The following is a 136699-nucleotide window of genomic DNA, read 5'->3' as shown; positions in this document are numbered from 1 at the left end:
TTTTTTTTTATTACGTAAATCGCAACCGCATCTATATTATTCGTTAGTCAATAAGTTTATTAATTAACAATTACATTTAACGCGTGAGGAAGCAAACAGCGAGTACCATTGTCGGATATCTTTGTTTAACTTAAATCAAAACCTTCAAAACCTTTGTAGAATACCTTTAAGCGTCAAATTTTCAAACGTTAACAAAGAAAAGAAGTCACTCCTGTTAATCTCTGCCGACTGCAAGTCGCGACAGTCACGATAAAAGTTCTAAGAAGCACATCTCTGGCGATCGGATGTCCGTGAGAAACTATGGCTCGCCGTTTGGCTTCACACGCATATTATATTACTCAAAAATGTTTATTACAATTAAGAAATAACTTCTAGCCTTGTTTTTTGTTGATTTAAAAGTTCTTAGATCACATTTTTTTTTGTGCATGTGTTACTTCTTAATTAGATATAAGAACGTTGGGGGAAATCTACACCTACATTTTATAATTAACTTCACAATTTACACCCTTTGTTCGTACTGACAATTATTCAATTCTTTTAAATCTTGTTCTCTAGAAATCTGTTACCATTTTGTATCTAGCTCATACGTCCGACCCTGTCAGTCGCGACTCCTACATCATATATCTGTTCATTTCTTTTTCAACTCCCCCTGCATGCGTTAATTACTTTTGTAATACATATTGCTATTTGCGCTAATTCTAAATTGCGTTAATTTTAATTTGCGTAAATTTTAACTTGCCATTAATTAATAAGTTGCGTTAGGGAACGAAGGAAGAATTTCCGAGCGTTAGAGTGCGATAAGCCGTGCGCAGAACGCCGGGCGGCTGCGCCACGGCACGTCTTACGTTCGCGCCTTAGAACATATAATACTGGAAGGAGCATAGTCTCTTGAAAGTGTCGTCGAATAGATTGACAGAGATAGATAGATGATGATACTAATTTGTAATGCGCATGACTAGAGAAGCGCGGGCAAATGAATTATAGCACAAAACGGTATATGTATAAAGGTCAATAAAAAACTAATTTATGATAAAAAAATATTGAAGTGACAAGTGACAAATTATAATTTATATTAACTGAATAAAAACGCATTCAAATGTGAATAATAATTTGTATGTTTATTTATTGGTTATCGAACAGTACAAGTTTCGTATATTTGTACCTGATATAATTATCTTTTTCGCAAAGTTGCTTATTCGTATGATGGATTCGAATCTTTAAATATTGTTTAATAATTAATCTAATCATTTCTGTTCTGTGATTAAAAAACAGATCTTGTAAATAATTAAACTTACATGTGATATGTAGACGCCTGATCTCGTTCCTTGCAAATGTAGCAATACATTATTGTCACAATTTTGTAGAATAGTGTTCAATTCTTCCAAAGGGGTTTTTTGATTACGCGTCCTGAACTCAATACAACTCAATACTTACAAAGCTCAATTGAAGGTTAGCTTAGATGCCTTGGATGGCAACCGTGCACGCATCTGTATGGAGCATGCGCATTACAAGTTAGGACCACCATCTTTCCATCCTTGTCAATCTACTCTCGGACAATCAAATGCACGGGGCTGATAGGGCTATGCTCCTTCCAGTACTATATGTTCTAAGGTTCGCGCGCACGGCGGAGTGATACAGCGCTCTTATGCCCAAGAGCGGCATACGTACCTTTCTTCTATTCGGATTCATTCATTCTTTGTCCGCAATTCATTAAGTCCGGTCGTCATCATCCGACAACATTTTAATACGCGTGTTAACTTTTCTTTTCAATCGAGTTATTCATTTCTTATACAATAAGTTTCAAATTCAGAAACACGTATCTCTTTCTTTATTTTTGTTATAAGCTCCTCGCGATATTCAGCCGGATCAAGCATCGATTTCATTGTTAATTTCAATATCGAGAATAAAATATTAATCTCATAGAATCATCGAGAAAAATCTGGCCCGATCACCGACGACGCCGACCTATCCTCCAGGTTACGAGGCTTCCTTCCTTCTATCTATCCAACGACGATAACAATAATAGCTGGACGTGACAATATACGAAATATATTTTTTGTATACATTCTTTTCTACATTTAATTTTTTTCATATATATTCTTTTACAAATATAAATCTTCTTCTTTTATTTTTATCTTAATATCTCGCAAAAACTAGCTCTTATACTATCTAATTATGTATTATAATTTTGAGTAAGCAGGTCGCCAGTGATAGTGATAATAATGGACGACCACGGCAGCGGCGACGGCGATGTCGTCATCGTCGTCGTCGTTGTCGTCGTCAGTGATAGTGAGAATAGTGAACGACCACGACAACGGTTGCGGCAGCGTCGCCGCCGTCGCCGTCGTCATCGTCATCGTCGCCGTCGTCGTCGTCATCGCCGCCGCCATTGCCGTTGCCGTCGTCGTCGTCGTCGTCGTTGTCGTCGTCGTCGTCGTCGTCGTCGTCGTCATCGTTGTTGTTGTCGTCGTCGGTCGTCCCTCGTCGGTCGTCGTCGTTAGTGCTGGTGATAATAGTGAACGACGACGACAACGGTAGCGGCAGCAGCGACGGCGACATCATCGTCGTCGTCGTCGTCGTCGTCGTCGTCGTCATTGATAGTGATAATAGTGATCGACCACGACAACGGTAACGGCAACGTCGTCCTCGTCGTCGTCGCCGTTGTCGTCGTCGTTAGTGCTGGTGATAATAGCTAGTGAACGACTACGACAACGGTAGCGGCAGCGGAGGACAACGGGAAGCCGCCGTATCGTCTGCGAAGAGGAACTACGTTATGTAAGAAACCTATAATGAGATATCAAAAGGTTTCTTTCTCCATAGACCGGTAAACCGTTCTAATTATAATTACATTTGTAATTACTGCCAGAGGCGTTTTGTGAGCTGGCTTGTTATAACAAAATGCCACAGCTGTAAATCGTGCTGTGGATAGTTATAAACAATTTTTTATTATTGCCAGAGGCGTTTTGTGAGCTGGCTTGTTATAACAAAATGCCACAGCTGTAAATCGTGCTGTGGATAGTTATAAACAATTTTTGATTATTGCCAGAGGCGTTTTGTGAGCTGGCTTGTTATAACAAAATGCCACAGCTGTAAATCGTGCTGTGGATAGTTATAAACAAATTTTGATTATTGCCAGAGGCGTTTTGTGAGCTGGCTTGTTATAACAAAATGTCACAGCTGTAAATCGTGCTGTGGATAGTTATAAACAATTTTTGATTATTGCCAGAGGCGTTTTGTGAGCTGGCTTGTTATAACAAAATGCCACAGCTGTAAATCGTGTTGTGAATAGTTATAACCAAATATCGGAGGCGTTTGAACTAGCTAATTATGACACAATACTATAAGTGTTTATCATACGCATATAATTTTTATAAAACGCTGTACTTCATTGTACTTCTTCTCTTCTCTTTTTGTTATGTAACAAAAAGAAATAGAGTATCTGTCTAATAGAGCTCATGTGAAAATAGAAGAGAAACAACGCTTATATGATAAATGTCGATAAAAATGTTGGTATTATCGATATTTATCATTTTTAGTTCTGCAGAGATCCGCAGATGTCGCATTTAGTTCCACAGAAGGCCGCAGATGTCGCAGGATCATTAGAGTCTAGACCGACCTCGATTGAGTTCGCCGGTCACTTTAGCATCCCCTTAAACATAGTAATAAAATTTTTTGAATGAATAATATATAATACGTAATATACATAACATTTCAGATAGTAACATGACAAGGCTGAAGAAAAAATTTTTCATAAAAACAATATATGTACTGTCAAGTTTTCAATGAGTAGTTTATTTTATAAAATAATAAAATTCTTGTTATTATCAAGAAAGATGATAATGTTAAATACCGTTTTTCAAAACAAATTAAAGTCACGGAGTATTATATTCTTGCAAACTGTAACAAATATAATACTGGTCAATTAAATCTTTGATTTTTTATTTAAGCAATACAATCAAATTACTCATTGGCTGAAAACTACTCACATAAGAGTAAACAAACTTTAAAACAAACGAATTTTAAGATACGGCGATTTCGTTATTCACTCGGCAAAGCTTTGTTTGCTCTTTAATTTTGTAACGAACCGCCTTCCAATCTCCCCCCCTGGACCGCCTAACCGTCCGAGCCGTCCGGCCGAACACCCGCCGGACGGCAATTAACGGCGCATGGCGCCTAATAAGATTACACGACATCGGAACAAACGAACGATCGCTCTCGCGCTCTCGTCTCCGCGCGCACGCGCTCTCGTCTCCGCGCGCACGCGCTCTCGTCTCCGCGCGCACGCGCTCTCGTCTCCGCGCGCACGCTCTACGCGCGTGGCCCGAAGCAAGAGACCCGAGATCGAGTGGCGGGGATGCTGCCGTCGGACCGCTTCGCCGTAGCACATCGCACATCCCCTCGTCACGACTCTCGGGTATATAAGGCAGCGTTCGCCGGAGGCAGGGATCTTATCCGTTTCTGGCCGGTCCGCCGACTAGAAGCCCTAGGTTGCTACTGAGATCGAGCGTCTCGGTCTCCGCTAAGTCACTTAGCTCGCAACCGATTCCGCCTCCGATCCTGACTCCACTTCCCGACTCGCCGAACTGGGCTCAAGAAGAACTTGGGCCCTGTCAAGGCACTTAACGAAAAGGCGACTTTCATCCTCTAAGCCTCCCGAGTCCGACGCCACCTCACGTACGAGGGTACGGTGCTCCGTGCCTGCACCAAGCGCACTTGGCGTGAGGGAGTGTCTTCCGGCGACCACTCGCGGTATTAACCGCCTCGCGACGGGCCGCGCGAAAAGCCGAAGTCAACGCACGGATCCGTGTACGCGCCGCGCCCCGCTTACTGCACCGCGTCTCACACTAGTGTCACGGCCACAACAACAAGGCCGCCGGGGTTCCAAGAAAAGGATCCAACGCAGTTCCGCGAACCGCGTCTCGCGCGGCAGGTGCGTTATATAAATAGCCTGTAAATAGATTTCTGTATCGCGTTCACCGAGCATGTAAATAGATTTTCGAAGTTCTTTGTCACGTCCGTCCGCGCGTCTTTATTACTAGTTAAGCTCCGCGTTTTGATTACCGCCCGATCGCGTCTCCGGATTTTTGGATTGTCTCACCGCCGACAGTACTGCGTACTACCGACAATAAATGTACCCGACTTATGTAGGTCTCACTGCGTCTCAAGTGCTGAATAAACGTTCTTTGTTACATATCAACCTAAAACAATGTCTAGTTCCTCCAGGCGACCTTTCGCGCCCGTTCCCGCACCGCCAACCGTCCGTACGCGAAGTACGGTCGTTACAATTTGTTAATATCTTTTAAATTCAATAAAGCCTTTATTTCTTTGTCCTTCTTCCCATACTGCCGTCATCTTGGCGACGCCGAGGAACTTGTTTTAATCATACTGAAGTTGCTGCAGCAATTTCTTGGATTTCTGTTTCCAGCCTTTTATTCAAAATGGCACCTATAAAAATACAAAAATAGTTTTTATATTTAATTAGATTTCTTTTAGAAAAACTCAAAGTATATAAGATAAATCAGTTAGTGTTATAAATTTAGATATCAAAAACATTTTAGAGAAAACTTATCAATTTATTTTTATACTTTGTATACAATATTTATATACATTATCTTTATATTATATATATTTATTTATGTTAATATTATTTTGAATAATTTCTTAAATGTTACAATAATTAGATTTTACCTGGAACAACTTTATATAACGCCAGCTTATCGAAACATATTTTGGTACCACCTTTCAAAGTAATTTTGGATGCCAATGTATTCAAAATAAGTTTCATCAGTATTTTATACGTTGCTTCCTTAGTATTATCCTTAGGTCCAATTATTTGACTCATATAACAAATCTGTAGAAATATAAATATTTAAAAGGAAATAAAGTAAACAAAAAATAAATATATAATAGTAAATAAAACATTTACAGTCGCTCCTGTGTTGTCATCTTTAGATAAATATTTTTCAAACTTTTGTAATTCTTCTTTTGTTATTAATGGTAGTGCCGCAAGACTTGACTTAATTAAACAATGCAATAATATTTTAAAATAAATAGCTACAAAAAGTAGGACAAAAATAGAATATTGAATAAAAATACTATTTTTATTCTGTACTAAGGTACAAAATATCAAAAGGAAAAGACATAAAATATAACATAATAAATAGAAATATTAATGTAAGGTAGAGGAAAAAGCTTTTAAATATAAAATTATTTAAAATTATCTGTTAAAAACATAAAACTAAAGCGATGATTATGATTACAAATGAAAGGAACGTAATGAAGAAAGGTAACAATCACAACCAAAAAAAGACCTGTGGTGACCAAACAAAATTCCTCCAAGCTGTTAGACAAAGGATCAAGTTTTCAAATGTAAACAAACCATTTGATATGAAAAGATTGATAAATAATGGCCACTTTTAAGAAATATTATTTTACATTAAACTTTCAAATATGTTTTAAAAAATTAGAAAAGCAAGTATCGAATAACTATTAATTTTTAAAAGAGCAATAGTTAGTAATAGTTAGTTAGCAATTAATGCAAAAACATTTACAATTAAAACAGTTAAATAAAACTATCAGTTTATAGACACACACATCAATAATCAATAAATATACACGCGATAATTATCTGTTTCTTTAAGGATGGATTATTTATGCCTGGATTAATTATTTATTTCTTTTACAAGTACAGAAAAATTATTATTAATTTTTACATGCATTTTCGTATCTTTAAAAAGTATTTTAGTACAAAGTAGCAAACGAATATTCTTCAATATTCATAAAATATTCATACGATATGTACTATTTGTTATTAAAATAAAATTGTATATAAATACTATAATTACAAAAAGCTAGTACTAATTACAGTATTCCTAGCATTTCAAAGAAAACAACTATAAGACTAAATGTGTGTATTACCATGTATACCAAATGATAAACAATTAAAGTAAAATTATATGAAAAGTACGTTGTATTGGCCAGTATTCATAATCGATTTTTATAGTCAAGATCGTCTCAAAGTATCTTAAGACGTCATTAACCTATTAGAGAATAAACCATATTAACATCTTAAGATACTACTTAAGACGGTCTTGAAATAAGAATTGACTATGAATACCGGCTATGGAGGGATTGAATAATACACAATACTTGCATAAATAATCTGCAATGAGAACGCTTCTGTGCTGGATGAACTTTCAGAATGATCACATCAGTTATTAAGTAAGATTCCAGATCTTCCTTTGTAGCACTAAATACAAGGTTCGGGACGGCGATGATTAGGCGATCGTCCTAGCGACCGATTGGGATGATGCAATCAGCGGCCGACTATGATGCAAAATTGACGGTTGTAAAAGTTACATAAAACGGACTAGACGTCCGAACTGGTCCAAACGTAGAACTGAATACCGAACTTGCACGTATATTCGTGCGTGTTATCAAGAAACGCGTATCTCGCACTGCGTAGTATCAGAGAGATCAGAGAGAAGTCTTTTCTCTGGTAATATGAACTGGTACGGACACAACTCACAAGTCTCACAACAGCTACAACTTCCACCTCCCACAACTAACCTGACCTCACACCACGATTATACATGTTCGAACGTGACCTATGATCGCAGCAGCGCAAAGCAGCGTCGTTTATGGCGTATCCCACATAGAACTAAAACCTCCAATGGACGTCTAATGTACGTTTGCCGTGGAAGTACGGACCTTCCAGTGGACGTCTCTTGGACATCCAATGGACGGCCACTAGACATCCACAGTTCCGCATTGCGCACGTCCATTGGACGTCCATGAGACGTTAACAACGGATGTCCATTAGACGTTGCGTGGATCATTAATAAAGGGTTTATAGAGCCTTAGTGGATGACAAACCGATGTCACGTGGATTATTAGTAGAGGCTTTATGGAGTCTCAGCAGATGTTACTTAGATTATTAATGGACGTGTACCGTGGAAGTTCGGACCTTCAGTGGACATCTAATGGACGGTAAAAAAAATTTTTTTTTAAACAAATTTTATTATTTTTATAGCTTAATCTGTATTCACTGTTTCACATATAACATTTTAATTTACTAATTACAATTACGTACTATTTTATAAATTTTTGAAACGCATCGGCGCTGGCGGGATTCGAACCTAAGATCTTCGGAACGATAACCTAGTATCTTAACACTGAGCTAAACGTACACTTGTGAGATTGTTAATAAAAAGTTATATTTGAAGTAAAGCTGATTTGAACAAGAAAAAACTGGCGTCTTGGGTATCGCGCGAACACTCTTATTAACCTTTTGTTTATTTAGCCTTAGATATTTTTAATATAAATTATATAAATAATTAAAACTTGTTTCTGCCCATGGCCAAATCAGTCAAAAAACAACAATTAGAAATAGTATCAAAGCATGAAAAAACATTAATGACGTAAAAAGTCCGTTGCCAAAGTTAATTTTGCAATTAGTTGTTATAAACAAATTGTCAAAACTGACTGTAGAGGAGAACTGATTGCGCCAATCGATTCACCGAGAAAAATTACTAAAAAAACATATATGACGCTTTTTTAATTGTCATAGTTGTTATAATTGTTATAAACAAATTAGTTGCATAATTGTTTTGATAAAGAGATAATGATCAAATTCCGTACAGAGAGCGCATGATATACGTGATATAACATTTTATCCTTGTTTAACTTCTAATGATCAACAAGGATAACGTCATGCGCATTATATGCTTTACGGAATCTATCTGACTTCTATGATAAAAGTAAAATTTCATGAAGCTATAGAAATTTTATGGATTTCTAATGGACGTCCATCTGACTTCCATGATGGAAGTAAAATCCTATGAAGCTATAGAGGTTTAATGGACTTCTAATGGACGTCCATCTGACTTCTATGATGGAAATAAAATCCCATGGAACTATGGAGGTTGGATGGATGTCTAATGGAGATCTATCTGACTTCCATGATAGAAGTAAAATCCCATGGAGCTATGGAGGTTGGATGGATGTCTAATGGAGATCTATCTGACTTCCATGATGGAAGTAAAATTCCATGGAGCTATGGAGGTTGAATGGATGTCTAATGGAGATCTATCTGACTTCCATAATGGAAGTAAAATCCCATGGAGCTATGGAGGTTTTATAGACTTCTAATGAACGTCTATCTAACTTCCATGATGGAATTAAAATCTCATGGAGCTTTGGAGGTTTCATGAACTTCTAATGGATGTCCATCTGACTGCTATGATGAAAATAAAATCCCATGGAGCTATGGAGGTTGGATGGATGTCTAATGGAGATCTAATTGACTTCCATGATGGAAGTAAAATTCCATGGAGCTATGGAGGTTTCATGGATTTCTAATGGACGTCCATCTAACTTCCATGATGGAAGTAAAATCCCATGGAGCTATGGAGGTTTCATGGACTTCTAATAGACGGCCATCTGACATCCACCATGGAGATAGACGTCCCATGGAGGTATGGAAGGGCGATGGACATCCACTGGAGGTCAATTTCTATGTGGGATTATTCAAATATCGCTCATCGCATATCACATATCGCGTCGCGCATAGCACTGGTATGTTGGAATAATCAAAGAATTGTAGAATATTTTAGAATTCACATATAAAAAATTTTTGAGAAAAAATAATATATAAGATATTCTCAATATTTTTAAAAAATATATCCAAATTGTATATCGAAGTACTGAAAAGAAAATTTTATTAGGGCATATCAGAAACATATACACTACTAAAAAAAAAAATAGGGAACACTTCCAAGACAGCAAAAATTAGGCTATTTTCAAATGACTGTATCTCGGTGAAAAATTATCGTAGATAAAAAATAAAAAAAGCATTTTGAAGCTTGAAGATCCAACTTTAAAGCTCTATCAGCAGATTTTCAAAATTCTTTTAACTTTCTTGTCTTATGCAGTAAAAAAGCACACCCTGTTTTGTTCCTTAAAATTTCGTACTTTTGACACTTTGCAGCTCGACCAACAAATTTTTTTCGAATAATTCAAGTAAAGCTTCATAAACTACAACATTTTGCCTACAAAATGCTTTTTTTAAAATTTCTCTACGATTTTTTTTTGACCGAGTTACGCAACTTTGAAGCTAAACCTGCATTTTTACAAATGATATCCGTACTTCGTGAAAAATCATCGTAGACAAAAAATCAAAAAACCATTTTAAAACTCGAAGTTTCAACTTTAACATGTTATTAATGGTTTTCAAAAATTTTTTCAATTTCTTAGTACTATGCCCCAAAAAAGATACACTGTTTTTTCCTTGAAATTACGTATTTTTAACAGCCTATAGCTCAATAAAAAATTTTTTCTCGACAAATCCAATGCAAGTGCCATAAAGTATGACATTTTTTCTACAAAATGCTTTTTTTAAAATTTTTTCTACGATTTTTTTGACCGAGATACAAGACTTCGAAGAAACACATTTTTTACAGTACATTTTTCTGAAAAATGACGTCTACCGCCGACATTAGCATTACCCAATATGCACCACGTAGAGGTTGCCGGTCGGATATTTGCACATCGTGTGTGTGTGTGTGTGTGTGTGTGTGTGTGTGTCTGTGTGTGTGTCTGTGTGTGTATGCGCGCGCGCGCATGAGTATTCAATAGTGTGTATTTCCTCCTCTTTGATCAATTACTGCTTGCAAGCGTTCTCGCATATTTATACATCTTGCAATACGATCTTGCGGAATGTTGTGCCAAATTTTCGTTAAAATTTCTCCCAATTCTTCTAAATTTTGCGGCTGTTCTTCGTGATGCCTTAATCGTCGTTCTTGGCGTCGACGAAATAAACGCTATGATCAACGTTGCCAGTACGATCTTACAACGGCGGTTCCGTGATAGTGTGGAGATGTATATCACTTACAAGACAAAGTGATATAGTGATTCTGCCACCTCCGGCAATGACAGGTGTTCGTTATATCAACGATATTCTATGACCACACGTTTTGCAATTAAATCGAACCTGTCGGAACTTTATTTTCATGCAGGACAACGCTCGACCTCATACGGCGCATATAACGCGACGTTTTTTTGAACGACACGCAACTAGAATGTTAAATCATCTCGCCAATAGCCCGGACTTAAATCCAATCAAGCACATTTGGGATAAAATGGAACGACGATTAAGGCGTCGCAAAGAACAGCCGCAAAATTTAAAAGAATTGGGAGAAATTTTAACGAAAATTTGGCACAACATTCCGCAAGTTCGTATTGGAAGATGTATAAATATGCGAAAACGCTTGCAAGCAGTAATTGATCAAAGAGGAGGAAATATACACTATTGAATACTCAGCATGCGCGCGCGCATACACACACACACACACACACACACACAGCAGAGAGGGTTTGGAGTCATTAAATACCGCAGAAGTGACGAATTGTGGGGTCCTTATCTCCGCTGTGATACACACACACACACGCGCGCGCGCGCGCGCACACGCACACGCACACACACATACACACACACACACACACACACACAAACACACACACAGACACAGACACAGACACACACACACACACACACACACACACACACACACACACACACACACACACGATGTGCAAATATCCGACCAGCAACCTCCACGTAGTGCATATTGAGTAATGCTAATGTCGGCGGTAGACGTCATTTTTCACAAAAATGTACTGTAAAAAATGTCTTTCTTCGAAGTCTTGTAACTCGGTCAAAAAAAATCGTAGAAAAAATTTTAAAAAAAGCATTTTGTAGAAAAAAATGTCATACTTTATGGCACTTGCATTGGATTTGTAAAAAAAAAAATTTTTTGTTGAGCTACAGGTTGTTAAAAATACGTAATTTCAAGGAAAAAACAGTGTATCTTTTTTGGGGCATAGTACTAAGAAATTGAAAAAATTTTTGAAAACCATTAATAACATGTTAAAGCTGAAACTTTGAGCTTTAAAATGGTTTTTTGATTTTTTGTCTACGATTATTTTTCAGTACGGATATCATTTGTAAAAAATGCAGGTTTAGCTTCAAAGTTGCGTAACTTGGTCAAAAAAAATCGTAGAGAAATTTTAAAAAAAGCATTTTGTAGGCAAAATGTTGTAGCTTATGAAGCTTTACTTGAATTATTCGAAAAAAATTTGTTGGTCGAGCTGCAAAGTGTCAAAAATACGAAATTTTAAGGAACAAAACGGGTGTGCTTTTTTACTGCATAAGACAAGGAAGTTAAAAGAATTTTGAAAATCTGCTGATAGAGCGTTAAAGTTGGATCTTCAAGCTTTAAAATGCTTTTTTTATTTTTTATCTACGATAATTTTTCACCGAGTTACAGTCATTTGAAAATAGCCTAATTTTTGGTGTCTGGAAAGTGTTCCCTATTTTTTTTTGAGTAGTGTAGTTGGTTATATAATATTATTAGTTTTTAGACCTTGATTCGACGTTGAATCAACTATAATGTTTTTGAGTTAATTATTTTGACGTTGAATCAACCTTGAATCAATATGCTTTCTTGACAAGGAGCGATTGATATTGCAGGAATATCGACTTTTTTATAGACTTAACAGTTGTCAACCGGATCGACGTTGAATCAACCTTGAATCAAGGTTATCATTTTGACTGAGTTTACTCTAAGCAACATTTACTCTGATTTACAAGCTTAAAACATAAATTCGGTACAAATAAACTTTTACCTGAAAACCAAAGAAACGATACTTAAAGCTACTATTTCGATATCTCTATATTGTCTCTCGCACGTGGTGTATAACCTCTCTTACCCGTTGTCCTTCCTATCTCATTTTCTAGTCATGCGCCGTCAAAGCGCGGCCGATTCAAGTAGCATTTAAAGAAAGATATTAACTTTCTTTACATATACAGGGTGATTCAGAATAACTTTATGTCTTTGAAGAGACATATTCCTGAGGTTATTCTAAAACAACTTTTCCTTTAGCAAAAACTTGTCCGAAGCATAGTTTTTAAATAATGAAAGGAAATAGTTATCCAATAACCGGGCGCGTATAGCGGTGAAGCAGGGCCGGCGCAACTTACCGTTCAATACGGGCGATTACGTGAGATTACGATCTCAGTGATAAGCTGACAGCTAGAAGACTGCTTTCCTTCCCTTCCCCCTTTCTCTCACTCTCTCTCCCGCTCTTTCAAAGCCTTTATCCCATTCTCATTCTCATTCTTTTCTTATTTATCAATTCATACACTAACACTGAAATAATGCTAGAATTAAAACAATATTTAATTATTTGACGTCTTGCTTTTAATAATTCTGTACGTGTAAAAAAAATATTTTTTTTAGTCAAAAATACTATATTTAAAATGCGTGATTAAAAAATAAAAATGCAGAGTGAGAGAGAAAGAGAAAGAGACGAGTCCGATCAAATTTGAACGTGCATACTCACTTATCATCCTGCACAGCAATCAGCTTTATCTTCACAAAGACAGAATATCCATATTAAACTCAAGATTTTCCTTTTTTCTTCTTAAATCACATCACTTGTCACATTCACTGCAATCATTCTTTTGATCAAAAATTACTAACGCATCACTTTATACAAATCACTATCGTCAATTACTATTAGTCACTACTAATTACAAGTGAGAATTACTCAAAAAAAGAAACACGTGTTTACATGACAAACACACGACACGTGTTTACAACAAAGAAGTTAGGTTATATCCTCTTTGCTTCACAAGCAAGCAGTCGACTAGTTTTATTGCTCGCGGTATCACTGTGTAATCACGTTCTAAAAATCAGGACGCAATAATTAAAAATGAAAAATACTGTTGCGCCTGTGACCATGAATTTGAAGATTTCACAGTCATCCCGGACGAGCCCCCAAACGTTCCACTCGCGGGCCCTCGCGGCGCGTTCACGGCTCACGTTTCTTGAGCGACTGTTTCTTGTCTCATACCAAACTCAGTCTTTCGGCCATCAAAAACCGGAATGACCTTGAAATCTTTGAAATCACGGTCACATACACGTGTTTCATTTTTTAAATAATTCTCACGCATGATTAGTAGTGACTAATAATAATTGACGATAGTAATTTGTATAAAGTGATTAATATTTTTCGATCAAGAGAATGATTGCAGTGTATGTGACAAATGATGTGATTTAAGAACAAAAGAGAAAAATCTCGAGTTTAATATGGATATTTTGTCTTCGTGAAGATAAAGGCTGATTGCTGTGCAGGATGATAAGTGAGTATACACGTTCAAATTTGATCAAACTCGTCTCTTTCTCTTTCTCTCTCACTCTGCATTTTTATTTTTCAATGACGCATTTTAAATATGGTATTTTTACTAAAAAAATATTTTCTTACACGTACAAAATTATTAAAAGCAAGACGTCAAATAATTGAATAACGTTTTTAATTCTAGCATTATTTCAGTGTTACTATATAAATTGATAAATAAATAAAAAAAGAATGAGAATGAGAATGGGATAGAGGCTTTGAAAGAGCGGGAGAGAGAGTGAGAGAAAGGGGGGAAGAGAAGGAAAGCAGTGTTCTAGCTGTCAGCTTATCACTGCGATCACCTCACGTAATCGCCCGTATCGAACGGTGAGTTGCGCCGGCCTGCCTCACTGCTATACGCGCCCGGTTATTGGATAATTATTTCCTTTTATTATTTAAAAACTATGCTTCGGACAAGTTTTTGACAAAAGAAAAATTGTTTTAGAATAACCTCAGGAATATGTCTCTTCAAAGACATAAGGTTATTCTGAATCACCCTGTATACGTCTATAGAACAACATATTTAAATTTAAACTATTTTTGAATTTTTATTCTAGGTCAAAAATTATGGAAGAAATCTTCACATGTGACAATGTCAAAATAGAAGGCCTCTACAAGCGGATACGTATTGCCGACATTATTTATTATAAAAACAATATTATCAATATTTCAACAAAAAAAGATAAGCAATAAAATGGCTTATTTGAATTTTCTCTCTTGAATTTCATACGTCCATAAATTCATGTCAAAAATAAGCTGTTTTCTTTGTGCGCTACTGTAGCCTAACCCTTTAAGAAAGTATTAATTTTTTTTTAATTCAAAAGAATCTATTGTGTTATCTAGAAATTGTTTTTATAAAAAATTTAAAAAAAATTTATCACGAATAAATAGAAAGTTTCTAAATGAAGCTCTTGTTGCACATCTGTATAATTTTATTACTGTTAAAAGTCGATTCATGGAAACACTTATCATTGACTACTTTGCCATCTATGGCCTGAGCGCACGAAATTCTATCATTCGTCCTATTATTCGTGATCTTTAAATTCTTCCTATTTAAAAATAATTATTTTTGACGTTCCTGTATTAAAATTTTCGTCTTAAAATGTTACACAGAATTTGTCATTAAAATATTTACATAGTTGTAAAGATTGTATGTAAGCATGTATACACACACACACACACACACGCGCGCGCGCGCGTGCATGCACAATGTAATTGTTCAAAACGTTGATATGTAACAACGCAAGCAAAGTTATAAATTGATACGCACTTAAATTTGTTACGATACAGACAAGCTTGGATTCAAATTTGTTATAGTACTGAAGATTAAATCGTAGCCTCACCAGCTGTTAAATTCAAAATTATTAATGACGAATATGTGAAAGAATATTGTTGACATTTCTACCATTCATATATATGCACGCGCGCGTATGTGAATGATAGAAATGTCAACAATATTCTTTCACATATTTGTCATTAATTATTTTAAATTTAACAATTTGTGAGGCTGCGATTTAATCTTTAGTAATGTAACAAATTTGACAGGCTTGTCTATGTATCATAACAAATTGAAATGCTTATCAATTTATAACTTTGCTCGCCTTGCTACGTACTGACGTCTTGTACAATTACACTGAGAAAATTATGAAACTTATTTTAAATATATATATGTCAAAACGAGTAATTGTTCAAATAAAAGGTATAAAAATTTCAATGATGTAAAAAATAAAATTGATACTTGGATTACAGATTACACTGACGAATCACAAATCCATCAATGATAAATGATGGTCAGAGTAATAAATATATAGCATCGCAAGGTAATCGGAAACTTATTCGTTTGCCAAATCGACGATTCGCGGATATGAGCTTTATCGTTATCGTGTCGCTGATAAGAGAAAAACAGACGCGTTATGGCTTTATTCGCGTTACCGATTGCCTCATGTTGTACTTAGGATTCCGATGTGGCACCTGCCACATTGTGCATAGAATTCACGCACGCGTAACAACTCGCTTGAAGAAATGCGCAACGCGTTACGATATGTCTCATAATTAACGTAGTATCGTCTCGATCGATGCTCGTGAGATGTTGAATTGATATAAAGTATAAAAGATTTGAAAAAATTGAGAAGAAACTTTTGATTTTCGGTGTGCGTCTGTGTGCATGCATATGTGTATATATTTATATTTGTTGACGGTTACAAAAATATATATATTTTTTTGTGTATAATTTTATTTAATGAGATGAAGTGTTGTGCATCGTTGCTTTTCATTCTGATAGTGAATCTATATCTTACAAAGATATGCCTGAGTGTCGACACCAAAATTTTGAGCTTGTGCATAGCTCAAAGTAGTTGTGAGAATTGTTTAGAAGCGAGTTTATCTTGCGCTTGGTGCAGCGACTGGGTAAATGTTTCATATTTTGAGAATGTCACAGCATCGAAGCTTCTATTAATATGTTAAATACCGTGCAGATCATTCGTTTAAAATATAATTAGCGAGGTTTTGGAAGTTACACATTGTCAATTGAAACAACTTCATTTTTTATTACAGTGAATAAAATGTATTAATTAACTTAACTATCTTAATTATAATATATCATTGAGTTTATTAATATTAATCAATATAAAAAATGTACGCATTAATTAACAAATTATATATGTATATATATATATATATATATATAATATATATAAACCTTTTAATAAATAAATAAATAATAGTATATGACATGTATAAACAAAATGACTGTATTTTTAATATAAAAGATGAAGCATTAGAAAAAGTCAAAATAAAGTTTTCTTTATTAAACGAATATGATATAAGCAGAAAATTTTCAGTTTTTGAAATATCAGTGCAATTGATACTTTTTAAAATGAAAAAAATTATAACTTTTTCTATATAAAGTGATTTTCCTTTCATAGTGTTTTCTTTTAATTAAAAAGAATAGATTTAGATTCTGCAATTGTTTGTTTGTTTCTACTAATCATTTGATTCTACTTGTTATTATCTATCATGTGATTTTTACATCAATTATTTCACCTTGTGTATATTTCTTATCTCATTTATTTGTTTTATTATTCATGTACATTAAAATAGTGGAGTAAAATTATCGAAAACTTATGAATATTTTATGAGATATTTTATGTTCTTTTATGTGTTAAAATATGTCAAAATAACTTGTAAACCACTGTTTCTTGATTAAGATTCTACAGTAAAGAAACATTTTTATATTTGTGTAAAATTTTTATCTTTTTGTAACTTTGTATTGAATTTTTAAGATACTCAAATATTAATTTAACATAATGTATGATCATGTTATTTGAATAATTTGTGTTAAAGTGGTATTTAACATCTTTAGTAAAATAACACTGAAATAACATTAACATTAAAATAACAATAAAATACAATTTATGAATAATTTGTGAAGAAATAACATAAAAATAGTACACTTTTAAAACGTGATTTCTTAAAAAAATTACGTTTTATTTTATTACAAATGTTAATTTTATTGAAAATATTACGTTTCCACAATTTGCTTAAATGTAGACAAGCTTAAATTTTTTACTGTGTAGATTTTATTTACAAACTCATTTATTTTTTGATGTAAAATATTTCAACATTTTCTTACTTTGAGTACATTTTTTAGTTAATGACTTGTTCCTCTGATTAATTTTGCGTAATTGTGCGATAGCTGCACGATATTCAACGTGTTAAGTTGAAGCTGTCGAGCGTGTGAGATGATTTAATTCATCAGGATGCGTAATCGTGACTTGCTTATTTTTCTTTAATTGAACTTAGTCATATTCAAATTCCACGTACGGCAAATCGAGATGCAACGTGCCTGAGCGTTTGCGAGCGTTTGGTTGTCCAGTTTCGGAAATACGCGCGGCGCCGCCGGGATCGCTTCGGATACTAGCAAACATGGACTTCCAAGACGTTTCCAATGATAGTACGGTACAGCCAGTGCAGTTGAGACCGCAGAAGCTAAAACTCAGCATCAGACCACGCTCTAGCCAAGCGGTGACGCTTCAATATAGGCCGGCTAAGTAAATATCTTAACTAGTACTGAAGTAATAAAAATATTTTAATAAAATTTTAATGAAATTTGGATGACAGTTTGTTGATTTTTGTGTTTATTTTAGAATATTTTGAAAAACAATTTTATCAAAATTTATTAATTTCAATACAATGTCATTAATTTAATATAGTGTTTGTATTTTTTATTGCATTTTTCACTAAAATATATTACAACTTCAAGACGTCATTAATTTGTCATTACAAAATTTTGTAACGTTTTGTTGCAATTTCATAAAAAATCATTAGAATTTATTACAATTATCAATAAAATTTCCTTACTTCTTTATTAAACAAAATTAATAATAATTTGTCTTTGAAATTTGATTATGTTTTTATTCACATCTTATTAAAACGTTATTTATTTTTCATTAAATATAGAAAAAAACATTTTTAACGAAATATAGTTAAAACAATATTGCGTATTTATTGAAATTTTATCAAATTTAATGAAAAGTTTATCGAAATTGTATTAAAATTTTATCAAAATATGTCTATGAAAGTCGTTATTGATATTATCATCAAAAGGCCCATTAAATAATATTAATTCATTAACGAATACGTAAACTAATTTCATTTTCTCATTCTCATAATCACACCTTTGGATAAATTAATTACATTAATAAGGTTACTAATGACCGTGACACACGCGGGCGTGAAAGATTGCGTTTCTGGATTGCGTAGGAAGTTGTCATCCCACATAATTCCAGAATCGTGCGTCTTTCTTCATACCATCTTATCTAACGCCACTAATCTCGACTATCAACAATCTTGCATTACAATTAGCTAATAATAATAAATATTGGTAATATAAAACTGACAAGTCTTGTTGAATAGTTGTTGTTGATATTGTTATATTAAATGTTAAGAAAATAATCCAAAACTTACATGGCATGTAATATTCAAATAAAAAAATTAGTAGTGAAAAAATGATATCTACGATAATAATAAATTATCAGAAATATATATTTTTAGAAATATATACTATTTGACAAAAAAAATTATGCACTAGTCTTGAATTTTTTACTTTGCGTCTTAGTGCATCTACTGCATCTTGCTTTCTAAAAGTACTTTTGAGAAAAATTAACTTATTGCTAGTGGGGTGAAAGTAGAGATTTTAGAATGCTCTTTAAATAAATACTACTTATTTAGTTTCTAAATTTTATATTCATTATTTAATGTTATGTACAAAATTATGATTAAATATTAACCATAATAATATTAAAAATACAATATTAAAAATACAGTCATGGTACTATAACAATAATATTAAGTTAATATTATAAGTTAATACTATAACAATAATATGAAGGAAAAGATGGCCATAGTCTGTAATTTCTCCAGTAATTGCTTAATAGTGCATTTTTATAGTCATTCTGAAAGATAATCAATATTTACAGTATTTTATATGCGTACACTATTCGAAACAATCTTATTCTGAATATTATATAATACTTTTACTTTTGACTATCTGCAAAGTTTTGCATGTGTCCTCTAAAAGCTGCTGTAACATCGAATAAATTACTGTTAAGCTATCATAATCAACGTTACGTATATAATAAAGGAACTTAAATTGTAACATGACTTATAATTTGTGCTTTTATTTTCACTATTTATTTAAATGCACTATGATCATCTTTTTCTTACAATTTGGTCAATATGGCCCACTTTGTTTTTTCATACATTGTTTTTTTTTAAATTATAGAAATCTGTTTTTTTTTCTTTACTTTAAAAGAATTATAATTGTTATGTTATTATTGCAAAAAACAAATTTTTAAATTTTCATGTTACTATTGCAATATTATAATTATAATTAAGTCATATAATTATATATATAAAAAATATGTGTGTGTATATGTGTGTGTGTGTGCGCGCGTGCGCGCGCGTGTGTTTGCGTGTATGTGTATGTGTGCGCGCGCGCGCGCGTTTGTGTGTGTGTGTGTGTGTGTGTGAGTGGTGTGTGGGGTGTGTAGGATGTGGGGTGTGCAGTGTGGGGTGTGGGGTGTGTGGTGTGTTGTGTGGTGTGTGGTGCGTGTGTGCGTGTGCGTGCGTGCGTGCGTGCGTGCGTGCGTGCGTGCGTGCGTGCGTGCGTGCGTGCGTGCGTGCGTGCGTGCGTGGTGTGTGTGTGTGTGTGTGTGTGTGTGTTTATACAAAATATATAAAATTATGAGTTTTATTTATCACTTTAGAAAATATTACATTCATTTTTAACATGAAACGTGTGTAGCCAACTGTCCCATAATACTATGGCCTCTTTTCTTTAAAATTCAGATAAGATGGCCAATGCATATGTTATAATATTTTGTCAATATTTGATTTCCAATAAGTATTTTCTCTTTAAATTCAATAGTATTATTAACTTTAAGATTCAGTGAAGATTCATTTTGATATGTCAAACATTATTAAAACATAACATAAATGAAAATGTATTTTTTACATTTTGAAAACTATGACCATCTTACTTGAATTTATCCTATACTATAAATTAATACTAACGTCACATTTGTGTTACGTAAAAAAATTAATATTTAATAATACATATATTATACGTATTTTATAAATACTTTTCTTGGACTTTCATGATAAATTGAATGATTATAATAAATTTTTCTGATCTGTTCAATTTATAAATTCACGAAAAATATTTATGAAATATTTTGGTAAATATTAATAAAATATTCAAATAACTATTACAAACGTATTTTTTGCAAATCTTTTTCAAATATTCTGAGCTGTTTGAAAAATAATAAAAAATAAAATAGCTGCCTATTATATTATGCTAGTATAAGTTAAGAAATACAAAATTTAATTAAAAAATAGACAAGGAGAAAAATTGTATTATGTTTTAAATGAGATGCAAAAGTTATACAGGTAATTTTACGCTTTTTGGGGTCGCTGAATACGATTGTAGCACTTTTATCTATCTAAATCCATGGAAAAGTAGTTAAAGTTTGCGTTAGAAGAATTGTTTTTAACAGTAATTTGGTTAGTGATAATTTTGTTCCAACTGAAAATGTTAATATTATTACTGTTTGAGTGCTCAAATATGAAAACAAACCAAATTATATAGCAGAATTAAGCTTAGCTTACCACACATATTTGTGGTTACCTTTTTCCTCACCTATGAGTTTGTGGAATTCTATAACTTTGACGTATTTCATTTTTTAAACAAAAAGCATATTGTTTAGCTCATAATATATGAAACAATTCCTCAGAATCTGATAAAAACAATACATGAGACTCAAATAAAAAATATTTTATTCTCAAGTAATTACAATTTTTTGAAAAAATTGTGTTGTAAAAATTTGCAAAAAATGTATATATTGAGTAAAAAAATTTCGAATTTTCAAATTTTAACTTAAAGCAAAAAGAAAACAGTGAGGTTTTTTCAATTTATCCTTTGGACTAATAAAAAAAAAAATAATTAGTTTAAAAGTATAAAAAAAAATATTTAAAAAAGTAATTTTATATAAATTGTTCCAAAAAGTTTAATTACTTGAAATATCAAAAATCGATATTTTTGAAAAATCGGCAAATCATGATTTTACGTTAATAAATAAAATTATTTGAATAATATAAAATATAGATAAAGAGTTGTAATGAATAAATGTTATTGTATATATTATATGTAATTAATGAATACAGATCTCGAGGAGAGTCCCGGAAATTTCATAATATTTGTACATGTTAGCATGCAAAAGGCGAAAGAATATTATAGTGCACGTAATAATGCGAATATATTACATTAAAATAATTTTTTTTAATTCTACAATTTCATATACTTATTTTTATACCACTTAGAATCCAGTAAAAGTATATTTAATAAATAATAAAGATTACATTAAAAAATCTAACACGCCTTTAGGTAAAACTTTATAATAATGTGGAAATCTATCATTTTAACATTCTCAAAACTGTAAAATGTGTACAGATGTATCATATGATGAGACTTAAGATTTTTTTGAACAAGAAATTAATTATCGTTTTTAATTATATCATATTGATTTCATGTAAGATTTAGAATTTTTGAAGTATTTTCTTTTCAAGTGTTTGTTCGGTTTCAGTGAAAAAAGTTATAAAACTATACCATAACACAAGTAATTAAGTAATTAGAACCAAATTGTCACTAACCGAATTACTATTAAAAATGATATTTTTAACGCGAATTTTGATCATTTTTCTATTGGTTTAGAGTAAAAGTGTTACCATCGTATTTAGCGTTTTAAAAACGTAAGATTACATGTATAATTTTTGTTGCACTCTAGCCTAAAATCAGAACATTTTACCAATTTCCGTCCTTTATATTTTTATGAAAAATGAAGAGAAAGATCGTTGCTTACACAATGAACTATATCTTACGTATCAATGTGTTGCAAACGGAAGCAAATACCACAATACCAAACACAGGCAAACGGATGCAAAGCCTACGATAAAAAATTGTTACAGCTATCCGAATGCTAATGTAAGATCTATTGTTTTCATTTTTCATAATAGATAATTTTACAATGACGTCCACTGGAAATATCGCCTACTGGTTCAACATTAAAATCAGATACGTTTTAATTACTTAGAACGTGTTACTTGCTACAATGTTAATAGAAACGTATAAATGACACAATCAGTTCTTATCTCACATAGTACACATTTGCATAAGAGTACACGTAACATAAATAGTTACGCAAATGACGAATACTTTTCTGAAATTTTAACATCTTTAAAAAGAGTCCATGAATTTACCAATTTTTACAAATTATTTTACTACAATTATTCTTTATATTTGATAACAGTGTTTTAGATATTTTTTTATACGTAAAAATCAGTAATGTTATAAATACGTAATAATAATAGTAACAAATACAGATGTTCCATCTGAACACCTTGAGTACTAGAGAAAAGACAGCCCCTCCCCATGTGGGGGGGTTATGGAATATGTATATTTCGTATAATTTGCGTTGAATTCTAAGAGTAATTGTTAAAATTACATCGTTATAGTCTATTTAGACATTGTAGATTATTTATTTATTATTAGTTTTCACTATGGTTTAATAAAAACTAAATGTAAGTTTTGCAGGTAGCAACGATTTTTACAGGTGTATGTACGTAATTTTGAAAAGTATGTTAGATATTAATTTTCAAATTTTAGCCTAGTTTGATTTGAAGGTATTGGATGTGGCTTTCAAATAATGTAATTGAATTTGATGTGCGTATGAATTTGTCATATAAAGTTATATAATATAGTGAAAGAAATCGTAAGATAGTGAACCATTTGCATTACGAGTGTAAGACCGCTCTTGCGACTTTACTATCTTATAGTGGACATTGCATAATACTCACTAACAGCAAGCAAAGAAATTATTTTTAAGTTTTTTTTTCAAATAAAATATATTTTATAAGACATTTATAAAATCTTGTTTTGTGACATTTATTAATGAATAAGATCTATGAAGGATGATCATTAATTTACGATTCTTTTAAATAATTAAAAATAACTTTTATGACATTTCTTATTATTATTCCACGACCCGCCTACATTTTCATAAACACATCTTTCTTTTCGTCTTTAGTAAATTGTAAATTACGTTTGTTTTATATACCCGATGATTTTTAACTTAGAATGATTAGTAGAACTCTATGGCTAATATTGGTGTTGATAAAAATTGCCTTAATGTTTATTGCATTATTAAAAAAAAAACAAAATGGAATTTTACCACTTCTTTGCTTCCTCTATAAATATTTTGCTTGTTTTTGCCGATATGAAAAAATATCACAGAAAAATATTATTTGGAAAACAAAAATATTGTAACAAACAATTTTTGTTAACATCATATTTTTGAAATTTCAAATTTATTATTTTTTAAAATGTGGAATCATATAATTTTCTTATATAATATGAGACTTTTAGTTATTTTCCATATAAAAGTATTAAAGTAGAGTTATTAAAAAATTCTGCAAAATAAAGTATGAAATATCTCTTTAACTATTAATTAATGAACATTTAAAAAAATAATAAGTTTAAAATTTCAAAAATATGAGCTTGATAAAAATTGTTTGTTTCAATATTTTTGCTTTTCAAACAAATAATATTTCTCTCTGATATTTTTTAATATTATATATATATATATATATATATATATATATGTGTGTGTATATTTATTTATTTAAAAAAAGCAACTATGTGTTATGAAAAAACTCGCTTTTCAAAAAGCCAGTTAATTAGCTTTAATCTGCCATGCGAGTGATTTCCCGTGACGCTAGTATATTCAGCTTCAATTTTTTAGGAAAATCGAATACTAAACCTCGCGTTTCTTTCGTCGATAATTCGTACATATCGTTACAAAGCACGACGTATTTAAAGTGGCGCTTTTGCTACTAGTCTAAAAATTTGCATTGAAAATTAAATGCATGAATAATGAAAAAATTACATGCACACTACCTATACAGTACAAAGTTTGCAGTAACATTATTAAAACGTTGCAGCAATGTTGCAACATTGCATCAATCTTTTGAAAGTTTCTATGGTGCATATTAGATATGCATGTCTTTGAAATCGTGTGACGAAGATCACAGTAGTGCATTCAAATCGTTTGATGATTACATTTCTTTTTTCCTGTTCCTTGCTTGTGTTTTTTTAGATAGTCTTGCAAAATTCCCTTTGGCACTTTGAACCAAACGCTGACCACATATTTTTATTTTTATATTTTCCGTTTTGACGGTAATAATAGCTTTTTTAATTTTATTTTTGTTGAAATTGTTTTGCAATAGTAGGTTGAAACCATTTTGTTGATATAAAGAAAAAATGACGAATTTGCAATAAACAAAGAACGAAAGCTCAGAGCGTTTTTATGCCCCGAGTGTAAGAACAACTTTGATTATGTTGCTCTAAGAACATTACAGCGTGAAATTGCAAAGTAGACTGACCCAGAACTTGCTCAAGATAAACACATGCAAGTATTATTTTTGACATTTTAGAAAGCTAATTAGAATACAATAGTAGAAACAATCAAATACTTAGCTCAAAGAATCTGATTTGTTTGAGCAATGGGTAGATGATGAACGTAATAAAGATTCATAGGGTAAAGTCGGTATGTACGTCGCAGCAGTCAGAAAAAATAGAAGGAATAAAGATAGTTTGCTTACAACCACTTTGTTATATGCTTTTATGCTATATTAGTATTGTATTGTAATTATAGTTCTTTATTGTTAATATTAACAAAAATATCGTGAATTCAATTAATTTTTTTATGTAGGAGTAGCGCGATCGTGTATTACCATCTACGTAAAATGATTACTGTAGAAAATATAAAAGGCATAATGATTATTTCATGATATGTAAATATAGAGCGATAGTAAGGGATGAAATACAAGCAAGATACAAGAGCAGAGTCTTGTATTCTTTATTTAGTTTGATATCGTGTATATTCCACTTGTTTAGGATATACGGCCTTTTCAGCGAGCGGGATTTATGCCGTACTACAGACACTGCGTGATTGGAAAGCAGCACTTATCCTATGTTCAGCACTGTATTGAGAACACAATGCGTACATATCTGCACTCTGTTGATGTCTGTGCATATTAAATTCTTCAATATTGCATTATTATTACTCTGTAAACATATTTACTGTTTTTATTCCCTAATAAACTTTGTAAACACATTTTGTAAGTCATTATGTTATTTTATATCATATTTGTAAATGTTATTTGTAAATAATCGATGTGCCGTGTATCTTACACATGAGTAGTCGTAAATCCCACTACTTTTTTTATATGACAAAAATGCAAGGGTTTTTTAAGTTTCTTTTTCAAGTATAAGAAAAGAAATATTTCATATTTAACCCTTAAACACGCCGATTCTGTAAAATACGGAAACACATTTTTGGGTCTGGGAGACTTTTTCAACTTTGAGAAGCTACAATTTTGATTACAATCAATATTTTTCTACGACTTTTTTTTTAAACAAAAGTTCAAAATCTCAGGAGTGTGACTGCATAATCGGCATTGCCGACAAATAATTTATTGTGAAGTTATAAAAGCAAAACCATTAAGCAAAAATGAGAAATTGGTCCAAAATCCACTTTTCCTTCAAAAAATCATATCTTCGCAACAACAAACGTTTAAGGACTTTCAAATGCGGCGTTTTAAAGCAAGAATCACACTTTCAAAATAAAATTTGGCAAAGTCATTTCTTTTAAAAAGTATAATTATGTAACATGGAGAATATGAGGTATTTTTGGGCATCTAAAAATTCACTTAAAAAAAAAAATCATATCTGTGCAACAAAAAACTTTTAAAGAACTTTACAATACGGCGTTTTAAAGCTAAAGATTCATACTTTCAAAAAAAAATTATATTATTGTCATTTCTATTAAAAAATGTACTTATGTAACAAAGCGAATATGAGGAATTTTTGATTAAATCGTGTCTAAAATTGAAAATTGATGTGTTTCATGATATATTTCGGAAAAACTCTTTTTTCTACAACATTTTATAGTATTCCAATTTTAGACAGAGTATATGCGAGTGACATCTGCAAATCGACCTGTTCGAACGTATTTTGTCCAGTTTTTTTATGTAAAATATTCACAAAAAAAGTTTCACTTACACATTATATGGGTCGCATTGACCCTAACAAAACTTTGCTGCCGTGCCGTTCGAATTCTAGTTGACCAAAAAAGTTGATCAACTATATCAATTGAAAGAGGAGATTTCAAACTTTTTTTACGTCTTGGTCCGAACCTCCTATCTCATTCCGTCTTCACATAGCAAGCGTTCAAAACTTCATATGGAGTCTTTTAGAACCACTTACGTGTTTAAGGGTTAAAATTTTTTTTATAATAGTAAACAGTATGAATTTTTTATTGGCGTAATTTATTTTTCTTAACCCGTTGTGGTTACACTGGGTCTAAGTGACTCAAGACCATATATAGTTTTATATATATATATATATATATAGTTTTTGACACAAAAAAAATTTCTTCACATTATTTTACTCCTTCAACATTGATTTATGTCATTTCGTGATTTTCATTACAATTACCAACTTCAATCTTCAAAATAAATATACTTTTTGAAAAGCTCGATATAATACTATTTTTTCCTTAAAAGTATACTACTTCTGGAGTAGAACCTCGGTAATAACTTTGATTTTACTCAAAAATTAGAATTTTCAGAAATTTTTTAATACAAAATGGCATTTTTCAAAAATTTTTTTCCTCGTGTCGTTTCAATATTAAAAAATTTAATAAAGGATACATAAACGATTTGATTACAAAGAAGAAGTCTTAAACTTCATTTTCGTGAAGGATTTGAGTCGATTCATCAAAAGGAACGCAAATGGCAACTGTTTTTTTGCGTCGGGTCAACTGGACCCAGTGTAACCATTACGTTATTTTTTGGAGGTGTAACCACAACGGGTTAAACATAGTAAATAATACTTGATAAATTAAATTTTTGATAGTTACGGCGTATATACTGACTTTACCGTATATTCGATACATCGGATTACCTTTATATAGTACAATATTATATATGCACAGAAACAATCCGACTTAATTGATGTGAATAATCGAATAGCTCATTTCGATGCAACAGGATCAATAATACGCAAGCCAAGAGATATTTATTGTAAAAGGATAATGTATTATACTATGGTTATTAAGAAAGGCAAATCAATAATACCTATTGTTGAATAACAGCTGAGCACGATATTCCATCTATAAGTATATTATTAGAAAGATATCGATATTTTATTAAAACAAATAAAAAAATGGCCACTTTTTAAAGATGTAGTGCTAGATTGAAGTTGGGGTTTAATAAATTCTCTTATGAATGAATGGAATAGATGTGACATTGTAAATTATCTAAAACAAGTATATTCATATTTGGATGAAGAACTGCCAATTGATAATACACTTTTAATCGTCCATACATGTTACGCATATTTTATAAAACGTGTGTCATCATACACACATAAAATGTTTCCGAAATTTATTGGCATAAAAATATTCGTACTTGAGTGTTGAGCAGTAATGTTAATGAGTACAGAAATCTTAAAGTTAGATGAAATTTTTAAAGAATTTATAACTATTCTTTTAACACCTAATGAAAAGAAAATAAACATAATACGGCTACACAAATTTTAAAACAAATCTCACATAATTAATGAAAATATTGAAGAAGAAAATTAAAGATTCTGAAGATGACATTCTATTAACGAATAATAACAAAAATAACAGGATTTTTACCGCATCTCCTTTTTTGCGAGATATAATAAAAAAATATGTTAAACTTAAAGAACAAGTGCAAATAGATGACAATATTATTAATGTATATTATAATCCTGAAATTGCAGAATATATCATACATTAGGTTCTAGGAATGCCTTAACACATGAATTTGTACAAGTGTCAAGGCATATCGATATAGTAGAGTTTTTTAGAGTCGGCGTGTTGTGACTTTAAATATTTTTACATCATGACTGTCATCATCTGTCAAACTCAAAATTTTCAGTTAATTTCTTAACAACACAATTACAACTCTAATATTTTCAAATTAAATTAAATTATAAATGTCAACATACACTTGTCATATTGTTCCAGTTGCTTTGAATATAATAAAAACAGCGTTGCCAGATGACAGTCATAATGTAAAAATATCTAGAGTCGGAACATGCCGACTCTACTATATCAATATGCGTTAATACTCATACAAATTCATGTGTTAATAGATTTCTGGAACCTAGTGTACAAATGATGCTATTTGCTTTAATGTGGACGAGTATTCTCTTGTCATCAATTATACCTGACGTGTCAAGATTAAGCAATTCATATGTAGAAAGTGACTTCAATATATAAAAAAAAACAATTTTACAAAGAGAAGTTGTTAGAGAAGTGATCATTATTAGTTTTGCCATAACGCCCTCTTTTCTCATATATTATTAGCGGAGAAGACATATCTTCTTTGAAATGCCTTTACGAACGCTTCGCTTACTTCCACTATTTTTGCTTTGTGCCGCGCTTCCGCATGTCAAGTACGCGCTTTGTCACCGCTGCATAGTTATTATTATAAATATTTCTTTCTGAGTTTACTAAACATTGTGTCGTACATCGACCTCTCCACCGATCCCTGCCGTTCCAATAGAAGCAAATTTAAAGATTGGTCGCTTTATTAATAAAATAAAAATTACAATAATAACTTTATTCCTGAAACAATTAAACTTCCAATTAAAAATCGTCGAAGAACAATAAAGCGATTATATTCTGAAAGCCATATGGAAAAACGACAATTAGCTCAAATAACAAAAAAAAAAAAAAAAAATTAAAATGGAATTTGATATAAACACATCTCCACGTAATATTAAAGAAACTAAGCACAGACAAATTCTTATGCAGCAAAGTAATAACTCAACTTATAATCAAGCTTTAAATATCAGACCATTTCTTGACTTTAAATATTGTATGCAAGACACTGAGATGAGCAAAACTATTAGTTGTTATTCTGCAATCAGAAACACACCAATATCTGATAAAGAATACTATTTATTTTTGGAACAATAAAAGATATTAAAACCAGAACAATCGATCGATAAGAGAATTATAGATTGTTTCGTCGTTTTTTATAAAAACCGTTGGAAAAATATTGTACAATATATATACCAACAGATCACACGAATTTTGTATTGGGTGATTGTTCATATAGAAAACTACATAAAAATTGGCTTATGTACAAAACAACCGAAATATATGGAAAAATATTGTTACCATATTTATATCAGTCACATTGGAGACTAATTGTTGACATTGATGAAGAAACTATTATATTACTGGATCCTTATAAACCAATTTTAGGAAAAGACAACAAAAACGTACTGCATTTATACAAAAAATTTTTAAATGCTTGTCCGACAACATCTTTAAGCAAACTTTAAAACATTCAATTTAAAGAAAAGAAAATATTTAATAGTCCGTTTCAAAAATCTAACGATAGATATAATTGCGGTGTATACGTTTTGCACTATATAAAATGTTTCGCTGAAGGTAAAGATTTTGGAACAGCAATAAAACACATTTGTTTAAAACAAAATTACAGGATTCTTACTTTGTACTTCTGCAGTTATGAAAGAAAAATGTTTGTTTTGTTTTAACACTAAGACACACGATTTAGTAATATGTAATTTATCCAGGCGTTAGGCACATCCAGAATGTATTGAAAAAGCCAGCGAACAAAGAAGTATCCGCCTAAAAGGAGACATTAAAATGTAAAAAATCTGCCAAGTATATTTTTTTTATATATGCTAAAACAGCAATGGATAAAACCAAAGCAAACCAAACCAATCCAAAACTGCAATGAATAAAACCAAATATAATATCATCAAAAAGAAGTAAAATCAAAATTATTTTAAGTATATTTATTACCAATAGCGTAGGAGCCTTTTGACCACATTGCGATTGATCATCAGCCACTTACAATGTTTGAACAGTCGAAAAACTTTAAGTACCGACCGCTGTAAATAGCTGTGGTCAATTGCAACGTGATCAAATGGGACATTCCCGTACCAATAAGTAGCAAATTATGTGACAGATAAAACCAAAGATGGGCAATCTCTAGCAGCAGCGTACTTGGCGCGCCCGTTTTTTGTCTATAACTAATACCTTTAAAGTTACCTTTTGTAACGATTTATTAATTTTGTCTGATTGCTATTTTGACGAGACCGTAGCAGATTCCTACTTTAAATTATTTATTTGGTAAAATTATTTAACAGTTATAAATAAAATTTCATGTTCTAAAATTTAATTCTAATGCGAATTATAAATTGTCTAACTACAATGAAGTCTTCTTTGTGGAAGAAAAAACATTAATGAATTATGCATAAAATTTATGATTTATTTGTTACAATACGTGTACATGCTTTAAAATTAATCGTGTTTACATACTATATGCCATAATTATAAATAAATTTTAAATATTATCTTTGATTTAACATGCATTTAGAAAGTGATATTGTCACAACATTTTTACTGCACATCTGTATTGATAATTTTTTTTTATTTTTAGTATGGTACTTTCTGATTTTTTTTAAAGTTATACTACTTTAAACGCTACATTTTCTCATTTAATTACTACCTCTAAAAGTGTAAATTTTTTTCAAATTACAAAGACAATTCTTTTTAAATTTTAATCAAAAAATTGATTTTTCAAATCAATCATTTTGTTCATCCTATTTACCAAATTTTCTTTAATTAGAATCTGACGCTGTAGTAATCACCTTGAACAATTTAATTTTAATTAATCTGTTATAAATTATTACTCGGTCTTAAATATTAAATAGAAGAATTTAATAATCTGTAATGTCGATTACTTTTAAATTTACGAATTAAATTTGTAAGTTTTGAAGTTTAAGTTGTGAACGTTTTGAGCTTAAATATATATTAATAACACTAGCCTCCGTGGTTTTGTTGTTTGAATGAACTTTATCATTTTCGATGTATTTTTGTGCGTTGAACACGAATCTGACAAGCAAAATGCTCCATCACGTCAGGTTTTAAAAAAAAGTGAGGTCAAAGTGTCAAAAATGACATTTTTTGACATAGTTGTTATTTTTTTTATACCAAAGTAATTTTTTATATACTTCCATTTATGCTATCTTAAAGTGTCAACTTTTACCTTAAAAATACATTTTTTTTTAACGTCGTACGTTTTTCTTTTACCGAGTTATCTTTGAATAATTAAAAACATTTTGTGGCGAAAATGAAAGAAATGTTTTTAAAGATAAAAATTTAAAAACTGTGTGGTAATTTTAATTCCAAGGTTTTTGAGGTCAATAAATCCGAATCCAAAGTTAGATTTTCGAAATTAAAAATAGCAAATCAAATATTTGTCATTGGCAAAAAATTGCCATTTGCGTTATTTTAAATTACAAAAAATATATATTATTCAGTATTAATTTAAAAATTTTTAATTTAAATAAAGTAATACAATTTTTTTGCCTCATATAACTGTTCCTATTTTGCTGTATTGTATTGTATTGCTGTCTCCACTAACGCTATTTCCGCCATTAAAATATACAATTGGAATGCGCACTGCCATAGAATCCTGTACTAGACTGTGATCTGAGAGAAAGCGTCCTAAGAGGTATCTTTATCTTTCTTTAAACTGACTGTGCACGTGTAGTGAACATCCCTCTTAGTACCCTCTTTGTCGGATCGCTATCTGGCGCTCGTGCGCGTTTCAATAGTATATTTCAGTGATTCCCGCGCGTCGAGCGAAGGAGGGGATTGTGTCAATCGCCTATAGATATAGGATCTCTAGACTGAGCAATCCCTGGGTTTTTGAGGAGTGGGAGGTAAGCTCGGGTAAAAGAAGACGGACAGTGTTTATCATGGTGGAAGTATTACATGGTGTGTGCAAAATCCGCAAACCACGCCCCTTTTTCGCTTCGGATACCGCTCAGACCCCAGGTGTACCAACTTCGAAAAATTAAATGTTTGATAATATCAGGTTACTACAACTGTTATGATTGCATCTTTGTCGCACTCTGCTATATGTTCGTTGTGTCCTTTTCTCTGAAAGAATTGCAGTTTGTATCGTTTGTAGTACGCGTGATTTCGAGAGAAGTACGTAATTTGAGAGATTTTATGTGAAATTTAGTGAAGATGGTGCGTCGGTGCATCGTAAAATAAATAAGAAGCAATACTTAAAAAATGATGAAAGGAGAAAAAATAAAAAAATGAAAAAATTATTTCCGCAACAAAAACATAATTTTTGCAACAAAAAATAAACATAGACCAACTTTTGGTGACTTAGTCAACGATTTGCGAAAATTTTTAAAGAAAAATTGATCCTGCTTCCTTTAGAGTGAGATTATCTCAACAAGACTGCATCGACTTTCGTGATAGTTGAGCAACCTATACTAGTCAAACTTCCACAAAAATTAATCAAAGTTTGTAAAATATCAATTTTACATTTACTCGCGGCATTTTGTACGGATCGAGTAAAACGATCGCGGCTTTTCAAGCGGAACGATTTTAAGAATTTTATACATTACTCGCGGCATTTTATGCGGATTGAGTAAAAAAATCGCGACTTTTCAAGCGGAGCGGAAGGAAATCTAGGAAAAGCACTATATATAGTGCAGTTCGCGGCCTTATGGCGGATCGAACTAATTTGGGAGATAATTAACTGAGAATTCTTTAAAATTAAATTTTTGTATTTGTTTTTTCTTTTTATATATTGAAAGAGACCTTTAAAGAGTCATTTCATTGAATTTTATGTAATTTTATTTGAAGCCTTTCCAGTTTAATTTATGTTAATATATGAACAAACTTCTTCAATTATTGTAAAATATTAAAAAATATTACTTACATGCAAATCACACTCTTTCTTCTGTTCGAGGCTCTCGTACGATATTCACGTATGCGATAAAAAAAGACCGAGAGAATACAACATGATATGCGTGCAACGAAGACAGCTACATTCAGTTGTAACAACTTTGTGGAGTTAAATAAGATTGGTACACCTGGGGTCTGAACGGTCAGAAAACAAGCGAGAGGGCAAAGAATTAAAGAGAGATGCTTGCAAACTGCACACACCATGTTACTTCCACCATGGTGTTTATGCTGTACGTCCCTCTCTCTTCGCGCAAGCGTACAAAGCATACCGAGTCTGTGGGAGTCTCCACAAACGGTATGTCTTGTACGCATGCGCGAAGAGAAAGAAACGCACAGCACAGACACAGTCCGTCTCTTTTTACTCGTGTTTATCCCCATTCCTTGATGGCTCAATTTAGAGATCCTATATCTATGCAATCGCCCGCGACGCCTGCTGTGTGGCACTCATCCTACAGCATTTGCTCTAGCGTCTCCCATGGAATTATTGCGTCGGCTGTTGTTATTAGTTTGTATTAGCACTCGCATTGTACACTTTTTCGTCTAGAATTGAGTATATATCTTTTCTTTAGCTTTTTTCTAAAAATATAATTCCATCCGAAACAAATGCGTGTAGTGCATTTTTATTCTTTTAAATGAAAATGACATCACGAGATTGTGTCAATAGTCTCGACAAATTTTGTTACATTTATGGTAGATATGTTGTGGAAAAACAAAGGACTGTTATAACTGAATTTGTCGGCTTATTTTCACTACTTCCACCAATGAAAATTAAACACCAAGATAAAACTTGGGTTCTTCATATTGTCTGCAAGTTTTGTGTCAAAACATTACGAAATTGGAAAATAAAAAAAACGAAAAAAGAAGCCATTTGGCATTCCAATGATATGGCTTGAATCTCTTAATCATTTAGATGACTGCCATTTTTGTATGACCATGATACGTGGATTTATTACTAAGAATAAAAAGGCAATTATTTATCCAGATGTTTCTAGTGCTACCAAATCTATTTCTCACTGATATAATGTTCTTATACCACATCATCCACAGGGACAAGATATTTCATCTGTTTCACCTTCCTGTTACAACCAAGTTAATGGAGTTGATAATGAAGATTTTGAAACGGCTGAAACTGACAGTGATACGCCAAAACTCACCCAAAATGCTTTGAACATTATGGTCAGAGATTTGAGTTTCAGTAAAATGTTTGAGCTACTTTTAGCATTAAGACTTCAGGAGAGAAATTTGCGAGCTTCAAAAATTAATCAATTAGTATTAACATCGTGAAAAAGAATTTCTTTCGTTCTTTTTTGCAAAAAACTCTTTAGTGTATTGCATTAGTGTTCCTAGTTAAGGAAAACCTTGAGACTTGACATTTATAGATCACTCGAATGGCGACTTTTCGCTGATTCATCTAAGCGAAGCTTAAAAGGTGTCCTTCTTCATAATGGAGGTAGATATGCTTGTGTTCCAATTGTACATTCAGTTTATCTGAAAGAAACATATGTCGAAATCCTACTAAAGGCAATTCAGTATGACAAGCATAAATGGAAATTTTGTAAAGACCTAAAAATAATATAAAATATAAATAATATAATATAAAAATAATATAAAAATAAAATATGGTTCTTGATCAGCAATCTGGTTTTACCAAATATCCATGTTTTCTTTAGAGTGGGGTAGCAGAGCTAAAAGTGAGCATTGGACTAGAAAATTATGGCTACTCAGAAAAAAGCTAACACCAGGAACAAAAAATATTTTACGAGAACCCTTAGTTGATCCAAACAAAATACTACTACCTCTACTCCACATAAAGTTAGGTCTTATGAAGCAGTTTACGAAGGTTCCAAATAAAGAAGGAAATTACTTCAAATACCTTGTTCAGAAGTTTCCAAAACTATTTGATGCCAAAGTGAAGGAAAGTATCTTTGTGGGTCCGGAAATAAGGTCATTAATTAAGGATAAAAAGTTTGAAAAAGCTATTGACAAAAAATTGCTTGGGTTGCCATTAAAAAAGTTATTAACGGGTTTTTAGGAAACATCAAATATCCAGAGTATAAGAAAATCGTAAGCGATATGCTCTCATATTTTCAAAAATTAGGTTGTAATATGAGCTTAAATTCACTTCTTGTACTCCCATATAGACTGCTTTCCTAAATATGCTCTGGGAAGCGAAGAGCAAGATGAAAGATTTCAAAGATATTAAAGAAATGGAGAGAAGATATCAAGAAAGATGAGACATTCACATATTAGCGGACTATTGTTGATGTCTTAAACGTGAGGAATCAGAAGTACTTCATAAAAGAAAGCATATTAGACGCTGCTTTGAAATCCTTGAGTACTTAACTATAATATTAACTATACTATTACACTATTAATACTTAACTATACTTATCTATTATAAAGTTAACTATCCTATTAATACATTAGATATTATAATTTTAGAGAAAAAACAATTAAAAATAAGAAAATATAAAAATATATAAATCAGAAAAAAAAACGGGAATGTAATATAAGCTGCCTCCATGTGCACTCTGGGAAATGTAGAAAGATTGTAAAATTTCTTCTTTTACGGCTAAATAGTCTACAGATAAAAAACATAGTGCAAGCTTGTTTTGGCTGCGCTTGTATCAATACGTATACGTTACATACATTAAACTTGTCTAATTTAGATTGTCTGTCTTACTAAAATGCATTACATGTGAAAGAGTGAAAACGTCAAAAATCTTCGATAAGTGAGTCAAATACAACCTATTGCAAAGTGAAACAAAAGTATCGTTTCATTGTTACAAAAAATCCACTTAAAAATTTTATTCATTTTCTTGAGAAATATTATTTTCATTAGTATAGGCTACGGTAGAACTTTACCTTTGCCGTTAATATCAAAATCAGTTTGTATAGATATATCTATCCAGAAAAAGATTTTTAATAAAAAACTAGATGAATCTGCAAAAAAACAAATATCAATTTCTTTATCTTTTTCAAATGCGAAATCCTGTAAGAAACAAATTTGCACTTTAAAATGAAATAAACGGAAATAGAAAAAAATTACTTTGTTAGGAAAAGAATCGCAAATATGTAAAAAAAATGTCATTTTTGCACACTTTAACTTCACTTTTGTCAAAAATCTGACGTGACAGAGCAATTTGTTTTCCAGATTCGTGTTCAACGCGCAAAAATACATCGGAAATGATAAAGTTTGTTCAAACAACAGAAAATAAGTCTAAAAACGGAGGGTAGCGTAATTAATTAAATCTACATGAAAAATCATAGCAAAAAAATTAATCTTGAATAAATGACGAGAAATTTGATTAAACTTAGCTGGGTAATCCATTTATTAGCAGAAAACAAGCTTTTTAAAGGAAAGTATGAGTATCATTTTTCAATTATATTTGCTTTTAATTGTAAAAATGCACTGTACTTTTCAGTTTTTTTAAACACAAGCTTGTTATTTATTTAATCTATTCTGATGTGAAACGGTAAAATTTAAATTGTAAATAGAAGGGTAAATCTAAAGTATGTATAACTATTAATTTACTAACATTGAATTGACTAACTTCTCTTAAATCTGTAATAATTGTAATATTTAGAAATTGATAGAGAAATTTATGAACCTTGTATCGATAAATGCACAAAGACATTTGTACATTTACGGTAATTGATTTTGTCCCTCAAAAAATTTTCCAAACTGAGAAATTAACATCTTTCTACATACTTGCTGTTCATGATTAATTTAACAACTAGAAGTTATTGATCATTATATTAATCGTAAATTGTAAGTATGTAGAAAGATAACGACTTCTCAGTTTGAAAAATTTTTCAAGGGACAGAATTAATTACCGTGGGTGTACATACATATTACCTTGCTCTGCTTTTAGTTTATCTTTGCGATGAAGCAAAAGCCACATAAATTTGAAAAATGGAATGAATAAAATAATTGATTTAAAAAATCAATTCTTTGATTAAAATTAATAAAAAATTATCTGCGTAATTTAAAAAAAATTTTAACTTTAAAGTGTAATTAGAAAACGTACCATTATGTAACTATTTTTTCGTCATACTCGTAGAATAGACACTGACAAGTGTTTATGTGAATTGTGCAGTTTAGTTACACAGATGGGAAAAAAGCGAGAGAATACACCTTAGGCCTGTTTTTTTTAATTAAACTGGCTGCACTAGTTCAGAGTTTATCTTTCTTCTTTCAATGTAAAGGGAAGAAGATAAACAGGCCTCTTGGAAACTACTCGAAAAAGCGTTCTTCGACACGAATGACGAATAAGGCTTTCCATGGTGAACCGTTCCGCTTCCTTTTCCATACGATTAATTTACAGAAAATCTCAGGGAAATTATTTGCATCGACAAAAAACTAGGATTTCTGAATTAATTTGTTGTTCTCTTCACACACAAGACTCATAATGTCTCTCAAATTATCAACTTTTTAAATATTAACTTTTAAATATAATGCACAAATTGTCCTATTATTTTTTCTTTATCAGTTTGACGAACGTTATTAAACTCAGCTTAACATTTGTGACGATCATTCCAATCACACATAAAATAAAATATTATAAAATAAAATTCTGGAAAATAAATTGTAAAAACAGATGAAAAAGGACACACTTCATGAAGAAAAATAAGAGCACGGTAGAAGGAGGAGAGACAAATATAGAACAGAGATCGAGTAATTCTGTTACCAGTCCCACATTAGGACCTCCTTTAAAAGATAAGGAAAATATAGAAGCATCTCAATACATAGATTCAGAAAGAGAATGACACGAATTGGCAGGTGGTAATGCCTTCTTCATTGGGGGAAAGGAGGTAATGGAAGATAGATGGGTAGTAGATAGGGCCTCATTAGAGTTATTAGTAAGCGGGGAAAATATCCTAGCACAAGCTTTTACGGAAATAGAAGGGAACGGTATAACCATAAGTAAAGAGTTATCCAAGAAAAATATGTCGGAAGTCAGATCAAGGGATAAACTTAAATTAATGGAAGTAGAATCTAATCAGACGAAAAACAATACGGAGGGGAATAATAATGGAAATTTATTAAAAAATCAAAATAGAGTAGCAGGGGATAAGGAATTTAGCGAGGATGATAAGAATGAAAGATAAGGATGATAATTCGTTTAGAATTAAGAATTTAACAGCAAAAAAACTAATTGCTATAGGGCATTAAATAATCCATTATACGTGGTATAGTCAATAAATGTAAACGAAAACGTAAGGAATCTTCACTCTATAAGCATTGACGGAAAATTATTTAATGCAAATATTAAAAATATTAGTAGAATCAGGAAAATTGGGAAAAAATCATAGAAATAAGTTTTAAGTTGTACTTTGAGGCTAATAACTATATCATTAACCAAACGCTAAACAACAATAATTAGATTGCTTATATACCAAATTATAAAGTGAACAGGTTCGGGATTATAAAAGGAATCGATACCAAATTGAGCATCGAAGAAATTCAACAAGTCTTAAAATTTCCTAACGTCAACGTAGAATTTACTTCTATTGAAGAATTAAATATTGGGAATAAAATAAGTTGATGGATACATCGAGCATTAAAATCAAATTTCTCTTTAATTTGCTACCGGAAGTAGCATTAATATTGTTACAAGCCGAGCAATCCCTGCGAGGCGAGTTCGAGCTGCGGTGTGAATAAGGCCGTGAAGCGTTTTCCTTGACAACGGCCTTGTTTATTAAAAAAATGAGCTGTCTGCGGATTTTGGAGTTTTGCTGTCTTATCATATGGACGTGGTTTGTGGTTAACAATAAAAGTGATTCTACGTTTGATAAAGAAGTCTAGTTCTTTTCTGGAGTGAGTGCGTGAGTGTATGAGTACCCTTTGCTCGTAACATTTTGGGGGCTCGTCCGGGATCGAACGGACAGACAGAGAGAAACGACATACAATGCCTCTTACAAATACCCCACGCCGAGGGTTCTGCACACGTTCCTCGGAAGACGCCGGGCATACGATATTAACAACGAAAATTGAGCGGACATCTGAAAATGTTGAAGGTGAAACGTCGCAACAACGAAAAATGGAACTCCGGCATCTTCGAGAAAACCAGCTAAGTCTTTCTTGTAATAGTGCCGCTAATAAAACCAGAGATGCGCGCGATCAGAATATTTTGCCTCTCGAGAGAGAAACTGTTATCACGGGAGAGGAAGAAACCTCTCGAATTTTGTTAAACAATGAGTCGGGTCTTAAATTAAAACCAGATACTTTTGACGGAAGTACTCCGTTACGCGAATTCTTTTCGCAGTTTAACTTAATTGCTCGGGCGAATCGTTGGAATGAGGAGACGAAAACTGCTGTGCTCGTTTCATGCTTAAGAGGAAAAGCTCGCGCGGTATTAGAAAATGTTCAAGATTTGGATAATTTTGAATTCGCGGAATTAAATCAAAATTAGAATTGCGATTCGGGGAAATTCATTCTCTACAAAGTTATTATTGTCAATTTACGAATAGGAAACAAAAGTTTGGGGAAAATTTTGCTGCTTTTGGAGCAGATATTGAGAGATTGTCTCAATTTGCGTATCCCGAATGTCCACATTCCGTTCGGGACAAAATTGCTTGTGCACAATTTGTTTCTGCAATATCGGACGGGTACATAAGGAGAACTCTCCAGTTAGAGAGAATATCATCCTTAAAAGTAGCGATCGAAAGAGCCAAGACAGTAAAATCTATCCAGGAAAGTCACTTTGAACAGAAAAAGAGAAGTAATTTTAATTTTTATAAAGAAAAAAAAGAAAATTATTTCAGTTTAAGAAAAAAAGAGAGTGATATTGAAAAAGAAGAGAAACAGGGTAAAGATGGAGATAAAAGTAAATTCATAAAACAAAATAGAAATGGAAAAAGATACGAAAATAAAAATCGAATGGAATGTTGGCTTTGCGGAAAAGAGGGACATTTACGTTTTGAATGTCCCGGGAAATTGGGAAACAGGGAATAGTCGAATTTGACAGGGAAAGTTTGACTAAGGGAAGAAGAGTCCCGAGGGTTATGGGAAAGGAAATTAAACATTCCTACAGATTAAACAGAATTAAATGTAATTTAAATGAGTTTTGCTATTCTGGAGAAATAAATAATAAATATTGTATCTTTAAAATAGATACGGGCTCTGATGTGTCAATTTTAAATAGTAGTTTTGTCGATTTTAATAAACAGAAAGTCGAGATTTTTGATTGTGGTTTGAAATATCCTACGGGGGAGAAAATTTTAATTATATACAAGACAGTTGCGAAAGTTCGATTTGGAGATTATTCTGTAGAGATTCCAATGTTAATTGCTGACATTAATGATGATTGTATTTTAGGAGTAGATTTTCTTAAAATCGTGAATTTAAAAAATGTATTTGATTCCGCTTTTGGAACTCAATTTTTATCTAGTGAAAAAAATATTTTAAGATGTTCTCGTATGGAAAGTTTTTCCAGGAAAGTTCCTGATATTTTGAAAGAGCTTTTTATTAAGGATTCAGAAAATTTAGAGGAAAGTCAGAAAGAAATTTTTGCGAAATTTTTGATTGAATTTCAGGATGTATTTTCTGATGAAATTGTTGCAGGGAATTGTGATATTGTTGAACATGCCATTAATGTAAAAGATTCTTCCCCAATAAAACAGACACCTCGACGAATTTCAATTCATTTGCGAGAAGAGGTGGAAAAAATTATTCAGGATATGAAGGAACATGGAGTTATTAGAGAATCTCGAAGTCCCTGGGTTTCTCCGGTGGTCTTGGTAAAAAAAAAAGATTGAACTATCAGATTTTGTGTGGATTATAGGAAATTAAATGATGTTACTAAAAAAGATTCTTTTCCTTTACTTAGAATTGTTGACATCTTCGATCAATTAACAGGTAACGATTGGTTTTCCTCTTTAGACTTAAAAAGCAGCTATTGGCAAATAAAAATTTCTTCAAAAGATAAAGAAAAGACTGCCTTTTCTATCGGTAATGGTCTTTGGGAGTTTAATGTGATGCCTTTTGAATTGTGTAACGCCCCTGCGACTTTTGAAAGATTAATGGAGAAGATTTTGCAAAATTTATTATCAAAGATTTGTTTAGTTTACCTTGATGATGTTATTGTATTCGGCAAAAATTTTGAAGAAATGTTAGAAAAATATGAGAAAAGTGTTTCTTAAAATACGCTCCGCGAACTTAAAGATTAATCCTAAAAAATGTGTTCTTTTTGGAAAAAAAAATAAATATTTAGGTCACATTGTATCAGTTGAGGGCGTTACAACAGATCCAGAAAAGATTGCGACTGTAAGAGATTGGCCAATTCCGCATAATAAAAAGCATATTCGTAGTTTTCTAGGATTTTGCTCATATTATCGTAGATTTGTTAAAGAATTCTCGTCCATAGCTAAACCGTTATATACTTGTAACGGTACGCGATTTCGGTATTAGGCGGTACGGTGCGGGAATGCTGGGATCGGTTCGGATAAGGCTCGTCGGTTGGTCAGGTGTCCGTAATGATCATACCCAGAGTATATAGTAGCAAAAGAAAGAAGATAGTTTATTCAGTAAAGAAAAGATAGTTGATAACTTTACAACAGAAGAAAAGCCGTTCGCAGATATATACAATGATCACTAGTTCGATTGCGCGCGGGACGCGATTACTCGGGGATAACGCGTGAACGAAAAACTAAAGACGCGTACACAACCGGTAATGATACTGCGTATAACAGTGAAACAAAAGAATTTAATTACATACTTAGGATAAGCTAGTGTACAGTAAAATACTACGCAGTGGGCTACGCGGGCTGCTTTAGTTAGTCAAAGAAGTTATTTCTAGACATGGAGTTCTTTTAGAAATTCATACCGATCAAGGAAGGAATTTTGAATGTAAAGTGTTTTTGGTATTAATGCATATACTTGGAATTAAGAAGACGAGGACGACTCCCTTACATCCTCAGTCTGATGGACAGGTAGAGCGCCAACATCAGACTATAATTAGTTATTTGTTAAAATTTATTCCCGAGAATCAACGGGATTGGGATCATTGGGTTTCAATGTTTCTTCTAGCGTACAGATCTTCAAAACATGAAACCTCTGGTGTAACTCCTGCTAAGTTATATTTTGTCCGAGATCTAAGGCTTCCTTTAGATTTGCTGCGAGGAAGTTCTCCAGAATTTGAAAAAAATTCTGATGAAAATTATGTTAGAGGGTTAAGAAAAAAATTGGAATCGATACATAATGACGTTAGGGAACGAATGAATTTAAGGTCTACTCGAGTGAAAAACAGGTATGATCGAGGGGTTAAACAAATTCTTTTTCAGGAAGGACAAAAAATTTAGTTGTTTAATCCTCGAAGAGATCGAGGGAAAGCTTCTAAGTTACAAAGAAACTGGGAGGGTCCTTATAAGATAATGAGGAATCTTAGCGAAGTGGTATTCTGTATCCAGAAATCATTGAGACATAGGAAAAAAGTAGTTCATGCGGATAGGTTAGCACCGTATTTGGAAAGGTAATTGGAGTAAGAATAGAAAATCAGAGCCCGGAAAAGTTATTTGTTAGAAGAAATAAACATTTTCATTAAGCAATTTATTACAGAAATTATTCTTATTTGAACGTTGCTGCTTTGGAAGTGACACAGACAACGCTTAAAGACTCCGTAACAGGAGATTATCATAAGATTCAGCATTTTAGAAGACAACACTCGGTAACCCGTAACTGAGGTCCGGGGTAGAACAAAAGTTTGTCTTACAAATAGATCTCAGAAGTGGACGACCCTCGGTAACCTGTAGCAGGATCTCAGGGTAGAGCAGAAGTTCGTCTTGCAAACAGATCTCAGAAATGAACGACGCTCGGTAACCTGTGGCAGGAGCCCAGGGTAGAGCAGGAAGCCGTCATTTTGGTTTGAATCGTGGGCGTTGACGTTTAGTTACTCGAAGTAAAAAAAAAAAAAAAAAAACTGGGGTAGGAAAAACATCTAAACTTTTCTTTTTCTCCTAAAAAGGTGTTAGTTTGGGAATAATGCGAGCGACGTTCGGTAACCCGTGTCAGTGACCCGGGGTAGAGCAGCAAGTCGTCGTGTTTTTCTAGAAATCTTCACTTTGGGAGATGAGTTCTTAGGATGTCTGATTAAAGCTTTTCCTTTTCAGAGTTATGTTATTTACAAAAGAATACTTGTCGGATTTTGTTTTTCATTTCAGTTCTAAGGCTTCTTTGAGATGACGTACATCATATGGAGGGTCACTGAAATATTTCTTGTTCTTAAGAAGACCGTCTCGCTCCGGTATTTTTGATCCAAGGTTTTCCCGCGGGCCTTAGGGCAAATGCCGAGACGGGGACTTGGGGAGCCTTTGTGGCGATGAATCCTTGGAAAATTCTTCTCCTCCCCCTTGTCCGAAAAACGAAGAGACAAGCGCACAAGGCAAAAATTGAAGAGCTTTCGGGAATCCTTGGCGTTAGTTGTCGGGACGACAACCTTGAAGAAAAGGGATAGTGTTACGAGCCGAGCCGTCCCTGCAAGGCGAGTTCGAGCTGCGGTGTAAATAAGGCCGTGAAGCGTTCTCCTTGATAACGCCTTGTTTATTAAAAAAATGAGCTGTCTGCGGATTTTGGAGTTTTGCTGTCTTATCATATGGACGTGTTTTGTCGTTAACAATAAAAGTGATTTTACGTTTGATAAAGAAGTCTAGTTCTTTTCCGGAGTGAGTGCGTGAGTGTACGAGTACCCTTTGCTCGTAACAACATATTGGGTTAAATTAAAAATCTTTCCCTATATCAATAGAATTAAAAAGTGTAAAAAATGTTTAAGATGGCGACATCTAATTTTTAATTGTAGAGGGGAAACAAAATCAGAAAATAGGAAAATTAGCCAAGACGCAAACTCTGAGGACAATAGTTAAAGAGTAATGCTTGAATGCGTTAATTGCATAGGTAACCACAGGTCAGCAGACACATGCGCCTTGTGTTTAAAAAATATAAATTAATTAACACCGTGATGTACTGTAACATAAACCAATTCGATGCAAAAAAAAATCAAAAATAAAAATGTAAGAAAAATAGCGGAGGTAGAGAGGTATTGTAAATCTTATACGTATATAGGTGGAATGTCACTTGAAATTACGGGAAATATTGTAAATAGTAATAAAAGAATAAAAAAAAGGCAACGTATCCAATAAACATATTTTCAATTTAAATACGCAGTCAAATAAATTAAATAAAGACCTTAAGGCGATGCTGAACCGGTCTGTATACGTGCATATTTTTGGACAGGCATTTCTCTTAATTGGCTTTATAGATCGTAAAATCCTTCTCCACAATTAAAGTAGTAACAAAAACATACACGGGAAACTATAATTTAGTACGAAAAACGAAAGTAAATTAAAAAATTATAGTTTAATTATCGGCTTCTGCAGCCGACTCGTGACAACATGTGCCCTATATAAAAGTTTTAGACTTTGTATGTATGAAATAAGTAGTTTACTGCGTATGAATTAAATAAAAGAACAATACGACGCTTGCAGAATGGTCCTAGAAGCTCTAGTATGAGAGAAATGGATGTCTGAAAATTGTTTATGTAATTTGCACGTGTATTGGTGCAAAGAGCAGAAATTGGGTTCATTGTAGTTCAGAGATCTTGCATTAGAGGCGCTAAAGTAAAAAAAACAAGGACAGATGAGTGCGTTTGACAAAGTGCGCTAGTCTATTCCCCTTACTCTTCGCCTCACGCGCGACCAGCAGTTCGCCGAAAAAAAATCTACAGCAATCTGCAGTATCGACGTTAAGTGAGTTCCACCGTCAGTTCAGCATCGCCTTAATCGAGGAAGAATAAGTAGCCTATCTTTGGTAAGGGATGTACAAAATGTAAATAAGATTAGTGAGGAAATAAATGAGATTTCAGATAGCGATAGTATGGTGGATTCAGATAAAACAGGATCTAGCAGCTCGTAATTAGATAAGACACTTTGGGCCCTCCGTTTAAACGTAGGGGAGGAGAAGACGTGAGAAGAATGTAAAAAAGGTAATAGAGAACCTAGAATCTACTTTAGGTTACAAATTTGCGGAAAATTCAGATTATACAAAAAGCTTCATTGGATGAAGCTGCATCGAGAGATAAAAGGGCGGGCAAAGAGTTAAGATTAAATGATAAGATAAGATTAGAGAAAATCAATAAAAAGTTTCAAACTCAAGGAATTATTATACTAGACCTGACGAAAATATTTGAAAAAAATGAACCGAAACTTACAAAAAGTCGCTGTATTATGGAATACTTAAATGTCATTAATAAAAACATAAAAAAAGACCAATCGGGGTCGATAATAAAGAAATATAATCAAAGTCAATATTAAATAATTAGATATAAAATAAAAGGTTAAAGAAAAAGGATAAATATAAATAAATAATAATTAAACAATGATTTATCTATTAACATGATCTCTTGTACTTTTAACATTAATTGTATAACAATAGCGTCTTTGAATTGTATGCAGTGGAACTGTAGGAAAATTAAAAACAAATTATTGGAACTTTGAAATTTAATGATGAAATTAGACACAGTTTGCCTACGAGAGACGTAGCAACACTCGACAAATTATTTTGAATTCGATCAATGCATTACCATTATAAATGACAGACCTGTGCAATTTCAAGGAGGAGGGGAGGGGTAGCAATTATACGTAAGTATTATCTTGATCCTTTGGTGCATAATATATCGGATATCACAAATTACATAGAAATTGAAACTCTGTGTGTTTGCGCATGTGTGCGCGTGTGCGCGCGCGCGTGCGTGCGTGCGTGCGTGCGTGCGTGCGTGCGTGCGTGCGTGCGTGCGTGCGTGCGTGCGTGCGTGCGTGCGTGCGCGTGCGCGCGTGGGTGCTTAAGCGCGTGGGTGCGTATGTGTTTGTGTGTGTGGGTGTGTGTGTCTATCAAAAAGGATAAACGAAAAAAAAATAGGATTACAGTAATTTCACTTTACAAACTACCAGACATCCGAGTGAACGAACGGATGTGGGAAGAATTTTTTAATAAATTAAAAAACAAAGGTTTATTTAGAGATATAATGATATGTGAAGACTTTAAAGTAAAAAATTGCGTATGAGGTTCCTAACGGAAAGACCCAGCAGGAAATTCACCATGCAAAACTATTTGGTGATTCGGAGCTGAGCATATTAAATGATGGATCAACGACAAGAGTGTCAATTAAACCTCAGTAACCTAGTCAAAATTTAACTTTATTCATTATTAAACAACACATCAGTATTCCGGATATATCAATAACAAACATAAATTATATGATAATATTACGGAATACTTACAGTGAACCAATGAGCGACTATTTCTCTATAGAAATTAAGATTACAAACAACAGTAAAACTAAGGATTTTCAAAACCAATGAAATAGAAAGAAAAAGAGGAAGAATTAACTTAACGGATTTCACTACGTCTATCCTTAAGGACATATAGATCAAAAGGTTAGTAAACCAAGAAGAGAATCGCTCCAATTTAAATGGAGCCCAATTAAAGCGGCGGGATTTACGACTACTCATGTGTAAGATACACGGCACATTGATTATTTACAAATATCATATAAAATAACATAATGACTTACAAAATGTGTTTACAAAGTTTATTAGGGAATAAGAACAGTAAATATGTATACAAAGTAATAATAATGCAATATTGAAGAAATTAATATGCAGACATCAATAGAGTGCAGATATGTGCGCATTGTATTCTCAACATAGTACTCAACATAGGGTAAAGTGCTGCTTTCCAATCACTCAGTGTCTGTATTACGGCATAAATCCTGCTCGCTGAAAAAGCCATATATCCTAAACAAGTTGAATATACAAGATGTCAAATAAAGAATACAAGAGCTATGCACTTGTATCTTGCTGGTATTCCATTCTTTACTATCGCTCTACATTTACATATCACGAAATAATCATTACGCCTTTTACATTTCCTACAGTAATCATGTTACGTAGATGGGAATACACGATTGCGCTACTTCTAGATGAAAAAATTAATTCAATTCACGATATTTTTGTTAATATTAACAATAAAAAATTGTAATTACAATACAATACTAATATAGCATAGAAGCACATAACAAAGAGCAAATTATCTTTATTTCTTTTATTTTTTCTAATTGCTGCAGCATACATCCCCCCATAGCGTAAATACTGATTTTACCCTATATTTATATGTATTTTTGTAACCATATCTTGTTATTTGTTTTTAATTAGGAATTACCCATTGGATCTTTATTATCTTATGGATCTTACATGGTCAATGAAGGACGATAAGGAAACTCTGGTAGGGTTAGGCTGGAAGATGGCTAATACGCTCGGAACATTTACCACAAATTTTCGACTTGGTTTTGGAAGTTACGCCGATAAGCCTTTAATGCCATACATCTTTCCAAAACATGAGGAAAATCCATGTAAAAGCGAAAATGCTGTTTGCAAGCCGTTATATTCTTTCTGGCATCATTTGGAGCTCACTGACAATATACCGAGGTTCATTCATGAAGTATGCATTCTACATAAATTAATTTTTTTTCATACTTAAATATTTTTATACTTAAATATTGTTCAATACAATATAGAGATAAAATACATTCGACAGCAAAATTAAGGGATCACCTATTCTGACTCTGAAAAATAGGCATAATTGGGGAGAGTGTAACTTTGTCAAAAATGACTTTAAAAAATTTAAAAAAAAAGCATTTTAAAGCTTGAAATCTCTAGTTTTGAGATTGATAAGTCATTAAACGATTTACAGATTGTTTACGAAGTTATGCGAATTCAAATGGGGATGCGTCAAATCTCAACATTTTTTACAAACTTTGCAAAGCTCCACAACGCGAAATAAAAATTGCATGCAAATGCAGTTACAACATTCGAAAGAGTGGATCTTTAGCTTTAATTTGCGTTTTTGTTGAGTTTTGTACGATTTTTTTCACTGAGTTAGGCAATACTGAAGCAAAAATGGCCTCTTTTGCTTCATTGTCGAATAATTCGTAAAAAAAATCCGACAAATGTCAAAATCTTATAAAAATTTTACTAAGTTGTACAGCGTGAAATAAAAATCGCACACAAATGCAGTTTACAGCATTTAAAAGCGTGGATTTTTAGCTTTAATTTGCGTTTTTGTTGAGCTTTGTACGATTTTTTTTCACTGAGTTATGCAATATTGAAGCAAAAATGGTCCCTTTCTTTAATGTTGAATAAATTGGTGAATAAACCTTATACAACTCTTAACAAGTACGCAAATTAAAGATAAAGGCTTTGTTTACACCGAATACTTGATACGCGTAATATTTAGTAACTTTTTATTCAATTATCTTATTTTTGGTAAAAAATTTAATGAATAGTATATTAAGCTGGTACAATATGAATCAAGATGATTAATTAAATATAGATATCACGTATACATTTATACGTATTGTCGAAATTAAGACAATTTAATAGCAAGTTTCTTGTTAGTATGCGTGTCAAGTGTTCGGTGTAAACTAGGTAAAAAATTCATGCTTTTGAACCCTGCAAACTGCATTTGTGATTTTTAATTCACGTCAAATAAACTCGCAAAATTTGTAATAAATTTTGCCTCATTTTTATTTTTATCCGTATAGTTCCGTAAAAAATCAGTACATGTTTTCAAAGTCGATATTAAAAGTGTACATAAAAATATTAGTTGTAAAATATGTTTTGAAACATTTGATTTATCATTTTTGTTGACTTATCATGTTAAACTTTCTTTTGGAGAGTAACTGTTGGTGATCCTTTAATTTTGCTGTTGAACGTTTTCTTAATCTTTGCTGAAGTCGATATTTGAACTTGTGGAAAAAAAATTATAAAATAATCTTCCAAGGCTCGTGTTAACGGGCAAAACCTTCAAAATGATTTAAAGGTTTCTATTATTTAAATTGATTTTTCTCGAAGATTTTTTTACACTAGGAAATAAAGGAAGAAATACAAGCAAATTTTTAAAAATCAAAAATTTGTAAAATAAAAAATTTTTCATAATCTTGAATTACGCCTATTTTTCGGAATCAGAATAGGTGATCCCTTAATTTTGCTGTCGAATGTATTTTTACATTGAAACTTGATTATACTCGTTAAAGTATTGTTTACGCACAACAGATTCTAGACTCAAAGTAATGAAATATTTATTATTTAAGGCGTGATTTATAAAAATTTGACGCACTGTATAATTGGCGAAAGAGGAAAAGTAGCTCCATAATAAATTAATATTTGGATTAGTTTAAAAAACATGATATTGTGTTACAAAATTATATATTTTTAATTTTCCATCGTTTAGAACTTTCCTGCGTTCAGAAATCAATTGACGTTTCAATTAACCAGATCGGACCATTTCGGACTGAAAATGTGGTCAATATCAATGTGATTAATCGCGACAATAGTTTGGATTGATTAGGGTTAGGTTATACTTTTTGGGTTTTGTCTTCCCTACGAGGAGGGCGCAGATTCTCTAGGTAAACTTTACTAAGAAATGCACATTTACATTGCCAATTTTATTTGCTAATAATTTTTTTATAATATAATGACAAAAACTTAAATAAATTATAAATTATGTACTTTTGTGAAAAGATACCTTTGTTAATCAAAAGGCTTGATTCATATTTGAAATATCCAGCAGAAAAATGTGTCGCTCTGTCCCGCAAACTAAAATATTAATCATTAAGTTGACGACTTTTAGGAAATCTCTCACATCGGCGAGATGCAATGACACAAATGTTATAGATTACGGCCCTGATATAAATACAAGGGTATGCTCTTCCGATGGACGAGTTTAGAACATTCTTGCGCAGCAGCCTGCTTACGTCACATTTGTACGGCCTCGGCTACGTTCAGATCACTTCGGCGCGATAAAATATGGCTACAGCAGGCATGTAATAACACATGAGTTATCATTGACATCATAGAAGATGAAGGTTTAAAATACGTCGCTGGCTACGTAGCCTATAAATTTAAACATAAATATCCTTATTTAGGTACAGAAACATGCTTCTTGCCAGTTAATGTAGCTAGTCTAAATCATTTAGACTGGCTACAGTTTATTTCACGTGGCAATTGTATATATCCTTCTAAAGAACTGTTAGAAACGCGTGTTATGAATATAGAGTTCAGTAAATTCCACGGTTCGTCACTTTGTAAAGATAAATTTATTTTTAATACATTGGCTGGAAAAATAATAGGTTTAATACATCCTATTGAAATACCTAAAGAAGTAATATTGTGTTTGGTAAGAACGCGAACGTACATTCGTGTACGTAAAATAAATCGTACGATTCCTATACAAAACAGAAATAGACATAAGAAAAAAAAAATTGTCAAAATTTGTCAATAATAAAATTACATAGAAAGATATTAATATATATGTAAACAATGATTTTCTTTTCCATTCATAAATCCCCAATTTTTCAAATAAAGTACTAAAATTTCATTAATTTTTATTTCAGCTAATTTTCACTTTATTTCACTTAATGTGTTTTGCAACAAATACACATACATAAACAATAAAATTGTTATATTAATGCTATTTTAATTATATTAATGCTACTTAAAAATAGTACAATTTATTAACAATTAATTCATTTTTAATTAATAATTTCCATGTATCCAATATTGTTCATAATTCCAATGTATCCAAAATATTTCAATGTATTCCATGGATTCCAATATTAATTTTAACTTAGCTAATTTATAAACTGATGTGACATACTTCTTATTCATTGCTCTGGTGAGAGTCTCGTTTATTCTGTAATAACATTGTCATTATTCATTTAATTATTTATTATATACTTTATTTTACTGATTATCCCAAATAACAGCGATCATTTTTCAGCTTTCTCTACGTGTATTCGACAAATTAAGCATAAGCGCTTCGAATTTGCCGCCTAATGATGACGTAGTCAGGCTGCAATTCTCATTGGTTGACTGGCGTTACCATGCGCAAGAGCATACTCTTGTATTTATATCATGATTACGGCCATGACATGACACAAATGTCATTACATGGTTTTGCGTCTCGCATGAATACGACTAACTAATGTATGTTAGTGTCTGTGTCAAAAACATGTACTCGGCAAGATTTGCTTGGCGACAATGATAATGACGTATGTTACATAAAATTTTCTATATTTGGATTTGCAATCGCAATATTTTCGCACGTAGGGCATGGAAGGAAGAAATAAAAACACTTTTATTATGCAATTTTCCCCAAGTTATCATTTGAAATTATTCAGAATTTGATCGGTTTAGCCGTTACTGAGATCTGATACTCTCGTGTGCTTGGAAGTCGCTGACTCGCGTAAAGAGAGGCGGTTTGCTTGCTGCGTTTGACTTAGCGCCGAGACGCGACCGCGCTTCTTAATTCTTTTACTCCGGTATTCTTCTGGTAAAGTACCATACTGTATAAAATCCTTTTTCAAAAATCGGTGACTCGAAGTTTGCGTCCTCTCCTCGTGAGGGTAATACGTATATAAAGAAGTATAATAAATAATTTATAACTAATACTTAGAAAAAAAGGGACAAATGAGATTCAACGCGGTTGCTGATGCGTATCAATAATTCTTCTGTGTTTATGTAAAAAAAAAAAAAAACTATTAAACGTGTTCAAACGTTTCGACCCGAGTTTGAGTTATCCTTAAAGAATATTGACCAAAGTTATCGAGAACTCCTCACCGTCACATGGCGTAGTCAAATATATTTTATCCGTCACAATCGGGTGGTAAACCGAGTGATTGTACAATTCTAAATTGTGACGAAAGACATCAATGTACGTTAGCTATAAAGGATTAACAATTGAGCAATGTTTTTTACTCATCATGTGAAGCAAGGAAACGAAATGAATTCACAATTAGCATGTAGAATAAATAAATAAATATATATAGGATTAACAACATCGTCAGTAACATATTTAAAATAATGTAAATAAGACACACTGATTTCATATCTCTTAAATTTGAGCGTTATAACAGTTCTTCTCAATGGCATGGTCAAAACAATAATGATCCCTGCTTTAGGTAATAAGTTGTTCAGGTAATAGAATCGAGCTGGTAAAAACAGACTTTTAAATATTATGTTAAAAATTAAAATCTCTCGAGGATATAAATATAGGCATGATGTATGCTGTGCCTGTCTGTCTATTAAGGTCATTGTCTTGGCACTAAATAATAAATAAATTACATTCTCCATGTACAAGATAAAATTGAAAAATTAATAAAGTAGATAAATGTCGGATGTGTGAAAGAAGTAAAAAAAATACAAAATACGTTCATAAAAAATTATAAATATTTTAAAGTATTTTTGCGTGTTACCCTGTTTTTTCGATCATAGATGTCATTCCAGTATCAGTTTATTTTTAAAGATGCTACTGCCTTATTAATTTAGTTTTATTTGTCATTTATTTACTACTGACAATGAAGAAGGCTCTGTGCAGTTTGAAACATAAAGTTATATTAAAAGTTATTATTTTTAATTTGGTTCACATTTCATTATCTATTAAGTATACACATGTATCGGTTCCTTATTACAAAAATTAACTACATATATATACATATATATATATATATATATGTATATATATACAGGGTGCGAGAAAAGTTCCGGGACGGCGAAATATCTCGAAAACTAAGCATTTTAGGAAAAAGTGTTTCAGACAAAAGTTGTAGGGTTTAAAAAGATCTATTTACTGATTTTATCAGTTTGACCTTGGATGGCGTCGCCAAGGTCAGATCGAAATTACATTAACTTTTTTAAATGGAACACCTAACTTTTTATTGCATATTCTTGTAGCTTATCTCGAGACCTTTCCAAAACATTACAAGAAAGTTTATTTTCGTTGAGTACTTTCCGAGTTGTGAGGCTTGAAAGCTACAGTGTACTGTAGTGTGGGTCCAGCCACTCTTGCCTTAACTGGCCGGACACACGCCACACTTGTCTTAACTGGCCGGACACACGCCACACTTGCCTTAACTGGCCGGACCCACACGCTACTCTTGCCTTAACTGGCTGGACCCACACTACAGTACACTGTAGCTTTCAAGCCTCACAACTCGGAAAGTACTCAACGAAAATAAACTTTCTCGTAATGTTTTGGAAAGGTCTCGAGATAAGCTACAAGAATATGCAATAAAAAGTTAGGTGTTCCATTTAAAAAAGTTAATGTAATTTCAATCTGACCTTGGCGACGCCATCCAAGGTCAAACTGATAAGATCAGTAAATAGATCTTTTTAAACCCTACAACTTTTGTCTGAAACACTTTTTCCTAAAATGCTTAGTTTTCGAGATATTTCGCCGTCCCGGAACTATTATATATATATACTATATATATATATATATATATATATATATATATATATATATATATATATATATATATATATACGAGGTCTGTTAGAAAAGTATTCGACTTTATTTTTTTTTGCGAAAACCTGATGAATTTGAATCCATCGCGCTTGCACGAGCCGACCTTGAACCTTCGTGGCCATGCGTGAATTTTTTCCCACCTGTCGATAGCGTCAGTCGCTGGCAAGCAGCGTTTGAGTGAGATTATGTGTAGTGCTCTCGTCGCAGCGTCGGTTTTTAGGTTTCGATGCAATTCGAAGGCTACTTGATCTCAGATATCTTTTCCGGTACGACCATAGCTAACGTACGTAAAGAAACATACGTTAGATGTGGTCGTACTTGAAAAGATATCTCAGATCAAGTAGTCTTCGCAATTGCATCGAGACCTAAAAACCGACGCTGCGACAAGAGCACTACAAATAATCTCACTCAAACGCTGCTTGCCAGTGACTGACGCTATCGACAGGTGCGAAAAAATTCACGCATGCCCATGAAGGTGCAAGATCTCCTATCCTTTTTGTCTGTAACCATGTCTCACTCAAAAACATGACATCACATTCCTTCCAATTTTTCCCTAAAGTCCTCTTTATTTTCCATGCCTGCTACATTCCAAAAACCCATTTTGTATTCTTTATTGTCCCTCTTTTTTCTATTCCTCTTTCTATCATATTTTCCATTTCCCATATTCCCATCCTTCTTCCCCTCTCCTTCCCCCCCCCCCTAATAAAAAACCTTTTTCCCTTTCTCTTCCTTTTCTCCCTCTCCTTTTCTCTTACATCTCTTCCCTTCTATTCCCTTAATTCATCTTTGATCTCATCCCATATCTATAATTTATCCTCAATTCACATTTTCATATATCCTACTCTAACCTTTTTTCTTTTTCTTCTATTCCTTTCTGCTTCCCTCTTTATCCACCACTTTACTCTTCTCTCTTTTTCCGTCAAGTCGTCCACGATTTACTTCTTCCTATCTCTCAGCTTTGTCTTTTCCCTCACCACATCAATTTTCTCTCTCACACTCGCGAATTTCACCCATATTATGACCCCTCCTCTCTTTTCTTTATTCCCTATTCTCCTCACCCCTTCCACTCTCGCTATTGCCCCCGTTGCCTTCACTATTTTTTCTATCTCTCTTTTTAATTCCTTCTTTCCCTCCTTCTTTACTTTTACCCCCTTTATAATTATATTCCTCATCCTCTCCTCCCTTTCCCTCTTTTCCCCTTCTAATTCTTCTCATCCTTTCTTCCAGTTCCTTCATCTCATCCTTTCCCCTTGTCTGTATCTGCTCTATCTCTTGCCCTTTATTCTTCTCTCTTCCTCTCTTCTCCTTCTCCGCCCTTGCCCTACCTTTCTCTATATCCTCCACTCTTTTCTCCAAATTGTCTACTCTTTTCCTCATTTCCTCCATCCATTCTCTCATCTCTTCCCTACCTTCCCTCAATTCTCTCCATTCGCTTTTCATTTCCTTAAAATCTTTCCTCACCTCCCTTAATATCTCCCTTAGCCCTCCTTCTTCTTGTCGCTGACTAGCGATCTTTTTACCTTATTGCTCCTCTTAAAGATTTCTCCCTCCTCTACTCTAGTCTCCTCCCCCTGTTCACCCTTCTTTTTCTCTCCTCTCTTCAACAATTCTAGTAGCGGCGCACTGTTTGATCTATCCTTCATTAGACTTTCTGCCTTGCTCGGCCTTCTCACTCTTCTCTTTTCCTCTCCATTTCCTTCTACTTTCTTTTCCCTCTCCTTCCCTCCCATCTTTCCTTCCTCCATCTCGTCTTCTAACCTGCCAACTTTCCCTATTCAAAGATTTATTTACTTGCAGTTAGTTATAAATTTTTTTTTTAATATTTATGTAATTAAAATGTAAATAAAAAAATTTTTAATTAAATAATCTATTTTTGCGGTTCTAGAAAATATTTACTAGAAAATATGACTTTTTTTATTTTTAAGATGATCACACTTTTAAATCTAAGAAAACAATTTAATTAAGTTTAATAATATTTTTAGCTTATTTGTAGAATCATTATACAAATGTAGAAAATGTAAAAATACAAAATTATGTACTAAGATAATATATTAGTTACTCAGAAGTTACTCCAATTCAAAATTTCCCGCGACTGCACTTAGGGGAGACTCGGGCAAAAGGAATCGTTTGTTTTTAAATGGCTATAATTCTATGTTCAAATTATCAAATTTGCAAAATAATTATACTAAAATGTAGCTCGAAGTCTCTACTTTCTGAAACAGACGTTGAATTTTGCATAAAATTAATTTTAACTACCCTCACATGACTTTTACGACGACACCTTTTTTTAGACACTTTTCAAAACATCCGGGCAAAAGGAATCTCCAACTCGGGCAAAAGGAATTGCCTAAAAAAATTACTAAAAATTATTAAAAAACGGACTTTAAAGGTAAAAAACTTTATTAATCTGACAGATATTGAAAATAAGTAACAAAATTAAACATAGTTTTGAAAGGAACGATCAAATGTTTTCGGAGAGTGCAATATGGGATTCCATATTCTTTAGCAGCTGCTTGCATCGACTCTTTTTTTTCCAAAATTGCTTTCATCGCTTCGTCCATTTGTTCTTCAGACCACTGCGCACGATTTGTTTTTCTTTTGTAGGTATAAACCATCTAAAAATGAAAACCAGTAGCCTAGGTACACTATTAATGCAAGCTAAGGTAACGTGTTAGCGATTCCTTTTGCCCGATTTCTTTTGCCTAAAACAACATGCTTTCATTACTTATACTAAATAATGCTGTGACGATGCACCCCATAGAGAAAGCATCGCCACGGCAAACACCAGCCGAAAAGGCCGCCGGGCCATAACCGGAGGTGCCGCGGGCACCCACTTTTAAACCATCCAAAGATTGCGATACCGCCTGGCGATAGACATCGCCAGAAGACACGCGCCGAGTCATCGCACGCGCTGAGTCGGCGCGCACGCGCTCTCAGACAACACGCGGTTCTCCCTTCCCCGACGACTCCGCCGTCAAGCGCCGAGAAAGATAACGGAGGCGAGCGGAGTCGCTCGGTATAAATAGGGCCACCGCGACGAGAAACGACACTCTGCCACCGACCAACCTCCCGATCACGGTCCGCTGCGTCGGCAATATCCTGCTCCCGAAGTCGGAAACCCGGTCGAAGCGTGCTTGGCCGCGGCGAGAGAGTACTCCGCCTCCGACGCAACTCCTTTGCATAGTTACCAGCCTCCACGAACCGAAGACCACGAGTCTCGGTCCGCGAGCCGGCCACCGGTAAACCGGAGGCTATCCTCCTCTCCCCGCGACACCCACCAAAACCGCGACCGCCGTGTTCGGGGTCCCGGGTCAAGGTACTTGACAGGGTGTCGCGCGTCCAACCTACCGGCGACGATCCCCGTCGCGAAAACCGCGAGACCGTGCGGGAATCCACTCCGCCTAGGACAATCGCGTCTCACCGGCCCGAACCGCGAACGGCACCGTAAGCCACGCCTACTGCGTCGCCGGAGCACGACGCACCGACCGCGGGGACCGCATCCCCGCCGGAATCGCGCCTACCCCGCCGTAGTAAATGTATATATCTGTAAATAGCGCAAACGTGTACCTAGTAGTTAAGAAATAAACTTGTATAATCCACGATTAAAACTCGAACTCGCGTCGACTGTTATTCGAAGCCGTTCTGCCAACCTTCCTTTCTCCCGCGTCGAACCCTTTCCGCGGCCTCGCGCCGGGAACCCGACGAGCTGATCCGCGCGCGGAAAGTCGGTAAATCACATGGCGCCCGAACAGGGACCAGACCGGAAGAAAGGAAGGGCCGCCGGCCTGAAAAGCTGGATCTACGAACTACACAAAGACGTCCTTCTCGAAGAGATGGAGACGCTCGGGCTAGATACGGAGGGAAGCCTCGATACGTTACGGCAACGCATGAGCCAATATATCGAGGAAAACCCAGACCTGTTCCGCGCGGCCGCGCTCCCCCACCGACCGAACCAGCCGCAACCCGACCGCCGGCACTAACGGCGACCTCCACCGCAACCCCCGCACCAACGCTGACGCTCCTTCGCCCGCCGCGACTCACCCTGCATCACGCAACCCCCACCACCGCCAACGGACTCTCGGACGGGTCCACCCCCGCTAAAATTATGAATCAAATGCGGAAGTGGGGAGTACAGTTTGACGGGAGGGACCCCTGGGGTTTCCTGGAGCGGGTCGAGGAATTGCGAGCCGGCTACGATTTCTCGGATCATCAGGTCTTGCTGGGGCTGCCAGAACTATTAAGGGGGGATGCCCTCTTATGGTACCGAAACTCGCGAGACGCTTGGGACGAATGGCGCGACTTCGTCAGCGATTTCAAGGCAACCTACCTGCCACCGCGCTACCGGAGCTACCTACTGCGCGAAATACGCGACCGCGTTCAAAAGCCGGGCGAACCATACCTCAAATACGCGACGACGATTCTCTCCTTGATGCGGAGAGCAGAGAGTTTCTCCACCGAGGAGAAAGTCGACCAGCTGTACGACAACATGCGCCCCGAATTCCAACTACACGTGCGACGGGCCGACGTCCGCACCCCCGCCGAGCTACTCCAACGCATCGTCGAGATCGAACGCGTCCAAGAGCGCTGCCGAGCGCTCCCCTCCAGTCACGCGCCGGCACGCGAGAACCCCGCCGTCGCCGCAACGTACGATCGAAGCGAGTGTTGCTGGCGGTGTAAACAGCGAGGGCACACGCGCTTCGAGTGCCGCCGATTGCCGCGCAAATTTTGCTCGCAATGCGGCAAAGACGGCGTGCTGACCCGCGACTGCCATCCGCCGACGGGAAACGGCGCCAGGACCGGCGACACTCCGGCCGACCCCCGGTCCTCCGAATAAAATTTACGCCCCGGCCGCACTTAACCGTGCGCGTGCACGACCAGGACTTCACGGCACTTCTCGACACCGGATCGGAGGTGTCGTTTATTAACCTCGCCACCGCCCGCCACGCCGAAGCGAGCGGCTTTAAGATACAGCGCGCGAGTAACACCGTACAGCTGGCCGACGGTCAGTCGGTGGACCTGCCCGGCCACGTACATCTGACCGTGACAATCGGCCACCGGCACATCCAGCACAAATTCCGCGTAATGCCACGCATGAAAACCGCCATGCTCCTCGGCATAAACGCGTGGGCAAAAGTAGGCGCGCCCATACCTATCCCCCCCGCCGGGCTGCGGGGCCGCGAAGAGAATCACGCTGTGACCCACGTGTCCACGTTGCTCACGCCTACCGAATCAGCCGAGCTGAGCCGCCTCCTCGCGACCGAACTCGCGCGGTTCGCGGGCGTGGCCGGCCCGACGACAGTAACGCAGCACGTCATCCGGCTGAAACCAGACCGCGAGCCAATTAAACAGCGGTACCGACCGCGAAACCCCGCCATGCAGGCCGTGATCGACGCCGAAGTCACGGCAATGCTCGACGACGGCGTCATAGAGCGATCGCGAAGCCCGTGGAGCTCCCCCATCGTAATAGTGCGCAAGAAAGACGGCAAGTTCCGATTTTGCATCGACTTCCGTCGCGTCAACGATGCGACCGAACCAGACGCGTACCCGCTCCCCCAGATCCCCGCTACGCTCGACAAGCTACGCGGCGCTCGTTTTCCATCCACGCTAGACTTAAAAAGCGGATACTGGCAAGTGCCATTATCCCCCGCGAGCCGACCAATCACCGCGTTCACAGTACCCGGCAAGGGACTGTTTCAATTCAAAGTCATGCCGTTCGGCCTGCACTCCGCGCCCGCCACCTTTCAACGGCTGCTCGATTCCGTGCTCGAACCCGACCTCAAGCCGCGCGTACTGGTCTACCTCGACGACATCATCGTCGTCAGCGCCACGTTCGAGGAACACCTGCAGACGTTACGCGAAGTTTTCCGCCGGCTCCGAGAAGCCAAGCTGCGGATCAACCCGGAAAAATGCCGGTTCTGCGTGGAGCAGCTCAAATACCTCGGTCACATCGTCGACAGGAACGGTATCCGCACCGACCCCGAAAAGGTCAAAGCCGTGACCGACTGGCCGCCACCCGCTACCGTCAAGCAGGTCCGACAGTTTCTCGGCGTCGCCTCGTGGTACCGTCGGTTCATCCAAGACTTCGCCACCGTGGCTGCGCCGCTAACCGCGCTAACGAGAAAACACGCAAGGTGGAAGTGGGGGGCCGAGGAACAGGCCGCGTTTCAAGCGCTAAAGCGCACGCTCACCGCGGCCCCCGTGCTGACCTGCCCCGACTTTTCCAGGCGGTTCGTACTGCAAACCGACGCGAGCAACACCGGCCTCGGAGTCGTGTTAACGCAATTCTTTCCCGAAGGCGAACGCGTGATAGCCTACGCAAGCCGAACTCTAAACCAAGCCGAACGAAATTACAGCGCCACCGAGCTCGAGTGCCTGGCCGTGATCTGGGGTATCCGCCGGATGCGCGAGTACCTTGAGGGGTACCCTTTCACCGTCGTCACAGACCACCAGTCACTACGGTGGCTACAGAAGCTCGACACGCCCACCGGACGGCTGGGACGGTGGGCGTTCGAGCTACAACAATACGACGTCGAGATTAAGTATCGGAAAGGCACGCTGAACCGCGTCGCGGACGCCTTATCACGGCAACCCACCAGCGCCGCGGCAAATCTCGTCCCACCGGACCGCTGGTACAGGCGCGCGTTACTCGCCGCACAAGAAAATCCCGCCGCGCAACCCGACTTCGCGATCCGCGAGGGGAGGCTGTACCGCCACGTGCTGCACAGCCTAGACTTTAACGAGTCACCGGCCGAGGAGCAATGGAAGCGTTGCGTGCCGCGCAACGAACGACCGGAAATCCTCCGTCGGAATCATGACGACGCCACCGCAGGCCACCTCGGCGTAGCTAAGACAATCGCGCGCATCGCCCAGACGTACTATTGGCCGGGCATGTTCCGAGAAATCGCCGCATACGTCCGAAAATGCGAGAACTGCCTGCAACACAAAGTGGAACAGCGCAGACCGGCGGGGAACATGCACGCAACAAATGTCACGCGGCTTTGGCAACAGGTCACCGTAGACCTTGTAGGACCCCTCCCCCGCTCCAGGAAAGGCCACACGTGGCTGCTGGTCATGCAGGACCGATTTTCAAAATGGGCCGAACTACGACCCCTCCGGCAAGCAACAGCTCCCGCCGTAACGCGCGGCATCGCGGAACAAGTCTTACTGCGCCACGGATGCCCGGAGAGCATCATCTCCGATAACGGAACACAGCTGAAATCAAAACAACTAAGAGAACTCCTACACGCCTATCGCATCCGACATGTGTGCACGCCGACTCACGCGCCGCATTGTAACCCAGTAGAAAGAACGAACCGCGTGGTCAAGACAATGATCGCACAGTACGTAGACCGCGATCACCGCAACTGGGACGAAAGAATCCCCGAACTACAACTGGCATACAATACGGCGCGACACGAGGCAACCGGCTACACACCGGCGTTCCTAAATCTCGGGCGAGAAATATTCACCCCCGCGCGCGTCGGCGAAGCGACGCCGCCTCCCACCCCACCGCCGGACGATACACGACGCTACCTCGAGGAGGCCCATGACCTAGTACGCATTCACCTCGCACGCGCTTTCCAAAAACAACAAAAATACTACAACCTCCGCCGTCGCCCATGGCAGCCAGAGATAGGCGAGTGGGTATGGAAGAGGGAGCACCCCCTGTCCAACAAAGCCGCCGCGTTCAATGCCAAATTGGCACCGAAGTTCCGAGGGCCCCTCGAGGTATGCAACAAAATCTCGCCCGTGATCTTCGACCTGCGCGACAGGCGCGGACGATGGCACGTGCACGTACAAGATTTAAAACCGGCACCTCGCGAGACCGACAGGAGGGGAGACACCGACAACGAAGCAACCGATCCCGGAGAGGAAACCGAGGACGAGCAACCAAACAATAATAACGGAGATGACTCGGGCGGAGAGGCATAAACAGAGGCTCACCGTAACGACAGCCAAAGTCGAAACCCCTCGACAAACCGTTACTTGCGAAACGACCGCTCAACGAGATGGATCGCACCGAGCAAGAGATCATCGGCGAAATCAACCAACTCCTGGCAGAGTACGAGGAGTACGATCCGGCAAATCCGGGGATCGATCCGGCCTGGAGCCAGCTCCGGCTTCGTCAGCCGACCCCGCCACCACAAACAGCGGCGGCAGAGATCCCGCGCAGCATCGCGATAGCCGGCCAGAAGGGAGGACGTCTCGTCCAGCCCTCCGATCGACGGAACCAGGCCAAAATGAAGTGGCTGACCAATCCACCGACCGCACGGCCGAAACCCCGTCGACCACCTACGGCAACACCGCCGCCGCATCCAACACTCGAACCAGCGCGAGTTATGGGGCCGTTACCACCTCCGCCGATTGAAGTGGAGGTCGAGCCGGGGCACCGGATCAGCGTGCCACACTTCGCTGCCCACCGCGCACGAGAATGGAAGACCCGCTCAGGAGGAAAGCGGTGGCACGTACGCTTCAACCACGACGGAAGCGTACGCCGCGTCCGGGAAATTCCGCCGAAGTAACGAGGGGACGCCAATGCCTCGTGCCTCAAATTCAGGCACTTCCTAAGGGAGGGGGTGATGTGACGATGCACCCCATAGAGAAAGCATTGCCACGGCAAACACCAGCCGAAAAGGCCGCCGGGCCATAACCGGGGGTGCCGCGGGCACCCACTTTTAAACCATCCAAAGATTGCGATACCGCCTGGCGATAGACATCGCCAGAAGACACGCGCCGAGCCATCGCACGCGCTGAGTCGGCGCGCACGCGCTCTCAGACAACACGCGGTTCTCCCTTCCCCGACGACTCCGCCGTCAAGCGCCGAGAAAGATAACGGAGGCGAGCGGAGTCGCTCGGTATAAATAGGGCCACCGCGACGAGAAACGACACTCTGCCACCGACCAGCCTCCCGATCACGGTCCGCTGCGTCGGCAATATCCTGCTCCCGAAGTCGGAAACCCGGTCGAAGCGTGCTTGGCCGCGGCGAGAGAGTACTCCGCCTCCGACGCAACTCCTTTGCATAGTTACCAGCCTCCACGAACCGAAGACCACGAGTCTCGGTCCGCGAGCCGGCCACCGGTAAACCGGAGGCTATCCTCCTCTCCCCGCGACACCTACCAAAACCGCGACCGCCGTGTTCGGGGTCCCGGGTCAAGGTACTTGACAGGGTGTCGCGCGTCCAGCCTACCGGCGACGATCCCCGTCGCGAAAACCGCGAGACCGTGCGGGAATCCACTCCGCCTAGGACAATCGCGTCTCACCGGCCCGAACCGCGAACGGCACCGTAAGCCACGCCTACTGCGTCGCCGGAGCACGACGCACCGACCGCGGGGACCGCATCCCCGCCCCGGAATCGCGCCTACCCCGCCGTAGTAAATGTATATATCTGTAAATAGCGCAAACGTGTACCTAGTAGTTAAGAAATAAACTTGTATAATCCACGATTAAAACTCGAACTCGCGTCGAGTGTTATTCGAAGCCGTTCTGCCAACCTTCCTTTCTTCCGCGTCGAACCCTTTCCGCGGCCTCGCGCCGGGAACCCGACGAGCTGATCCGCGCGCGGAAAGTCGGTAAATCACAATGCTATCACTAATTAATTTATGCAAAATAACTTTGGTATTTTCTGAAACTAGACAAAATTTCCTTATTTGATATATTACTTACTTTCGTAGCAGTTATAGTCTTCAAATCATTCGAACGTTAAAAAACGTAAATCTCGAACAATGATAGCACATAAACACATTGTGTAACATAAATAACGTTCACGCCAAGCTGTTGGAAGTTTTATGGTTGCAAAATATTCCGCATTCGCAGCACTATCGAATGGCAGTGTTACCAACTTCCTGATATTAATAGAAAAAAAATTGTTTCGAGTTTTTTTTTTGCCCGGGTGATGCCTTTTGTCCGAGTCTCCCCTACTCTCTCCTGCTATGCTTCTCACTTCTACCGCCCAATGTCGCTACCCTCCTTCTTTTCTGCTTCCTCTCTACTCTCTATACCTGCTCTCCCGTCTAACCTCTAAATCCCGTCCCAACCCTACTATCACTCCTGTCTCACTATTCCCTTACTCCTGCCCTAACCCCTATTCTCACAACTCCACCTGCTACTTCTCTGTCCCTTCACCCCCTCGCGCTTCAATCCTGCCCTCCTTCTTCTCAAAAAACACAATCTCACCAAACACATTTTACAAGCACACGACTATCACTCTCGCTACCGGAAACAGAAGTCCCTATCGGTTCCTTATTATTATATATAAAAAGTTACTATTTTTAATTCGGTCCGAATTTATTAAATACACATATATGTAATTAAAATAATTTTGTTGTTTGTTCGTTATTTAGCCTATTAATTTCTGATGATTATTGATTACTAACATGAGCTAGATGCGTATTATATTATTTCAATTAATATAAAATACAAAATACCTTAATTATAACAAAATATAAAAGTATTATAAAAATTGTATCTGACAGAAGACACTTTCTAGTTTGTATTTATGTTTTTAAAGTTTTACTTTTAACTTTTGTTTAAGAAATATTATTTAAAATTTGTTCAAAAACAAAATGGAGTGCTAGTATTGACATATTCCTCTGTATTTTAATATTTAATTACGCACACTTCCTTATTCTTCTTAAACTCGGGCGTATTATTACATAAATGCATGTATACAGTGCGGTACAATGATTCGTGCGGGTAAACAAATAAGTCTAGCATATACTATATTTATTTACTTGCACGAATCATTGCACCGCACCGTACACACAAATGGTTTTTAACTTTTCATTTGGTTATACGTATTTCAAATTAAATAAATTTAAACAATAAGATTTTGCTAATGTGGGCCCTTACGAAATGTCTAAACAGGTTTCTTTTTCAAAATTTTTATAGCGAAGAAATTATTCAATAAATTGAATGTAATTTTATTTTTTATTTATAGTTTACATTATATTATAATTTTTCATTACTGCAGTTTATATACAGAAAGCTTACGTACATTTGCATATATTCCGTATTATTTTCTTTTTATTTTGATTAATATATAATTTTCTAACAAAACACTGTACTTTAAAATTAAAACTAATTTTTTTTTTAAAATTATACTTGTCCGCTTGCACGACGAAGAAAGGTTGCGTGTGCGAACTTGATGCCGGTATCATTCGAGTGAGCACGAGAAAGAGATGCGTATACTGTTGACGTATACGGCCGACTAGAACGATGTTGACGATGACCGCGATTGGGGGAGAAAGAGATGTTAAATAAACTGATCAAGAGCGCAAAAAGTCGGTAGCGATTCAATGATCCGTGAGATATGGATGAGCGGGAGTAGGAATTGACTGGAATTTAGAAACGCTCACGAATGTGAGAATTGAAATAGGTCTTTAATATCTTTATCACAGGCACACAAAGTACTCGTGATAAATCAATTTTTAATAACGTAATTGTTCAAAGCCGCACAATATTGGCTAAAACCCGCTTGATAATGTCAAATCGATTTTGGATGCTCACGTTTTCACACGACGAGATTTTGACCGCTTCGCTCGAAGTCTTTTCCGAATCTGAGAAACCGGTGTAAGATTTTGACGATCGACGGCGGAGCGACCGTTCGACGAAAGCAAGTCGGAGGTAGAGATTTTGCGCGAGAAATTATAACATTGGCCGCAGCTTCTCTAATAATTACCAACGGCGACCGTGACAGAATGGATTTTGACAAACAGGTAAATATTTTTCGCGATTGCAACCGCTGACTTGTTGCCGAGATACACGTGAACGCAAGAAGAACGAACTTGGATTTGACTCTGTGTTGACCGAATATCGGTCGTAAACAATTAACTGTTTATGAAAGAACAAGGAAAATTTGAATACATGAGGATGAATTTTTGTTATAGCAATAATATGCGAGTAAACAATTCTTAAATGACTAATTAACCAAACGATATTTTGAAGAAATAATTATTTACAAAATTTAAATGTGAATACAATAAGATTGAATTTTGCTTTAACTGAATCGATCGCGAACAATCCTCATAGTAGGGCTATATTATCATCCCTGTTCACTTTCAAATCATTATTTGGTGTAGATTTTACGAATGTCCAATGTTATAAATATGTCATAACTTTGAATCTAGAAGTTATTTAATAACACTCATGAATATATTTATTAAGTTTCAATATAAAATATTAATTTAACAAAGATGTTGTATAAAATATAAATGGGTTATTATAATACCACCTTCTCCTCTAAAATCGTAATATATTTGTAATATTAAAATAATTTAATTTTTTTCAATATTACATAAATATTATATTAGGTTGTTTAAAAAGTTATTGTGTTTTTTTCATTTTATTTTCAGGTGTGTTTATTTAATATACGTAATGAACATTAATCAATAATATAATGGCCGTTTTGTTCGATGACCTTCTGCCATCTCTCGGGCAACTTCATAATATCACGTTCATGAAACTTCTTATCTTTCTCTGCGAAAAACTTGTCTAGGTACTGTTTGATGAGGTCTTCAAAAGCAAACGTTTTACCGTTTAAAGAGTTTTGCAAGGAGCAAAAGAGATGGAAGTCTGATGGCGCAATGTCTGGGCTATACGGTAGATGTGGCAACACATCCCAATCAAGTTGCAATAATTTTTGCCGCGTGACCAAACCTGTGTGTGGTCTCGCATTGTCATGGTAAAACACCACACCCTTATAATTGATCAGCTCGGAACGTTTCTGTACGATGGCATCGCTTAATTTCTGTAGCTGCTCACAATAGACATCGGAATTAATCGTTTTTTTCTTTGGAAGTAGCTCATTGAAGACTGGTCCTTTCCAATCCCACCAGATTGACAGTATCACCTTCTTTTGGTGGATCTCCGCCTTTGCTTGCCTTTCCGGTGCTTCACCTCGCCTAATCCAACTTTTTTTTGGCTGACATTGTTGTAGACTATCCATTTTTCGTCGCCCGGGATCATACGCTTCAAAAACGGGTCGTTTTCTTTGCGTTTGATGAGTTGATTGCAGACGCTCATGCACTTTGTCAGATGAATTTCTTTTAACTCATGTGGTATCCAAACATCGAGCTTCTTTATGAAGCCTAGCGATTTCAAATGAACATTCTCAGTGGACACTTTTAGAGCGAAAACAAACTCCCAAACCGTTGAATGCTTATTTGCTTGCATCAATGCTTTTATTTCATCATCTTCAATCTTGGAAAGTCTACCAGAACGATGAATGTCTTTAATTGAAAAATCACGGAATCGGGCGAACCAGTTCTGGCACTGACGTTTTGCGACGATAATTCTGCTGTAAATTTGACGCAACTTTTCTTTTGCTTCAGTTGCTTTCTTCTTTTTTTTGAAATAATAAAACAAAATATGGTAAATATGCTTTTTAAAATTCTCCATGTTAGAACCACAATTGCAAGCACAAAACTCGACCGAATCGCGTCAATTTTTTTTTGGTTTTTAGGTTAAATGTCAAGAACAAAACGCGCGTAAACATTTGACATTCCTGTCACGCTCATATACAAATAATCCTGAATAACGTCATCTATTGAAAACAACGCAATAACTCTTTAAACAACCCAATAGTAACACAGTGACATCATCATTAGATTATTGTGATTCATTGTAATGGACATTTTAATATTATTGTGATACATTTGTAATATTTCAGCAATATTCTAATGAGATAAATCTCATTATAATATTGATACAAAAAGTTAATATTTTAATATTGTTATTATATTACGTGTTACACGGGATTTATAATATTTTCGAAAATGTTTGGCTTTGAATAATTTATTTATTTATTATGTATTTGAATCTTTTAGTATATTGTTAAACAATTTTCGTAAAAAGAGATTCGTAAAAAGCGATTGATATTTACACAAGTAATAGGTAAATTTTAGTTCGGTGACTGGCAATGTGGATAATTTGGAAGGCGGCTTGGATGGAATTGTGCAAGCAATCGTTTGCGATCAGCAAGTTGGTTGGGCTCATCAAGCGCGGAAGCTGATGCTAGTAGCGACCGATGGATTTTTGCATTTTGCTGGCGAAGGAAAGGTAAGGAACGAGTGATCAAAGAAAAGTTTTCAAGTTCTTAGAATTATATAAATTCGAGTATTTTCTACATGATAGCTTGGAGGTGTAATAGAACGTCAAGATTTTCAATGTCACATTGATGAACGTGGACAGTATTCTTCGGCGGAGAAATACGATTACCCCTCTCTGGCGGAGGTATTTCGATTGTTGCATGAGCGCAAGGTCAATCTGATCTTCGCCGTGACGGAAGACAGTCGTCATGAATACGAATTAATTGCTGACTTGTTAAAAGAGCAAGCTAGAGTCGCTACTCTGACACATAATAGTTCCAACATTCTTGAAATCATCAAGAGTGCATACCACGAAATAGTGAGTAAAGTAGTGCTGCGCGACAATGCGACCGGCCCGTTGCATCTTAGCTACCTCTCCGCTTGTGGAAATGAGACGAACGTGGAATCGAATACGTCCGAGTGCGACGGAATACAAGAGGGTCAGGTGTATGAGTTCAAAGTCTTCATAACAGCTGATGAATGTCCGAGAAACGAGAGCCTCTGGGTGAGTTGTGTTTGTAATGCAAGATAGTTTGCAGAATTATAAGAGATCACAACTATAATATTTGGAACTAACTCGGTTATCTTTGAAATATGTTAAATACAAAAATCTAAGAGACATGTATTTTTTTATACTTATAAATTTGATCCCATATTATGCAACCAATATAAACTGATATGATCTGTAACGACGATTGAATCTATATCAATCTAAATACGGTCTAAATTTTGATATTTCCCATACTACTGTAAGACGTTCTTGTTCTGTAACGGAATAGTCCTTTTTGGGATAAGATAACGCACGACTCGCAAACACGATAATATTTTCAAAACCGTTAATTTCCTGAATAAGCATCGCTTCAAGGCCTACAAAGCTAGCATACTCGTACGTGAATCTGTTTGAACGCTTGTTGTTGTTCTTTCCTTTAATTCCAGCACTTGTCCCTCATTAATAATCGCGTGAGTGGCTCGCTGACAGTCGCGAACTGTGATATAAAACGGCGATACCACGATAACAATCCTAAGAATCGTTGTAATTGTTTAATATTATGCGTCGCAGGATATTCTAAAATCGGTCTAACTTTCTCGGAGTCGACGATTAAGTCGTCCCGTTGATAAATATCGAACCTGTGAATGACAAAATTTACATTTTTTAGGATTAATCGTAAAACCGCCAATCAAGATTTTACTTAAAAACACGTTCAAACCACTCTAAACGTTTGTCGCAAGTCAGTTTACAATCACGATGTCGTCTAGATATGCGAATGTGTGAAGTTCCATTTTCGGTTTGATTAATTTTTGTAAAAGATGTTGAAAAGCTCCAATTAACCCGTACGGTATTTTCGTAAAATGTTAAAGACATTTCTCGGGAACGCTAAACGCAGTAATTTCCCGATTATCTTTCTTCAAGGGTATTTGAAAGTACGCTTGATTCAGATCAATATAGTCGAAATATAGTGCGCAGACCGTAATTTGTCTATAAATAAATATAACTTTATTACTTCAGCATACAATTAAGCCAAGAAGTGGACTTGGTTTACATCACATCTAAATATACTCATTCATCCATTTTTTAACCGCGTGTACTGATTATTATATCCATACTATACTATAATATCTGATTATTATACCTATACCTATACTATAATACCTACACTTATACCTAAACCTTACTTTTTATTCTTTGACTAGTATTTTATATTGCCTCTACATTTTTTTTTACTTTTACATTTACGTTTACTTTACATTTACATTTCGTCTTATCTTTATCCTATATTTTCATTAGCTTTAACTTTACTTGTCTGTTCCTATCTACTTTTTTTCTACGCTTGATCTTATATTCCTATTAGTTTCCCCTATTCACAGCCTCTTTACAATTCTTTTATGTTATACAGTTATAGATTCAAAACCTGCTTTTCTAACTCTTGTTGCCTTAATCTGCTTATTCTATCTTTTGATTTTATTGTTTACTTCTATTGACACTGCTCACACACACACACACGCACGCACGCACGCACGCACGCACGCACGCACGCACGCACGCACGCACGCACGCACGCACGCACGCACGCACGCACGCACGCACGCACGCACGCACGCACGCACGCACGCACGCACGCACGCACGCACGCACGCACGCACGCACGCACGCACGCACGCACGCACGCACGCACGCACGCACGCACGCACGCACGCACGCACGCACGCACGCACGCACGCACGCACGCACGCACGCACGCACGCACGCACGCACGCACGCACGCACGCACGCACGCACGCACGCACGCACGCACGCACGCACGCACGCACGCACGCACGCACGCAGCACGCACGCACGCACGCACGCACGCACGCACGCACGCACGCACGCACGCACGCACGCACGCACGCACGCACACACACACACACACTTTCTCTCTCTCTCTCTCTCTCTCTCTCTCTCGTCTCTTTCCTCCTTTTTAATTCTCTGACCCTCTTTTTCCACAATTTCTTCCCTATTTTTCCCCTCTGCCTATTTAAATCTTCCTCGTATATTTATTCCACGACCCTGTCTTTGTTTTCTCTTAATTCGCAAATCATTCGCTAGTTTTCTCACAGTCCTTGACATAATGTTCTATACAGTCCCTGTTTTTTTCGCAAAATATAAACAACCCTTGCATTTCCTCTAACCAATACTTGTTCGCTTGTTCTAAATTCCCGCACCTTAATTTCATTCTAGCTCTTATCTCATCACCTCTACTTGTATCTGCTATATTTTTACTTTCTAAGTATTTCGGCAATCTTCCTTTTAACCTATCTTCCTATATATCTTATTATTTCTTGCCTTTGCAATTTTTCCATCCTTCCATTGTTTGTGCGTATTTCTTTCCCTGTTTATTATTTCTATACTTGTCGACAAAAAATAAGGAACACTTCACCAAAAATTAGGCTATTTTTAAATCGCTACAGATCGGCAAAAAATCATCGCAAATAAAAAATGAAAAAAGCATATTGAAATTTCCACTTTAACTCTGAATCGACAAATTTTTAAAGTTCTTTTAACTTCCTTGTCTTATGCAGTAAAAAAAAACACACTTTGTTTTGTTCCTTAAAATTTGACACTTTGTAGCTCGACAAAAGAATTTTTTTCAAATAATTTAAACAAAGCTTCATAAACTACAACATTTTGTCTACAGAATGCTTTTTTTTTATTTCTCAACGATTTTTTTTGACCGAATTACGTAACTTTGAAAACCTGTATTTTTTACAAATGATATTTGTACTCCGTGAAAAATCATTGTAGACGAAAAATAAAAAAGCATTTTAAAGCTCGAAGTTTCAGCTTTAACATGCTATCAATGGTTTTCAAAAATTTTCTCAATTTTTCAGTGCTATGCTCCAAAAAGTATACTGTTTTTTTCCTTAAAATTACGTAGTTTTGACAGCTTGCAGCTCAATAAAAAAAATTTTTTTTAACAAATGCAATAAAAGTGCCATAAAGTATAACATTTTCTCTAGAAAATGCTTTTCTTTAAATTTTCCTACGATTTTTTTTTACCAAGTTACAAAATTTTGAAGAAACACATTTTTTACAGTACCTTTTTCGCAAACTGACGTTTATTACCGACATTAACATTACTCAATGTGCACCACGTAGAAGTTGCCGGTCGGATTTTTGCACATTGTGCGTGTGAGTGTGCGTGTGCGTGCACACGTGCGTGTGTGCGTGCGCTTGCGCGCGCGTGTGTGTTTGTATATGTGTCACAGCGGAGATAAGGACTTTGCAGTTTGTCACTTCTACAGTATTTAATATTTGTACGCAAATTACACATTACTAATTGTAAGTATTTATGCTGCACTCACTGACACACAAACACACACACACATACACACACACAGCAAAGAGAATTTGGAGTCATTAAATACTGCAAAAGTGACGAACTGCGGAGTTCTTATCTCTGCTGTGACACACGCACGCACGCACGCACGCACGCACGCACGCACGCACGCACGCACGCACGCACGCACGCACGCACGCACACACACACGCACGCACCCACGCACGCATACTCACGCGCACACGCACGATGTGCATAAATCCGACCGTCTACCTCTACGTAATGCACATTCTGTAATGCTAATGTCGGTGGTAAACGTCGGTTTTCGTAAAAATGTATTGCGAAAAATGTGTTTCTTCGAAGTCTTGTAACTCGAGCAAAAAATAAAATCGTAGGAAAATTAAAAAAAAGCATTTTGTAGAGAAAATGTTATAATTTATGGCACTTTCATTGCATTTGTTAAAAAAAATTTTAATTGAGCTGCAGGCTGTCAAAAATACGTAATTTTAAGGAAAAAAAACACTTTCTGGGGTATAGCATTGAAAAATTGATAAAATTTTTGAAAACCATTGATAGCATGTTAAAGCTGAAATTTTGAGCTTTAAAATGCCTTCTTCATTTTTTGTCTACGATGATTTTTCACGGAGTACGGATATCATTTCTAAAAAATGCAGGTTTAGCTTCAAAGTTACATAATTTGTTCAAAAAAAATCGTAAAGAAATTTAAAAAAGCATTCTCTAGGAAAAATGTAGTTTATGAAGCTTTGTTTGAATTGTTCAAAAAAATTCTTTTATCGAGCTACAAAGTATCAAAAATACGAAATTTTGAGAAACAGAACAAGGTTTTTACTGCATAAGACAAAAAAGTTAAAAGAACTTTAAAAATCTCCATTTCAGCGTTAAAGTTGAAACTTCAATCTTCAAAAAGGTTTTTTCGTTTTTTATCTGCGATGATTTTTCGCCAAGCTACAGCCATTTAAAAATAGCCTAATTTTTGGTATCTGAAAAGTGTTCCCTATTTTTAGTTGACAAGTGTATTTCTAAGTCATCTGCTATGTCTTTTCTTACCTCCTTTGCCTCTATCTCCCAGCCGTTCCTATTGTAATATCTTTCCCTTTCTTTCTCATACATGTCTTTCCAAATATAATGCTCTTTCTCCTACCAATACTTTTTGACTATTTAACCTGCCTTCCCTTCTTTAATCCTATTTTCGTATCTCTTAGCTCTGATCCCCCATCCTACTCCTAGTTTATCCATCAACAGTTCTTTTGTTATTATGTACCTCGGTGTACAGAATTCTAGCACAAATAGCCACCTGACGTAATCCATCATTATTTTCTCTAACTTCTCCATCTCTACCCATCCCCAAATTTCTACGCCATACGCCATAACACTTTGCATCAGGTATGTAAAAAAAACCCATCTTCTCTTTACATCATTTCTACATATTCTCTCCCCTAATCCCCATACTTTTTTTGCCGCTATTTTACCTTTACTACATAATTTTTTCATATGTTCCTTATAATTACTCTTATTATTTGATACAAAGCCTAAATATAATAACGTTTGTATTTCTTTAATTTTTTTTACCACAATTCCGTTTTTTTTTATTTTTTCCTTCCTTTTCCTATTAAATACCATTATCTTTGTTTTATACGGATACAATTTTAATTTCCTGTCTATCAAAAAGCGCTTTAACGTTCTCAAGATATCCTGTATTGCTTCTTTATTTTTCGCTATTAATACTATGTCATCTGCATATACCAACTTTTATATCTTTTTTTCTATTACTACGCCTCCTATCCCCGTGTTCCTTAATAGCTGCTCAAATTCCGCCATGGGCAAATTAAACAAAAGTGGGCTCATCACACATCTTTGTCTAACACCATTTTCTGTTGAGAACCTTTCCGTGACCCCTTGGCTCGTTTTTAACACTGTCTGCGTTTCTTCATATATTTTCTCAATTCTTCCTATCAGCTACTCATTTATACCCATTTTGCTCAACACATTCCACAGCACCTTCCTATCAACTTTGTCGACGGCCGCCTTCAAATTCACAAATAGCATATATACTTTTCCGTCCTTTCCTCCATTTTCTTTCTCCCTTTGCATCAGGTGACTCAAGACGGAGATATTGTCCATTGTCGATCTTCTTTTTCTACTTGACTCATCGGAACCAGGTCTTTTGCTTCAACCTCCTGCTCCAGTTTGTTCCTTATAATTTCCACATAAATCTTATGCGCCGAACAGAAAATAAAGGTATTTCTGTAATTAACTGACTTTCTCCTTCTCGCCTCTTTTATATAAAAGCATAATTATGCTCATCCTCTATTCACTTGGCATTTCTCTTGTATTCCAAATCTATTTCATCAACTTGACCAACCTATTTTACAGTTTCTTGCCTGCGTATTTTCATGCTTCCATCGGTATCCCATCGATTCCTGCTGCTTTTTTAATCTTTATTTTTCTTACAGCCTTCCTTATTTTTGTCTCTTTTATTTCCTTTTCTTCTGCTTGCTGTCTCTTCTCCATCCTATCTCTTCTCTCTGTCGGCCTTATTTCTGAACTGTCAAGTAGATCCATGAAGTATTTACTTCATTCTTTTTTTCCTATCTTGTTATCCATCTTGTTGTTTTTTTTCTCTTTTCCTATTTATATATTTCCACATGTCTGCTTCGCTTTTCATCCTTCTCAATTCTTCTTTTTCCTTCTTTCTCTTCTCTTTTTGTTTTTTTTTAGCAGTTTTCTTTTAGATTTCTTTTCTCCAACAATACTAGTATCTGTCTCTTCCTATTTTCCCTGTCCTTTATCTCTTATAGATTCTTTTCGCCTCTCTCTTCTTTCTAGTGCAGATTCTGTCCTAAAAGTCTTTATGTTCCAGCTCTTTCTTCCTTCTCTTCCTTGATCTTTTCTTCACCATTGCTCCTTGTATAATCTTCTTTATCTTTTCTCATTTTTCTTCCAATGTGTCCGTTTTCTTTTCTCTAGTTTTTCTGTATTGCATAGTTCTTCCGTCTTCTCTGCATACACCTCTTTCGTCTCGTTGTTCCATAAGATACTATTTCCTCTTCCCTTTTTTCCTTTTATTCTTCTTCTGAATCCCTTTTCTCTTGTAACGAACCGTCCATCGTCCCACGCTGTCCAGCCGAACATCCGTCGTACAACACTAAAAGGCGCAACGCGCTGATAAATTTTTCTGCGCGCTCGCGTTTAAACGAGGCATCCGCGCAACGACAACGTGCACGCGCAGTCGTCGTCGATCTCGAAAGTTTGAGAGCATGCCGCTTCTCCGTGCCCGATCTTGAGTGGAGGAGATGCCAGCTTCCGATCATTCCCAAGCATCCCCTACCACCGAGCTCGAGTATATAAGCCACGAGAGCACGCATCTCGGGGCTCTCTTCTTCCTGATCCGACCAGAAGAAGCCACCTACGTCCCGTAAAAGAGTCAAGCACCTTGGCTTCCGCGGAGTACTCTTTGCTAGTGATCGCTCCTATCCCGCTTTTCCGTCGAGTACCGTGGTCTCAAGCGACAGGGCTCCAGCGATCTTGCCTGCTTGGCATAAAGCCAACTCCAGTTTTCTGCTCTCAGCAACGCTCCACGACCAGGAGTGCGGGGATTCCTCACCTCCATCAAATGCTTTTGGCGTGGACCCGTCGGAACTTAGAACGGTATTATCCGCTACGCGCCGCGCCAATATTTGCGATCAGCTGATCTCGCGACGTGGTACCGCCGTGCCCCCGCGGCCATCCGGCCTACGAGCGCCCGAAACATCGTAAACAGCGTGAGGCTATTTATAGCCTCACAGCTGATCGCAGGATAACGCAAACTTCAGTACACGCGTACGACACCGCTAGACCGTGCCCTAGGCACCTGTCTTTTATAAATAGTCTCCGGATTATATCTCCGACCGCTTGTAAATAGTTCCGCAAATTGTCTGTCCGTTTTCCGTCCGTCCTTTGCTACTATTCATTGCATTATTATTTTTGTTACTTTTAGTTTATGTCACGGTTATTATTTCCGTATTCTCTTTTATATTACGTTCATTATTATTTTCTTTTGTATCTCTCATATTTATTTTGTAATAAATCCAATATATTTTTTTTTTTCATCAAAAACATCGTGTACCAAATTAATTCTTTCCCTGCGATCCCTTGCGCTCTCGCCGCCGTTGACACCGCTCGTGCGCAAAGCGAGATCGTTTCACTCTTCTTCTTTTCCGTTGCACTCCATCTCCAACAGGTAATCCGAGTCTTTCTCCTACTTTAACTTATAAATTTTATCTCTTATATCTACGCTTACCATTACATAATCTATGATCATACAATTTCTTACACCTACATATGTGAACTCCCCGTCTTAGTCTCCCTTCATTGTCTCATTTAAAATATACCAGGCTTTTTCCGTTATCCACTCTACTATTTTTCTACCTTTGTTTCCTATTACTTTATCTTTTCTATGTCTCTCCTCCTCTCCTACATCTTTCCTCTCTAGCTCTCCTATTCTCACATTAAAATCTCTTCCTATTATTATAATTCCTTCTTCCTTTTCTCTTATAATCTCCTCTAATTTCTTCTTTAACCCCTTTCCTTCTTGTGCTCCATAAAACAAAATAATCGTTTGTTTCACATTTTCCCAAACTATCTCTGTCATGATTATGTCTTCTTTTTCTTTCATTATTTTTATCTTATGCCTCCTATCTTTCCCCTCTTTTCTCTTGCTTACTATAAATCCTCCTCTCGCTCACCCTCTATTCTTTTATTTCCTAGCAAAGACGAAAACCCATTCATGCGATTTAAGTAATCTATCTTTTATACATTTCCATCCCCTCTTCTCCACGTTTCACACATACTTACTGTCTCAAATTCTTACATATTTCCAAAATTCTTTATTTTTATTTCATATTCCTGCAACATTCTAAAATTGATATTTTCTCCTGCACCCTCTGCCTGCTGCTTCTCCTTGCTCGCGTCCCCACTCCCCTTCTCGGCTTAACTGAAATTTCAATTCTTTTCTCCCTTGTTTCTTTCCTCTCTTACTTCTCTTCTTTCCTTCTCCCTCGCTATCTCTTCCCATGCTCTCCATATATCCCCTATTTTCACTTTACCAAATCCTATTTTTACCCGTAACGCTTTCTTTTTCTGTTCCTTTCCCCATCTGTTTATCCTCTCCTGAATTCTTCTCTGCTCTCAACTCATATTATTGTTACGTTCACGTAACTGTCGGTTTCTCCGAACATTTGCGGAACCACGTTCACACTCGCGCACAAAATAACAAGATAAACTTTATAAAAATGTTCGCTTTTAATCTCAGAAAATCTTACAACCAAAAGGGAGACAAAACAACAACACGAACTCTATCACTCATTGACAGAAGATATTTACAACTTTATTCACGCCTATACCGGGCGTAACTTTATTTTCTAAAAATATTCTTTCTCCCTTTAATTTTAACTTTGATTTGTTTACCATTATTTCCCTTTTCATTTCCTTGCTCTCCAGTATCACAATTTTTACGGGTCCACTTAACCTACAACTCGTTACCTTACACTCTACTTCTACTTTTTCTTTAATTAAATCTTCCGCCCATTTCTTAATTTCTAATCTATCATTCTCCAGTATCTCGGGCAACTTAATCTCTTTTATAATAATATTACATTTCCTATCCTCTCTGTCTCTCTCTGCAGCCCATTTTCTAAATCTGCCTATTTCTCTTTCACTTAGCCCACTTAACTCGCTACATTTAGACGCTATACTGGCCTTGCTATCCGCTTTGCTCCTTAAGCTCCATGCGCTTTTTACGCTTCTCCTATCTTCTTGATCTCCTTCTAGCTTCTCGCTTGTCATATCCTTCTCCATTCACAATCTCTTTCTAGTTTTTTTCTATTTCTTTTATCCTTTCCTCTGCAACCGGACAAGGCGTGGGAATGTTGAAAATTTCCAGAAATTCCAAAATTACGCGCAAAAAATGTTTTTCTTACGCGTACCCAGTCACCACCCATTAAACAACCCTTCCAAACGGGAAGGATTGTTTAAATCCCGTGAACACGCCACTGGATATCATGCCACTTATCTCTGGGCGATGTTCTACGGTTGATCGCTCAGTTTCCGATCGGTATCCGCCTCTCTAAACCGCTGTCCGTTGCTGTTTCGGCAGGTATACTCATCCCTCGGAATTCCAAGCTTTGGTCGCGATGATTGCCGGTTATATCGCGGTGTTATCATTTTAAGAATTAAATCGGATAAAGTACCGCTGTGATGTAACGGTACCTTGCTCAAAGATATGAGTGATGTTCTGCCATTGTGCATAATGCCTGCCCACATCATAACGCCTTGGCCATACCGATGACGTTCATGAACATTCTGTAGTGCATAATGTTTTCCCTCTCTCTCTTTACAATAACTAGTGACTAGAATCACTTATCACGGTAAAGCGGAGTTCGTCGGAGAACATCACTTTGGACCACTGTTGCTGACCCTAACTAACATGTTTGCTACACCAACAAAATCTTTCTCGACGATGGCATGCCTAAAGTGGGATGCAATGAACAGGCTTCCGAGCATACAAACCAGCCTGATTTAATCGCTGAGAAATGGTTCTATTAAGTGCGCAACTAAATTTCCGCTGTTTGTCAATAGATGGCTCCAGGAGTAAGTGCTGGTTGATTTAGACGGGGTGCGCACGATTGGACACCGCACGATTGGACACCACCACTCACAGCGGCCGATGCCTAGAGTTTTTACGTTGGTTTGGTAAGATAAGTCAAGATGATTGGTTGGTGTCCAATCGTGCTGTGTCCAAAAGAGTGTCACTCATTTAGACATATCCAAAACGTCATGAACCAAGCTGAGACATATGGTAAACAAACCGCGTTGACACGTTAGTGATTTTGTTTTGGCGTCATATACTTTTGATTGTGTGAAAATGTCTGATTTTGTGCCAAATAATTGTCATTTGCGGGAAGTGTTGATTTTCTTATTTCATTCAAAGAAAACGGCGGCTGAAGCGCATCGAGAGTTCCAAAAAGTTTACGGAGATGCTGCTCTACGTAAAACAACGTGCCGTGATTGGTTCCGTCGCTTCAAAGACGGTGATTTCGATGTTGACGACCGTCCGCGTGAAGGAAGGCTATAAACATTCGAAGACGCTGAATTGAAGGCATTGCTTGATGAGAATCCGTGCCAATGCAAGAACAGCTTTCTTCAGCATTAGGAGTTACCCGCCAAGCCATTTCCAAGCGATTGCATGCGTTGGGAATGATTCAAAAGCAAGGAACTTGGGTTCTTTATGATTTGAAACCAAGAAACTTAGGTTTCTTATGATTTGAAACCAAGGAACGTTGAGCGTCGTTTTTTCATCTGTGAACAACTGCTCCAGCGGCAAAAAAGGAAGGGTTTTCTTCATCGCATCTTGATGGGTAATGAAAAATGGATTCATTACAGCAACCCAAAGAAAAGAAAGTCATGGGGACTGCCCGGTCATGCTTCTACGTCGTCAGTTCGGCCAAATATCCACGCTGCGAAGGTTATGCTGTGTATTTGGTGGGACTAGGTCAGTGTGATTTATTTTGAGCTGTTGAAACCGAACGAAATCATCAAGTGAAGTTGATACCGTTTCCCATCACTGGGAAACGGTATCAACTTGAATTGATGCAACTGCGCGAAAAACGACCACAATACAAGCAGAGGCTTGACAAAGTGATTCTACTGCATGACAACGCTCGGCCTCATGTTGCCAAACTCGTTAAAACCTACGTGGAAACGCTCAAATGGGAAGTCCTACCCCACCCGCCATATTCCTCAGATATTGCGCCGTCCGATTATTACTTGTTCCGTTCGATGGCATGGTTTGGCTGATCAGCAGTCCCGCTCATATGAAGATATCAAAAAATAGCTTGATTCATGGATAGCCTCAAAAGACGAACACTTTCATCGTAACGGTATTTGAGCTCTGCCAGAAAGATGGGCAAAAGTTGTAGCTACCGATGGGCAATACTTTGAATGATTCATTTGTAACTATTTTTTCATAATAAAGTTGCATTTTCATAAAAAAAAAACAGTGAGAACTTAGTTTTGCGCACCTAATAGCAGATACACGTGTATCGGTAGCGATTGCAAGGTCTGAAGCTATCTGACTTGGAGTGAGATAGCTTCTGTTCCTTCTCTTCATTAGAGATACATATCGATCATCTTGTGGTGTGGTCTTCCTTCTATGACCATCGGCATGCTGTCGCATAGCATTTCTACCTTCAGCGGCCTTTTTTAACCGCAAGATAACACTTTTTGACACTCCCATTGCTGTGGCCATAGTAGTGACACTTTGACCTGCTTCGAGCCGTCCAACTGCTCGTCCACGATCGTAAGTATTTAAATAATGTCTTTCAGACATTTTCCACTTGATTATTGTTGTACCACACAAAATTTCTGAGAAAAGAGTTTAACATCGCGGTATGCCCAATCTTCTCACAATTCCAGCATTTTGCAGTAGAAACTTGCGCTGGATTAGCGGTCATGGCAGCCGGAGTTATCGTAACGGTCACCGATGTGGCCACCGTGGCGGCTGGTGTAGCCGATTTTGCTCGCATGTTTCTCGGCTTTGGTTTCCCTGTTAATTCCGACACGGCGATACTCGCCGCGGCAACGGCAGGCGCACGAAGAGTCTTTTTCGGCAGACGGTATTTCAACTCGGGGAATAAAGACTTCTTGGAGGCAGAAGGGGCACGATAACGCGACTCGATCTCGTGACTCATCTCGACTCGGGAAGCTAATAATTCTAGAGTCGCAAAATTACTAAATTCATCGCGGCGAACGATGATTTGCAAACGCAGTAACATGTTTTGATGAGCGTAATTTAATTGTTCGTTGAGTGTCCATGGCGGACTTAGACGTTCGAAAAAAGTTTGCATGCATGTAAGACAGTCCGCAACGGACTCGTGCTGCCCCTGTGTTCGACCCAATCTCCTGTCTTGGAGAGTGAATTGAAAATCTGGATTACCAAAATGCGTACGCTACACGATTACAAAATCCTCCCACTGTCGCCACTCCGTTCGTCGCTAGCGGAGTTAATATAATACTGTTCCGGTTAGAAAAAGGGGCAAGCATTTAAATAGGCCTTTGTCGTCAACCGAAAACAGGAAACCACGTTCCTCGATTTGATCTAAAAATGCTTCAGCGTTGCTGCCACGCGTTCCCAAAAATAATAAGTTTTCTTTTTGCAACGCGTTGTAAATATCCACCGCCATATTATGCGAGGGCAGAGTCGGACCACGACGCTCGAAACGAGGGGAAGGAGGAGACAAAGCGTGCAACGGGTCGTCGGCCTCCTCATCGTCAAAGTGCCCCGGGCTATCCGTCGCATTTCCACCGGCAAAAGTGGTCGTAAAAGCGCGGACGCACCCTCTCTCGTACTTGTAGCTTGCAACAGAGGTTGCGTCGGCAGGTCTAGCTACGTATTAATTTCATAACACAATAATCGCTCGCGTAAAATCATAATTCCTTCCCTTCCTTGTATTTTCCCCTATGCAATAACTCTACTTTCAGTTTTGTTTTTAACTGATAAATACACGTGAATCTCGCTCGTCCTTCTGACATTTTAATATGTCAAATCGAAATTAAGACTACAATCTCGCATTAATACCGAAAACACGCGTACTTGCTGTGGCCTTTCTTTCCCCCTATAACCTTGTCGTATGCACGATAACAAGGGATAACACGTAGTTGAGTGTAAATTGATCTGTATCCCCGTAGAAAATTTCGGGACACCCTATATTCGAAATAATATTTTGAGTAATATTCTCCGAGCGCAGAAAGTTTTCCTAATACAGCGTACTCGAAGTGTAAACACGCTCCGGAACACCAAGGATGCATCGCGCGGTGAGAAAAAAATGGGGAAGATATGGGCGCGAACGTGTCAACACTGTACGCACCGACCAGAGCGCCTCGTAATCCAAAAATACACGAAAATCACTAATTCTTAACACGGCACACGACGCCAAAATTCTAGAACCCTCTATAAAATTAATCATGACACTCTCAAAATTCGCGACACGCACTGCTGAGAGACACGGATTAATACAAGGACACGATTACGCAAATATAAAATACAAAACAATGAATCAAATAAGGCATGCAATTTTTGTGATTCTCTTGCTCTCCAAATTCAGAAATTTTAAATCTTATTATTATGATTGCCTGAAACAAAAAAGCAAAATGTTTTCTTATTTTGTATGACAGTACAAAGTCAGCGGATGTGTAATCAAAGAGCCATTTGCCAATATATGACAAAAAATTTCAAATCTATCAGTCTAACATCATTCTTGAAAATCTTGAAATGACTGGTTGATGATTTTCTGGAAAATGGTCCTTTGATTACATATCCGCTGACTTCGTCTCACAATTAGTTACATAAATGTTTATGATATTTTTATTTTATTCAGAAGCAAACGGTGGTGATCGACGACGCGTTAGCGTCTGAGGCATCTGAAGTGCAGATCGAGGTTGAACTTTTATGCGGTTGTGATTGCAAAAATGTAGAAAGTTCATATTGCGAGCACGGTGTTAACGAGTGTGGCATATGCAAATGCGACTTCGGTTGGTCTGGTAGGAGCACGTAACATCATTTTTCTTTTTACACATTTTTATCCGAAAATATATCTTTGTCATGTCTCGGACATATTTATATACATCTTATATATATATATCCAGCAAATGAAAATAAAGTCAAACGAATTGAAAATTGTTTTAATTTATTTTAATTTATCCGAGTTTGCACTTTAGAGTCCTAAATTATTTTTGAATTCAAATCGACTCAAATGAATTAAAATACAAAATACGCTATTCATCATTCTGAATTCGGATAGATTTGTGTCCCCATTATATTATTTTTGGATTTAAATGAACTGAAATACGAATTGAACCATTTATTGTTTTGAATTCGGATGGATTCATGCCCCATTATATTATTTTTAAATTCAAATAAATTGAAATACAAAATATGGTATTTTCATTGAATTGAATTGCATTCTTGCATATTATTTTTTAATTGAAATGGATTCGAAAAATTTGAAGCGTAATTTCAAAAATGTCAAAATAAATTAATTTTTGTTTGCTGGACAACTAATTCTAAGTCTCGTGTAACTCTTTTGCAGGAGATACTTGCGACTGTGATGAAAGTTCCTCGATAGAGAACAGACTGCAATGTATCAACGGAGAAGAGATCTGCTCCAACAGAGGAGAATGCATTTGTGGTACATGCAGTTGTGATAAGGGATACAATGGTCATTTCTGCGAATGTTCTCCTTGTGACAAAGTATGACACGTAACACTTTATAAAATGAAAAAAATGTCATATGATACAGAAAGATTACAAAAAGATTGCAAAAATATTGCAATATTGTAATATAGCATAATGTTGCTGCAATGTAGTATGGTGTAGCATGTAGCATTAATGAAATATTTACTATTAGAAATATTGCAATATAATATTGAGCAATATTACAATATTATATATGTATATAAATACTGACTTATACTTGTCTGACAAACGTGTTTTCTCGATGAATAGAAGCAGATGACTCCGAACCATGTCAGTTTATCTGCGCGCCTTGCTCCGGTTATAAGCGCTGTATCTATCAAAAAACTTCGAATTTTGCTCTAAAATTTTATGAATATATTCTCGAAAATAATCTCAAAAGTCAAGGCTCCAAAGACCAAGGTCATCAATTCAAAAAATGCCAATAAGAGTCACTGGATGGACTCGTGTAAATTTCAATTTATTGATTCTTATAAATTCTCAGTCAAATGTTTCGACCCTAATTTGAGTCATCTTTAATGCGCGTAAAATATTTAATTAGTAAAAAGTGCAATATAATCGCAAAAATAGTAGTGGTGCTTCGTCGGATAATTACGCCGCGTGGTGGTATGCAACATAATAATTGTATAAATGACAAAAGTATGTAAACGACGTAAATAACAAAATAATAACGAAAAAACTTACATAAATTCAAGTGTCGAAACATGTATCAGCACCAAAGAGCGACAATCTTGTGAGAGTAAAACGAATGTGTCAGAAGCGATTCTAACTGAGTAGAGAGAGGGGGAAGCATAGAGAGGAATATACAGTACCTAGCCGTTCCGTGTCTTGCTGTAAAAAGCTCTGTTTTTGTTTTCGTATATGTATCATCTTCGATATCAGTCTCTTGCTCAAGGTTCTTTCTTCATCCAAAATTTTAATATTATTCCAATCAAATTTATGCAGCGATTTAATTCAATGTTCAGTAATTACTAAATGTTGTTCAGTTTTTCTAATTATGTGATTTTGGTATTACAAAATTCTTTAACAATCTCTTAGTCTGCTCCACATATAAAGCATCGCAATCCCTGCAATTGGTTTAATATACTATGTTAAAATGAGAGAGAGGAAGGAGTTTACCCTTGTATACTCTGATATATTTGCGTAATTTATTTAATCCTAAATATGCCATATGTACCGGAGGTTCATGCCTAACGAGATGTCTAAATTTTTCGAACATACTCAGTACAAACGAGATGGTAAAAAAGACTTTTCTTTCTTCCATGTTAGATTTGTTGTTATTTAAAGTATTATTAACAGGCTCCATCTTATTCCATTGATCAAATCTTAAGTACATTCTTTTTCTGATGGCGTGGAAAATAAGATGTAGCGGATAACCATTATTCAAGAGAATGTAAACTACCTTATCAAAATACTGTTGATGAAAAAATGGATGTGATAACTGAAGAACTGTGTCACTCAGATTCATTATGGTGTTCGCTTTTTGACAGAGAGGATGGCAAGAAAAGTTATTGAGATAACATCCCAAATATGTGGGTTTTTGGTACCAATTGCTAATAGGATGTCTGTTTTTTTTTAATTAATGTCACGTCCAGAAAATTCAGGAAATTCCTTCCAAATTCCAACGTAAACTTCAATCTTGGCTAGTATAGTATGTGTTAAAAATTCTAAGACAAGAATCAACCTGAATCTTATTAACTGACATTGCGATGTCATCAACGAATTTAGTAGAGATTTTAGAAACATACATGAGCTTACTTAAGGAAGTCGCTTCCAAATCCTGCAAGACAAGCTTGGCAATAATCGCGGACAAAGGAGATCTCATTGGAACACCGAATGTCTGTTTGTAATACCTGTCATTAAACGTAAAAAATGTTGAATTTAGCACAAACTTCAAAAAATTAATAAACTCCTCTATAGAAAGGCCCGTGTTTTTTTCCAATCAGATGCCATCTATTAGTGATGCTTTCGATTACCAAATCAATGGGAACATTGGTAAATAATGAGGCAACATCGAGAGATACCAAATGATCAGGAATTTCCATATTAGAGATGTTATCTATGTGTTGAAAGCTATTGTTAATGTGACTCTTTGGGGATGGTAAACTGTTCTGAATAATTGAATGTAAGAAGGACGCTAAGTTATGTAATGGGCTTCCTATGGATAAGACTATGATGCGGAGTGGGTTATCTGGTTTATGAATTTTGAATAAACTGTACGCACGAGGTGTAGTATTCTGATTCAATGTATTAAGATTATTGTACTTAGAGCTGGATATAATCCTTTCTGCTTTCACCTTCATCTTTAACATAGTTTTTAGTTCTGTAATCTTTTTGTTCACCGGGTTACGTTTAATAATTGTGTATATGTCTTGATCATCTAACAATGTTTCCATTTTTTGTATATATTCCGCGTTGTCGAGAACTACTATTATGTTACCTTTATCCGCTTTTGTGAAAATAATTTGCGGATTGTTAGTGATAAAAGATTTAGGGGCCGGTATTAACGCCAAGATTTTTTTATCAGTAGCTGTTCTATTAACACGTGTAACGCTGCTGGTTTTTGGGCGGTGTCGGAAATCGAGGATTCAGTTGCGGATAGGCTCGTCGGTTTGCCAAGTTTCGGTTAAATAATCACACTCGGATTTTTATAAGAACAACAATCGTAGATTTATTCAAAAAAATAACTAAATCAGAATACATGTAGTTGTATCAGCAAAGTAAACGATTAATTAACTAAATGCCTTGTAACGAGCGAACTTACAGAGTAAAGAACATAACGTTTTCGCAGCAGTCAGACTCACTTAGATGAAAGTCTAAACAATCAAAACTAAATGGCTATTGTGTCTTGAAATGACCGAAATTAACGGAAAGATGATGTCGAGGGAATACAAACGGAAAGATAATATAATTACCTCAAAATGATGGGACTTAACAACGGAAATATAATATCATCTTGAACTGATCGGGCTTAACAAACGGAAATATCACTAAATTGAACAGACTTATTCTATAATTAACTTAAGCAGAGACATGTACTCGGCTCAAGATTTTGGCTATGTATATATTCACGAGATTTATACGGAAACGGTGTCTGGGGGTGGTCGGAGATTCGCGGAACGCGTTGTTGGCGTATACGGTGCACAGTGATCGGTGCGACGGACGTGGATTGGTTGGCGTGCCCGTAACGATTCCGCGATTTGTTCGAGCCGCCTCGTGCAATTGAGGCGATACTTATTGTCAGGGCACGGATGGCCTGGCAATGCTTTGGTTACGAGTCGCCCAGCGTCGAAAATGCTTGACGGGTGCGTCTTCTCCGAGTATGCTCGAGGAGTGGATTGGCCAGGAATGCCTAGCCTACGGACTCGACGAGAATGCTCGTCACAATTGGCTACGGCGAGGATGCTCGCCGAGGAGGTGGTTTCAAATTAGCCGAGGATTCTCAGCCGTTCGGGACGACGAAGATTCTTGTCGAAAGTATGGAAGGAAGCGAGTATGCTCGCCTTCGAGAAAGTCGGGAGTGCGTCGAGTATGCTCGACTGGGACAGGTGAACCGGGAAGATCTGACTTCGGTGTTCCCACTGCCGACTTATATATCTGAGCGCGCGACTGGACGCATCAATCCGCGCACTTTGTCGACTGGCCCGGAGTGGGAAAGTTGTTGAACGCCACGGGCAGGGCTGCCGCGTGATCGCGCCGAGAGGTTTGCTTAGTGCATGCACCAAGCTAATGGTTTCTGATGCTCTGACGGTCGGAGCGGAGTGTTAGTGCACGCGAGGTGGAGAGGTGTTTCGTTACACACGCATCTTGTTTATCTCCCGAAGCAAGGCGCATGATTTGTTTCTAAATTCCGGAATATTTGATATTTTTACTCTGTTTATATTATTTTCGATGTGTTTAATACATTTATACATTAAAATTTACACAAGTCCATCCAGTGTTGGCTTTTATTGGCATTTTTTGAATTGATGACCATATTCTCAAAGAGTTGTACTATCAAGTTATAAAAAAAATTGGTTATTTTTTGACCCTGTAAATTAGGATACCCCCTTAATAATTCCATGTCTGAAGATTAAAGCTATTGTCCTGTTATTTTACATACATTTCTGAGACCAATTTTTATTCTAATTTTTTTCATATCTAATACTTCTTTCCAATCGAATTGATGATTGCGATGCATCCTTTGCTCTACGACAATAGAATGGGTCTTGAATTTTAACGAATATGATTTTTATGTTTGTTAATTTGTATTTGGTTTGTTGATTTTCAATTATCTGCTCGTTTGGCTTACATAAGATACCTCACAATCTTTACATTTTAATCTATAAACTACGTTCTTTTTTGATTGGTTCAACAATGTGTCTTTATGTGTTTTGATTGTTTAATTTATTTGAACTAAAAAACAACAATTTACGTTTAAACAATTAAGATATTTGCCGAAAAAGATCGGCTTTCAATATTAATCAAATTTGATGAAATTTGCTAAAAAATTACAATTCTTTTTGTTCAGTTAACACCTTTGTGAATGATAACATTAAAATTGCAATTTTATTAAAAATCGAAAAATTTGCGTTATAAACACATAAACATATCTACGGAATATCGAATAATAAATCATAAAATTATTACTATATTATCAGTTTTGTACTCTTAATTACTTAAATTTTAATAGGCATGAAGACTCCTGTAAGATTAGTGGTTTTTAATTGTATCTCATCGGTGGTGGCTGTGATGTCAGCCAAATAGGATGTGCTCGCTGAGCACAGTTACTCTATTTTCTTCTACCTCATTTTGTCCCTTCTTGTCTAATTAAAATTATATTAATTATTTTGGAAATCCTGCAGACAGAAGTAGAAAATAATATTCTTAGTTTATATAGCTTATTAAATTTTACTTCAGAAGCACATGTATTCACAAAATACCTTTTTTTTTATTTTACGAGGAAGAGGGAAATCTTCACAAGCCCCGCTCTACGACGGGGGACCAAACAGACGGGCAAAGCCAACTCAATCGGGCATAGACCCGGCGAGACCAACTCGGCCCGTCGTTATGGCGGTACTTATCCGACGAAGAAGGGAAAGACGCCTCAGAGCCCGTACTCCGGAGTGTGAGGAATTCCATGAGGGTTTGCCTACGATACTACCCTCATCGCCTACCCCCTAAAAAGTTCTCCCCATGCGTATCCTGACTGGACTACAAATGTCCCCTGCCCAATAATACGTTATTCCTTTGGGGGCATTCAGTCTTTTAAAAGTATTGTCCTCGCAGCAGATACGGAGTTCCTCACGATGTAGAAGGCTCTCCTAATCTAGTCTAAAAGAAAATTAATTTTTACCTATATTTACATATTTACAAACGAGTCTCCCACCTGGGACCCTTTCGGGTTAGTTAGATTCTCTTCTAGGCGTTCTTATTGCCTTTGTAACACTCTACCGGATTTATCGGCACGTACTAGCTTTATTGACTCCTCACGCATAATCTTGCGCGCAGAGGTCTCCTTCTGTACGGCACGCCGGCTTGTCTCTGCCTTACTCGTTCAGTCGCTTCTTTTTTTTTCATAACGATCTCACAGAAGTTGGTGAAGACCAGTTACTTGAGAATGTCCTTGAAGCTTTTTTCGAAGATGTATAGGCTACAGACAGCCCCAAACGTGCTGAGAAGCTCTTTTGGTTGTCGCCATGAGACGCATTGTTCTAACATGTACTCTGTGGTGTCCGCTTCCTGGCAATGGGCACACACTGCTGTTGCCACCTTCAGAATATTGTTCAGGTAATAATTGAAACACCCGGATCCAGTAATTATTTGTGTTGTCCTAAAAGATAAACCGCACTCTCCTCCATTCCACAATTACTGGGCCTGTTTAGGGACTAGACAATTGCGGATTCTGTCGCCCGGATGGTCATCGCCCATTTCTTTCAATGTTCCCTTCTAAATGCCGATTGTTCTCTCCCGTTCCTCGAGTCTGATTGCTTTCTACGTTTCCGTCGTTAACTCTATCCCCTGTTCCCTGATCGCACACGTCTTTTCATATATCCGGGCATATTCTTCGGCCAGCATGCTCAAAGGGATTTGGCCAGCCAGGATAGCCGCGGCCTCACGAGATTATCTTATATGCCAATTTGACTCTTAGGTTAATCACACGCTGTAATCTTCGCAGGCTCGTTTTAATAGATTTATTTCCAGCTATCACGCCTGCCCATATTGGGGCCCCGTACGTCACTATTGATCAAATAACATTGGCGTATAGTTTTCGCTTTTTCTGCCCCAGGCTTCTAAAGTTTGGCATTAGTTTCGTCAGTGCTGCCGCCGTGCCCTCTACTTTCGGGATCAGATTATTAAAATAGTCGACGAATAATCAAAGTCTGTCAAGAGTCAGACTCACATATTTAATATTCGGGCTGATTGGCACCAACACCTTTCACTGCCACCGCTACGCCAATTGGAATCTTCCTCCTTCCGCGCTGGAACATCATCGCCTTCGTCTTGTGCGGAGCGACTGCGAGTCCCAAATTCTTGATCTCTCCGCACACCATGGCCAGCGCCAAGTCCGTCCTGGCCACCGCGTTCTCGACCGTCGAATCCGCCACCACGACCAGCGTGTCGTCCGCGTATCCTATCGCGGTGCAATTTTCAGGTAACTCGAGTCTCAGGACGGTATCATAAGCCAAGTTCCACAATAGTGACTCCAACACCGAGCCCTAAGGGACTACACGAAGTTTTTGATAATTATCGCCACAGACACTCCGTTGTTGATTATCCTTACATTTATTAAGGAATACGGTAATGTTTTGCACTAAGTTTTATTTTTACCTGTAATCGTGAGAAAAACAGCTCACAAAGTATATTTTCTTATTGCCAAATAATAGCACTTTTTATTATCAAAACTACAACTTATCTGATATACCAAAGGCTTCGATCCGCTTCCTCTCAATTAAGCTTTAGAATATTTCTGAGATTTCACCGATCGAAACTGAGGTTACATCGGCCGGCTGTCAAAACATAATTTACTAACTCTACGATACATTCATGATTGCTGACGCAGCATCCGGTTATAATAGTCATAAACGTGAAAACAGCTAAGAATAAAACGTGAACCCTAGAATCGGACCCCAGATATATCTAGCACAAATTGTACATCTCCTTTCGCTGAAGTAGTTGTGTATCATCGCTCGAAGGTAGTCCGGGACCCCCTTCTCTTCCAGCGCCCTCTTGATGATATCTCATGGGAGGGAGTTGAATGCATTAGACACATCCAACCCCACCGCGATTATAACTCTCTCGACGTCCACCCCCTCCTGTATCAAACACTTTGCCTAGTCTATTACGTGAATTGTGAATCTTTCGCGCCGGAACCCGTACTGTAGGTCCAAAAGTACTCCCGTCTCATCTAGATGTTTAATTAGCCTCCCCGCGATTATTCTTTCAAATAACTTTCCTGCCTCTGGGAGGAGGCATATGGGCCTGTACGATGAGAGAAGACCCTCTGGCTTCTTTCCCTTTTTCAAGAGAACTAGTCTAGCAAACTTCCAATTTTCCGGAAAGCACCCCTCCTCCAATTTACAAGGGACTTACTATAATTTAATACTAATGTCATAAATGAAAAAATGAGATAAAATCATGAGAAAATCATAAGTATCGCAGAAAATTAAAAATTATGGTCTATTTCAATAACGCGCTACGAGGTGTGTTCAAAAAGTATCGCGAATTTTGAATTTTCGCGGGTTACGTATATTCGAATTTCGATCTTTTTGTGGCGTTATGTTGGTACTCATGTCTCTCACTTATGCCGACAAGCTCGGCCATTTTGAATGTTCACTTAATTGTTGACAGCTGCTTTGCTTGCACGTGTTTTGGATCGTCTTCGATTTTTACCTATTCAAAAAAATGGATCAAAGAACCTGTATCAAATTTTGTGTGAAAAACGAAATTAAGTGCGCGGATGCATTCCGAATGTTGACTGTGGCATACGGAGAAGCTACCTTGGACCGAAGCAACGTTTATCGGTGGTACAAAATGTTCTCAGAAGGCCGAGAAGATGTGAACGACGAAGAGCGTGCCGGACGCCCGAGCACTTCAACAACAGACGAAAAAATTAATGAAGTGGAGAAAATGGTATTGGCCAATCGTCGAATCACCGTTAGAGAAGTTGCTGAGGACCTAAACATATCGATTGGCTCGTGCCATTCGATTTTTATCAATGATTTGGGCATGAGACGGGTCGCCGCGAAATTCGTACCAAAATTGCTCAATTGCGACCAAAAACAGCATCGCATGAACATTGCTAATGAGATGTTGGACTCTGTCCGCGACGACCCAAATTTGCTCCAGAGGGTCATAACTGGTGACGAATCGTGGGTTTATGGTTATGACGTGGAAACCAAAGCTCAATCATCTCAATGGAAGCTGCCGCACGAACCAAGACCGAAAAAAGCGCGCCAAGTTCGGTCGAATGTGAAAGTTTTGCTGACAGTTTTCTTCGATTGCAGGGGCGTGGTGCATCATGAGTTCTTGCCACAGGGTAGAACGGTCAATAAGGAATATTACCTGCAAGTTATGCGCAATTTGCGCGAAGCAATCCGCCAGAAACGCCCGGATTTGTGGAAGAACAAAAATTGGCTTTTGCACCACGATAACGCCCCTGCTCACACATCGTTGCTTGTGCGCGACTTTTTGGCCAAAAACAACACACTAATGATGCCGCAGCCACCGTATTCCCCAGATCTGGCCCCCTGTGACTTTTTCTTGTTCCCTAAACTGAAGAGGCCCATGAAAGGACGACGTTACGCTACGCTTGACGAGATAAAGACGGCATCGAAGGAGGAGCTGAACAAGATAAAAAAAATGATTTTTTGAAGTGCTTCGAAGATTGGAAAAACCGTTGGCACAAGTGTATAATATCTCATGGGGATTACTTTGAAGGGGACAAAATAGATATTCATGAATAAATAAATAATTTTTGAAAAAACACAAAATTTGCGATACTTTTTGAACACACCTCGTATGTTGCTTTCTTCGCATGGGTAACTTTGACCGATGGGCCACATTTGATATATGCTCGATCATGACTCATGCAGGGAATATCCCGTCTTACTCTGCCATTGTCTTGCCTCACCTATTTAAAATATTGCTGCAATAATATCAAAATAAATATAGGACATCGCGATTTGTATGTGAAAACATAATATTAAACAAAAAGCCGTATAAGTCATAGCTAGATCTTGGTATTTATTATGTAATTTTATACTTTTTCAAATTCATAAAACTGCAAATTTTTTGATCTTAAAACATAGTTCTAAGTTGAACAAGAATTAGTAATATCACGATATTAAATTGAAAATTAAATTAATAATAACTGATGTTAACAAGCATCTAAATGTAAGAACTCTTTCCCTCCTTAAGACGTCGGAAGTTCGATCCTTGGTTATTTTTCTCAACAAATTCTTTAGTTTTTTAAGGAAGGAAATGATTCTCAAATTTAGATGCTTGTTAGCATTAGTTATAATTAAAATAAATTAAATTTTCAATTAATATCATGATATTACTCATTTTTATTCAACTTAGAACTGTTTTAAGGTCGAAAAATTATTCGGCATATAGAATTTGGAAAGGTATATAAAATCGTACAATAAACATCAGTACTAAGATCTAGCTGTAAAGTTTTTCATTTAATATTATTAAAATAATATTATATATGCATATCATTTTAATATTTCTGAAACTTTGCATTGTAAAATACAAAAACGCAAAGTTGCTGCAATATAGCTACAAGGTTCTGTATTAGTATAATTAATGACGTATAATTAATCAATTATAAAAATTGAATTATGTATGCATATTATTATATTTATTACGTTATATGTGTGATAGACCGACGGGATTGAATGTGGTGGTCAGGGCATATGCGAGTGTGGTGTATGCAACTGCTTGGACGGATGGGAAGGCAATGGCTGTCAGTGTCCATCTGGCAACGAACTTTGTGTTGCTCCTGGCAGCAAAAACATATGCGGTGGACATGGATATTGCGATTGTGGACAATGCCGGTTTGTATAATGTAAAACTTTTCTTATATTTAGAGTGATTTATTTTTCAATTATTCAAACTGAATAATTAAAAAAAGCTTTGGAGAAAAAAATGTTCTAAACAAAAATTGTTTGGTTTTGAAATAAATATAACAAATCATGACCATTCCGTATAGCATAGAGAGATTGCAGCAATATTGCAGAAATATTTCACCGCAAAATTGCAACATTCTAAAACAAACAAAAAAAACAAAACATGAAATGTTGCTGCAATGAGATAAAAGTTATTTTAAGATATTAGAAGGCTTCAGAAGATTTTGAATTTATATGTTGAAAGTTAATCTTTTCTTTTTTTAATGTAATTGTGTATACTTTATAATCGACTTATTTTATTATGGAGTGCATAAAAGTATTAAAATTATCGAAAAATGAATGCTCTATAAGACATTTTATATTTAATGTTAAATAGATCAGAATAAAATATGACATACTTTCATATCAAAAACGTTAAGCACATTTAAAAACATTTTTAAAAGTATTTATAAAAAGGTTAAAAGTAATGGGTTAAGTGCTCCTTTTTTCATTAAAAAAATGTTTATTTTAACATTTAAAAAAATGTTTTTTAAATTTTATAAAAACATTGTTTACACATGTTTTTTAAACATTTAAAGAAAATGTTTATTAAATGTTAAAGAAACGTTTTTTTTTAACGAAGCATAAATGAGCAACACAATATTAAAAAAAAAACATTTTCAAAACTTTTGCAATAAAAAAATTTTTCAAAAACGTTAAAATTAGTGGATTCATGCCCCTTTTTACATTAAACAATTTTTTTTTTAATATTGAGGTTTTTCTTAAGAATTTTTTTTCGGAAATTTTTACGCGGTTATCCATCCAAGCGACCCCGGTGAACGTTGCTTGATCTCTGTAATCGCTGCGAACTGATCTCTCGTGATGATGTGTAAACACTTTGTGCTAATACATGTACATCACTGATAGATCAGGTCAATACATGTTATCGAAAAGACGAAATATATATAATTAAAATATATTCTTTATATAAATGTATATAATTAAGTTATTTTTTTACTGATTTTCATAGATGTTATTGAAACATTTTTTAAATGAATTTTAAAATCAATAATAATTAAAACATAAATAGCTCACATGTTAAATAAATATTAAATAAACATAATTTTATAGAGATGAAAAATAAATAAAAAGAATTAATATTAAATAAACATTAAATAAATATTAAATAAATATTTAAAAAATGCTTACTAAAATCATTTTTCAATTAAATGATTCATGAAAAATAAATACTTAAACAATATTAAATAATCGTTTAAAAAACGTTTATTAAAAAAAATATTAAATTAATATTTAATAAATGCTATATTAATATTTTTGAAATTGTTGTTTCAAATAAAAAATTAATGTAAAATAAATATTAAATTAAAGTTAAATAAATGCTAAATTAATGTTTTAAAAAAAATGTTTTTTTAAATGAAAAGTTGATGTGAAATAAATATTAAATTAATGTTAAATTAATATTAAATAAATGTTTTATCAAATAAAAAATTATTGTGAAATAAATATTAAATAAATGTTAAATATTTTCCCAAATAATTATTTTAAATATTTAATTAATGTTAAATAAATGTTAAATAAACGTTAAATAAATATTAAATAAATATTTTTGACTAAATCATTATTTTAAATATTTAATATTAAATAAATGTTTAATTAATGTTTAATAAATATTTTTGTTATAATAAATTGTACAACGAAAAATTAATATTAAATAAAAAGACGTTTAAAAAATATTGTGTACTGATTGGGTACTTTCATTTATGACAAGATTTTAGTACTAAATCTAATTAATCATAAGTCGAATAACATTTATGTTTTAAATTATATAAATCATTATTTATGCAAAATAATAATTATTAATAAAATTATTATAATGTTATTATAAATTATAATACTTGATATTTTATTATTTCAAATTATTATATTATAAAAATTATAGATTTCCACTTAGGAAATTATAATATTATAAAAATTATAGATTTCCACTTAGGAAACAATACAATTCTTTTTTATTTAAAATTTGTAATACATTTGTAAAATTAATATTTATTGTAGTTTAAACACAGATAAACTTCAATAAGTGATTAAAAAACAATATTATTTTTTAAATATTTAATTCCTTACCCAAATTAATATTTAATTTAGTTTACTGGTTAACAAGTATTTAATTAGTTTCGTCATAATCTGCTAATTCATTCTTAGTCAATAGCATGCCAATTATAAGTCTAAAAATTTGCAAATCATAAATAGGAGGATATTTTTATACTATATGTAGAATGATTAAATATAGGAAAAAGAACTAAATAAACATATCATATAAAAGCTATATAAAAAAGATTGATTAACTCTATTTAAAACAGCATGTTAATATCCCTTAAAACTGATGCGATATATAATCTTTTAAATTATATTGTTCAAAATTGTGAGTTTGCGATTATCGAATCCCGGCGCCACTCTGAGAGAATGCGAATGAATAGTGCGGAGATATGAACCTGATTTGGCGTTCCTCTTTGACTAGAGAACCTCTAGGAGAGAGAATCGCCAAGGAGGGTCACGTGGCCGACTGTGACTGGCTGGCGGAAATATGAGTTTGCATTGTGATGTCAATGCATTGACAGGCTTCGTCGCAAGGAACTATCGGTGATTCCGCGTGATGCGTGCCGGCCAATGCATTGACGTCGCAATGCAAAATCTGTACATTTCCGCCAGCCAATCACAGAATCCGTCACGTGACCCCCCTTGGCGATTCTCACCCCTAGAGGTTCTCCATCCTTGACACGGCACTGAACGTGCGAATAATGAGAGCGATCGACGGGATAGAGCGAGAGCAACGAAAACGGATTCGCTAACTTATCGTGATAGAGATGGAAATTGATGGGAGCGGACAAGAAGGAAAACTGAGTGATCACTCACGTCGTTTTGACAGTTCGAAAAAAATATCTTTAATAACAGTCAATATTAACAACACCTCTGTCTCGTTTGCGCTTAAAGTTTATATCAGAGTGCACACTGAGATGATCTGACGGGCGCACTTTTACTCCCGATACTCTTAAGGTGCGATTTCACGTAAATATAATATCCAGATATTTATTCCCACTCTATCGAAATTCCCCATACCCATATCTGGATCACGGTCTTGTATACAGGTCAGGGCACTCATATACTATTTTCATATAATCTGTGTGAGCGAAGTGACGCCAATATGGCGACCATAATAGGCCGACGCGCAAGCGCAGTTGACATGTTTTGACAGACAGCATCGTGCCGTATATTTGTGGCTGTTTAGCACACGGTCTCTTCGTATAAAAAGAAAATATGCCTAACAAATGTATAGTACCTGGTTGTAATACAGGTTATGCTACTTGCAAAATAAAATTATCAGTGTTTTCTGCACCAAAAGATGATGAACGAAGAAAAGAGTGGGAGGAAAAGCTTCAATTAATAAAGCCATTGTTGACAAAACATTTTGTGTGTGAAAAACACTTCCGCACAGAAGATATAATAAAAAGCTATAAACACAAGGAAGAAAAAAGCAATGTGCTTCTCGAGGTAAACTATTACATATATTTTATAATATAAAATATTAATGACTTTAAAAAAATGTAATAATTAATGCATAACATTTTAATATAAAATTATTGTGTATAGATTCCGAATAAACGAGCTCAACTGGTAAAGGACGCAGTACCAATAGCAATATCGCCGCAACATATAGGCAATAAAGAAAACTTGCAGGAAAATGAAAATATTACAGATGAACAGCTTAACATAGTTCCAATATCATAACCTTTGATAGAAGTATCACAGAATTTGATAGAAGATACTAAAAAGTACCAGAGGCGCGAAACTGTTATTGAACATAATAATTTGTTTACGGAACTACTGAATAATCCATCTGTGATAAAAATACCGACAAATTGGTATTGTACATCATCCAAAAAACAAATTGTACTTTTCGAGATTTATCTGCAAAATTATGATGATATATCCATATATCCTACTACACGAAGAAGCTTGACCATTGATCACAACATGAAAACTCTTTACTTGATAAGTGGCAAACGTGTAAATCTGTCAGTGTTCTCATTTTCTAATAAATTTGAAAACTTAGAAAATATTAATGACACAGTTAAAAAATTTGCAAGCTTAAATATTTGTTGCGGTATTTCTATGAATGATGATGTAAATTTAGTGAAAGGAAATATTGGGTACACCAATAATTCATTTGAGTTGCGACATAATAAATGTCCAATCATTACGGATGGAAGACAATGTGAAACCTGCAAGAGCGTGAAAAAATGTATTTTACGAAAAAAACAACGAATCCGAAAGCGTTCACAGATTTGCAACAAAAAAAAACAACGATCGAACATCAAACATTATCATTATCATCTCTATGGAAAAAAAAGTTTCATCGCCAACAGTGTGCCTTAAAACGTTCAAAAATACGACTTGAGACTTTGAAAAAATTAGTTCTCTCTCAACAGGCAAAAATAAATAAGCTTAAAGAGGAAGATGTAATCCAAAAATGTGAGGTATTAGATATGCCAGAAATACAAAAAACGTGCATAAAGGAAATTATGGCTGCAGCTCGACTAACAAATTCGAAAGGGCGTCGATACACAAACGATTGGATTATGCTCTGCATTCTTATGCATATTCGGTCACCGAGTGCGTATGAATTTAAAAAAAAAAATGATATTTTACCATTGCCCTGCGTCAGAACCATAAGGCGTTATTTGTCTACAGTAAATATAAAATGTGGATTTGATAAACACTTTTGTGAGATTTTTAAGAAATTCATTGAAAAAAAAACGTCACTACAGAAACACGGACTTTTATTAATCGACGAAATCTCATTGCGGGAATCTATTTCCGTAAACTCATCAAACTTAACATATAAAGGACTTGTCGATTTTGGTGAAGATGGCAAGAAAGCTAAATGTTTAGACGAAAAAGCAACAAGCGGTTTAGTCTTAATGTTTCAACCGCTTGCCGATAAGTACACGCAGTCAATCGCAGTATTTGCTTCTCGTGGTCCTGTCAAAGGAGTAGAACTAGCTAAATTGGTTATTCAAGCGATCATTTTCCTCGAAAATGCTGGTGTCTTAGTTCATGGAATTATATCTGATGGTGCGGAAACTAATAGAAAAATGTGGAGCGAGTTAGGAGTGTGTGGAAAAATGGATAATTTAAAAAACTGGTTCATACATCCTGTCAATGATGAACGAAAAGTTTTCGCTTTCTCTGACACACCACATTTAATAAAATGCATTAGAAATAGATTGTGCTCGAAAGATAAGCGCTTGAGGGTAAGTAATAATTTTAATTGCATATAATCGTTAGTAGACTGTGTACATATTTTTTTAAACAAATCACTAATAATATTTTATAGCTGGACCCTAACAAATCCTTCGTACAATGGAAGCATTTTGAGGCTCTGTATGATATAGACAAATCAGTTTCAACAACGCAACTGCGCGTGTGCCCAAAACTTACTCTCAACCATTTGGAGTTATCTAATACGTCTAAGATGAAAGTGAGATTGGCAACTCAGGTACAATGTTTGAAATAAGTTAAAATAATAACTTTCTAACAACCAATTCAAATGATTTTAATGCATTTTTCTAAAAAGTTCTAAAACAAATGTCATTAAATATTTTAATTTTTCATCATCTTTGAAAGTATAATATATATGAAACGTTAATTATTTAAACGTTGCCTATTTCATCACTAATAATAATATAATGATGATGAGAACTATTAATATTAATAATATATATATATATATATATATATATATATATATATATATATATATATATATATATATATTTACATGTTTATTTTAATATTTATTATAATATTATATCTACTATTAATTTATACTTTTCTTAACATTCGTCACTTATTTAGTTTCTTATTTTTATAGATATTTAGTAACTCAATTGTATATGGCTTGAAATTCTACAAAGCACGTGGTGTCCCTGAATTACAGGATTGCGAAGCCACAATTGATTTTTGCCAACGGCTTAATGATTTGTTTGATGCACTCAATCGCAAAATCCCGAATGAAGGAGTCACATCCTCTGGAAATGATTTTAAAGTAATTCATTAATTTGGAAAATATTCAAATACCAGCCTACTTAAAAGATAACCATAATATATTATATACTCTTCGAAATGACAGATTCTGCAATCATCTCTCGAATGGCTCAACTGTTGGGAAAATTACTTCCGAAATGGAAAAATAAAAGGATCGGAATTCTTAATGAGCAACACAGCGGAGGGTCTACGTGTCACAATTCAATCTACTATCGATATTTGTGAAACATTAACTACAACGTATAATTTTAAATATATATTAACTGGACGAATTAACCAGGATTCATTAGAGGTACATAAATTTCGAATTGTCTTGTCTTACTTTTATTTTTGACAATTACTGATAATTTTTACTTTTTCTGTATAGAAATTTTTCGGAATAATCCGCCAAGCTGCAGGAGCCAACGATCATCCTTCGACCCCAACATTCCTCCAATTATATAAATTGTTATCAATATATAGCACTTTGAAACCACCTGCGAGCGGAAATTGCACCATCACAAAAACATATCCGAAAACTCTCACCCTATCTGAGTTAAAAGACATTTACGACAAACCAACTAAAATCTCTATGACAAATTTGAAAGCAAAATTGGATGAGTTAATTGAAGAAAATGAGTGGGAATTTGATGATGTCGTCTAACATGATTATTCTCATGCAGCGGTTGTCGACTGTATAATTTACTACGTGACAGGTTATTTTTGAAAAATCATGTTTATTGATAATTTAACTATTAAATTATCAATAAAGATGATAATTAATTAATGATGACCTGTGAAATTTATTTTTATATAAAAATAATTATTATTTATAAATTATTTGAAATAAAAAATAATAATTGATTATTATTTTTTAAAATTATTTTGAGAAGCTGAAAATGCTGCATTTTAAAATATACTAAATGTACAAAAGTACAAGAAATATAATAATTGAAATTTTCATTTTCTTGTGGAAAATATTCGAACCTTACATTACAAATTTCTGTGTCAGTACTTTAATCACATTATTTTATTTGCAGGTTTTTTATTAAATTGTTTTTAGGTTTTATAAAACAAGGACAATGATTTTCCATGCTTTTTATTAGGATTAAAAATGTAATATTATTTTCTTTTTTTTTCAGGATACGTCTGCAAACAAATAGAAAAGCATTTTGCTTGTGATACGTGTAAGATAGCTATACGAATACCTAAAGCCTTCTCCCAGATACCCTGTGCTGAAATTGTCAATTTAAAATCAAGAGGTTTTTTAATCCATTCTAATATAAATTTTTTTTTATTACTTCGAGAAGTCGAAGGTTATTTCTCAAAGCATGTATCTTCCCCAAATGTTTATGAAGAGACAGTTAATGAAATGTTAAATAACTATAAATTTTCATTTCCTTGCACAGAGCATGGTTCTGAGCTCCTATCCTATGCAATTACATACGTTTAAGGATGAGGCAATATTCCCAACAAATAAATAAAGATGCAAAAAAATAAGTGCCACAAAAAAAAGGCAAGCAAAATATTATAAAAGTTAATATTATAATTAAAATTTTTTTTTGTTATAATGTTATGTTTTTAAAGAATGTAATGTTTAATTTTATTATAATAATTTTATTAAAATGTATTTTATAATAAAAAATATAAATTGGAAAACAATTCCTATCTTTTGGATGCCGAAAACGTGTCTACGCTCCTGGTAATCGGTCCAATGTAGACGCCATATTGGCGTCACTTCTGCTCACATATTTTCGCCGATGTACCCTGACCTGTATACAAGACCGTGATCTGGATACAATTTTCGATAGTTCGATTGCATCGAACTATCAAAGTTTGTATCCGAATATATGCATATACACACTACGTTGGAAACGTGAGCGCGAAAGATTTCAAAATGAATGACGGAGACTCTAGTGAGGTTAGTGTAAATATAAAAAAAATACAAATAATTTAACAACTACTTCAAAATTATAAAATATCACAATACGTATAAAGAAACTTTAATCTACACAGAAAGAAATATTGGACAAAGCTTTTTATTTTAATATTATTAAGATTCCCAGAGCATTTTTTTTTTTTTTTGTCGTTTTGATAACAAAATGACACCAAAATTGTGACTTGACATCAATTTGACGTCAAATTTATGTCGAGTGACAATTTCGCTGTTAAAACGACAACAAAGACGGTAATGTGCTATCTGGGTTAGGTACACGTAAAGGATATATACCTAATACATACATTAAGTCCACAATTTATTACGAACATAATATATTGCAGCAATATTACAGCAATATCTCTATAATATTCTTTAATATTAAATAATATTGTATAATATTAATGAAATAAATTTTCGCGGACATTAGACTTTGCAGCAATATTGCTGCAGTATTACTGCAATATATCTTTGCAATATTACAGCAATATTGCAATATTCCATTAATTTTACACGCTGTGCGGGAATAAAATAAATAAGCTTGTTAAAGATTTTTTTTTAATAACAAGGTGTCGAACAAATTCTTACAAAAATTTAATTTGATGTTTTCTTCTAATTACTATAAGCTAACACCATGCTATATTTGCGGAATCTGCGAGACCGTTTGCGAATTAGTGGAAATCGAGACTCATGAGTGTGTGCAAGGTTATCGTGAAATGGTTACCGATGGAAATTTATATTTTTATGCAAGAGCTGGTAAGTACTAGATAATAAAAAGTATGAAACTGAAGTGCAAATAAAAATTTATTTTAACTGTCCTTATTCATATTTATAGATAATGGTCAAATTTTACGCAAAAGCTTGGTAAACGGGGTTGAACAGGTAGTTGGGGAAAATGTTAACAACTGCAGCAGCGAAGGTGATGACCTCTGGACAAATGATAAAATTCGTCTGGAGGAGCAGCTTATCTCAGAGGTTCGGCAGAGACCTCCACTGTGGAATTTTAAACTTTCACTCGTAGAGCGCGGTGTTCGTACGAAAGAGAGACTGTGGGAAGAGATTTCCATAAAACTTAATAGTATAATTTAGTAATGTCAGCCAAAGACATAAAGAAAAAGTGGAAATCTTTATGCGACTCCTTCAGGGCGTACTGCAGGAAAAGGAAGTTGCCGAGTGGATCTGCGGCTTCATCGCGCAGTCCATGGGTCCATTACGAGAGAATGGAATTTCTTTTAGATCTTCAACTACGAGGCCCGTACGTAATATTGCAATAATATTATATAATCATACTTTATATTTTATATATTATATATCTTTATATGTATATAAGTAACGTAAAAATAGTGATATTTTTTATTACAGAACGGTATCGAACGCATTAGATGACGAAGCAACGGGTGAGACAGAGGAGGCAGAAAATAATGAAAATTTTGTTGGACCGGAAACCAACAGTTTAATCAATTTAACAGGTAGATATGCCACCGACTCATTGGGTAATATACTCATTTCGATGATATTACTGATATAGTACATAAACGAGAAAATATCCCCAACAGGCACATTACATAAGTGCAGATTACAATTTTTATGCAAAACTTTATCGTATAATTTAATAAATGTTGTCCTATCGGAGTAATTATATACCGTAATTTTTTTCCAGGAAACAGTACCACCAATAAGCGATGGAGACTTGATGGTAATCGGGAACTGCATACGGAATTATCAAAAGCTTTGATGCAACCAATTAACTTTGCCCAACCTCTTCGCATAAACGTGGAATTATCAAAATTCGCCACCGTACCGGAAAACGCCACCACGCGCGAAGATGCCGTTACGCACTTCACAAGAATTATGCAAAGCGAGCTACATGCAATTAATGACAAAGATGCACGAAGTGAGGTTATACGTCGTTTATTCGAAGTGCTCTTTTCTGCTAAACGCGAATTTGCGAATAAACGCAAGCAATAACAAATATAATATTGTATGTTATTAATGTTGATATTATTAATAATAACATAACATTACCCAAATAGTAAATGACGTCAAAGCAACGTTTTATTAAAAAATGAAATGTTTTATTTTTTTTAACGTTTTATTTTTTTCAGTTGAGACATCTCTGAAAAGTTTCGGTGCTGTATGGAATTACGTTAAAAACAACGATCCTCTTGCCATGGTACTGCTCCTTCGTTGTTAAAATAATCACAAAATTCGTGTTGAATTTCCATGCACCTGCGAGCACTCATGTTTGATCCGTATCGAGTTACATCTCTAAACGCACATCCATCTTCCGTTATTCTTCGCCAAGAGCCGTGTCTGAACCCGTTGGGACTATTCGGATCATCTTCGTCGACTAAACTTGCGTGCAAATATGCAATTGCATCGTTTTTTTGGAGCCAATTGTGTAAGGAAACTGTTGCTTGCACTATTGCCATCACGTTTTCTGGCTTAGCAATTATCGGTTTTCGGTATATTCGCCATTGACTTGCTAAAATGCCGAAAGTATTTTCAATCATCCTTCGGGCACGACTCAAGCGATAATTATAAATAGCTTGCTCTCGTGTGAGTCTATTTCTGCCTGGATAAGGACGAAGCAGGTACAATTTAAGAGGGAAAGCTTCGTCTCCAACAAGACAGTACGGTAATACTCGTCCTCTTCCAACTACTGCTGGCTTTGGCACATTCATGTGATCCGCATTAAATTTTTTACTAATTGTGCTGATTTGAAAAATACCACCGTCACTTTGTCGCCCGTAAGCTCCGATGTCGACATAACGAAAAATATATTGCGCATCACAAATTGCCAACAATACTACGCTGTGAGCATCTTTGTAGTTATACTAACACGAGCCAGCATTATTAGGGCACTAAAACATTATACACATTATTGTTTTTATTGCAATAATTTTCGTGTAATAAGATATTAAAGTCAGCCGAATAAGAGCGCGCGGAGAGGTAAAAGGTTGGTCGCCTGAGCCGTAAGACCGCCCGGTTCGACGCGGTACGGTGCCAAGCTATCCTTTCCCTTGCCGCACGCCACATACCGTCGCCTACAATCGGGCCGTAGTGGGCGGTCCTACGGCTCAGACGAGCGACCGTTTGTCTCTCCGCGCGCTCTTATTCGGCTGACCTTAATATTTTATTACTCAAAAACTATTGCAAATATCGCAAAGTGGTATTAGACTTTTTCATTTATCTCGATCCCTTCTACCTCATCGTAATAATCTTTATACATTGGTCTGGGACACCCTGTATATACACATACATTAAACAGATCAAATATTTGTGATAAATATGATCATCGTACAAAGATAAAAGAATTTAATAAAGTGATTTATTTTCCATTTGGTACTTGGAAGGGATAGCGATTTGAGTGACGAGTATTTAGCGAAAATATGTGGAAATGCTGTCTCGCAAATAATAATAGAACAGATTAGACGACGACGCGTCGTTGCAGTATTTAATATTTTAAAGATGATTGCGAAAAAGAGAATGTACAAGAAAAAACAGCACTGGGTAGCACCGCTTTTCCAAGAACGCTCTCGGCATGGTTTTTATCATGCGTTACTACCCAAATTAAAATTAGAAGACACTCGTTTTCGTAATTATTTTAGAATATCTGCAACGCAGTTAGAAGTTTTGTTGTCTATTGTTGGCCCCCGATTACAAAAGCAAAATTTTCTAAGAGAAGCTATAACACCCGCAGAACGCTTAATAGTTACTTTGAGGTAAGTTTGTTTACTGCAACACAAAATAAAACAAATTAATTAATTAAAAATATATATAATGTAAAGGAGATAAAAGTATTTAAAAATAAGGATATGTAAAAGTATTTCAAAAAAAGTATAAAAAATATTTCATATTTTTGGCATGCGGTGATTCTATGACATCCATGTCATTCCAATATCTCATAGGGAAGACGACAGTGTGTAATATTATACACGAAACATGTACAGCAATTTGGGACAGTTTGCATCCAATGGTCCTACCACCGATACTAACGGAACAAGAGTAGCTAGAACTCGCTTTGAAGAGTTGAGAAATTTTGTTCATTGCATCGGAGCCATAGATGGCAAGCATGTTGTCATTCAAGTACGTAAATGTTAATAGTTATTTTCGTACGTTTTAATCAGTTAAATAATTGTAGAATTCGAAAAAAATAATGCACGATATAAAGTACGTACCTTGCAATAAAAGCAATAATGTGTATAATGTTTTAGTGCCCTAATAATGCTGGCTCGTGTTACTATAACTAGAAAGGTGCTTACAGTAGTATTGTTGGCAATTTGTGATGCGCAATATATTTTTCGTTATGTCAACATCGGAGCTTAAGGGCGACAAAGTGACGGTGGTATTTTTCAAGCCAGCACAATTGGTAAAAAATTTGATGCTGATTACATGAATGTACCAAAGCCAACAGTGGTTGGAAGAGGACGAGTATTACCGTACTGTCTTGTTGGAGACGAAGCTTTCCCTCTTAAATTGTACCTGCTTCGTCCTTATCCAGGCAGAAATAGACTCACGCGAGAGCAAGCTATTTATAATTATCGCTTGAGTCGTGCCCGAAGGATTGAAAATACTTTGGGCATTTTAGCAGGTCAATGGCGAATATACCGAAAACCGATAATTGCTAAGCCAGAAAACGTGATGGCAATGGTGCAAGCAACAGTTTGCTTACACAATTGGCTCCAAAAAAAAAACGATGCAATTGCATATTTGCACGCAAGTTTAGTCGACGAAAATGATCCGAATAGTCCCAATGGGTTCAGACACGGCTCTTGGCGAAGAATAATGGAAGATGGATGTGCGTTTAGAGATGTAACTCGATACGGATCAAACATGAGTGCTCGCAGGTACATGGAAATTCGGGACGAATTTTGTGATTATTTTAACAACGAAGGAGCAGTACCATGGCAAGAGGATCGTTGTTTTTAACGTAATTCCATACAGCACCGAAATTTTTCAGAGATGTCTCAACTGAAAAAATAAAACATTTCATTTTTTAATAAAACGTTGCTTTGACGTCATTTACTATTTGGGTAATGTTATGTTATTATTAATAATATCAACATTAATAACATACAATATTATATTTGTTATTGCTTGCGTTTATTCGCACATTCGCGTTTAGCAGAAAAGAGCACTTGGAATAAACGACGTATGACCTCGCTTCGTGCATCTTCGTCATTAATTGCATGTAGCTCGCTTTGCATAAATCTTGTGAAGTGCGTAACGGCATTTTCGCGCGTGATGGCGTTTTCCGGTACGGTGGCGAATTTGATAATTCCACGTTTACGCGAAGAGGTTGGGCAAAGTTAATTGGTTGCATCAAAGCTTTTGATAATTCCGTATGCAGTTCCCGATTACCATCAAGTCTCCGTCGTTTATTGGTGGTACTGTTTCCTGGAAAAAAATTACGATATATAATTACTCCGATAGGACAACATTTATTAAATTATACGATAAAGTTTTGCATAAAAATTGTAATCTGCACTTATGTAATGTGCCTATTGGGGATATTTTCTCGTTTATGTACTATATCAGTAATATCATCGAAATGAGTATATTACCTAATGAGTCGGTGGCATATCTACCTGTTAATTTGATTAAACTGTTGGTTTTCGGTCCAACAAAATTTTCATTATTTTCTGCCTCCTCTGTCTCACCCGTTGCTGGATCTTCGTCATCTAATGCGTTCGATACCGTTCTGTAATAAAAAATATCACTATTTTTACGTTACTTATATACATATAAAGATATATAATATATAAAATATAAAGTATGATTATATAATATTATTGCAATATTACGTACGAGCCTTGTGGTTGAAGATCTAAAAGAAATTCCATTCTCTCGTAATGGACCCATGGACTGCGCGATGAAGCCGCAGATCCACTCGGCAACTTCCTTTTCCTGCAGTACGCCCTGAAGGAGTCGCATAAAGATTTCCACTTTTTCTTTACGTCTTTGGCTGACATTACTCCTGTAGAAAAATTATTTAATTAACATTTAATTAGAATGTACAATTAATATCAAAGAATAATGTGTTATAATGTAAAAGAAATTATACTATTAAGTTTTATGGAAATCTCTTCCCACAGTCTCTCTTTCGTACGAACACCGCGCTCTACGAGTGAAAGTTTAAAATTCCACAGTGGAGGTCTCTGCCGAACCTCTGAGATAAGCTGCTCCTCCAGACGAATTTTATCATTTGTCCAGAGGTCATCACCTTCGCTGCTGCAGTTGTTAACATTTTCCCCAACTACCTGTTCAACCCCGTTTACCAAGCTTTTGCGTAAAATTTGACCATTATCTATAAATATGAATAAGGATAACAGTTAAAATAAATTTTTATTTGCACTTCAGTTTCATACTTTTTATTATCTAGTACTTACCAGCTCTTGCATAAAAATATAAATTTCCATCGGTAACAATTTCACGATAACCTTGCACGCACTCATGAGTTTCGATTTCCACTAATTCGCAAACGGTCTCGCAAATTCCGCAAGTATAGCATGGTGTTAGCTTATAGTAATTAGAAGAAAATATCAAATTAAATTTTTGTAAGAATTTGTTCGACACTTTGTTATTAAAAAAAATCTTTAACAAGCTTATTTATTTTATTCCCGCACAGCGCGTAATATTAATGGAATATTGCAATATTGCTGTAATATTGCAAAGATATATTGCAGTAATATTGCAGCAATATTGCTGCAAAGTCTAATGTCCGCAAAAATTTATTATATTAATATTATTTAATATTAAAGAATATTATAGAGATATTGCTGTAATATTGCTGCAATATATTATGTTCGTAATAAATTGTTGACATAATATATGTATTATGTATATGTCCTCTACGTGCACCTAACCCAGATAGCACATTACCGTCTTTGTTGTCGTTTTGACAGCAAAATTGTCACTCGACATAAATTTGATGTCAAATTGATGTCAAGTGACAATTTTGGTGTCATTTTGATATTGTCACGTCCGCGACGTTGCGAGTATAAATTTTTTCGACACCGGTACAAAACAGACGGGCAAGCCGGCATTCGCTAACAAATCTAACTGTCAGGTCGCATCCTGTTCTTAACATTTTCCAGCGCCGGATAGTCGCAGCAGAATGATCTGCACGCACGGCCAGTAAGTCATAAAATCATAGACTAATGTCTATTTAACATTTCCCAGCGCCGGATAGTCGCGGCAGAGCGATCTGCACGCACGGCCAGTAAGTCGTAAAATCATATTTAACATTTTCCAGTGACGGAAGGTTGCTAGAAGGAAACTGCGCCCACGACACTCGAAAAGTAATAAAATCTCAATCCAACATTTTCCAGCGCCGGATGGTCGCGGCGGAGAAGTCCGCTCGCACGGCACTTAAAAGACACCGCGACAGAGAAATCTGTCGCGCGACCGTTAAAGTCATAAAATCGTGAACTGACATTTCCCTGACATTTCTCAGTGCCGGATGGTCGCGGCGGAGAAGTCCGCTCGCACGGCACTTGAACTTGAGTTTTCTTATTCAAGGAATCTGAGTGGTGGTTGCATCAGCAGCAACCCCCCACTAAGAGCACCGACTTGCCGCGCTTTTTCAGAGCTTTGTCTCAAAATCATATAAATAGGGATGCAGCCCGCGACTCCGGGCAGTTCGAACTCGAGAGTAGAGATCAGGGCTAGTGTAGCCAGGACGGTTCCGTGTCGCAATTGTAGCGACCGAGTTCCCCTGAGCTACTAGTTCGCGCTAATCCAAACGAGTCACTCTAATTCCAATCCTAATTCTAATTCGAATTCCAACTCTAACTCAAATCCTAAATCGAGACACTTCCCAATTCCAATTCTAATTCTAATTTTAAGTCTAACTCTAAATCCATCGTTATTTTTCTCGTAAGCTTAATTTCAATGTAACCGTAGTTTAAATTGTGCTTTATATCGTAGTAATAAAAGATTAGTTTATGCACAAATGCTTTTTCGCTTAATCACCATGCTTAACCTCCTCCGCTTCCATGCATGCAATACTGCGACGCGAGTGTAGTGCATAAACAGAAACATCACGATCGAGGCCAGAGGACAATAGGACAGCCGGGAAGGACGAAGACGATCATCACCGGACCGGAGCTGCTACCAAGGCAACAGTTTCAACAGCAACCGCCATACTAAAGCTAAGTCGCAACAAAGCATGTCACACGCGTACTTTTCAACTCAAGCCCCATATTTCGATTGGCTTAACTCCGCGTTGTGTAGCCTGGCCACCTTCCATCAACACCAGATTAACCGCACGATCATTTGCGACGGGTGCCGAAATACTCTCCCCTTTCGCGACCGCGTATTTTTTAACTCAGTCACGCGTCACTACTTAATTATCGGCGGGGACGAAGAAGCCACACGCTGCTCGTCCTGCAATCGTCTAATCTCATTTCCGGAGACCGCGATCGACTGCGTCGAGTGCTACGAAGCACTGAACGACCTCGCGCGCCATTTGTACGACTCGGAAGACAAACCATATCTCAATACAGCGCCTACTATAATAGAAATCGAAGAGACGTGCACGTGCGTATCTCCAGAAGAATAATAATCTTACACGGTAAATTAGAGTATGTGCCCACCGCCGCGCATTGCTATTCTCTCGGTCCGTGCCCAGCGCGAAGCGAATCGCTCGTTCGGTATATGGTTCCGCAGTGCCCAGTGCGTAACCTCACTGTATTTTCGAAATGACGACGAGTCAACAGTATTATGCCTCGAGTGTAAAGGCAAACAATCAAGCTTTAAGAAAGAAAGTTACCTCGGGGTAATTACTCATTACATCTATCTCGGCTACCCATACAACCCGCAAAAGTGCGATTCTTGCCACGCGCCCGTGGCTGCCCGTCGTCACCCTCTCGATTGTGACCGTTGCCCCCACGAGCTGGAAGAATTCGTAGCTTATTTAATCCGGGAGGGAGACAGCCCCTGGAACGATTCCGACGCCACTATACTCGCGCTCTCGCGGCACCCTTTCTAAAGTTATAAAACTCCCCTCACTAGGCCATCGGTCGCGGAAAATCGGGCCCGTCCGCCGGTAAATCCGGCCACGCGATCCGCTCCTGGGCTGTGGAGTCCCCGAAGCTCAGGCTTCGAAACAGCCAGTTTCGCCGAAACGCGCGTATTCCGCTCAACGGCGACCGCGCTCGGTCGGGACGTAACAATATCAAAACGACAAAAAAAAAAAAAAAAAGTGTTATCTGGGAATCTTAATAATATTAAAATAAAAAGTATCCAACATTTCTTTCTGTGTAGATTAAAGTTTCTTTATACGTATTGTGATATTTTATAATTTTGAAGTAGTTGTTAAATTATTTGTATTTTTTTTTATATTTACACTAACCTCGCTAGAGTGTCCGTCATTCATTTTGAAATCTTTCGCGCTCACGTTTCCAACGTATATGCATATATCCGGATACGAACATCGATAGTTCGATGCAATCGAACTATCGAGAATTGTATCCAGATATGGGTTATGGGGAATTTCGGTAGAGTGGGGGTAAATATCTGGATATTATATCTACGTGAAATCGTACCTTTACGTTTCATCGCACGATAAAGTTTATTTTAGAATATGTGACTCGCTCGCATCGCTCACTGGATCTGAAGCACGATTCTCTTGTCGAGAGAGTGATCCCCCGGAGCGACAGTTTGGCAAAGGAAATTTGGGGGGAGCAAAGATTTGCGGGAAATAGCCGGATTGACCCTTATCTTCTTATTGTTTTTCAATCACGTTGATTTAAACTCACAACGGATCGTACCGGTCAAACCACTGTTTAGATAAGCCCGACTTTCCTTTGCTTACACTGAGGCCCGGTTTCACAACTTTCAGATTAACCCGAGTTTAGCTGAACGTCTGTCAAAATTGACGCCGGCGTTAAACCTGTATGGCGTTCCACAACTCATTTTTAACCGTAGGTTACGTAACCCTATATCCTATTTACTGAAACTCAGAATATATGCTTCTTTCTCCTTAAACGTAAATTGTGATTGGTTAGTTAAAATTTTGAAAAAAAAGAGGGAAAAGCATGCCGATGTAGCCCATTTTACAATAGCCGTAACTTAAAGCCATAAAGTTCTAAGGTTTATATTATAGTTGAGAGCTTGTTTGTGACCGCATACACGTTCGGACGTTTTCGCCCGTTACTGATATATTTTTCTTGTGACTGTCGATTATATCTCAATCGGTCTGCCGGAATGATCACTGTCTTTCTGTATTTTATTATTGCATTTATTTTTGCATCATAGTCAAATCGTTCATTTCCTGTTCATCGTTTCCTGTTCATTTAGTTACTGGGTATCACTCAAAAGGATAAGAAGAAGAATTGTTGTAAGAGCTCGTAAACGGCTGAAGAACTTTTACTTTTGTTCAATAAAAGTTATATAATAAAATAATTGTGATGTCCTGTAAAAAGGAATTGTCCGTGAAGGATAATATGAATAAAAAGCGGCTACCGAATTTTTCAAGAGATGAAAAAATTACATTAGTTGAAATTATTGAAAGCAAAAAATGATATATGATATATCATATTTACTCAAAAGTAAATATGATTACAAGATGTGCGAAACTTTCACAGCAATTTCATTGGTGCTAGGATTGTAAACCTCGGTTAAATTGGTTAAACGCCCAAAATCGGGGGTTCATCTTTAACCGAGGCAAGTGAACCTTAACGAAGGTTTAAGGTGATTGTGGAACACCACAAATGCGCTAAACTGAGTTCAGCGAGTTAAACTTCGGTTAACTCGAGCTAACCGTGAATTGCGAAACCGGGCCTGAGTGTATGAAAAACTTATCTGGTTCAAAGACAACGGTGTTATGATGGACCGTTATCGTCGAAGCTTCTTGACTTATTATTCTTATGCCAATTAACGAGACAGGATACTCTAGAGAAATATACAATAATAAGAATAGCTAAGATTCTTTGAGAAAATATAGAATAATTATGAACATTATAATAAGTTTAACAATTTAAATACGATACAATTGTTTGCAAAAATATAACAGTTGTAAAAGAAATAATTATTTGACAAACGATCGTAATTCTAGTAAGAATAATAACTTATAACTATTACAGTCTCAAACATATATTTTTTTGAAATTGTAAAATTTGTATTTTTTAAATTCATAGATGCAACGAGACAGCTGCCGACGGTCTGTATTATCGAGGAACGTACTGTGAATCGTCCGCGAGTGCAGGTGGCAGCGGACTTTGCATCCTCTACAATTCTTGCGTGAACGTCACGGTTGAATATCCGGAAAAAGCGGAAGAACTATGTCAGACCAATACGACTTTTTACAAAACCGAGCGAGTGGATACGGTGGATATAGGTATACACGCGAATTATTTTACAGCTATACGCTTATCACAACCTACTTTGACCCAATGTCAAATATTTAATCAGATTTTTTATGAGTGCTTTCGAGAAATGTTTACAAGTATTTTTTTAAGCAGATGACGAGCATTACTGTTTCGTGAGGTCGGTACAAGATAGAACAGTCTGCACTATACCTTATATATATGAATTTCAACCGGATAAGATAGTTATTTTGAGAATTGCCAACAAGGTAAAACGAATATTATAACCTTATAAATTTAATTGAAGGGTTTTCCATAGAAATCAAATAAATCCATTTTCTCTGAATTATAACTCCGAAACATTTTCCATTAACGACGCTTTCTAATAATGTCACATCGTAAATGATTTTGATTCGGCAAGAATCAAACAGAAAATGTTAAATATAAATATTTTGTAGAGAGAAATGTTTCTATAGACTTAACAAATTTTCTTAAATCTGTAAAAAAAATTATGCTTTAGAATATTTTAACTAACAAGGAAACACGGGGAAGTGTCCGCCTTAGATTAAAACGAGTTTTTAATATGTTGTAGTACAGATAAAAATAAAGGACACGTATTTTTTTATACGTGCCCATACGCACTTTAAGGGAGTGAAACACCCTTTTGAAGAAAATCGGTTTTTTTCTTTCGAAGCGTATGCCGTCAGAACTATAAGAGATAGAAAAAAATGTTTTATATAAAAATTGAATGGTTCGAAGAGTAATTTATAACAGCGAAAAAAAAATTTTTTTTTTTAAATTCTTTTTAATACTTTCCCCCACCACTTATCTATTTTCTTTTAAAATTTTTATTGTTTTTATAAGCAAAATAAAGCTAATTTTATTACAAATTCAACGGTATATGATAAAGTTACGATACAACATTCCCATTTTCCAAAAATAATTAGAAACCTCTCTATACGCACGGTACGCACACCCGTCCGCGCGTTTGTGCGCTACGGAAGTGACTCCCTCCGATTTCGACGTGCCTTTAATATGTTGTACAGATTAAAATAAGGGACACGTATTTTTTACACGTGTCCTAATACACTTTTAAGGGTGAAACACTCTTTTGAAGAAAATCGGGTTTTTTCTTTCGAAGCGTCTTTCTATCGTCGAAACTATAAGAGATAAAGAAAAATGTTCTCAATGAAAATTGAATGCATGTTTTTCTCGCATAAAATGACAAAAACATTTCGAGGACAGTCTGTGTCTAACATGAAAACGCAGACATTGAGAAAAACATTTACTACAAAATAAAACGACACTACACTAAAGAATAACAACACAACTTCACAATAATTTATTTTTCAGTCGATTGTGCAGTCACATTTCTGAGATTTTAAACTTTTATTTTAAAAAATTGTTAAAAAGTATTTATTGAAATCAAACTGGTGTCTCTCACCTAGTATTAACGTAATTTTCCAAATCGAATGTATTTAAGAGTTAATAAAAAACGAATCGTTTCATTACAATATTCTTTTCAATGGCAAAATACGAATTAAGCAACATTAATTAAAAATCAATCAAACGCAAAAATTATATGCATATGCTGGTGTTCTGTCCATAATTGATTCTTTGTTTCCCCTTAGAGATTTAATTAATCCGGGATGATAAAATTCTTAAATGTCAGTATACGCACATTTTCTCCTTGAGTAAAAATAAGTTAAGTTATTCGTTCTTAATGATAAAATTATGACAATTAACTTACGTATAATTTAAGATGCGTACATATCTACAACTGTAACATGAAGAGATCTTTTCTGGTTTATGTCTTCTTAGGCAATGATATCGAGTGGAGAATTATACATATTAGCATTGTTTACATGGTTTCAAAGGTATCGATGATTTGTCGAGAACATTCATATAACATTCGTCTAGCAATTCTGTATCATTATTTAAATTCACTCCATTTTCCTTTTTTATGTAAATCAGAAATTTACATTTCAGAAATGATCCTGTTGTAATAATTTTATTTAACGTCAAGTATTTTGCAATTTTCCCGGTCAAATGAGTAGTCGTATTCTATTAAGTCATTGTTAATTATTATTTGTTTTGGGAATCGTAATTTGGATTTGATCTATGTTTTCTGAGTCTTATTTTTAACGTTCTTTTGCTTTGATCCACGTCTGATGCGACAGTCGGTACAGTTTATTTTGTAAATTACATTAATGCTCTCTGATATTGCGAGTTATAGATGTTTGAACAAACTCAATAAGTTTGTCAAAAGACGAAAAAATAAGAATAAATCATCAGATTCATTGAATTATATAATTAAACAAAACATCCTTTCGCTTTTTTAATTCGGCTTGTTAAACATGTGTAAATCACATGTTTAATAATAAGTTAAATCCGGATTGATGTAAATGTCTATTATAAGAGTAAAATTAAAGTATTAAACAAAGTAATCTGCTTTAGACCGTGTATAGCCTTCTTGTTATTTAAATATGTTTACATGTTTAAACCCGGTCATGTTAGGATATCGTTATATGTATATACGTGTTAGCTGAAAATGATATTCATATGTATAACATCATTGATTATTGCGATTACCAAGTGTTTCAAACTGGCTAAGATACCTTTCCCGGTTAAATGAAGGATTCAGATTAAAACCCTGTCAAAATATTTTTATAATATTTTTAGCAATAATTTCTTCACAGCTTTTGGGATAAGGGGGGATCGCAAAGATGCTTATAAACATCAAAAATTATTAAAATTTATTAGTAATTTTAATTTTAGTGATATTATATTTTTTGGTTTTTCCTAAAATATTTTAAGTTCGACAAAACAATCACGGCGCGGAGTTTGGAGAATCTTGTAAATGTTAAGTTCACCTAGAAAATTATGGAGCACAAAATTTGCTTTAGACTGTGTATAGCCTAGTTATTTAAACGATATAATATTTTATATAAAGATCTACTATATTATTTCTGTAAAATAAATGTAAGTCAAACAAATAGAAATATGAATGTAAAAAAAAACATTTTTTTTATACCGCAAGAACCAAACAGGTCTAGAAATTTTTTTTTCTTTTAAATAAATCCTGAAAATATGAATCAAAACTTTATTATTATAAAACAGCTTTATTTTTATACCTAAGATAAAGTTTTGAAAATGGTCAACCTCTGATTTCTCGATAAAACTTTATCAAAATTTAAAATAAAAGTCCTTAAAAAGATTTTTGACGACTCTTTTGTTAAAACTATTTTATTACATGAAAAATACGTGTAAATATTTTTTTTTCTACAGACAACCCCAAATATTTTCTACTTGTTGCATAGCAAAAGAAAAAAAACATTAATTTTTTGTATGTTTATCCAGGCGGGGTAACAAAGTAAAATTTTGTAAAGACATGCGCTCTTTTTCATGTAGAGCCGATGTGAATGCCGCACATGTAATGTTGATGCTGCGCGATTGATATCGAGCGAATATCGGCGGAGACACTAAGTTGATCGCGGCAAAATTTAAAAGCGTTTGTGATATCGTGATTGCGGTGAAACTTTATCTCGCGTTGCTGCTAATTCTTAAAAATTTATAAGGATTGATCAATACGGTGGAAAATAGGCGGATCAGCGATATAGATAAAGAGGTTGCGGACGGCAAGATCTCTCTCAGTGTGCAAATTCGAAGGTGAATTTACTATGGAGACGAGCTTTATTTGAAGACGAATGTTTAGTCTTAAAATGACACAAGGAACATCCCCTAAGCGTTGTCGCGGATCGCCTAGAAACTCAGGCTTTGATGCTAGACGATGTCGCCATTCTTTATGCGCGGATAAAAGCGATCAACGTGATATCAAATTGCAAGACATAATAATTATAAGAATTAGTGTCGAGAATGATTTAACAAACAGTATTATACGTGAAACTATGAGTAAAATTAAATTTTCTTTATGTACACAATATTACTTGATTTTAATGTTGGCCTTGACCTTTAAGATAGTCAAGGCCATTGATATTTTCCATCGTCTTGTGTTAAAAAATAATTATCAAAATAATTTTCATAAATAAAACTTATTGTTAATAATAAAAATAAAATTCATGTGAAACAGTACAATTCACATCGTTTTGTCTCTAAACAGAGAGGGATAGTCCTTGCATCGCATTGAAAGTCATATATTGTATTTATATACTGTAAATATATGTTCTATGAAAATAATTTAATACACAGAATATATATTTTTATCATTACATTTAAAAAAATAAAGTGCTATTTAATAAAATTACTTTATTAACAACTTTTTAATAAACAATAAATAAAAAAAAGGTCAATGACCTTAATCTTTTTGAAGGTCAAGATTAACATTAAAGTCAATTTGAAGTCATTTGAGGTTGACTGTATGAAAAAAATGTTTAATATAATTGTTTTTTTCATTTTGTCTTAAAAAATGGTTTTTTTTATAGAAGTCGTCAAAAATCTCTTTAAGAGCTTTTATTTTAACTCTAAGTAAAACTTTTGACAAAATTTCAAAGTTTGAAATCACAGGTTGCCCGTTTTTGGAAATCCACCCAAATGATCAATAAATGGTACGAAGATAAAAAGTTTTCTGTATCCTGAAAATTTAATTTTGTTAGAGATTTTAGTTTTTGGCGAGAAAACCCTTCAATTGTAATTAATTTATATGCTATACACATATAATATTATATTGTAAAATAAAGCAAGATTTTCCGTGCAAATCTCTTAATTTTTATGATTTTGACAGACTTGTCGCACGTTGATGCACGCCGCGTTTATTCCGGGAATCCTCTTTGCTGCTGTGTTGCTGCTCGGAATTATTGGCTTATTAATATGGAAGTAAGTTAGTATGTTCTCATAAATCTAATCTATTTTCATGGAAATAAAGTTAAATAGTTGTATTAAAGAGTATTCTACATCTATAAACATAAAATAAATTGTTTTTATTTTAGGTTTTGGACTTCGGTACAAGATCGTAGGGAATATGTGAAATTTGAGAAGGAACGACAAACAACTGTTTATGCTTTAGATGAAAATCCGCTTTTCCGTCCAGCAACTACTCGATTTAGAGTACCTTCCATGTACAAGGATGATTAAACAAAATTAAGAACTATTATGCAAAAAACGAACAATTTAAGTAAAAATTTTTCACACAAGCTGAATCTTAATATAAATTTAGAATGTTTTCGATTTCCATACAATATTTTATAATTTTGTAGAAAACTTCTCATTTTTTATATGAACTCACACATGACATTCATCTAGATTTTGAAATTATTGCGGTATACGGAATTACTACAAATGTTTTAAAAATGAATATTATTCGATGTATAATATAAAGCGTATTTACATTTGGAACATTAAAAAAATATTTATTTTATGCAAAAATTTTCTAAGTCTACTTCTAACGCATTGTTGACTTAAAGAGATTCTAATCATCCTATTTTACCAATTAAAACACCGTAATTTTGTGACAAATTTTTGTGTGTATTACTTTTATAGTTTTGGAAATCCTTTTTTAGAATTATAATATACGTATGAATTCATTCTGCAGTATTTTATATTGATAACAAAAAGAATTTTTTAATTTAGATCATTTTTTGAACCAATATAGATCTTGCCAAGTCGTAATAATATTTACTTTATAAAAAAGTTTTACAGTCTATATTTACGAAATTGAAATCTTTAAGGGGATGCTAAAGTGAATGGCGAACTCAATCGAGGTCGGTCTAGACTGTAATAGTCCTGCGACATCTGCGGCCCTCCGTAGAACTAAATGCGACATCTGCGGATCTCTGCAGAACTAAAAATGATAAATATCGATAATAACAACATTTTTATCGACATTTATCATATAAGCGTTGTTTCTTTTCTATTTTCACATGAGCTCTGTTAGACAGATACTCTATTTCCTTTTGTTACATAACAAAAAGAGAAGAAAAGAAATACAGCGTTTTATAAAAATTATATGCGTATAATAAACACTTATAATATTGTGTCATAATTAGCTAGTTCAAACGCCTCCGATATTTGGTTATAACTATCTACAACACAATGTACAGCTGTAGCATTTTGTTATAACAAGCCAGTACACGATAATGACCCTGGTAAAAAATTAAAAAACCCACAATAAATGCTTTTGACATTTTACAACTGTGGCATTTTGTTATAAGTAGCCAGCTCACAAAACGCCTCTGGCAGTAATTACAAATGTAATGTTACGTCCGCGGATTCGCGAAGGTTGCGATCCCGGGACGTAGATCTGGTTCGTTGGTTAGTTTTGGTGTTAAGGCAGCTGTCACCAGTCGCGGCTCCGAATCGTGTGATAACACGGCCTGATACGCGACAAATTCCTTGTATGGGAAATAGGAGATATTGTAGGAAGATATATTATTAGGTGATTTATGAGTAGGTTTAGAAAATGTAGTAGCGTTTTATTAACGCTATAGGAGTTGTAGCGTGCGTGCTTGAGCTTGGCGTGGGGTTAAATGAATGACAGAGCGTGTAATGGTTGAATATAAATGTGTATGTATTTTTCATATGTATAATGAGGAAGTGGTACAATATCTTAATCGCGTGTGATAATGAGGTAACCCGAAGGGGTCCTCTGGAATTGAACGGTGCCTTTCTTCTGCCCATAGCTCCTTAAGGAGATACATGATCGAATCAGTGAGAAGGATAGCCACGTGAATGCGTAAATGAGCAGGTAACTTACCGATCTTCCGAATGGACGACTTTAACGCGAGAGAGAGAGAGAGAGAGAGAGAGAGAGAGAGAGAGAGAGAGCTCAGTATAAAAGATCTACGAATTTTAGTAAAATAAATTAATGATCAAGTATGTGTTACGAGTGACGAATCCGCTGGGTCGGAGTGGTCACCCGTTAGAACGCCTCCCTTAAAGGTGGAAATTATATGGAAGAAGAGGGGACGGTGAAAATGTCGAGGAATCGCGCTAGCGAATCTTCCTCGACAGGTTAGGAAGGGAAGCAGGACGGTGTCGAAGAGTCGCGTTAGCGAGTCTTCTTCGACGCCGTAGGAGGGAGAGAGAGAGGAGACGTTGGAGAGTCGCTTTCGCGAGTCTTCTCCGGAAGAAAGGGAGGGAGGCAGAGAAACGAGTGAGGCCACACTCTAGCTAGTGCCAGGTGAGGTTCAACCCTCAGAATCTCTGGTGGAAAGGAGGGAGAGGAAAGAGGCGATCCGACCGGGGCCACTCCGAAGATCAACGTCTTCGTCAGGAGTAAAACCCTCCCGTCGCTGAGATCGTACCTGGAGGTCTGAACGTTGGTGGTCGCCGATGGCAGCGAATCTCACTCGACCAACAAGACTGATCTGAATTTCGAGCTCCGATTTCGCTCCTTATATAGGCAAGGATATGGGCAAAAGGTGTCGCGGGACGATTCCTCAGGTTCGCGGAAAATTTGGAGCGATAGTTTTTCGTAACTTGTGGCCCTTAGAAGCCCGCCCCGTTCCACGACCGCGCGGCTTGCGCCTATATCGCGCGAGCGCTTGTAGACTTCTCCGGGGATCGCGACTCGCGGGGGCACCGCATACCAAGCCCCGACGCGAAATCCAGTGCTCAGAAAATTAATAGAATTTAATAGAATTTGTATTAGAATTGAGAGTGTGTGAGGCGATAGCGCCAAGCACATGCAATAGTTTTACGTATAAAAAGTTAAGGTTTAATTATCGTTCGTAGGAGATTAATTGATTCAAAATTATTTGGCATTTTTATTGGCCGTGATTTTAGAGTTGTTTCGATCGGAGTTGCATGGCGCAGCAGTGGGAAGCGTCCATGAGTGGATCACGCTTAGATAATAATAAATTTGCCATTCTTAATATTTCGTATTAAATTGGAAAGATGAATAGAATTCCAACGCGCGGAGCTTGTTGGTATCAGAGGGGGTCGCGAGCCGAGGGGTCGGCGCGCACGATGTTTGTCTCGCGCCGATGGACGCTCGCGGGTGTTGCGCGTCGATCGAGGGGCGGCACGAGGTAGCCAAGCCGTATGAAATTTGAAATCGAGCGATATCGACTGACGCGGGATTTATCTAATTGATCGGAGGATGTTTCCGGATTCTGATTGGGTTATTATTAGTACGGATGGCGCGGAAAAATGAAAATTTTCTCGCCAGACGTAACACTTCTTTAATTGTTTTTCAAAAACTAATAATCCGATTGAAAAATCCGTACGTGCAACTGAAGACAATTTTGTTGTAAACATTCTGTCCAAATTTCAAGTTATTCGGATAAAAATTGGCCGAGATATGAGAGCGCCCAGTTACGAAAACGTGGTTTCGAGAAAAACGCGTTTAAAGTTTTACAACTAATTGGTTCATATAAAACGATAAAATTTTGTAACGAACCAAAGTGCGTCCAATCCGGGTGCATATGAAGTGCCTTCTGAAGCAATAGCTAGTTCTTCGGCTTCGTTTCTGCTTTGCTTTCTTCGCAATCTTTCCTCACGCGTCGCCGCTTGCGTTCGGAGGTCTGCAAGTGAAATCCGTTGATCGTCCTTGTAGTCGCGAAATTGTGATGCTGACAGTCCAATTCTAATTCCCAGCAGCTCCATTATTTTTAATACATCGGTGTATCCATCATTAAAAATACAAACAGCGATGCTTGCAGCGATTTCTACGACTATACCTCCACTTGATGTTGTTTTTGGATCGATGCTCCAAATCATGTTGTTAAAACTCTCATTATTATTTTGAGTAAAACCTCCCAAGCATTTTTCAAGTAACCTTTTATCACTCAAATCTTTATAAATAGGAGTGATTGCATCAATGACTACATCAGGAAGCGGTGTTTTGTGTGTATAATCGCTTTGTCGTACAGCTTTTGCTCGCTGCCAAGTGCACCAAGAATTTGGCCCCTCCGGGCAATAATCATGTTTCGGATTGTCGTCAGATAAACTCTTGTGATACAGAGTAGACCAAATTGCTTTATACATTTCATCCACAGAATTTTGATGTCTGCGAATAGCTAGTCCGTAAAAAGTACTTAAATCATCAATTAATTTCGCTGTAAGTTTTCCTTTACCTCCTAGTCCTTTATTTTCTTTTTTACATTTACGTAGCCTTGCGCCCATTCTTTTTTGTACGTGGTTAATGCACTCTTTTTTTGTGCGGAAGGGTACGGGATACGGAACCGAATCGACGATTGCTTTGTAAGTTTTGCTGTCACCGTCTCCAATATAATTTATATATCGAACATTGTGAAGATCTTCGGATCTTAGAAACATTTCGCGAATTCCATCGACTTCCATTTTTCCAGAGGAGCCTTCATGATTTGCCGTGCATTCATCTGTATGAGATTGTAACCACTCTTCGTATTCTACAGTATTGCTTCGTTTTTCCCAAAAAGTGCAGGCTTTACAAAAGGAAGATTTTACACTTATATCGAGCACTTTACTTGTATAATAACCGATCAGAGATGAAACGCCGAACAACGAACTAAAGCCCCTTTTTTTCCAGCTTCCGTCACCAGATACTGTAATTTCTGTAGTCTCTTGAACATTTAATGCTTCTGCAGTTTTTATTTTTTCCTCTTGTGTACTAGATTTTAATGAAATATTACAAATCGATTTTGCAGCAGTGTGGATTTGTTTCACGAGAGAGTCATAGAAGGAACGGAAGATAGGTCGAGGCAAATCCATTAGTCCGCAAAACTTTTCTGCTCCATTCAATCCGATTCCCAATAACCTCATGGTAAATATAAATCTTTTGTTTATTTCATATTGTTACGGTCGTGCGATATTTGTAATGTGTCACCGTATAGTTTATGTAATCGATAGTAATGAGTTGACGGTCGCTCGTTGACGACGGTTGTTGTTATGTTGCTGACGTCGGGAGCCTCGTTTCGGTGACGGACGTGTTCTAATAAACGTCTCAGTTTCTTTTAAAGAATCTGCTCAATTATTTATTGTGCGTGAGTGCGCGTGAGTGTCTTGTGCCACCGTCGGACGTAACAATATGCATTAGAAATAAGAGGACACGATTCGATGTATTTCGGATCACATTCTTTACATTTGATAACTAATTTAAATCCGAGGCCACGTTTACTTGTTTCGTGAAATTCTATCTCACTTCCACACGTTTTGCAACACAGAAATCCTGCCATAACGGGAAAAACCGAGAAAAAATTTAAAATTCTATATGATATTGTTGGATCAATATCAATATCCTTATCAACGGTTTTCAATTTTTTGGATGACGTGCTTTTGTCGCCTACATTTTGTTCTATTTCAAATCGATTCAGAGGACGTTTCAATTTTTTGCCGTCTTTAGTTGGTTTCGGATTAGATTGTTTCTTGCCTTTTCGATCCATCTTTAACATAAAATGAATATCTCTAATAAACTAAATAAATAACCAAATAACTCTTAGATTTTCAAATCAACGTTTGCTACGAACCTTGCGCCTCGAAGGTTGCCGAAAGACTACTTTTACACGCTTAACGGTCGTCACAAAAACATATGTACATACTATACAACAGAACTCAAGCACGTAGACAACAAAAGAATACCGGTAAAACTCCCTACAGACAGATCAAGGGGACTGCCGAATCTTTTCAGGTAGCGCGCGGCCGGTTCTACTAGCGGCATCTGACCAAGTTCTACTCTATGACATATTTACTATAGTTCCGTTACGAATTTCACCATAATATTATAGGGACATATTTTTAAGGCTCCAAACATCACAAAAATGCAAAAAAAAAAATCGATTTTTGTAAACCGTCACCGTGGTGTTCCCCATTAACAATAAGTAAACATTATCAAAGCAATATTCAAAAAGGCAAAGCAATTTTTATATTGTTCTTTACAGATCTGTGACATTTACAAGATTTTACATTATATTTTTAGTTTATACATGTATTGTAAAACGTTAATATTTTACGTTGCAAGTTATATACTGATAGTTATATACTTTAACAATAAGTAAAATACTTCTGACGTGATAAGTATTTAAAAAACATATGCAATTTTTTTTTAACGAATTGTTCTTTATTGTATTGTTCTCCATAATTCTATTTCTCGAATTTCAGTTTTTTCTTTTAATTTTTTTGTAAAATGTTAAATACATTCCAGACTACTAATCATAGTTACATAACAATAAGTTTAACACAAATATAGAAATGTGAAAAAGGAATAAATAAATATTTTTCTATTACATATTGTTGACATTTCTACCACATATTTCTATTATTATTTGTATTTCTATTAGTATTATTTGTATTACTTTATTATTTGTATATCCAAATTTAAAGTTAAATTTAAAATTTTATTTATTTGTCCGGAAATCATAATATAAAATTTTGTTAACAATATTAAACACACACAGTTGATTCTATTTTTAAAATATAGATAAAAATATTTTCAGGGTTTCTGCAACTTCATAATGTAATAAATAAACAGTTTTTTTTTTCATTTTAAATTCTAGTAATAATCATGATGACAGCTCTATATTGATCATTTTTTAAATTTGTATTCCTGAATTTTCGTAAGAGTCAATTTGACAGTAGTCGCACTACATGGCTACGTAAGTTTAAATTACGTGCGAAAAACTCTAGCCAATCAGAGAAATATTACGATCACGTGACTGTTGGCGCATCTCTGTTTACTATAGGGTCTCTAGACTCGGGCACAGCGAGGAGAGGGGTACCGATCAAGAAATGTCCGGGAGTGAGAGCGCGATAATTGTCAATATTTTCGGAGACGGTTGCGATTGGCCTTGAGTTTAAACAAGCCTCGATTCGGCATAGAATTGTTGTCATTTCTTCGTAGGTTAGCGTATGCGTGCCGATGCATCGCTTTAAATGATACTTGATACTTCGAACGCCGGTTTCCCACAGCCCGCCAAAGTGCGGTGCGGCCGGCGGTATAAAGTGCCACGATGTTTTTTCCCCGACTAAACTGTTCAGGAAATTCGGGTCGCGAATCGCTTGACGATAAGCTTCAGACAGTTCTCGATCGGCTCCGTGAAAATTCGTGCCGTTATCCGAATACACCTTATTCGGCATTCCGCGAACGCGTGACTCGAGCGCTTGGTAGCTCATGAGTTCAGAGGCGATTTTTGCTGTTTCTCGCGCACAGCGCACGCACTTATGAAGCACCACTCGTATGAAGGTGCGCGCGCGGAGGATCCAAAACTCCGCTCGCAGGGATGTAAGCGTGTGTAGTGGGCCCCCGTGCAATGTTCGATAGTGATGATGCTCGATTAAGCAGGATAGGAGAGGATGGGAGCTGAGGACGACGGGGTGCTTTGCAGCGCCGGGCAATAGGGAATGACGGAGACGTCCGCCGATCCTGATGAGACCATGCAAATCTAGGAAAGGATTGAGCGAAGCAAGAGGACTGGTTTTTCGAACTGGTCGGTTTGATTTTAATTGAATCAGCTCATCAGCGAATGTCGAGGTTTGCATGAATTTTAGCCAGTGCCGTTTAGCGTCAAGAATCTCGTCGACGCGAATACCAATCGGGAGCCTCGTTCGCGGTGTCTAGCATAGACGGAAACGCTGTCGGTCGAGTTCGGTTACAAAAGCGACGGACATAAGCCGTGATGCGAAGCAGCTTCGGCCACGAAGAGAATCGCGTTGCTAAATCCCATGGCTCCGTTGTACTGGCGGTACAGGCCGTGGTGCTCAGACCACGCTCCTCGGAAAGGACCTGCAAATCGTTCGAACTCACTGAGAGATCGAACACAGGCCACGTGTCAGGAGGGCGCGATAACCACGCGGGCCCGGTCCACCACAGTGGATGTTAAGCAAGCTCATCGGAAGCAAGACCGCGTGATGCGCTATCGGCAGGGTTATCGTGAGTAAGAACGTGTCTCCAAGGGATACCGGGGAGAATGGACTGGATCTTAGCGACGCGGTTGGCAACGAAAGTTCGCCACCGCGTTGGCAACTGCTTTAATCACCCCAAGGTTATTGTCGAGTCAGTCCAACCGTGACATTCGATGTTTGAGACTAGGAGCGTGGTGCAAACAAAGGAGATGAGTTTTGCGAGAAGCAGGGCCGCGGATAGCGGCCTCCCTCGAGGCGTGGGACACTCAACGTTTTAAGAGGCGCAACTTTAGACTTGGCTGCGATCAGGGTCACCGTAATTGAGTCGTCGGCATTCACGGCTCTTAAATACACGACTACCGCATATGCTTTGTTGAGGCATCGGAAAATCCGTGTAAGGCTGAATATACTGTGTGAGCGCCATGCCTCGTCCAGCGAGGAATCTTTAGTTCAAGAAGGCATGAAAGCTTGCTTTGATAGCTTAGCCAATGCTGCAAGGCATCGTCGGGAATCTCGTCATCCCCAATGGCTTTTCAGCAGCCAAAGCTGCTGCATAAAAATCTTGGCAGTTGTAATATCGGGTGTGATCCATCCGAGGGGATCAAAAAATTTGGCAATTACAGATAGAATCGCGCGTTTCGTTTTGCACGGACTTGTTGCGGGAGTAAATTAAAATTGAAAAACGTCTTGTGACGGATTCCAGATAATACTCAACACATTAAGGCGCTTATCGCCTTGTAACACCTTTGAACGAGCAAGGCCATGATCGGAAGGATCGATATCGGAGAGCAATTCGGCATAGTTACTTGCCCATTTTCGAAGTCGAAAACCTCCCCTCGATAAGAGAGCGATCAATTGATCACGAGTTTGGTATGCAAGCTGTTTATCATCGGCCCCGAATGTCGCATCACCGACATAGATTTGCGACAACAGGACTGGAATCGCTAAGGGAAACTGAGCGCCTTCGTCCGTGGCAAGTTGCCTTAGCACGCGGAGAGCTCGATACGGGGCGATACGGGGCTGATGCAGTGCCATACGTCACGGTTGTGAGCCTGTAATCGTCGACCAGTTTTTCCGCGTTTTCACGCCATAGGATCCATTGATAATGTGTATCTCGGGGATCGACGAGTATTTGCCTATACATTTTGGCTATGTCTGCTGTGTAAACATACCTGACGCCAGCGCATCAACACGGTGGCAATATCGAGCTGTAGTTTGGGGCCAATTAACATATGATCGTTCAGGGACGTACCGTCGGTTGTGCGACACGACGCGTTGAAAACCACGCGGAGGCGTGTGGTCTCGCTGCTCGAGCGCACCACAGCATGATGTATGTAGTAACATTTATTTTAATATTTATTAGTATGTAGATGTACTTAAGTCTTATTTTTGTAGAATAAATATCTGAAATATTTATTTATAAATTTTTAGATAAGTTTGAAGTAGAGAGTCTGAAAAAGCAATGGAGAGAACTCCGTGACTCCTACAAGGTCAAGAATAAAATGATCGAGTATATACCCAGTGGCTCGGAAGCATCAATAATGGGGGGAAAAAAAGATGGATTTCGATATTATGAACAAATAATATTTTTAAATGATTCAATGATATCCAGGCCGTAAGTCAGCAATTCTACAATTTCAGTACCAGCAATTTACAAGGCATAAAATAAATAATTATTTTTAAATATATATCTATACAGGGTGTCCGGGAACTAGGGAACTTACTGCTTTGACAACTTAAAGGAGATAAAAAGGGACAAAAAAGTCTTATACCATTTGCGATATTCGCTATAATTATCAAATTATAAAATAAAACGTATGAGCCAATGTGCGGTGACGCCGCGCCATCGCGCCTAGTTCGTAGGCAAGAACGCGCGGCGGGACAGATGACGCGTCGTTGTTTGAATTTGCACGGCGCGACGGTCTGAATTCGCCGCACCGCGTGTACATACACTGCAAAAAACAAATGTGTTATTTTAGTCTTCTTACACATTTGATAAATAACACATTTGATTTTTGTATGTAGTACAAGCGCTGCAGCAGATTCAGATCGTCGCGCCGTGTAAATTCAAACAACGACGCGTCATCTGTCCCGCCGCGCGCTCTTGCCTACGAGCTAGGCGTGATGGCGCGGCGTCATCGCACATTGGCTCATACGTTTTATTTTATAATTCGATAATTATAGCGAATATCGCAAAATGGTATAAGACTTTTTTGTCCTTTTTTATCTCCTTTAAGTTGTCAAAGCAATAAGTTCCCTAGTTCTCGGATAACCTGTATGTTATTTTGCAGTTCTACAAGTAACGTTTCAAACGACACAACACATGTCTTTGATCCCAACTCCAACTTTAATAAACATCAAATAGAAAATGAAGAAAATGAAGATGAAATATTGGAAATAGACTCGACAAGTGCATCTAATTTTACAAGCTTCTCTGAGCACACTAAACGTGAGTAGGTAGTTTTAATAACTTTGGTGCATAAGTAACTTATATTTAAAACTAAATTATTTTTATTATTAATTAATTCGATTATGATGTATGTATATAATATAATGAATTATTTGTTATCAAATGGCTATAGTAAGGTAAGAAACATCCAATCCATAAAATTATAATTTGTGAATTATTATAATCATTGAGTAGTCCGTAGATTTTTCTATATTAAACAAAACAATTCAGTAGTATAGTAAGGCGGATTCTAACTCAGGGATCTGAGGGGGATGCGGGGGCAGAGGGGGAATTTCACGACACGTCTTTGCCGTACTGATCGTGATGATGTCACGAGGGAGGAGCGGGAGGAACATTTCACGGCATGTATTTTGTCGTGCTAACCACACCTTGAAGGGAGAGGGTGATGCCACATGCCTACTCGCTGGCACGCCAATGTTCTTTTTGCCATGCTAACTGCGTTTTGAAGGGGGAGGGGGGTGATGTCACCTCGATTTGTGCGGGGGCAGGGGAAATTTCACGGCACGCGTCTTTGCCATACTGACCGTGATGATGTCTCGTGGGGAAGAGGGGAGGGGAGGAACATTTTACGGCATGTATTTTGTCGTGCTAACCACGCCTTGAAGGGAGGGGGTGATGTCACCTCACGGCGTTAGCATAGATGACATCACTTAAGCACTGCGCTCTCACTCCTTCCTTGTATGCCTCCTTGCTCCCACGCCAACGCTCTCAATCGTCGTCTTGGAGGAGGGGATGCCACCTTGCGATGCTAATCATAGCATAGGTGATGGAAGCGCACAAGCGTTTTCTTTCTCACTTCCTCCCATATATTGCGCTCATCTTTGGTACAGCAGACGCTGCGATGTGGCGATGCATCATCCTTCTTCCCCCCATACGCACGTTTTATCCTCGCTCGTTTGCTCATGCTCTCCCACGGCTTATCCTATACTTCGCATGCCAATGTTCTCAATCGCACGCGTTCTTATTTCTAAGGTGTTCTCAGGAATGAAAGAGAATAGGGAAAATAATAATAATAATTCATTTGAATGTAATATATTTTTTCATTTTATTTATTTTAAAAAGAATATATAAAAATAGTTTTATTAACATATTATTTATTAAAATTATTTATTTTATTTTTAACATACACAAATAATTAACCCACACATACACATACATATATTTATATATACTTTGCAACAATTGTTTAATAATCTATAAATTATAATTGAATAATGTTATTTAGAGTTTATGTTTAGGTTATAAACTATCAAATATGTAACATCCTTAAATTATTCCTTTTTTTCTTTTTACAACTCAATGAAGAAAATTAATATTAAACCAATACGTTTTTGATAATAAATCAGTCCGGCAAATCGAATGTAAAATTTTCTTTTTTTATCAATATATTAGTAATTATTCCATTATGTACGATAGTTTTAAAATATATGTTATACTAGTTTTTACAAAGAAAATTGATTGTTAGAATTTATTCCTTCTTCAAATTAGACCGTCTCGTTCAACGCCTCCTCAATTACAAAAGAAATAGTACAAGCTTCAAATAAAGATCATCTTACTTTATTTATTGATCGCCACGGTACCCCAATTGAACAATAATAATTGTCAATTATGAACAATTGTTATTAGACATAATGACAGAGTATGTAAAACAACTTAGAACTGTATTAAATAATTAGTTAATATTATTGTAAAGTTATTTTACATGTAAATGTATGAGTAAATAAAATTTTTCTCAAATATCAGACATTTCCAATTTATGCAATAATGGAAGGTCGCACTACAGTAGACTATATTAATGTTTTACAAAAAATTACTGATATAATTCGCATCGCACCTAAGACAATAATGGCCGATTTTGAAAGAGCGGAACAAAACGCTCTACAGACAGTGTTTCTAGAAGCTAAAATTATTGGCTGTTTTTTTCATTACAGCGAGGTAGTAAAACAGTGATTCCCAAAGTGGTCCAGGTGGACCCCCAGGGGTCCACGGGAGACTCGACGGGGGTCTACGTTGGCGTGAAAAAAAAATGGGGGTTCACAAGTTGTAAGTGGAGGTCCACGAAAATTTATCTGGTTTCGATAATAAAGAACAAAAATGTTGGCTTAGCTTTACCTATCAATGTAGGCAAATAATACACTACTCAAAAAAGGGAGCAAAAAAAATTCCTAATTTTTCGGTGATTTTTGACAGGCTGTATTTCGGTGAAAAATGGTCGTATTGAGACTTTAAAAAAGCATTTTGAAGCTTTAAAATTCTAATTTTTAGATTTTTTGGCTAAAAATTTTTAGGAGCTACGGTTCTCATGCAATCCTAACTGATAGCGCGAAAAAATAATTTTGCAAATTTTTTGCTTTTTTTGGTCCACGGGCTTGAAAAAAATTTTTTCAGTTAGGCCGGCATATGGATCAGATAGCCTGATTATTTAGCTTTAATTTCCTTTTTTTAAAACCTCCCTTAATTTTTTTGAGTAGTGTATTTTAAGAAGGTCAGCGACTGTTACTTGTAAAAACATATTCGATATTCAGTACGACGCGTGTCGAGACTTGCAAAGCGTCGCCTGCGACCCGCTTACCCACCCACCCGTCCGCCCACCCGTCCGCAACGCTTTTGTTCAGGCGTGCAAAGGGACAAAATACGACTTGTGCTGTGTTTGCAATCTTGCATGAACTTGTTTGATTCTTCACCAATATAAATACGAATACCAAGGACAAACGTTACTCATTTGTTTCTGGAATTTTGAAAAGAAAAGTGTGAGTGAATCGATATTAGTGTTTGCCAGTGCCGGAAAAAGTAAGTACCTGCCTATTTGTTATACATACTTTTATTTTGTATTGTAATAATATTATATTTGTTATATTTGCGCGTAGTAGGTACGTAATAAAAATTAAATACTGAACAGGGCCATTATTCGATACTTCTATAAAAGAACAGAAAGCCGAGAAAGATTGAACTTTTAGTACTTTTTATTATAAAATTATTTATTTATCCGACTGTGGTGATTCACTAAAGGAGAGATATATGATTGACCTGCATGTTTGTACATATTTCAGTGCCCTCGTAGTTGCTAATTCTAAATGACTAAAAATATTTTCATAAATTGTACGTGTCTTTATGTACCACTTGTAACGTACATCAAAGTAATAAATAAATCATTAAAATTGCGGAGTTTTGATGAAATATTTTTTAAAAGTATTTTCTTTCCAATTTACAGAAATGTATCACAATATAATAATTATATTATAATTAATCAAAAAATGTTTTATATTACATTACAATAGGTTCAGCCGTTTTGTGAAAACCTCTATATGGGTCTTAGCGGTTTATTGCTTTTAATAATTAAAATCAGTTTTGCCGCCGGCATTTAGGTTTTTTTCATTGCAATAATTAATCCTATTCTAATCTGTTAAAATAGCCATATCCTGTTAAAATCGCCTTATAATTATTAAAACAAACAGGTTTTTCTTTACAGGTAGGTAACTGATACAAAACATGGCTGAATCTAAGAAGAAATGTCGACAGTACAGTGTTGATTATTTGAAATTTGGTTTTCTTCCATCAAAGGCAGACAAACGATTGCCCATATGCTTTTTATGCAACAAAGTTTTGAGCAATGATTCTATGAAACCATCGAAGCTCGAAGATCATCTAAGAAGGTGTCATCCTGATAAAATAAGTAAAGATTTAAAATATTTTCAAACATTGAAGGAAAAATATGAAAAGAGACCCACCGTGCACAGTATGTTCGCTTCAACGTCTCAAAGTAACGATGATGGCTTGCGGGCATCTTACAATATCTCATTGCTTATAGCGAAATCTGGAAAACCGCACACCATCGGAGAACAGTTAATTTTACCCGCTATTGAAGAGGTTTTAAAAACTGTTCTGCACAAACCTCCATTTGACGTACTCAAAAGAATTCCTTTGAGTAACAACACTGTACAAAGACGTATTGATGAAATGAGCTCTGATATTGAAAGCTTCTTGTGTAATTATCTGCAAACAACTCATTTTTCTATTCAACTGGACGAGTCAACTTTACCTGGTAATGAAGCATTATTATTGGCATATGTTCGATTTGTTATGGACGAAGAAATCCATGAAGAGCTGCTATTCGCGAAAACTTTGGAGACGGACACTAAAGGCGAATCAATATTTAATGTCCTGAGTGATTTTTTTAAGGAAAAGTCGATTCCATTTACAAACATTATTTCGGTGGCAGCAGATGGAGCTCCTGCCATGTTCGGGCGATATCGTGGGTTTATAAGCCATCTTAAAAGAATTATACCAGGAGTAACTGCAATTCACTGTGTCATCCACCGACAACACCTGGTAGCGAAAAATTTGAGTGATAGATTGCACCAATCGCTTCAATTTGTGATTAAAGCAGTTAACAAAATAAGAAGCAATGCATTAAATACTCGTTTATTTGCACAATTGTGCGACGAAAATGATGAAGACTTCCAACGATTGCTCTTACATACTGAAGTACGCTGGTTGTCGAAAGGTGCATGTTTAACAAGATTTTACTCACTTTTTGAATCAGTTTTAGAGTTTCTGGAAAGTAAAGATCCAGATTTAAAAGAAAACCTGATCAAATTGAAAGCAGACATCGCGTATTTGACAGATTTGTTCAAAAAATTTAATGACATTAACTTACAGTTACAAGGGGACAGCCTAAATTTAATAAAAACAAAGGGTGTAATTTCGGCTTTTCTTGGAAAATTGAAATTTATGAAGCAAAATATTAGTCGGCGCGAATTCTCCCAGTTTCCAAACTTGTCACAGGCAGAATGTCTTGATGAGGATATACAGACATACGTTCAACATTTAAATGCCCTGCATAATGACTTCAAAAATAGATTTGAAGATATTCTGACGATGGAAATACCACCATGGATCATAAATCCATTTGATGAAACGGAAGTGGCGAATGTGGTATTACAAGAGGAGCTACTCGAGCTTAGCACCAATGAGGAGCTGAAGGTGAAATTTAAAAAAGGCTATCAAACATTTTGGCTGCAGGCAGAAATACCCGAAAAATATCCTGGGCTATGGGAAATTGCGAGAAAACTTTTGATAGCGTTTCCCTCGTCATACCTTGTCGAAAAAAGTTTTAGTGTCGTTACAAACCTATTAACAAAAAAAAGGAGCAGATTGAACATCACAGAACGGGGAGATTTGCGGTTATTCCTTACAAAACTGAAGCCAAATATTGATAATTTGCTGTCAATCCATCAAGTACATCCCTCCCATTAAAATTATGACTATATTTTTTTAATTGTTGATTTGCATTGTTGAAGTTACGTTACGTTATTAATGTTTAATTTTAATTCTATTAAGTCTGTAATCATATTATTTTAATAAATAGAACACAAGAAAATATAATATTTTTCTTTTTATTTTTATCACTCCGAATTTAGGGTTTGAACTCAGCCGCGACGCAAATTTCCATCGTTAGACCTAATCTTTACATTTTTTGACGAGTTTTGAAAATATGGTAGAAATATAGCAGCAGGGGATCCACCGAAACCAGTAAAATTTTGAAAGTGGTCTACGAGAAAAAAAAGTTTGGGAACCTCTGTAGTAAAAGATAATAACACAGACACACAATAATAAATACGACCGTTTTTCTTATATTGCTTTTTTATTACAAGCATTAGTACGATAAGCATAAAATACTAAAGGGCAATAAAGAAATAGGCATGGGTGCAACCAAATTATTAACATCTTTGGCCTTGTTGCCCAAAGAATATATAGAAGAAGGCTTTCAAATAATTTCTGAAATCATTTTTAAAGACTGTATATATTTGGAATCATTTTTCAAATATCACAAAGAAACGTGGATAAATGGTTTTAAACCCGAGTCGTTCTGTGTAAACAGAGAATTACACAAAACAAATAATATCTCAGAACGACACAACCGAGAGCTTAGAGATAGCCTCAATAAACATAGTACAATTGTCGCATTTTTAGGTAAACGCTCTATTGCATTTATTTTCAAAATATTCTTGCAATTAAATTGTTCTTGCACTTTAATATTATTTACAGCAAATTTGACAGAGCATCAAAAAAGTATACATAGCATGTTGAAGCAGCCCAAATTCTGGTCAAGATCGGGAAGATCTTCAAAAGATAAGGAAGAAAAAATACAGAAAATTTGGCAAGCAATAGAGAATAGCAGTGAATTAGACTTGCTGTCAATTCTATACAAGTTAACGAAATTAATAGGAAATTAAATTGATAAATGATATATGTTTTTGCTATTCTTCTTTTAATTTTTCTTCTTGTTCCACCGAGCTTGCGATTCCTTGATTTCTCATAGTCTTTCATTTTCAATAAATGGTTTTTATATTTTATCTCGTTTCAGTTGTTTCGTTTAAGTATCAATCCTCAATTTTTGGGAAAAGTTTTCTATATTTCAGCTTTCTATATCCTCAAATTCCAATGAAGGTTTATAAAAACGACTATATAGGCAACAAATCCTGTTTGCTGAAAGATAAGAAACATCAGTCATTTCTTAAATTTGTGTAGAATTGTTTTTGCCACAGGAAAATGATGGTAAATATCTCTTTTACGAATCTGCTGTTATCAATCTCTTGTCACACTGCTAATAAGATATGTTTAACTACTCTGTTATTGATATTAGGATGTGATTGCAACTCTCGCTTACTTAGGGCATACTCCAGGACATAGTAGTCTCAGAATTTGATAACCTTTCTTCGCAGAGAAATATTCTCCCAGACATTAACATTCTGCTGAGCACGTTATGTGAAAAACTGGAAAGCTGAAAAAAATAAATCAAAGAAAAGAATCGGTTCAACAACGTCTACAATTACAAATGGAACATAAATACTTTATCTGTTATTTTATGTAAATATTAGCTACTTATCTGACATGTTGACGTATTTGTTTAATTACACGCAATGATGATGCCAGTGATTTTAGTAAATTAATTCCAGTGCAAAGATTCGTTACTAAACCATATAATGATGTTTCCTAAGACTCGCCAAAACACTGAAAAATTAAAATTATTTACAGGGTGTCCCAGACCAATATATAAAGATTATCACGATGAGGTAGAAGGGATCGAGATAAATGAAAAAGTTTAATACTATTTTGCGATATTTGCAATAATTTTGGAGTAATAAAATATTAAGGTCAGGCGAATAATAGCGGAGAGACAAGCGGTCGCTCGTCTGAGCCGTAGGACCGCCCACTGCGGCCCGATTGTAGGCGACAGTAAGTGGCGCGCACGTCTATTAAGTTGGCACAGCCATTTCAGCACAATCAAATGAGACTTATACGGGAATTTTTTGCTATTTTTTGCTAATTTTTTGCTCTATTTAGAATTTTTTTGCTCCAGCCATTTTGCTAAAAACAATGGCTGTGCTAGCTTAAGTTAAAGTTAGCACAGCCATTAGTGAAAAATTGAAGGGGACTAAAAAACAAGTACGAATTTTTTTAGTGCTATTTTTTTGCTAATTTTTTGCACTATTTAGAATTTTTTTGCTCCAGCCGTTTTGTTAAAGACAATGGCTGTGCTAGCTTAAGTTAAAGTTAGCACAGCCATTAGTGAAAAATTGAAGGGGACTAAAAAACAAGTACGAATTCTTTTAGTGCTATTTTTTTGCTAATTTTTTGCTCTATTTAGAATTTATTTGCTTTAGCAGTTTCGTTAAAAACAATGGTTGTGCTAGCTTAAGTTAAAGTTATCACAGCCATTAGTGAAAAATTGAAGGGGATTAAAAAACAAGTACGAAATTTTTTAGTGCTATTTTTTTGCTAATTTTTTGCTCTCTAGAATTTATTTGCTCTAGCCATTTCGCTAAAAACAATGGCTGCTTCTTTTTGCTAAGAACTGTCTTATCCGAGGTCTTATCTGACTTATCGAGACTCTCTATACAAGCACAATGTAAATTAGGAAACTTGGTTATTTGTACAAATATGATGACGAAATTATTAAGTTGCTTTTAAAATACACCATGTACAAATTTGTTGTTCCACTTTTAATCCGAAAAAATAATCACGGAATGACGATTGTACGTTTACGAGAATCGCTGTACAAGAGTAAAGCTAAGTATTGTATACTGTGAAAATCAGTCTTACAGTATTAGAAATTATTTCTATAATATTTGTTATAAGAAATAACACAAAGTTTTCACATTAGTTTCTTTATTATTATATTTATTAATTTATGATTTATAAATTAATAGATGTGGATTTATATCAATTGTTTTCTTGATATTTTTTTTCGAAGATTCGAGATCGTCATATTCCACCCAGCAATTTCCTGGACGTGCCACTATAGCTGTATAGTGTCCCATTGTATCAAAAGTAGAACGTCTTGTCATGGCCGGATATTTGAAATTTACAATACCAATTAATTGTAATTCCTCCTTTGGATTTAAAGGATTTGCTTTTTTTTTTTTATTGTTTCTAATTTTACACATGTAGATTCGACATTACAGATGTCGAATAATACTAGAGGTCCTGAAAAAAATATTTTGTGTAAATATACATATATTTTGCATAGTGTGAAGTAATGATATGAATATTATTTTAAGAGGGCACGCGAGCGCGAGCGCGTGTGTGTGTGTGCGTTCGTGCGCGCGTGTGCGCGCGCGCGAGAATAATCGAGAAAAAACTGAAATTATATCTGTGTATAATTTGCATAATTGTTATGTATTATATACTTGAACATGTATTTTAATTACATAAAAGGAATCTGTTTGGAAGTAATACGATTC

General features: G+C 36.0%; 4 protein-coding genes, 1 long non-coding RNA gene and 1 pseudogene across 7 annotated transcripts; 5 read left to right on the top strand and 1 right to left on the bottom strand.

Moving 5' to 3' along the window:
• The window catches only part of LOC113003917, a 29523-nt pseudogene extending 27603 nt beyond the window's left edge, over window positions 1-1920 (top strand).
• Window positions 1921-16173: 14253 nt separating this feature from the next.
• On the top strand, window positions 16174-118829 carry LOC105207823 (integrin beta-PS). 2 transcript variants are annotated; one of them, XM_039452560.1, is made up of 12 exons: window positions 16176-16644; window positions 18040-18287; window positions 47904-48189; window positions 67945-68109; window positions 68185-68643; window positions 82390-82552; window positions 83101-83261; window positions 93132-93304; window positions 112541-112740; window positions 112865-112977; window positions 117450-117541; window positions 117655-118829. In XM_039452560.1, the coding sequence occupies exons 1-12, from the start codon at window positions 16483-16485 to the stop codon at window positions 117797-117799; spliced, it is 2367 nt and encodes a 788-aa protein (XP_039308494.1). In that variant the 5' UTR covers window positions 16176-16482; the 3' UTR covers window positions 117800-118829. The 2 variants fall into 2 exon arrangements, with proteins under 2 accessions (XP_039308495.1, XP_039308494.1); XM_039452561.1 differs by lacking the exons at window positions 82390-82552; window positions 83101-83261 and having other exon boundaries at window positions 16174-16644.
• Window positions 49678-52309, top strand: LOC120358391. The gene is made up of 2 exons (XR_005575353.1): window positions 49678-50155; window positions 50380-52309. It is a non-coding gene; the product is annotated as an uncharacterized LOC120358391 (long non-coding RNA).
• On the top strand, window positions 96137-100843 carry LOC105204142 (transposable element P transposase). Of its 2 annotated transcripts, XR_005575352.1 has the most exons (8): window positions 96137-96925; window positions 97025-98047; window positions 98126-98688; window positions 98772-98933; window positions 99309-99482; window positions 99567-99773; window positions 99849-100176; window positions 100603-100843. XR_005575352.1 is itself a non-coding variant. In XM_039452562.1 (7 exons), the coding sequence occupies exons 2-7, from the start codon at window positions 97675-97677 to the stop codon at window positions 100122-100124; spliced, it is 1755 nt and encodes a 584-aa protein (XP_039308496.1). In that variant the 5' UTR covers window positions 96137-96925; window positions 97025-97674; the 3' UTR covers window positions 100125-100295. The 2 variants fall into 2 exon arrangements, 1 of the variants encoding a protein (XP_039308496.1); XM_039452562.1 differs by lacking the exon at window positions 100603-100843 and having other exon boundaries at window positions 99849-100295.
• A 5459-nt stretch (window positions 118830-124288) lies between the features above and the next one.
• On the bottom strand, window positions 124289-125119 carry LOC120358572. The gene has a single exon (XM_039453166.1). It carries the CDS (start codon window positions 125117-125119, stop codon window positions 124289-124291), a length of 831 nt encoding a protein of 276 aa, XP_039309100.1.
• Window positions 125120-130844: 5725 nt separating this feature from the next.
• LOC105203223 (SCAN domain-containing protein 3-like) lies at window positions 130845-133490 on the top strand. Its single transcript, XM_039452991.1, has one exon. The coding sequence runs from the start codon at window positions 131442-131444 to the stop codon at window positions 133206-133208; it is 1767 nt and encodes a 588-aa protein (XP_039308925.1). The 5' UTR covers window positions 130845-131441; the 3' UTR covers window positions 133209-133490.
• Window positions 133491-136699: the final 3209 nt, after the last annotated feature.

The sequence above is a fragment of the Solenopsis invicta genome, chromosome 8, assembly GCF_016802725.1.
Source record: "Solenopsis invicta isolate M01_SB chromosome 8, UNIL_Sinv_3.0, whole genome shotgun sequence".
Taxonomy (NCBI): domain Eukaryota; kingdom Metazoa; phylum Arthropoda; class Insecta; order Hymenoptera; family Formicidae; genus Solenopsis; species Solenopsis invicta.
Note: the sequence above shows the minus strand (reverse complement) of the source record. Positions and strands in the feature narration are given on the sequence as shown.

Excerpts from the sequence above, each read along its gene's own strand:
- LOC105207823 (XM_039452560.1), top strand. The coding sequence starts at position 16,483 with ATGAAGTGTTGTGCATCGTTGCTTTTCATTCTGATAGTGAATCTATAT. Across the intron at positions 18,288-47,903 it reads CTTCAATATAGGCCGGCTAA|GAATTACCCATTGGATCTTT; the intron begins GTAAATATCTTA and ends GTTTTTAATTAG. Across the intron at positions 48,190-67,944 it reads TACCGAGGTTCATTCATGAA|GTAAATTTTAGTTCGGTGAC; the intron begins GTATGCATTCTA and ends CACAAGTAATAG.
- LOC105204142 (XM_039452562.1), top strand. The coding sequence starts at position 97,675 with ATGTATTTTACGAAAAAAACAACGAATCCGAAAGCGTTCACAGATTTG. Across the intron at positions 98,689-98,771 it reads CGAAAGATAAGCGCTTGAGG|CTGGACCCTAACAAATCCTT; the intron begins GTAAGTAATAAT and ends AATATTTTATAG. Across the intron at positions 98,934-99,308 it reads AAGTGAGATTGGCAACTCAG|ATATTTAGTAACTCAATTGT; the intron begins GTACAATGTTTG and ends TTATTTTTATAG.
- LOC120358572 (XM_039453166.1), bottom strand. The coding sequence starts at position 125,119 with ATGCAAACCTCGACATTCGCTGATGAGCTGATTCAATTAAAATCAAAC.
- LOC105203223 (XM_039452991.1), top strand. The coding sequence starts at position 131,442 with ATGGCTGAATCTAAGAAGAAATGTCGACAGTACAGTGTTGATTATTTG.